Here is a 129,740-nt window from a genome sequence, read left to right as displayed (position 1 = left end):
TGGATTCAATTTGTCTATACTTCATTGATGATATTTATGTCTGAATTCGTGAGGAATGTTTGTCTGTACTTGTCTTTTTTCATATTGTCTTTGGTGTCAGAGTGATGCTCATTCACAAAATGAGTTGGAAGCGTTCCCTCTTCTATTTTCTGGAAGAGATTGTATAGATTGGCTGCTTTGGAGTTCTTTATATTTTTGGTAGAATTCTCCACTAACATCATCTAGGCCTGAAGATTTCTTTTTGCAAGGTTGATTAAATGTAGATTTATACTCTCAAACCCTTTTTAATAAGATATCAGGAGGAGCATCTTAATGTGAGAAACCTTCAGCCCAGCAGTCGTCGCATCCTGCCTTACTGCTCTGCCTGGCTGATGGCTCTGGGCTTCCACTTGGGTTTTCCACTCTCCTTCCGCCTCCTACAACCCACACGCTTCACATCCCTCCTACATATAAATGGCCTGCTTGTCTGCGTCCATCGGCGTCTGGGCCCCCACGGCGGGAGGGCTCACTCCTTCCACATCAGGTTCAGAGCAGTTGGGGTCTTGCTCCGTTTTTAACTCTGTTACTACTTGCATCTGCGAAAGGAGGAGAATTCTTGTTACTAAACACAAAATCAACTGCTACCTAGTACTCTACTCTCAAACAGGAAAGCACCGGGATGGAAAATTGCCAGACAATTACACACCTGGCAATAACGCCAAAGGACACCACCAACAGAACTCGTCTGACTCTGACAGGCATTTAAAATGGGCAAACCACTTAAAAACGGAGAGAACCAGTATTTGTGAAATGCTTCTGATTTTCAACAGCACAGCAGCCGTGCCCCACTGAAGGGAAGGGGTGTGTGCAGTTTAGCCCGGGATGTCCACCTGCTGTGCGTCCAGACCGAAGCACATCACAACAAGAGGAGGAGAAACAAGTGGTCCAAGCTCTTCTTCTCTCGTCACAAAATAAACTCAAACCCGACATGCTAACATTTGCGACAGGCCCACATTCTCCCCATCTACCTTTAAACTTCAGGAATACACACGCTATAAAAATTTTAAGAAAAGTCACTATATTCAGAAAGGAAAGACCAGCTGTGTTTAAAGAAATAATATGAAACACAAGAGGAACCCTTAAAGATATTATCATTTAAATTACTTTAAACTTGCTGTTTAAATGTGTTGTTTGTAACTTAGCTGAAAAGTATTTAAATCCTTAACATAAAGAATTCAGTTTACAGACACCCACAATCGCTGCAGTGGACTTGCAAGTGTCCATGAGCAGACGACCAACCCCTCGGCTTCTTCAGGACCAGAGGGGCAGGATGCACCTGCCCCCCCGCTGCTGCCACACCTCTGGCCCTCGAGGAAGCAGCCCCTGGAGCAGCTGGGGGGAGAGCTCTCGACGGCCTCGACCCTGACGTCCAGGGCTGTGGGCTGAGGGGCGGCCTTGCAGCTCCAGGCTCTGGGCCTCATCTCGTCCCTCCTGCCGTCTAGAGTGAGCAAGGACCCTTCCATTCTGCTGCCTTCAGACGGAACGGTGCACTGGGGAGACTGTTTTTCTCTCTCTCATGAAAATAGAAAACACTGAAGCAGCTAACTAAAGACCAATCCAACAGAAGCTTTCTGGCGGGAAATCAGGCAGCATTATAGAACACCCTAAGAAGATTTATTTAAGGGTTTTTTTAAATGATTGTATTAAAAAGAGAAACCTACATGTTCAACCTCAGAGGAATGGCTGAGTAAATCTGCCTATTTACACTGTTGAATATTCAATGCTTATTTAAAATAATAGTTGCAAAGATTTGTCCACTTCATGGGGAAGTGCCCAGCTACTAAAGGCGAGGTGCTGTCCCTCGCTGCGCCCAGCATGGCACTGGACACTCGGCAGCCTCGGGGTGCAGAGTGGCCAGAGGAAGACGGACACGGGTAGGCAGAGAAGACCATCCCATGAGACAACGTGTCAGAAGGTGACCAGTGCTACAGAAGAACAGAGCTCCGAGGAAGGGGCTGGAGGCAGGAGAACACGGGAGGGAGCGGGCTGCAATGGGACCAGGGCAGGCAGGGGTGGGGGCGGGGGACGGATGACGGAAGCAAAGACCAGCAGGTCAGGAGGGAGTTGGCCAAGCTGCTGCTGGAGGGCAGAGGAGCGAAGGAGAAAGAAGGCGCCAGGTCACAAGGCAGTGAGGCCCAGGAGCAGGGCGGCAGAGGTGAGTGACCTGAGGGGCTGCAGGGTGGCCTGAGGGTCCCAGGGCCAGGCAAGGCAGGGCCTCAGGGTCGGCCTCAGCAGGGAGAGAGGAGGGGACATCAGAGATTTGCATTTTAGACACAAAATCACTTGGAAATATCAAAGGACTCCCAGGTGAGAGAGCTGGCTAAAACGGAATTCCCCACCTCACTTCCTTTAAGAAGCAAAAAACACTTAAAAACTTTTAAAAAGTCAAGAAAAACAAACAAAATCTGTGCGACAAGAACCAAACCAGGAACAATCCCAAACTGGCCACCGATGAAAGACACACGAGTTGGGAGGGGTGGGGTGCAGCCCCTGGCCCTGACTGCCCACATGGAACCTCACAGCTGTGGGGCTGTGACCACACATGGTGAGCACACCGGGCTTGATCTGTTGATCCGGCTCACCAACGTCCTCAGGCGGGAGAGGACAGAGCTGCTGGGCATTCTGCTACCACCTCCGGACCCTGTGGTCAGCGGAGCAAAGGCAGGGGGGACTGTCTTCAGTGGAATGGAGCTCCAGGGCTCCAGAGTAAGAGGGGGAATGAGCCAAGCCCCTATGCCCCCAAGAGAGGCTGCGTGTGCCTCCGCTGAGCTGCTCCCGCCTCCCTCTGCTCCCCAAGTCCTTCAGGTCACAGAAGACAAAACACCTGTACAGGCTTTAACTGTCCCTTTGAGGGAAAACAAGTCTCCTGGACGGTGGGAAGGCAGTCAGGAAGCCACCTAGGCAGCCAAGAAAGCTGTGTGGGCACAGCCATCTGAGCATGAGCAGCTGAGAGATACAGACAGCTCTGCACTGTGCCACCTCTATTCTCGGGGCGGGCCCTGCGCTCTCACCTGGGGAAACAAAACCACGATTCCCGCTCAGACCAGCAACTGGCGGACACGGGAACCTGTGACCGTCAACAACACCCAGCTTTTTTCCTTAAAAGCAACAATACTGACTGACACTGACATTAAAAAGGTAAATTCCCAAGAAACCGTGGTTCAGGGGGAGCCAGAATGACCAGCAGTCTTGGTGTCTTCAGGGAATGATCTGAACAATTCTACAGCTCATCTTTCTGAGCACCGACATGTAATAAACGCACGACACTTAAATTGAACCTGCGAGCTCACGGAAACTGAATTATAAGTCTATGAAGCACTGTGCGTGTTTGAGAACCAGGTCGACGGACTGTACTTAGAAGGCAGAAGAAGCTCAAGCTTATTGTTTTCATCCACTCAGCATGTGGGACTCATGGCAGCCAGCACACTAAGGCGGGAGGTACAGCCACAGCGCTGGGTGAGACCGCCTGGGAAGAGAGAGGAGGGGAGCCACGCCATGTGAGAAGGCGGGAACATCAGAGGACCCGGCACAGAAGGAGGCAGCAGCCAGTGCAAGAGTGGAACCAAGTGATGCCACTGACATGGTGGGGGAGGTGGACCGAGGAGGGGGTGTCAGCCACATCTCTGCAGCTGAGTGTGGCCGCAGGGACCCGCAGCAGTGTCTGAGTGGTGGGGACAGGAAATCCTGCACAGAGTGGGGAGGGAGAGGGGCCCGGGACTCCGCCGTCCCCCTGCTGGGACGTGAACTCAGGAGGAGTCAGCACCACAGCTGCCCCCTCTGGCCCCTGGCCCCAGTCTTGAGACAGAGGCGCCATCTGCAAACCTGTCACTCAACCTCTCCTACAGGTCTTGGCCTTGACCCAAACCTGGCCCTCCTCGAGTGTCCTGAGCCCCTGCGCCCCAGGGCACTGACTCCAAGCCAGCACCGTGGTGCACACCTTGATCACAGCAGGAGCCCCACGATCCCCGAGTCTTACCCTCGGTCCCTGTGGCCTGGGACATTCTGGCTATAGCAGAAAGGCATCACTCCCTCCAGTGCGGTGTTGATGTTAACCCCAAGAATTCCCCCTTCCTTTCTAAAGCACAGAGAAGCCTGAATGCTGGAGCACTGGCCCTGGGAGAAGGGTCTCACATGAGACAGACCTGCTTCAGAGGAAAGGCCCGGGGAGGCAGTGAGGGCCTCAGAGCCTTTGTTAAGCCAGCCCCTGCTCTGTGCTCATCTTGGGTCTCCGGGAGTCTTCACACAGCTTTGTCACCCACCCAAATTAGCGTCAGCCTCAAGACAGCTGTCCTGGAGAATAAAGTCCTGCATCCAGGATCAGGGGACAGCCAAGGACAGAAGCTGGGCAGACGTGCTCCCTGAGAAGCAGGGCAGGTGAGCAGACCCCCACCCCCCGAGGGACCTCCTCAGAGACTCAGGAGAGAACTGGGTTCCCCAGTCCCGTTGGGACGCAGGCTCAACCATCTCACCTACCCCCTGAAGGAGAGTGAAACCAGAGAAGGCTGGACACTGGAGACGTTCCAGCCACACGCACATCAAACAGGCTATGCCATGAACGGACGAGATCCTCCCCTTTAGCAGAACTACAAACAGTCTGAAGTTCTAATTAGAAGTTTAAAATTCATTCAACAGATTCACATTTGGAAGAAATAGAAAATACAAATAAAACATTTTACTCACTAAATTGTCCGTTTCTGGATCTTCACAAAAACAAGGGTTTTCCTTCCTTCTTTTGCTTCCTTACAAAATTCTCAATATCCACATCGAAACTGGCAGAAGTCGTGCCCTCTGAGCCTTGTGTAGATTGTTCACATTTTTCAAACAACAAAGCTAACAAGGGAAACAGTGGATGCCTGGAGGAAAAGGAAAAAATTTTTTAAAGTATGTTCTACCTTTTCACAACAATGTTTTAGTAGGTATATATGCGTTATTTTGTGTAAAAGCTTTGAGATACAATTCACATACAATTCATCCATTTGAAGTTTACAATTCAATGGTTGTTAGTATATTCACAGAGTTGTGCAACCATCACTACAGCCAGTTCTAGAACATTTTCATCATCCCCAGAGCAGCCCTGTAGCCATCAGCTGTCACTCTCCATTCCCCCCAAACCCCAGCCCCAGGCCACCATCATCTCCTTTCCGTCTCTATCGATGGGCGATTCTGGACGTTGCAGATAAATGGAGTCACGCAATGTGTGACCTTCTGGGTCTGGCTTCTTTCACTGAGCATAACGTTTTCAAGGCTCATCCATGTAGCAACATGTGTCAGTGCTTCACTCCTAGTTATGGACACATAGTATTCCCTCATAGGGAGGCACCAGTTTCACAGTTTTAAAATTTACTTTTAGATCTACACTCCATTATGAGTAAATTTTTGTATAAGATTTGAGATCAGATCAAGGATCTTTTTCTGCATGTGGATGTCCAATTGTTCCAACACCAGTTGTTGGAAAGTCAAACTCTTCTCCACTCAATTGCTTCTTCACCTTTGACAAAGACCAAATGACTCATGTTTGGGCAGATCCATTTCCGGATTCTCTTGGACATTGGTCTTTGTGTTTATCCTTTCACTAATATCACAGTGCCTTATTTCCTGTAGCGTGACAGTAAATCCTAAAATGAGGTACACTGACTCCGCCAACTTTTGCTTTTTTAATTATTTTATTGATGTCATATAGGATTATAACATGGTGTAATTTCAGGTGTACATTATTACATATCAGTTTCCGTGTAGACTGTATTGTGTTTGTCACCAATAGTCTAGTTTTTATCTGTCACCATACATATGCGCCCCTTTACCCCTGTTGTCTCCCCAACTCCCTTCCACTCTGGTAATCACCAACCTATTCTCCTTATCTATGTGTGTGTTTATCTTCCACATGAGTGAAATCATACTGTTTTTCTATCTCTGTCTGAGATATTTTGCTTAGCATAATATCCTCAGGGTCCATCCATGTTGTCGAGAACGGCACGATTTTGTCTCTTTTGTGACTGGGTAGTAGTCCATGGTGTATAGACACCACCTCTTCATTTCCATTCATCCGTTGATGGGCACTTGGCTTGCTTCCAAGTCTCAGCTATTGTTCATTCCTCCAACTTTATTCCTTTCCAAAATTGTTTTACCAGGTCTAGTTCTTTTTGACTTCCATATAAAATTTAGAATTATTTTCTCTATATGTACAAAAGTACGTGCTAACACTTTAATCGGAATGGTGTTAAATCTACAGATCCATCTCAGGAGAACCCACATCCTTACTGTGTTGAGTCTCCCACTCCATGAACATGGTATGTCCCACCATTTATTTATGTTTTCCCTTTTTTGCATCAGCATTTTATAGTTTTCAGCATAAAGGATCTGTACGAGTTTGGTTAGATTTATATCTAAATGTTTTGGGAGCTGTTGTGAATGGTATTGTCTTTTTAATTTGTTTCCAACTGTACATGACTGGTGTGGAGAAAGGATTGGTTTCTATATGTGGCCCTCGCACGCTGTGACCTGAATAAACCCACTCACTTAGTTCTGGAAGTCCTCTGGCAGACTCTCTGGGATTCTCTACGTAGACACTCGTGATGTTTATGCCTAGAGCCACTGTCACTTCTTCCTTTCCAACCTGGCATGCCTTCTCTTTCTTTTCCTTGCCTAACTGCACTGGATAGGGTTTCCACCACAGGGCTGGACAAGAGGCAGAGTGGACATCGCTGCCTTATTCCCCATCTTAGGGGAAAACATTCAGTCTCTCACCACTAAGCATGAAGTGAGCTGTAGGGTTTTGTATTGGCCTTCATCAGGTTAAGAAAGTTCCCCTCTATTATCACTTTGCTGACAGTTTTTTTTTTTTTTTGAGGAAGAGTAGCCCTGAGTTAACTACTGCCAGTCCTCCTCTTTTTGCTGAGGAAGACTGGCCCTGAGCTAACATCTGTGCCCATCTTCCTCTACTTTATGTGTGGGACGCCTACCACAGCATGGCCTGCCAAGTGGTGCCATGTCCGCACCTGGGATCCCTACCGGCAAACCCTGGGCCGCTGAAAAGCAGAAGGTGTGCCCTTAACTGCTGAACCACCAGGCTGGCCCCTGACAGTTTTTAATGATAATTGGCTGATGACTTTTGCCACATGCCTTTCTGCCTCACGTGTTATGATCACATTGCAAATCACACTGATTGATCTTGGAATACTGAAACAGTCTTGCATTCTTGAGATAAACTCCACTTGGTCACCAGAGATTATTCTATATTATTCCAATATTACTCTGCTATTATATATTTCTGGATTCAACTTGTCTGTATTTCATTGATGATATTCATGTCTGAATTCGTGAGGAACGTTTGTCTGTACTTGTCTCTTTTCATGTTGTCTTTGGTGTCAGAGTGATGCTCATTCACAGAATGAGCTGGAAGCGTTCCCTCTTCTATTTTCTGGAAGAGATTGTATAGATTGGCTGCTTTGGAGTTCTTTATATTTTTGGTAGAATTCTCCACTAACATCATCTGGGCCTGAAGATTTCTTTTTGCAAGGTTGATTAAATGTAGATTTATACTCTCAAACCCTTTTTATTAAGATATTAGGAGTAGCATCCTAATGTGAGAAACCTTCGGCCCAGCTGTCGTCCCATCCTGCCTTACTGCTCTGCCTGGCTGACGGCTCTGGGCTTCCACTTGGGTTTCCCACTCTCCTTCCGCCTCCTACGACCCACACGCTTCACATCCCTCCTACCTATAAATGGCCTGCTTGTCTGCGTCCATCGGCATCTGGGCCCCCACGGCGGGAGGGCTCACTCCTTCCACATCAGGTTCAGAGCAGTTGGGGTCTTGCTCCATTTTTAACTCTGTTACTACTTGCATCTGCAAAATCAGGAGGAGAATTCTTGTTACTGAACACAAAATCAACTGCTACCTAGTACTGTACTCTCAAACAGGAAAGCACCGGGATGGAAAATTGCCAGACAATTACACACCTGGCAATAACGCCAAAGGACACCACCAACAGAACTCGTCTGACTCTGACAGGCATTTAAAATGGGCAAACCATTTAAAAACGGAGAGAACCAGTATTTGTGAAATGCTTCTGATTTTCAACAGCACAGCAGCCGTGCCCCACTGAAGGGAACAGGTGTGTGCAGTTTAGCTCGGGATGTCCACCTGCTGTGCGTCCAGACCGAAGCACATCACAACAAGAGGAGGAGAAACAAGTGGTCCAAGCTCTTCTTCTCTCGTCACAAAATAAACTCAAACCCGACATGCTAACATTTGCGACAGGCCCACATTCTCCCCTATCTACCTTTAAACTTCAGGAATACACACGCTATAAAAATTTTAAGAAAAGTCACTGTATTCAGAAAGGAAAGACCAGCTGTGTTTAAAGAAATAATATGAAACACAAGAGGAACCCTTAAAGATATTATCATTTAAATTACTTTAAACTTGCTGTTTAAATGTGTTGTTTGTAACTTAGCTGAAAAGTATTTAAATCCTTAACATAAAGAATTCAGTTTACAGACACCCACAATCGCTGCAGTGGACTTGCAAGTGTCCATGAGCAGACGACCAACCCCTCGGCTTCTTCAGGACCAGAGGGGCAGGATGCACCTGCCCCCCCGCTGCTGCCACACCTCTGGCCCTCGAGGAAGCAGCCCCTGGAGCAGCTGGGGGGAGAGCTCTCGACGGCCTCGACCCTGACGTCCAGGGCTGTGGGCTGAGGGGCGGCCTTGCAGCTCCAGGCTCTGGGCCTCATCTCGTCCCTCCTGCCGTCTAGAGTGAGCAAGGACCCTTCCATTCTGCTGCCTTCAGACGGAACGGTGCACTGGGGAGCCTGTTTTTCTCTCTCTCGTGAAAATACAACACACTGAAGCAGCTAACTAAAGACCAATCCAACAGAAGCTTTCTGGCGGGAAATCAGACAGTATCATGAAACAGCCTTAGAAAATTTATTTCAGGTTGTTTTTGTAAATGATTTTGAAGAAAGAGAAACCTAAATGTTCAACCTCAGAGGAATGGCTAAGTAAATCTGTATATTTATACTGCTGTATATTCAATGCTTATTTAAAATAATGTTCACAAAGAGTCGCCTCCTTCATGGGGGAGTGCCCAGCTACTAAAGGTGAGGTGCTGTCCCTCACTGTACCCAGCACAGCACTGGACACGTGGCCGCATTGGGGCACAGACCAACTGGAGGAAGACAGACACGGGTAGGCAGAGAAGACCATCCCCTGAGAGAACGTGTCAGAAGGTGACCGGTGCTACAGAAGAACAGAGATCAGAGGAAGGGGCTGGAGGCAGGAGAAAATGGGAGGGAGAAGGCCTCTCTGAGCAGGTGCCTGACACTGAGAGCTCAGCCCCTGCTGAGGTCAGGGAGCCGGGTCTCAGACAGGACAGACAGAGGTGTGCCCAGGGAGGCTGAGCCGGGCACTATTCTCACATCTGCATGTCACATGGCGACAGAAACAAGGGCTCGGGGACCCGTCACACGCACACAGGTCAATGGTGTCAGGAGGTGATGAGCAGAGGGATGTAGGATGTCTGGGGGAGGGCCGGTGCTGGCGCCTGGGGGAGACACCAGGCAGGGAAGGAGTGAGCTGCCTGTGACACCTGGAGGCAGGGAGACCAGCAGGGCCAGCCTCTCTGAGGGACAGGTAGTGGGCAGAGCAGAGTGGTCAAGGCAGAGGGGAAGGTAAGGGAGCAGGCGACACGGGGCCAGGTCAGCCAGACTCGGAGGCTATAGTGAACACTGTGGGCACTCCTGGGGAGACCAGAAACCAGGGGAGGTCTGAGCAGAAGGGTGCCATGGGTTACAGCTCAGGAGGGTCCCTCTGACTGTGTGAAGGACAGACTGTGTGACTGGGGGGCACAAAGAGGACGGGGGTGCCACCATGGTCGGGCAGGCAGCTGTAAAAAGAAATGACCAAAGACATTGCCTCTGAGGCCTGGAACTGGGGGTGGGAGAGGCGCAGGCTGCTTCTACCATTAGCTCTTCTCCAGTTTGCTTTATTATCCTGTGGGTGCAGAAACATTTCTTCCCGCCCTGTTCTGTACCTGGAAGACGCAGCCTCGGGTCCTGCATCTCCCAGACACACCTCCCTCATCTGCCTCAATCACCTGCCAGTTGCTGAGCTTCACACCCTTCCGCTGGCCCTTAGGGAACTTGGGTGGGGTAGCAACAAACGCCATCATTATGGACATTTATTCTCTCCCAGTTCTGGAGGCTGCAGGTCCAAGGTCCAGGTGTCAGCAGGGTTGGTTTCTCCTGAGGCCTCTCTCCTTGGCTTGTGGATGACCTCCTTCTCCCTCTGTCCTCACTGTGTCTTTCTCCTGTGCAGGTGCACCCCTGTGTCTTGTTGTCAGGACACCAGTCAGATTTGGGTTTGGGCCTGCTACGGACTGAATATTGTGCCCCTCCCGCCCCCCCCCCCCAAATTTGTATGCTAAATCCTAACCCCCAATGTGATAGTATTAGCAGGTGGGGCCTTTGGGAGGTGATGAGGTCATGAGGGTGGAGCCCCCACATTGAGATTACAGCCCTTATAAGAAGAGATACCAGAGAGCTTGTTCTCCTTCAACCCTACCTCGCATCCATAAGCAGGAAGGGGGCCTTCGCCAGACGTCGGATCTTCAGCACCGCGATCTTGGACTTCCAGCCTCCAGAACGGTGAGAAATAAATGTCTGTTGTTTAAACAGGACCCTACTCTTGCTAAAGAAAAGATTATTCTGATGCTTGTTAAAATGGTACGGAAGACTCTATTCGAGACAATTGCAATCAGCATACCGCAATGCAGGGGGGCATGGGGCTCAACTCTGAATGCAACAGGGATGGCTGGAGATTTGTGGCCATGGACCGGGGTCGGGGTGGGGGGTCAGCGCATGGAAAATTACAAGGAGACATCAAAGCTAGGTGGGTTCTTCCTAAACTGACTTAATAAGAATCTTGTTAAAGGCAGACCGAGAACTTCTACCTCAAAGGTGAGGCACTTGATCAGATATCACAGTGATTCAATATCAACGGGGGAGGGGATGCTCTCTAAACTGACTTAGCAGGATTCTTGCCAAAACTGGGCTGGGCAGGCCCAAGACAAGGGGAGCAGGGGGCGGGGCTAGTGGAGAAGAAGGTTCAGAGGGGCCCCACCAAAGTTGGTCAAGGAGAGAGTCCTGGTCACCCTAATGGCCTCATTTTCACTTATCGCCTCTTTAAAGACTTTACAAACACAGCTACATTCTTAGGTATGGGGTTTGGGACTTCAAAATACCAATTTGGGGAAGACACAGTTCAGCCCCTAACAAGCACCCATTGGAGAAATGTCCCATCCCCAGACTGGGCCTGGGAAAACCAAGATGAGCCCGAACCATCTTGTGCCAGAAAACAGGAGGTGCTCAAAGAATGATGGGAAATGACAAAAAGACACAGGGTCCAGCTTGATTCCTGATCAGGGGCCATTTTAACATCAAAATAATGATAGTGAAAGATTATAACCTATTTAATAAAGCCGGAATCCATGAATCTGTTAGAAATGCAAACATGGAGCTATGTTTTACCTATGGCTGGGAGGTTGGGAGGGGGAATGGGGAGTGACTGCTAATGGGTACAGGGTGTCTTTTTGGAGTGACACAAATGTTAAAATTAAATTGTGATGATGGTTGCACAACTCCATGAATACTAAATATTATTGTTTGTATACCAAAAACCACTGGGTTGTGCGCTTTCAATGGTAAAATATGTTTAAAAAAAATCTATGAATCCACACTGGTATACAAAAATGAATAGATAAATGATGGAGGGAGAAGAAAAACCCTTATAGTTGAGTGCCAAACAATAAATATAAAAGAAATGATGGAATTAGAAAAATCACCACTTGGCAACCATTTTAGTCTAAAGTGGTTCCGACACAAATCATCCGAGGATGTTAAAACTAGAAAGTGAGAGTTTGCGAAGTAACAGAGTATTTACATAGTTTCAAAGTATCTCCCTACAGATACTTAGCAGTTGCAAATAGTAAAAACGGTAAGTTTTGCTACTACTAACAAAAGCAACAGTGGAGAAAGCTGGCAGACAGCACCTTAACTAAGTGGCCCAGGTTAACACTGCCAGAGATGGGACACACAGCGGGTGCCCGACAGGTCACAGACAGTCACTCAGCATCCCTCCCGTGGTCTTCCAGCAAAAGCGCATCCCCTGGGTCTAACCACAAGGACAAATGTCTCGCCCGTACACTTCAAAAATGTGAGTGTCTTAATATAAAGAATGACTAAAGAAACACGGCCACCGAGGGTGGATTTGCTATAAAGGACACTGTTGAGACTATTCGCAAAGTCTGAGTAAGGTCTGTTGATTAGATCATAGGTTTGTAGCAATGTTGACCTTTTTGTGTGTTTATCTTTTTAAGACTTTATTTTCTTTAAAGCAGTTTTAGCTTCTTGATTTTGACAGTTGTATTGTGGTTACAGAAAACATCTCTGTTTTTAGGAAATACACACTGAAGTCTTTAGGGATAAACAGACATCCTGTCTGCAACTTACTGTCAACCATTCAGAAAAACTAGATGGATAGATGACAGATAAATAGATGATGGATACTTAGATCCATATTATATGTATAGAGAGAGACACAGACAGAGACAGAGAAGTACAAAGCAAATGTAATAAAAATCTAACGTTTGGAAAATCTGGTTGTAGCGCATCTGGGAATTCTTTGTACTCTTCTTGCCACTTTTCTGACAGTCAGAAATCATGTCAAAAATCTTTTTTAATTTTTCTTTTTTTGGTCCTTGGGCTGCCATAACAAACTACCACAAACACGGATGGCTTAAAACACGTAAATTTGCTGTCTCTCGCTTCTGGAGGCTCGATGCCCGAAATCAAGGTGTCAGCAGGACCTTGCTCCTTCCGAAGGCTCCGGGGAGGGTCTTTCTGCCCCTCCAGCTCCTGGTGGTGCTGGCAGCGCTTGCCTTGGCCACGGACTCCATCTTTGCCTCTGTCTTCACATGGCCTCCTCCTCTCCGTGGGCCCACGTCCATTTCTGTTTTTATGAAGACACCAGTCATACTGGGTTTAGCACTCCCGTCCCTTACCCAGTGTGACCTCATCTTCAGTTGATTATATCCTCCAAGACCCTATTTGCAAATAAGGTCCCACTCACAGTTTCCAGGGGTTGGTAAAAGTCTAACATTTGAGAATCTGGGAATCCTTACACTATTCTTGCCACTTTTGTGACACAGTCTGAAGTGATGCCAAGATAAAATAATTCAGAGCATAATCAAAACCTCCGCAGCAGGAAACCCTCCAAGGGCGTCCCCTCCCCGAGGCTCAAGCCCAGATGCCCCTGGCCTACAGGCCCTCAGGAGCCTCCCCTGCCCCCCCCCAACTTTAACCACATGACTTCCCACCTTCCTCTAGCCCCCTGAGCTTGTTCCTGCCCCCTCACTTGTCATGGCTGCAGCGTTCCTCCCCAAGAGCAAGACGTGGCTCCTCAGGTCTCCCCACCAGTGCCTGTCCAGAGGACTTCTCACCGCCTCATCTAAGACTGGCTCCCATTCCCGTCTCTTCCCACGTTGCCGGCTTGGTCGCTCCTCACATCAGTTCTCATTCGTGGAAATTTTATTATAAAATGACAGTGTGGTTGAGCCTGTCGGCTGGAATGGGAACAGCGCAGCGGTGGGGCCCGGTTTGTCTGGATTCCCGCTGTTTCAGGGCTGATACAAAGGTGGGCCCGTGGCAGGGGCTTGCTAAGTAATTGGGGATGAAGCGGAAGCACAAGGTGCTTGGTAAATACCTCTGCGCCTCCCTGTGCCCGGCCGGGCGGCACCTCCCTCCACTGCCAGTCACTCCAGGTGCCCGAGAAACTCAGGGGTCAGGGGTCCTCCCTTCTGCCGCAGTCACCTCGAGATGTGGGCTCCTTACAAGTCAAGAGCACGTGGGTTTGGAATACTGTGAGCTCCGGCCCTCCCAAGGCCTCGGGCACCGTCCTCCCGCAGCCCCTGGGGTCCGGTTGATGGGGAGAGCCTGCGTGACATCTCTGTTCTAGGCGGCTCTGGACTTCGGGCTCAGGGCCTTCCCTGCCCCGCGGCAGCGGTCCCGGGCCCAGCAGACAGGAAGCTCGGACGGCGGGACACTGAGTATTCCGGGCACCTGCAAGCCCAGGGCCGGAAGGGAGTTCTGCTCAGCCGCCGCTGAGGCGGGTCCCCGCCTGGGTGCTGAGCGCCCAGGGCGCGCCGCCTGCCCAGCGCTCTCGGCGCCCGGGTTGTGGCGCCCGGAGCGATCTGAGCCCGGGGGTCCGGAGGCCGCGGGTGCAGGGCGGGCGCGAGGGGCCGGCAGGCCCTACCCGTCCTTCCCACCGAGGCCGCATGCTTTAAAACTCATCAATAAATATTCATTACGCTCCGCAGAGCGAGCAGGTAACCAAGTAAAAGCATCCGGACGCCCGGTACAGAGCGTTCGCACCACGCCTGGACTCCGCGGGTCCAGTGGGTGTTCGGGGCGGGGTGGGGCGCGGGGGGAAGAGCAGACCCGGCTGGGGTCGCGGGGCAGGGGGGAGGGGAGGGATGGGCCGGAGTCCGGGGGGAGGGGCGGGCAGGGTCCTGGGGACCAGGGCGAGGAGAGCGAGAAGAGGAGGGATGGGCCAGGGTAGGAGAGGGGAGGGATGGGAGGGGGTCTCGGGGGACGGCGGAGGCCAGGAGAACGCGGAGGGGAGGGACGGGCCGAGATCTGGGGGCAGGAGCGGGCGGGGATCCCGAAGGTTGGAGGGTAAAAGAGGGTGACGGGGACCCCCGGTTTCGTCAATAGGGAGTGGGGGATGTGGGCGCGGCAGTGGGGGTGGGGTGGAGGCGGGATCCCAAGGGCGGATAGAGGGTCTGGGAGAGGGCTGGGTCCCGCAGTAACGAGGGCGGGTTCCAAGGGTGGGGATGGGATGTGGGGCGGGGCGGGCCAGCGCCTGGGCAGAGGGGCGGGCGGGGGTGGGGCAGCTCCGAGCGAGAGGAGCGCGGCGGCGGCGCCTGTCGGCCGCTGGGTCCCCGCCAGGCCGGCCGGCCCCGGGGTCTCTTCTCCGCCCACAACTGTCGAGCGTCCAGCTCGCCGCGCCCAAACTCGCCCAGCTTTCCCCTTTCCCGCGCGACCGTCCAAGTGCGCACCCGCTGGGCCGAGACCGGCTCCATTCTGGGCGGAGGAGTCGGGCTGGGGTTCTGCCAGGGGTCCCGGGTCGCCCCATTCCTCCCCCAGAGTTGCATCATCTGCCTGTGGACGCCGCGGAGCTGAGCCGGCGCCCCCCGCGCCCCGGACCCTCCCCCTCCAGCTCATCCAGATGGTGCTGAAGCCGGAGGTTCAGCGCGCACGTGGCCCCGGCCCCCACTCCAACCCCCGCGGCTGCGGAGCGGTCCGGGAGCGCTGCGAGCGGGAGCGTCCAGCTGGGACCCGGGGAGGGAATTCTTTGGGAGATGCGCCAATCTTTGAATTTTCGCTGCATTTTGGATGGGAAATGGCCGCTTCACAAATTGCTCTTTTCCGCCTGTTGAATGGGGTGAGGGTAAACATTGACGGAGTTGGGCGAGCGGCACGCGAGGTGGGTGGCCGTGGGGAAAGAGGGCGCAGGGCACGCAGGGCCCTGTCCCGGGCACGTTCGCAGGGGGTGAAGGGAAGGTGCCCTGCGATCCCCCACATCTCCGAACCCTGGGCTAGTCTCAGCTGAGCTGGGGAGCTGGAGGGGGCTGTGGGGGAGGGGCGGGAGCGCAAAAGTTTCAGCCTCCCCAGGATCAGCTGGGGGTGACCCAAAGTGCCCCTCCCGAAGCCGGGTGACCCCAGCGGTGTCCAGATCGACTGCAGGGTCTCGATCTGCCGCCGAAAACCTCCCGCCTTGTAAGAGGAGTGCTACCGTCCGCACCTCCGGCCCTAACCTAACCCTCTCGGCGGGCGGGTGCGCGCGTGCAGGGGGCAGCGTGCCCTTGGCGGCGTCTTGACCCCAGTAGGGTCTTGCGGTTGAAGGCGCGGCCGGAGCCAGCCGGGCGGCGCCAGGTGAGGCCACCTTCCCGGGACGCACGTGCGTCCGCCCGCCAGGCGCTGTGGCCCGGGAGAGCCGAGCCGGGCCGGGCGGGCCGGAGCTCGCGGGTTTGGACCCGGATCGCCGTGCGAGCGTCCCACCGATGGCCTTTGGGTTCTTGCGAGACTGAGTCGGCTGCGACCTGTGTTCCCAGCTGCCCCTTACCTTGCCGGAGGTTGAGCCCGGCGAGGCAAGTAGCCAAAAAGAAGGCGCGCGGGTGCAGCGTCTACTGGGCTTGGCTACGCGGGATTCTGGCCGCGGGAGTGGAAGACGGGGGGCGTGGGCTGCGGGCCTCGGATGGGGAGGGAGGCGTTGGACGAGGGGGCTTTGCGGGATGGGAGAAGCCCCTCCCTGCGGGCCACCCGGGCTCACCACGGAGAGAAGTCGCTGTTCCGCTTAGGGTGGGGCTCTTTAAAAGGGCGGAGGAGAAGGACGCGGGACATCCTTGCATGGTTTCAGGGGGACCCGAACCTCTGAAAAAGAAGAGGGTGATCCCGAGACCAGAAAGAATCCCCGGTCTAGGACGTGTGGGGCAGAAAGACTGGGAAGCTGGATTCCCCCGGAAAGCCTGGTGAATTTGGAAGGGGTGCAAATGGCAAAGGGTAGGGAGGTCACTGCCTCCCTCGTGGTCAGGCTCTGGCCTGGGCATCTGTGGTCATCTGCGGGGCGCAGGTCTGCATCTGGTCACCCGCGCTGGAAGAAAGGGAACCAGCTGGGGCCACCTCCCTCCTTGCTGATGGCCAGCAGACCCGGGGTGGGCGGGGGGCTGCAGAAAGTAAGCCGGCCCCCCAGCAGATTTACACCTGCATGTGAGCAGCACGTGTGCCTTCAGTTCAGTTCCGCCTGGGCCGCTCGACCTTTTCACAGCAAAAGTGCCTCTGAAGTGTCCTGGGGAGCAGAGGAGGTACAAGGCTGGGGCTGGGGTCCCTCCTGCTTCCAGGGTCGGCATGGGCGCTGCCCTTGGAGAACACCCTGAGCCACCTCCCCCAGCAGGAGCTCCTCCAAGCCCACAGGGCTCTAGAGTCTTTATTTTTTGTCTTTTAGAGAGTTTTGAGAGCAGTCTTAGATTTACAGAAAAATTGAGAAGGTAGCCCAGAGGATTCCCACATCCTTGCCCCTCACACACAGTTGCCCCGAGTTTTAACGTCTTGTATGAATGTGCCACCTCTGCTACAATTACTGCTCGCTACTGTTAACTGAAGTCCATCCTTGCTCAGATTTCCTCAGTTTCCTTTATCCTCTTTCCACTCCAGGATTCCGTCCAGGGGGCCTCATTACATTCGGTTGTCACGTCTCCTTCCCGAGTCTGAACTGGGGTGAATTGCAGTCCTTGGTCCGAGAGTGGTGGCTGTGTTTAGAGGTGGCCTGGCCTTCCTTCCAGGGTGGGGTCGGAGGAGGCAGCACAGGGTCTTTCCGAAGAGCGGCCGGTGCTGTCTGGACGCAGCGGCAGGGCTGCGGCCTCACCGTTGAGTATGGGCCCGCCTTTTCTTTCCTTCTTTGGATTTCTTTCCTGTCTCATCTATTTTAAGGTTCCACATGATTTTTTAAAATTGTGATAAAATAGGCGTAACGCACAATTTATCATGCTAACCATATGTAAGTAGGGTTAAGTACACTCACAGTGTGCAGCCATCAGCATTATCTGTAGCCAAAACTTTCCATCATCTCTAACAAAGACTGTACCCATTCGACAGAGACCCCCACCCCCCCCCCCCCCAGCTGCTGATGATCTTGATTCTCCTTCTGTCTATGAATCCAGGACCTCATGTAGGTGGAATCATACAGTATGTGTCCTTCTGGGTCTGGCTTATTTCACTAAGCAGAACGTTTTCGAGGCCCATGCATGTCGTAGCGTATATCAAAACTTCATTCCTTTTATTTTTTAAGGTGGAAATATATTTATTATTATCTCCATTTTTCTCTTATTATTTCTATCATATAAATAGTCTTTTTAAAACAAGTTTATTGAGATATCTTTGACATATAAAATGGTATGATTTAAGGTGCCCACCTTGGTTTTTGTATACATGGTGAAAAGATCACTACAGTCAAGTCAGATAACATATCCATCTCCCCTGCGTAGTCATCTTTGTGTGTGTGTGTGTGTACGCACAAACCTGTACACGCACATGCATATTAAGAAGATTTTCAACTTCATTGCTGTTTTATGGCTGAATAATGTTCCAATGTGTCGATATACCACATTTTCTTCATCCATTCATCCCCGGATGGACACTTGGCTTGCTTCCACATTTTGGCTGTTGTGAATAATGCTGCTGTGAACATGGTGTGCAAACACCTGTTTCCATTTGTTTAGATATATGCCTGGGAGGGGAATTGCTGAGTCCCGTGGTAGTTCTGTGTTTAGCCTTTTGAGAAACCCCTGAACTCTTGTCCACCGCAGCTGGTGCCTTCGTTTTATGCCTGTTCTTGCTGAGCTCTTTGAAGGAGTGGAGCCCCCGACTCAGAGGGGGTGGCTGAGCAGAATTCCCTGGATGCAACCACATCAGAGCAGGTGCCTCGGCACTGTTGGAGGTGAGCTAAACCAGCGTCTCCTCCCCTCCCTTTGACAGATCCCAGCATGCCTTCCGAGACAACCCAAGCCAAAGAAGGGTGTGCAGAGTGCCCCCACCTCTCAAAGGCACGCCTGGAGGAGGAACCCACAGAGGACAAGGAAGCCAAGGCGTGCTCATGGATCCTCCCGGATACCCCCAGCAAATGCTCCTGGCAGCTGGGCAGCCCGAGCGCCGACTCTCCACATCACCATGCTCCCTCGTAAGTCCCTGTTTATGATCCCGACACAGTCCATCCCTAACCTGGAGGGGAAGAGTTTGTTATATGGAGGCCACACGGCCCGGTGGACCTGGGGTGTGCCCCACTCCTTGTAATCACTCTGGGTGGGTGGTGCGCTGGCGCGAGGCACTTTACAGATGAGTCACCCAAGGCCCAGAAAGGCCAGGGCTTGTGTGCCTGTGGCCAGCACCTAGGTCAGCGCCTAAAAAGAGCAGATGCTGAATCAGTAGACGGATGTGCCCAGGTCACACACTTTGAGTGATGAGTAGGGGTGAGATTTCCAATCCAGAGCATCTGGCTGCACGCTCGCGTTTGAGGTGTGTGCGCGTGTTTTCAGTAATTAGCCTCATGCCTGCACTTCTCTACATAACTCTAGGTCGTAACCATTCTCCTGGGCAGGAAATACTTTTCTATGGTGGGCTCTTTTCGTGGTTGCACAGAGACTGTTGGGTGAATAAACTAACTCTTAAGGCATCTGTTGGGCATTTAGATGTTTGCAGTTCTCTCCTTGTGAACTGCAGTAGGAAACACCATGTCCGTTTTGTCGGTGCATCAACGACTTGATTGATCACCTGCCATCGTTGGGCCATGTTCCAGGTGCAGGAGATCGATCGTGGGGAGGCAAAAAAGACACAAATGCCTGATCATCGTGAAACTCAAACCACGCTCGCCAAGTCTTAGGATGATCTTGATTTCCTTAGAATAATCTCCCAGAAGTAGGACGAAGGAGTCAAAGAACATGCCTTTTGGATGTCTGACTCTTACTCCGTATACACTGCTCTGCCGCGTTTACGATCGTTGATTTTAACATCCAGTCTGGGAGCGGGGAGGGGGGTGCGCTCCTCAGTGGGCCCGTAATAGGAATGAAGGTCTGCACATCCAGACGCTCCGAACATTAAATGCCTCCGGGTGCCGGCAGCTCAGGAGGCCCAGTCGGCTGCCAGGCGGGCGGGGTGAGCCGTCACTCCGAAACAAATGGGAGCAGTGGGCGGAAAGCCTGTGGGAGGCTGAGGTGTGGCTGCTGGAGTTGGGGTGGGTCGAGAAGAGACCCAGATCCCCCAGGGCTCCCGTGAGCTTCTAACCCTCGGGCCTGGGCTGGAAAGACACTATCCTATCCAGGTCATAAATCGTGTTGCATCTACCCTTCACAGAGTGGTGGAATTAGCCCTCTAGAAAGCTCTGCAGGGGTTGCTGTTCCATCTAGGAAGCGCGTGTCCCGGTTCAGGCACGCGGTTCTCAGGGAGCTGGGCTCAGGCTCATCTGTGAGGAGGACACTAGACCAAGGTCCCCTGCAGGAGCTGGTCGTAGGGAGCCTGATGGTGGGAGCAGTGACGGGCCTGGCAGCCTGGGGACGGCCTCAGAACTGGTACCTGGAGAGGCGGAAGGCTGCAGCTGTGTGGATATTGGGGGGAGGGGATTCCAGCGAGTTCCGAGGGAGGGTGGGTTTAGAAAGAGGACCAGAGTGGAAGCAGCAGAGAGGAGGGGCTGTGGAGGGGGAGGGCCAGGCAGGGCCCCGTCCCTGGTCAGGAGTTTGGGTTTGTTCTAAGATGCTGTGGGGTCGGCCTCCCGAGGCCTCCTGGGCTGTGAAAGTAATCACAGTGGAGGTAAGCTGACTCCGGGCCCCTCCCTGGTAAGTTCCTTCCCGGGGCTGCTGCCCTGAGCACCTCGGGCCAGCTTCTCAGGTGGCCGCCCCACAAGGCCCAGTGCTGAGTGAGGACCCCAGAATTCTCCATGGCCTGCCCTGCAGGTGGGGGAAGGGGGATGACAGCCACCTGCCAGCCCTGGGTTCCTCCCTGACAGGTGTCCTGCTGTGGCTTAATCTAGCTGATGAGTCAACCCTGGTGTTGCTTCGAGGGCCCGGCCTCCCTCCAGGGCTGGGGTCAGGAGCCCTTCGCCCCAGGCCCAGGCTCTCCCTCCCCCCACCATCCCATCCCCCACCTCTCTTTGCTGAGCCTGCCTCCAGCATGCCTTGCAGTGTCCGTTTAACTCCTCGCCACCTTGGAAGGATGCAGTGGATTCCAGCTCTGGGTGTAGCCACCTGTCTGGGCTGAGGGGTGGAATGCAGTGTTCCCTAGCTGCCCCAGGTCCCAGGGGAGCTGGATCACCACCTTAGGGGTTGCACAAGGAGGCTGCCGAGTTAAGGGGTTAATGGGTTCCTGTGCCGGAGAATGGGGCTCCCTTGAGTTTGAGAACCGCGGAAAGGTAACTGAGAAATCAGGGGGCTGAGAAGCTATGGCCTGTCCTGAAACGCAGGTCAGTTGTGCATCTTCCCGGATGAATGTTTGTTGAGCACCTCCTTGGCACAGACAGGGAGAGAGTGTGGAATTGGCAGCGGTCCCTGAGGGCGACGACAGAGGAAACTTCATGGGGGCCATTCAGGAAACACCTCTATCACAGTTGCACACACATAACAAGATGCTGCCCAGTTGCAGCTGTCCCACCCCTGCCTGTCACCTGCCCCCAGCTTGTCGGGTGGAAGAAGCTGGGGGGAGGGGACTGGTCACTGGAATGTGAGGGAGACGGCCCGTGAGGAGGAAGCCCACTGTGACCCTGGAGGCCCCCCCGGGCTTCGTCCTGACCCTGACCCCAAGGGCGACAGTGTCTCCGGGCAGGGTCTTTGTTCACACCGTCTGTGTCCCACCCTTTCCGAGTGAGGCCAGGCATCTGGGTGGCTCTCTGCAGCCCCCGTCACTGCCTGGTGACCACACAGTCTGAGGCTCTGCCCTGGGGTTGCCACCAGTTTTTCCCTCAAAGCAAAGGGACATCCCAGGGCTTAGGTGCTGCGAGCTGAGAGGAATTGGAGGTCCCGGATGGACGGACCGGGGCCTGTTGTCCTGAAGTCAGTGTTCATTTAGTTTACCTTTTTTTATTTGGAAATAATTTAACACTCACCAGAAGTTGCAGAAATAATAAGTCCTGTGCCCCGTTCACCCAGCTGCCCCTGATAGCGTCCTAAGTGACCGCAGTGCATTTTCAAACCCGGGGAACAGCGTCGGTGTGGCTGCATCACCTGAGCTGCAGACGCTGCTCGTTTCCATAGGTTTCCAGGCGAGCTCCCGTGCTCACGCGCACGTGTGTGTGCGAATGTGACTGTGACCTTCCATCCATGTGTAGGTTTGTGTCCTCACCACTCAGCTCCCACATTAAAGCTGACTCTTTGGTTTATTTCTTGATTTATTTGGAACAATGTGCTGGACAGCCAAGGCTGGTCCTGTTTTGATTTGTTTTCTGAGTAATCATGGATTCCTCTGTTTTAGGCTGAAAGCCTCTGAAATCTTGCCAGATATCCTGCATAAAATTGGGGATACCCCCTTGGTGAGAATCAATAAGATCGGGAAGAAGTTTGGCCTGAAGTGTGAGCTCCGTGAGTACCCAGATCCTCTGTCCTACCCTTGGCCCAGCAGTGACTTGGTGGCCCTGGGTGGCGGGGGCCCCTCAGACCCTCCTGGGGGCAGAGAGGCCAGGAAACAAGCTGGTTAATGAAGGACCGAGACACATCAGGTACGATCCGAAAATGATCTGACAGGATAACACAGCTGGCCGCTCTGGGACCAGGTGACCCGTGAGCCGAGCCCTGGATGAAGGAGAGAGCGTTCCAGACCCGGGAGGCAGAGCAGACTGGCCCTACTCAGCTGTGGCAGGAGGGGGACCCCAGACCCGAGGAGCTGCTCTTCCACCTTAGACTTCTCTGGGGAGGATAGACCAGCTCCTGCCGGGCTGTGGGACCACGGGACGGCTTCCGAGATGAGGGGTCTCAGGCATCCGCTGGGCAGAAGTGGTTATCTCTGTTCCGCTCATTTTGTGGGCACAGAGAGGTCATCTGTCATTTATGAGACAAAGAGTGGGAATTTGGGGGCGTGTCTGGCCTTGTCCTAGGTAAACAAGGGGGTCACCTGGGAATCTTACCTCAGTCATATGGGGAAGGGGCTTCTTTGCAGGAAGCTGTTTCCAGGAACACAGAGGGTGGGGGGTTTCTTCACCGACACGGGGCCCCAGTAGACTTCAACTTTGTCACAGAGGAAGCGGCAGGTGCAGAGGCCGAGGAGGGGCACCCGGCACAGTAGGCCAGGCAGAGTGAGCTGGAGAGGACAGACAACGAGAGCGTGGGGTGGGCATGAGCAGGCCCTCAGGGTCAGCTTGTTGGGAGTGGCACCACCGGGGGAGGGCTACGGCCATGATGGCTGGTTCCCCTGGGGCATCATCCTCAGATGATCCCCCCAACCCTCTGGAGAGAGACTCTTCTGAGAAGCAATGGGCAGTCCACACCCCCCAGCACAGCTGGACATGCGGACTGCATGAACGGCCCCTGGAGACCTCCCAGCCCAGGGGCGCCTGCTCTGTGCTATTTATCAGATAGTAGAGACCACTAACTAGTGCCCAGTGGGGTCGGCCTGCTGCATCAGCTTGGCAGTAGCCCCTGAAGTAGGTGTCAGTGTTTCCATTTTACAGGTGGACAAACCAAGGCTCAGACAGGTCAGCGCAGATCCCGGCTGCATGCTGGCCTTCCCAGGGGAGAGCCAGAATTGTCTGACTAAGTCTTTCCAGTGTGGGAGCTGGAAAGGTCCTGGGCGTGGGTCCTGCTGAGCGGTCAGGCATTGGGGAGCCCACACACATGTGCACACATGCACACTGTCCCCGCCGGGCCCTCTCCTGCTTCTGGGAGAGAAAGTCTGTCCAGTGGTGGGATTTCAAAACCGGGACGAACCAGGAGGAGGGTGGTTTTGCGGTTGCTGTTGGCCAGCACCGGGTCCTCCCAGTCTCGTGGGATGCAGTGTCTCCCCCTTTACAAACACGGCATCTTTCTAAGGGATGGGAGGGCATCCTCCCACAAGGAAAGACAGAAGCAAAGGCCTGGGCCCAGCAGAGGATGTCTCGTCGGCCAGGTCGGGGAGAGCAGAGAGCCCCGTGTCACTGGGCCTTTGTCCCAGGGGAGGAGGACGATGGGAGGAGGCCTGCAGGGTGTGCAGGTCCCGGTCAGGAGCTGTGATCCAGGGGCCGTGGCTGCAGGACATCAAGTCGTTGGCAGGGCCGTTGGGTATGGCTGGGCCGTCTGCCCCGCATTCAGGGGCTCAACTCAGCGGCCCTTTCACGCCAACAAGTCGCTGTTGGGACTGGGCTGCCCCTCGGGAGGGGGGTTCTGATCCATCCACCCAGCGGGGGCTCCTTGGGATGCTTCTGTGTCATCCACTCGGAGTTGCCACGTGGTCCAAGGCAGGTGGGATGGGCGGGTGGGAGAGGCTCCGAGGGGCGAGCACCCTCGTGCAGGTGCAGGTGGGAGGTGGCAATGGAGAGGGGACGATTTACAGAACCAGAAAGACCCGGCCTGTCTCTGCCTCCCGGGGGGCGTCAGGTCCTGGGGAGGGAGAGCAGGACCAGTCTGGGCTCACAGCCTCTTCCTCCTCGTGATTCCTCTCTGGCTCCCAGTGGCCAAGTGCGAGTTCTTCAATGCGAGCGGGAGTGTGAAGGACCGCATTGCCGTGAGGATGATCGAGGACGCCGAGCGGGCTGGGATTCTGAAGCCTGGGGACACGATCATCGAGCCGACATCCGGGAACACAGGTGGGTGCTGAACAAGCCAGGAGGTCCTCTGGCCTGGGGTGACCTGCTGCCGCGTGCGCTGGCCTCCTTCCTGGCAGCTTCCTCAGCCCCTGGTGTGCAGGAGCCCGCCTCCCTGCCGTCTTGCCACCCAGGCCTGCGTCGATGATGTTGGGGTCTTCACGAGCAGCTACGCTGGGACTGAAAGTGTGTCTTCGTGTCCCAGAGCGGAGGTGGCAACTGCCACAGCCTGGGGGCTCAGCCAACCAGAGAGACTGGTTCTCTCACGGTTCTGGGGCCTGGAGTCCGCCGTCCAGGTGTCTCCTGAGGCCTCTCCTTGTAGACGCCGTCTTCTCCCTGCGTCCTCACCTGGTCGTCCCTCTGTGTGTGTGTCTCCTGGTCTCTTCTTACGAGGACACCAGACATATGGGATTAGGGCCCCCCGTATGATCTCATGTAACCTTGATCGCCTCTTCAAAGACTGTCTCCAGATGCAGTGACACTGGGGTGCTGGGGTTAGGACTCCAGCGTATGAATTTGGGGGACACAGTTCTGTCCGTAACACACTGCCGTCTAGCCCCCTGAGTTCCTGTCCTTCTCTCATGCGAAATACACTCACTCCCATCTCAACAGCCCCGAAAGGTCCTACCCCATTCCGGCATCTACTCTAAGTCCACAATCTCATCTAAATCTCATCTCCATCAGAGGGGTGAGACTGGAGGCGCCATTCATCCTGAGCGGAATTCCCCTCTAGGTGGAAACCCATGAGACAGGACATGTTATGTGCTTCCAACATACGGTGGCGGGACAGGCATGATGGACGTTCCCATTTCAGAAGTGAAGGAGCGACAGGTCCCAAGCGAGCCTGGAACCCAGCGGGCGGATTCCATTAGGTCTCCAGGCTTGACAGCCATCCTCTTGGGCCCGACGCTCTGTCTCTGGACGGTGGCCCTGTGACCCCTCTGGAACCCGGGAGGAGGCACCTCAGGCCTGTGCCCTCTGGGCCGTGGTGGGAGTGGCAGGCTTGCTGACCTTTAATCCCCTCAGGTTCATTCGGTTTCTCGAAGGATCCGGGGTTTTCACAGTGAGCTCCACCGTGTTGGCTCTTATTGCTCTCGTGTGGGTTTCATCATCTCCTGCAGTGCTCAGGACCCGGCCTGGACCCAGCCACAGCTGGAGGAATTGGAGTCCACCTGCGTTCTCCCCTCTGCTCCTCCTCTCTGAGCTCACTCACCTCTTTGTTTCTACCTCCAGCATTCTCTCTCCTCCCCTCACTGGGGGGCAGAAGGGGATGACGTGGGCATTTCTGGGATCCTGCAGTGCTGTTTCCCAGGCCTTAGGGGCTGGGGGTGAGGCTGCAGGTACACGGGGCAGGGTCCAGGGCACCGTGGTCCCTCTCACCCCGTGTGCTGTCCCCAGGGATCGGGCTGGCCCTGGCTGCCGCCGTGAAGGGTTACCGCTGCATCATCGTGATGCCGGAGAAGATGAGCATGGAGAAGGTAGGCGGGCTGGGCGGGGCCGTCTCCCAGGGACCCCTGCCCCTGAGCAGCAGCCTGGCAGGCGGGTAAAGGCAGCGGCTTCCTCTGCAGGTGGACGTCCTGCGGGCCCTGGGGGCCGAGATTGTGCGGACACCCACCAATGCCAGATTCGACTCCCCTGAGTCACACTTTGGGGTGGCGTGGAGGCTGAAGAACGAGATCCCCAATTCTCACATCCTGGACCAGGTGAGGCTTGGGGCCTGCGGGACATTGTGGGCGTTCCCGGCGGGATCTCTGTCGGGGTTTGGGGGTGGTGCCGCCTCTGCAGGAGGCTCGCTGCAGAGCTGACTGCTGCTCAGGCACATGGGCGCTGGCTTCTCCCGGCCGGGTCAGGTTCTCTGGCATGCAGCTGGCGGGATGGGCCGAGCCCGTGGCTCTCTCTGTCCGTACCAGCCTCTGCGGGCTCAGTTCAGTGCGCTGGCTGGGCCTGCCCTTTGCAGAGGCCCTGAAGCTCTCTACAGGCATAAGATGCTTAGAAACCTTTCTGCCGGAAGCTCTTCTGTCTCACCCATTTCACTTCTGGGCTAATTCTGGAATCGCATCTTCTGGAGAGCTGGGTTTAATGCTCTGCACCTGCTGAGGGTCCTGAAACTGCCTGTGCCGTTGGCCCCTCTCCCTGAGCTGCTGGGCCCCCTGCGGCCTGCACTGAGCTGTTTGCCTGCTGTCCTGGGGCTGCTGCCGGGTCAGTGTATTTCACCTCCCTCATGACCTCTTTGCTCTCTTTCTGCACAGTACCGCAACGCCAACAACCCCCTTGCTCACTACGACACCACTGCTGAGGAGATCCTGCAGCAGTGTGACGGTGTGTATTTCTGTCTTAACCCCTCTGTCCATCTTGACTGCATCAATCCCTGATTGCCTAGGAGAGCACAAGTCACTTACCCTCTCCTTGGTAAACTCCTATTCATCCTTCAAAACACAGCTCCAACGTCCCCTCTCTGGGAAATGCTCTGTAGAACGTTTCCCTAGAGCAGTTTCCTCCCTCTGTTGTGCTCTCTTGGACTTTGCCTGGCCTCTCCTGTAACACCAAACATACCATTCGGTCGTATTGATTTACCCAGCAGACTGTCCTGCAGACCCGTGGGACCTCCGAGTGCAGGGTGCAAGGTGGTCCAGGCTGGTGCTGGGCTCGCAGCCAGGGCTTCAGTTGCTGAACGGCCCTCGGCATCAAGCCCCAACCTGGGCGCTGAATTCAGCCTTTGGGTTTACTGGTCTCTGGAACCGGGGTGGTGACGTCAGCGACTGGCTGACTCTCTGTGTGGACTTGCGTCTCCTGGGAGCCTTTCCTCATCTCCGGTGCCCCGGCCCTCGGGGTCGTGATGTTCTTGGACAGGCTGTTTCCCTGGGAGATTTTAGGCAGAAGTTGCTGGGGTTGGCAACTGTTTGGAGCCTGGTGCTGGCGTTGGCCCTGAAGTGCAGGCTCGTTCCTAGCCCAGGAGCCAGGCAGCAAAGTCCAGGCATCCGCTGCCCCAGTCTTCATGTGTGAGAATTCCTCCCTTTGGCACGAACAACCTCTGCCCTGCACAGGCGCCGGGCCGACTTGTCTGCAGGAGGCCGAGCTGGCGCCCTGCAATCGGAGAGCCAGATGGTTTCAGAGCCGAGCCTGAGTGCCTGAGTCTGTTTACCTTGATAATTCAGTGCACTTAATCCCATCATCCAAAACCGAACAGCCTAAGACGGTGCACAGCGAAGAGCCTGGCTCGTCCCTCAGCCGCCTGTGCCCTGTCCCCGGTGCCACCACGCCTCTGGACAGGCTTTGTGGATCCACAGCAAACCGCGATTTCAGCAGCTGCATGTCGTTAAGCAAAGACTCAGTGCAAGTCACTGGGTCCCTGTCACTGTGAACGCTTTTTAAAGATAAAGGACTGTGATGAGAGGCTGTTGACCTCTGAGAATAGTTTTTATTTTGAACTTTTTGGTAACTGCCTTCACTTTGATCAAGTATGTTTTCAGTTATTATTAAGAGCGGTGGGCCAGCCCGAGAATGTTCTCCCTGATGGGCTCTCCTCCCAACAGGGAAGGTGGACATGCTGGTGGCCTCAGCGGGCACGGGCGGCACCATTACGGGCATTGGCAGGAAGCTAAAGGAGAAGTGCCCTGGATGCAGAGTGAGTGAGCGGGGTGGTGGGGCCCGGGGGAGGCACGCGGCCCTGCCCAGGAGAGGCAGGCTGGACGGCCTGCACTGCCCGCTTGAGGCTTGAACTGTGGCTGGGGCTCAGTCATCGAGTCCTTGGCATTGGCCCCCGCAAGAGGCCTCTGCGTTAGAGCTGAAAGTGCTCGTTCCTGACGTTTCTGCCTAGGCAGCCTCGAGTCCTGTACAGGGTGTGTATCTGCACCTGCCTGGGAGATAAAGGGCCCAGTGAACCCCCGACCCAGATTGGGAGAGTGGATTTGAGTGGCCTCCAAGGATCATTCCAGAAGCTCTAAGCTCTTAGGCTCAGGTCCCGCGGCTGCCCACCTGGGGCTTTGAGAGTCGGGGAAGGGCCTGGATTTGGGGCTGAGAGTGGACCTGGGAGGGCTTGTGTCATACCCAGCTCATGTGCTGGGCCCATCTTCTCCCTCTGACGGTTCCTGTGCCGTCCAGGAAGAGCTCAGTGCCAGCACCGCCTCTCGTCCCCACGACTCCGGCTGTCCCCCAGGGTGGTCTCTCGGGGCTGTCCTGGGGTGCCCTGCACAGGAGGAGCTCCCCTGGGAAGCCGCTTCCCCCCAGCATCCCCTGAGTGCCCCGAGCTGGACATTTACCTTGTGATCTCCCAGGGCCTGGGCCTGGGTTTCTCAGTTTGGAGTCTTGCCCCTGAAGCCCGGGAATGAAGCCCGCATCCCTCGGGCAGATCATTAACTGGCACCTGTTAGCGGCGGGCTTGGCCGCCCTGATGGTCACCAGGCGCATCCAGGTGCGACTTTTGCCAGACTTGATCCCTCCTACCACCCACCCTGCAGATCATTGGGGTGGATCCCGTAGGCTCCATCCTGGCAGAGCCTGAGGAGCTGAACCAGACGGAGCAGACGGCCTACGAGGTGGAGGGCATCGGCTATGACTTCGTCCCCACGGTGCTGGACCGGAAGGTGGGTGGCCGGAGCGCTCCCTCTGCAGGGCGGGTGCGGTGACCAGCCGGCCCTCAGGGCACGCCTGACCACAGGCAGCCGGCCCAGCTTTCCTCCCGAGTGGGAACAGAGAAGTGAGCGCTGTGGCAGCAGGGAGAGGAAGCGTAGTCTGCAAGGTCCAGACTAGGCAGCAGGCAGTGCTGTACCCAGTAGGTGCCGTGACGCCGCTCGGCAAAGACACCGAGACAGCTGGCGACCAGTGTGCAGCCCTGTGCACAAGGCAGGCTCTTGCAGAGGGAGGGAGCGCCGGGCAGTGGGGCAGGTGAGCAGGAGGGTGGGGGAGGTAAGAACCCAGGACAGGCTCTTTTTAATGACCCTAAAGGGTGCTTCAGTCTGAGGGACCTAGAGCGGACCCTGCAGGGACACCAGGCCGTGCAGTGCAGAGGGGCGGGCGCAGTGGTTGTAGTCGCTGTGTTGCAACAGGGAGAGGTAGAGTTCTGGTTTTGTGTACGTGAGTCCCGGATTCCAGAAGAGGGGCTGCGTCCACTGAAGGTCACGGCCGCCTGGACCAAGGTCGTCTGTGAGGTTGCAAACATGGGCTGTGGGGCCCCCACCCCCACCGCACAGCTGCTGGAGCCACTCCCGAGCCTGTCCCCTGGGTCCTGCCTGCAGGTGGTGGACAAATGGTTCAAGATCACTGACCAGGAGACATTCACCTTTGCCCGCATGCTGATCTCGCAGGAGGGACTGCTGTGCGGTGAGTGGCAGGCGGGTGGGTTGTGGGGTGGCAGCGGGGTGCCAAGGACAGATGGGGTGCTGTCTGTCCACCCCAGCTGTTCATAAGGCCAGCCTTCCTGTCCTCCAGCTCAAGGCGGGGTCACCTGCACAGGCGTGGGCAGGAGGCTGTGGGGCAGGGGCATCGAGCGCCCCTCCAGAGCATGGCTGGAGAAAGGTCCATATTCCTGGGGTCCCTGGGGTCCACGTGCTCTGTTTTTGATGTGTAACACCTTTTCTGGGGAGGGGGCCATGGCACCCAGACCCGAGAGGGAAGGAGCAGGAGATGCGAGGGGGCTGGGGTCTGTGACCTGCTGGCCTGAGAGACGAAGTAGGCTGCTGGGGCCTTGGCCCCCCTGCAGAGCGGGCCATGGGGCTGACAGTGAGTGGCATTGGCTCCGCCCCCTCAGGACTGTCCTGGCAACATGGGCCTCTGTGCGGTGGGTTTTGGGGTGAGGCTAACGCTCTTGGGACACTTGTTGTTTTCAGTCAAGACCAGCACTGACCTTGGGTTGGGGGCTCCCCATCTGCGGGGGTCCGGGGCTGGACTGGGGTGGGAGAGGCTGGAGGGTGTGGTCACTCGGGCGTCTGAGCCGGAAGGAGACGGGCAATGTGCCCACGCACTCTCCCTCTGGGAGCCCCGAGGCCCGTCCAGGCCCCACAGGGAAGAGGCTTGACCTCGATCCAGGGGACTTGCGTGCGAGAGGATGCACAGCGAATCCGCTTTAAATCTCCGCGGGAATATAGCAGGAGGTCATTTGAGACGTGCCTTCGCTCCGTGTTGTGTCACCTTGGGGGTGGGGACAGAGGAGATGGAAGGAAATCGGCCCTCAGCGTGGCCGGGTCCCTGGACAGCCGAGCCCCAGTTTAGAGATCGGAAACCAGCCCCTGTGATTGGAAAAACCTTTCCAAAAGGATGTTGTCGTGAAAAGGCAACTTTGTTCTTCGTAGTCGTTGCCCGTGTGGTGCTCCTGGTGTGTCCCCACTTCCCGTCGTCACTGCGCATGGAGCCTGAGCGTGGATGCTGGCAGCAGGCCCGCCTCCACCATTTAGGAGGAAGGGCCCCTTTTCCTGCGGGGTGCACTCTTGGCGGCTCCATCGTGCCTCCTTAGCGCGGCCCAGAGGGGCTGCAGGCGCACGGCAGAGCACAGTCACCTCTCGGGGTCCGTCCCTCTGCCTCTGACCCGGGCTCCTGGGCCGGGGACGGCTGGTCTGCAAAGTGGGGAAGGGCGTCGTCTGCCTGGCGGGCGGCTGTGGGCGGTCAGTGACATGAGGCCCGTGCTGGGCTCCCTGGTGCTTGGGTGGGTCTCGTGGCGTTTTCCTGGGGGCACCAGCCCCACCCTACTGAGCGGCGTCCCGTTGGCTCCAGGGGCTCTGTTTCCTTGGGGAGGGTTTAGTCATGAAATCCTGAGCAGACATGAAACTCAGGGGGACGAGAGGCCCATAGATGGATGGGGAGGAGCTGGGTCCTCCCAGCACGGAGCCCGGCGCCTCCTCCAGAGGCAGCCATGGCGGCTGGTTCCCCGCGGATCCCTCCAGCACGTGTCCGGGTGTGCAGGTGTGCGTGCAGATGCGTGTGCACACACGCACACTGCAGTCTGACTCACGACCCCCTCGGCAGGTGGCAGTTCGGGCTGTGCCATGGCCGGGGCCGTGAAGGCCGCCCAGGAGCTGCAGGAGGGCCAGCGCTGCGTGGTGATCCTGCCCGACTCGGTTCGCAACTACATGTGAGCCTCCCTCCTGCGCCGTCCTTGGAGCTGTCTCCGCTCCCTCTGTGCTCCCTGAGATCCGACAGCAAGAAGGAGGGCGGGGTGGGGGTCCGCGGGTCTGGGAACTCTGCTTCGCCCTCCGGGCCCCTCCAGGCTGGGGCGCTCATTTCCTCGTCCAACCTTGTCCCCTTGGGTCTAAGAGCCGCGTTTCGAAGGCAGCGCACGTTCGCGGTGGCAGCGGGCACGTGCCTGGTGGAGCCCCGTGTGCAGGCGGCTCTGCTTCCATCGCAGCCCCGAGCCCCGCTGCTCTGAGAGCCGCAGCCGACGGAGGGGGAGGGGGCGCCGCCCTAAGCACTCCTCCCTGCCGCCCCCACTCGTTCCGGGGTTTCCCCTGCGTCGGGGAGGGGGGAGGGCTGGGGGGGGGCTCCGGCGACCCCTCAGAACCTGCTGTGACATGTGTGTGCCCGGCCTCTGAGGCCCTTCGCGGCTGCCGGTGCTGAGCGCTGTGCGCTTCCGGTCCAGCCTCACAGGAGCGCAGGTTGCACTCCCCACATGGCAGCTCACAGTCTCCTGCCGTGAATTCCTGTCCCCTGGGCCAAGGGCCCTGCCCGGGGTCACTGGCTGAAACTGGGCTGTGCTAGCTCTGCAGCAGGCCTCTGGGCAGTAGGGGCCAGGACCTAAAGGGCTCCTCCCGCCCGCACCCCCTGGGCTGCCTCCCCGACCCCAGGGGCAGGGCTGCGTGTCTCCAGGGAGCTCGGTGGCCACTGGTGGGGTCCAAGTTGGGTTCCCAATGGTGGAGGCATTCACATCTGGGTGCCCACCGCCACACTGCCCTGAGCTAGGTGACTGCCTACTGTGCTCAGTGCGTGAGAACGCCCATTTCCCCTTTTGCTCAGCCGGCCTGCTGTGCATGCACACGTGTATGTGTGTGTGTATGAGAGAGTGAGTGAGTAACAAAGCATGGAGGTATGTGTATGAGTGTGGTTTGTATGTGAGATGGAATGAGTGTATGTGAGAGATGGAGTGTGTGAGAGATGCAGAGTGTGAGAGACGGAGTGAGGGTGTGAGAGTTGGAGTGTATGTGTCAGAGATGGAGTGTGTGTGTGAGATGGAGTGTGTGAGAGATGGAGTGTGCGTGAGAGATGGAGTGTGTGAGAGATGGAGTGTGTGAGAAGTGGAGTGTGTGTGAGAAATGGAGTGAGTGATGGAGTGTGTGTGAGAGATGGAGTGTGTGCATGAGAGATGGAGAGTGTGTGAGACATGGAGTGGGTGTGTGAGATGGCACGTGTGTTCGTGAATGACTGTGTGCCCACTCAGCATGTCTTGGTGGTGGGTTCTCTGCTCCCTACTCCCTTGGTCCTCGGTTTACCCTGTTAGGGTAGGGCCGTGGCAGTCCCCTGGCCTGCTCTGGTGTCCTTTGACCCCAGGTGGGACAGACTCCATCTTCCAGAGTGGACTCGAGTGGGGCTGGGGCAGAGGTCCAGGGAGCCCCAGGGGGCCCGATGGCAAAGGTCCCTGGACAGAACCTTCCATGCTCTGAGCCATCCAGCCGCAGGCCTGTGTGCCCTGGCTGACCAGGTGCCCCATCGACCCGCGGGTCCCAGCTGGGGTCTCTCTGGAGTCTGGCTCCCAGGCCTCTCCCTGGAGCCCCAGCCAGCCGCTTGGGGTCTCTGCTGGACCTGCGGGGTCCGGGGAGGAGTGCTGGGCTTCCCCTGAGAACCGTGTGCCCTCAGCCTGGGCAGAGGCGGTGGTCAGACCCTCTGTCCGGGCCCTGGTGGCCCCGGCGCCTGCAGGTCCAAGTTCCTGAGCGACAAGTGGATGCTGCAGAAGGGCTTCCTGAATGAGGAGGACGTCCTGACGAAGAAGCCATGGTGAGCATGTCTCTGAGCAGAGGTTCCACCCTGGAAACACCTGTGGTGTTTGTGGACACATGTCCCCGGGACCTGGGGCCCCTGTGCTGTGCCCCACACCTGGCGGGTCATCCCCGCGGTCCCCCTCTGTGACGCCGCCCGTATGTGCAAGCGTTTGTCCCTGACTCCCGCCCCCCAGTTCATGGCCCTCCCTGCCCTGCCCGCTTCCCTCAGGTGGTGGCACCTCAGAGTCCAGGAGCTGAGCCTGCCAATTCCGCTGACGGTGCTGCCCACGGTCACCTGTGAGCACACCATGGAGATCCTCCGCGAGAACGGCTTCGACCAGGCACCCGTGGTCGATGAATCAGGGTCAGTGTCGGGCACCGCCATCCGAGCTCTGCCCACTGGGCTCTGCTTGGATCTGGGCTCCACGCTCCTCTGTGTCAGTGATGCTGGGCAGGGCAGCCATGTGGACCCCACAGCTGCCTGGCTGACCCTGGTCACTTTGCATCAAGATGTCCTTGCATGAGGCCGCCCATTGGATGTCTTGTCTCTGGGCACTGGCGGGGCGGGGGGCCTGCCGTAGTGACCCGTAGGGCTTATGCCCCTGTGCCGGCCTGCTGCACTCGCCGTGTGCATGCAGGATGCAGGCGGTAGATAGTGGCTTCACTCTGAGGCTGTCAACAGAGGAAGGCCTGCCCGGGAGACCACCATGTGGGTTCCCTGGGACTGTCCCTGTTCTAGCCCAGAAAGTCCCGTGTCCCAGGACACCGGTGGGCTGGTCACTCTTGACACCTGTCAGAAGGAAAATACCCAAAGGACTCAGTTTACTGTCTCCACACACTGGGGGCAGCTCCAGGGGCAGGCATTGGTCCCCGTGGTGCTCCCGCCGCATGGAGGCGCTCGGCAGATACTTGCTGAATTCTCAGAGGAGTTAGTTCCGAGTTTGGCCAAAGACCTGGATCGGACGCAGAGTGTGGCCGTGGGCGTGTTCTGCTGTTTGGGGAGAGGCCCCTGCACTGACCCCTGCCCCCTGCCCTCTGCCCCCCGGCCCCCTGCTGCAGGGTGATCCTGGGGATGGTGACTCGTGGGAACATGCTGTCGTCCCTGCTCGCTGGGAAGATTCAGCCATCGGACGAGGTCCGCAAAATCATCTACAAGCAGTTCCAACAGGTACGGGCTCCGTTCCGCTCGAGCCGTGGGTGCCTGAGATCCGGCTCTGTCCTCGAAGGCACGGCGCAGCGCTTCCTGTGTGAGGGGGCCGGGTCCCCAGCCTGCAGCACCACGTGAGGTGTCAGCAGGCCAATGCTGGCTCCACTCCATCAAACCCATAAATCTGAGGACTCACCCCTACTTTGCAAATGGAGGCGCCCAGGTCGGGAGGGGCTCTCATGGGGGCGCAGAGCTCACCAGCATTCACCGTGTTTCTGCGATGTCTGGGGGTCATTAGCAAGCCCAGCCCGGGGCCCATCCTCTCAGCCATGTGGGGCATCAGCCAGCGTGATTGTTTCCATAACGTATGGCCCTAATTTTTCCAGGGCATGCGTTCATTTAAGAATACCTGGCGTGCCTAATTATTTAATAAGAACTAGAATGTTCTGTGGTGTCACCCCTTGCTGTGTCAGGGCTGGTCAGACCCTCTGGTCATCCTGAGACAATGGTGGCCACCCTCTGATGGGCCTGAGCAGAACCACCTGGACGCTGCTCTTGGTGTCCCTGAGGGTGGGGGAGTCAGGACATCCTCTCACCCAGTCCCAGTGGCACCTGACATTTCATAACCATATTCCCCTCCCACCTCCCAGTGAGCAGCATTGGCAGCTTGTTGGCTGTTTGGGGTGTTTTTGGTCTTATTTTGGCTTTGTGTGTGTGTGTGTGTGCGAGGAAGATTGTCACTGAGCTAACATCTGTTCCATCTTCCTCTCTTTTGTATGTGGGGTGCCACTACAGCATGGCTGATGAGCAGTGTGCAGGTCTGTGCCCGGGATCTGAACCTTTGAACCCTGGGCTGCTCAAGCAGTGTGTGAACTAAGCACTTGGCCACTGGGCCAGGCCCTTGTTGGCTGTTTCATATTAGGAAGGCTAAGGAGTTGAGCCCAAATCTGGGAAGGAACTTGGTTTTCCTCATTCCCCGTCACACCCACAGCTGACATGTCACCAGAATCCATGTATTTCTCGCCATCTCCACCCCCACTGCCATAACCTCTCGTGTGGTCCCTGCAGACCCCTCACCCCTTCTCCTCCAGCTCCTGCAGCTGGAGAGACCACAGAAGACAGGGGTAGGTCCTGCTCTCCCGGCCCTGCCAGTCCCCTGGGAGAGGCCCTCGGCCTCTCCTGATTTGGACATGAATGTACACCCACGAAGCCATCACCACAGTCAAGAGTGAACGTCTCCGTGGCCCCAAAGGCTTCCTCGTGCCCCTTGAGCCTCCGCCCCTCCCTGACCCCGTCCCTGGGCACACTCATGTGCTTCCTGTTACGGTAGACGGTGTCTGCACACAGCCCTACGTGTGGACCCCTTGCCTGGCTTCTTGCACGCAGCACGGTGTTGAGACCCATCTACAGCGAGGCGTGCACACTGTTCCTTACTTTCCGTGGCAGAGTCCGGTTCCCTTGTGTCTCTGGCCTTCGTGTTGATTCTCCACTGTGTGTGCCCAGCCCCTCCCTCGGGGAAGGGCTGAGCCCGCGCTCCTGCATCCCGCATCCCGGGACCAGGCCTCCTCTGGCTCTGCTGCCCCTCTCTACTGGGATGGGTATCTGCTCTGGTGGGCACCACGATTTTCTGTTTTGTTTTCATGCTGGCAGAGCTGAGGGCCAAAGGGCAGAGCTGGCGGCCGCTGTGTAAGGTCTGCTGACCTTTCACCCAGCCCTGTAGTGCATGGCTTTGTATGGAGACATCACCCCCGTCGCCAGGGTTGAGATGGGAAGGGCGCCCAGTCAGGTTCCAGGGCTAACTGTGCTTGGAAGTCACCTTGGGGGTTGTGCAGCCACGTCTGATGGGCAGCCCTCACCGCCCCCAGGAGGGGGTCATCCAGCCCTTGACCCTCCCCAGGGAACTGAAGCAGGGAAGGCCACGGGGCGGAGGACTCTCCAGGTCCAGGGACAGGAAACAGGTGACCTGACACGGTTGTTAACACCAGGTGTGGCCTGGGGCTTCACTGCCCATGCCCTCCGTCTGTAAATACCTGTCTAAGGACCTTGAGCTGTGGCCGGTGGTGAGAGCGGGTGGGGTCCCAGGCTGCCCAGGTCTGCCGGTGTCCATCCCCTTCACAGAGCTGGGTGGGGAGTGGAAAGCTCGTTCCATTTCCTCTGTCCCCGCCTACTGCTTTCTTTGCCCTTTGCATCACTCCAAACCAGAAAGATCTCTGGAAATGAATTATGGCCTCAGACGACTTCGACTTGCAGAGATGTCACCTTAAGCCTGATTGAAGGTTTAAGAGGAGGGGATGGTTTCTGTCCTCACCTGAACCTACTGCCGCCTGTGCTCTGACATGTGAAATGCCGGGAGTGAGACGAACACCCTCCCGAGGGCAGGGAGGCTGGAACCGGGGCGGCCTCCTCAGACTTATTTCTCGAAGATGGAGACACAGACTGGGGGCGCGTCGGCCTCTCCCCAGTAGCAGACATCCTCCCTCCGGGCATCTGGTCACTGTGACTTCCACTTCCATGCAGTTGGGCCGAGAGAGGGGCCCTGGGGTCAATCCCCTCCCTGCTGCCCACATCCCCAGGGTCTTTCCTGAGTGTGAGCTGGGCCAGGCACTGCAGGCTGGGCGCTGGGATGTTGGGGGAGGAAGGGGTCTGGCAGCCTTTCCCAAGGGGATGGCCACACGTATCCCCACCAGACCCAGTGGAAGGATCAGGGCCTCTGGGTCAGTTGGTGGTGACTTGTAGGCTTGCATTCAGTTTCTGAATCAGCATGAGAACCTTCTGGAGCAATGCCCAACCTCTCCTGTTGCCTGGCTGGGCTGCCCTGGTGAGCGCTGACCACGGCTTCTCTTCCAGATTTTCCTGACTGACCCGCTAGGCAAGCTCTTGCACATCCTGGAGATAGACCACTTCGCCCTGGTGGTCCACGAGCAGATCCAGTGTAAGTGGGGCCGGGAGGTGGGAGCCCTGCGGGGCACTGGCCGCTGCGTCCCCATCCCCAGGCTTCTGAAGGCGCCTACCTGACATGAGCATTTGTGCGGCACTGAGGCCCCCGTGCCTCATAGGGCATCTAGGGAGTCGGTGGTGCTGACCTTCAGCCACCCAGCCTTGGGCGTGGGTCTCAGAGGGACCCCAGTGAGGCCACCGGTCTTCATAACTCTGCTCCCAAAGCTGCTTCCTGAGCCTCCTCAGCGCCCCTCTGCAGTCCCGGGGTGCCGTCCTGCTTCTGGGGAGGACGAGGCTCGTGGGAATCAGGAGAACTAGGAGCGTCCGGGAGCGGCCCGCGTCCAGCCCCTCCCTGGCCCTTGGCTCCACAGCGCGGGGCCAGGCCTGGTCACAAGGGGCGGGGGGACTGCGGCTATGTACGCCCCACCACCCGCCCCTTGTGCATGGCTGCAGTCAGAATGTAGCCCCCAAGAGTACAGGAGGGCGTCCAGGGTCCCGGGCCCCCCAGCCTGGGTAGGAGGGCTCTTCCTCTTTGTCTCGCATTTACTTATACTTGAACATCTCCAAGAAAAATGACAGGTTCTCGTCTCACAGTCCAGAAATCAAGTCTCCTGGGACACAGCCGTGCTTGATTTCGCTGTCCAGGCTGCTTGCCCACTGTGTTGGCAGAGCCGAGTGGTCCTAACAGAGACTGCACGGCCCTCTGCAGAAAGTCTGCCCACCCAGGCTCTGGACGGGTCTCCCGAGGGGTCGGCAGGGCCAGGTTCCGGGGCTGCTGCACATGGCCCTCCCCGCAGGGACGAGCAGCAGGGAAGCGGCCTGCACGGGCTTCTCCACAGCCGCCCCCTGCCCGAAAGTCCCTGAAGTGCGGGTGGCTGGTCTCTTCTGTGTCCCCTTGTTTTTCCCGAAATGCTCTGAGTAGGCCGGTGGGATGCCCAGCCTACCCCCATCCCCACCTGTGCGACCTCTGCCCCCAAAGGCATGAGGGACAGATGGCCCCGGAGGTGCTGGCAAAGGGGGTCGGACGGAATGGGATGCGACCCTGCATTTCCCACTCACTCTGGCCCTCTGGGTGCTTCCTGACAACTATGCGTCAGGGCTCTCCCGAGAAACAGAACTGATATGATGTGTGTATCCAGAGAAAGAAACCCATGGTAGGGACCTGGCTTCCAGGATTAGGCTGGCAAGTGCCACGGTCTGCAGGCTGAGTGGGCAGCTTGAGCCGAGGAAGTACCAGTGCTTCGGTTCGAGTCCAAAGCAGGAAAAGTTCCCTCTGCTCGGGGAGGGTCGGCCTTTTTGTTCCATTCGGGCCTTCACCTGATTGCATGCGGCCCCCCACACACTGGGGAGGGGCTGGCCGCTTTACTCAGTCTACCCGATCAATGTGGATCTCATGCAAAGACACCCAGAATACATCTGACCAAGTATCTGGGCCCTCCGTGGCCCAGTCAGGTCGACACATAAAATTAACCATCCCCCGACCCTCTCTGCCCATGGGCTGCATGGGGTGGGGCCCGGGGGCCGGCATTCGTTTTGAGCCTGAGAACCAGGCGTGGGTGGAGTCAGAATCCTAGGCCAGAGATGGGAGCTGATGCAGGTCACGGATGTGGGCAGGGCTGGAGCTTCCTGCCTAGACTCGAGCCCTGGGCACCGAGGAAGAGCCGTACGCGGTTTGGAATCGATGAGGCCTCGGCGGGCGTCTGCTGGTGGGTGTGGCTCAGAGAGGCAGGAGGCTGCTCTGGGTGGCTCTGCCCAGACAGCTCGAGTCAGGAGAGGGCGGCATTCATCCTTGGCTGCCCTGGGTGCCACACTCGGGCAGGCTCAGGGCTGGGACTCGGGAGCCCTCCCTGCCTGGGCCGGGCCCCCAGGCAGCAGTCTGGGCTCAGCCTCTGGCAGTGGAGGTGGGTGGGGGGACTCCATCAGCTCCATACACGGGCGCCTCTAAACCTGCCCCTGTTCCCTCCTCAGACAACAACAACGGGAAGTCCAGTAAGAGGCAAGCAGTGTTCGGGGTGGTCACTGCCATTGACCTGCTGAAGTTTGTGGCTGCCCGGGAGCAGGACCAGAAGACCAAGTCAGGAAGTGTCCTGGATCCCTGAGCTGCGGGGGCAGTGGCCCAGCCCTGACACCCACCCACTGTCGGCTCGGGGTCCAGGCTCTCTTGCTTTTCGTCAACACTAAACAAACAGATGTGCGATTTCTCCCCACCTGGCGCTGGGCATCGCTCTAGCGTGACAGGTATCGAGTAGCCGGGGCCAGCTCAAATGTTAGTCTCCCTTTAGTAACATCTGGCTACCTGAATGAATGTATTTATGGTTTGTTAGATCAGATGTGCTTTTCTTTAACTTTCTCTTACAATGTTTCAACAAGGAAATCTCATTAAAAGAGAACTCAGCCAGGCAGACGAACCCCGGGCAGGGAATGGGCAGCGTGGATGAGACGGGGAGGGCCTTTGATGGAGAAGATCCAGGATGGGGAGCAGCCGAGGGGGCTGAGGAAGTGGGGATCGGTTCCCTGGCCCTTCTCACGGCAGGGCCGTCCGCTCGGGGCTGGGTGGTTAGAGTGGCTTGACGGGTTTTTTAATCGAGGTGAAATTCACATAACCTAAAATGAACAGTTTTAAAATGTCCAATTTGGTAGTGCTTATTAACGTCCCAATGTTGTGCGGCCATCACCTCTACCAAGTTCCAGGACATTTGATCACCCCATTAAGCAGTCTCTCCCCTCGTCTCCTGGCAACCACTAATCTACTTTCTGTCATTTACCTACTTTGGATATTTCATATAAATGGAATCATACAATTTGTGGCCTTTTGTGTCTGGCTTATTTCACTTAGCATAATTTTGAGATTCATTCACACCGTAGCATGAATCAGGACTTCATTCCTTTCCATGGCCGAATAATATTCCATGGTATGGATAGGCTGGGTTTTGTTTATCCATTCATCAGCTGATGGACATTTGGGCTGTTTCCACCTCTTGGCTCTTGTGAGTCAGGCTGCTGTGAACATTCATGTACAAGTTTTTGTTTGAATGCCTGTTTTCAATTCTTTTGGTTATATACCCAGGACTGGAATTGCTGGGTCATGATAACTCTGTTTAATCTTCTGAGGAACCACCAAACTGTCCCACAGCAGCCGCACCATCTTACATTCCCACCAGCAATGCGCGAAGGTTCCCATTTCTCTGTGTCCTTGCCAACACCTGCTATTTTCTGGATTTTGTTTGTTTATAGCCATGATGGCACAAAGTGGCATCTCATTGTGGTTTTGATCTGCATTTCCCTAATGACTAATGATGCTGAGCATCTTTTCACGTGCCTGTTGGTCATTTGTGTGTCTTTGGAGAAACGTCTGTTCAATCCTTTGCCCATTTTTAAACTGGTTTGTCTTTGTTGTTCAGTTGTAGGAGTTTTTCATATATTCCGGGTACCAGACTTTTCAGATAGGTGACTTACAAATATTTTTTCCCATTCTATGGGGTGTCTATTCTCTTTCTTGATAATGATCTTAGGTGTACCACAGTGTTTTAATTTTGATGAAGTCCAATTTATCTATTTTTTTCTTTTTTATGCTTTTGGTATTATATATAAGAACCCACTGCCAAATCTGAGGCCATGAAAATCTACCCCTATGTTTTCTTCTGAGAGTTTTATAGTTTTAGCTCTTATATTTAGCTCCTTGATCCATTTTGAGTTAATTTTTACACGTGGTGTGAGGTAGGGTCCAACTTCTTTCTTTTGTATGTAAATATCCAATTGTTGAGAGACATTCTTTCCCCATTGACTGGTCTTGACACTCTTGTTGAAAATCAATCAGCCATAGATGTACGGGACTCTCAATTCTATTCCATCCACCTACATGTCTATCCTTATGCCCGCACCACACTGTTTTTATTACCGTAGCTTGGTAGTAAGTTTTGAAATCAGGAAGTGTGAGTCTTCCAGCTTTGCTCATTTTCACTACTGTTTTGGAAATCATGATGTATCTTGATGTATTTTTCTTCATGTTTCTTGTGCTTGGAATTCTTTGAGCTTCTTGGATTGCAATATTTGACTAGTAATAGTTCCAGAGAGGAAAGAGAAAACTTAGGGAAGGAAATCACCAGTGGAAATAATTCAACAAACTGTCTCAGACTGAAAGACATGACTTTGCAGATTGAGAGGGCCCCCCCAGGACCCAGCACAATGGATGGGGAAGGACCCACACAGGGAACATCATCGTGAAATGTCGAACTGCTTGGGACAAGAAGATCCAAACACAAAAGCTTCCAGAGCAGGGTGGGGAAACCCAGCTTGCACAGAACGTCTCGGGAAGCAGGGCATTGACTTCACCATCTCTAGCACGTGCAGGCTTGGAGGCAAGCGAACAGAGCCTGGAAGCATCTGAAAAGAGAGAAACAGGCCAGAATCCTTGATGCAAGCACTCTCCCCCTTAACAACGGAGGGGGAACATGCCCATTTCCACCAAGGCAAGTGGCCTGTCGGAAAGCACTGGAAGGTGCACTCCACCAAAACAAGGGAGTAAAATGAGGGAACGGGCTCCACCAGGTGGGATCACCAAGGGCACCCCCAGAATGATGGGGAAGGCAGCTTCCAGGACCACAGGGCTGGGTAGCCATAGACTGCGATAGGATGGAGGCTCCAGGAGCAACGCATCGAGGTGGGCAAGGAGACAAAGTTTAGCAGAGGTCTGTGAACCTATGGAGAGTTTGGGGTTGTGATAGGACCTAGAAAACACCACAAACAAAAAAGAGACGATTTGAAGGCTATGTAAGGAATGTAATTACAGTACGTAACACAACTAAGCTGGGAATAATAGTTGCTTCATTATAATTGTGTAAACACTGAATACTGATTACTCCAAAATGATCATGAACTCTACTGGAGCATCAGGGAAGAGGAGTATGTTTGTACTAGAGGGAAGGGCATATGGGGAGACGAACCTTCATCCTCCACAGAAGGACACTGCCAGAAATATCTGTACTTGGGAAACAAGTAGCATAAGCAAGTTCTTTGAAATCTGGGTGCAAATACCATGAGATGCAGCTGGGAGAACTGAGACTGGGCGTCCCCGGAGCGGGCGGTGGGGCAGGGCCTGCTCTCGCTCATCAGAAGCCATTTGGAAGGACTGGACCTCTATCTGTGTATGACTTTGATGAAGAATGATCTTTTTACACAAAGCTGGTAAAACCTAGTTTCTGGAGAAAGGGGAAAATGTCTTGGGGAATTTTTGAAACTCAGTAGTCTCTATACTAGGCTTTTGTGAGCCAACAACCAGACGGATGAAAGAGAATCCTGTCTGGTGGCCCACATCGTCACCCCGCAATTGCAAGAACCCTGGAAGGGTCCACAATGTACTTTGCAGCGACAGTACTGATGTTCAACAATTTTTAACATGACAGTTTCATAGCCTGGCCCCTGGGTACCATCGAGTGTACAGTACGACAACGATGGCCAGTGTGGGCTCAGAGCCACCCACTCCCCATCCAGCGCAGCCTGGCCGTGACCTGGGGTCTGCACTGTGAGGCCGGTGGGAAAGAACCTCCTGGTGGCCCCCCAACCCTTGTAGTAGAACACGCTGAGAACAGCAGCCTGAGGGGCCCGTCCTTATTTCTACAGCCAATCACAGCCCCTCCGAAGGCCAAGAAGCCCTGTGGGCAGGCCTACGATGGTCTGGAGGCTCACCCTCGGGGCAGTCATGTCATACTCCTTCAGGAGCTTTCTGGCTGGGCAGAGTTGGGCCGTGGGGCTCAGAAGCTGCCTCTGACATGTCCCTGGCCATCTCCCTCCATGTCCTTTAGAGGCTGCTGTTGACACGGCTTCCTCCTCTCCGCCTCCTTCCAGCATTCACGGCATCCCTGGTACAGCTGCTTGTGCCTTCTGGGAATGGCGGGCTCCTTGGTCATCAGCTCCTTAGAAGAGTGAGGCTCCTACCAGCGTCCTATGCCCGGGCAGGTGGGGGCCTTGCCCTGCTGGGTGGTGACACGGAGCCCCTCACAGCCCCATCTCCCGGGTCCCTTGTGAAAGAGCGGGCTTCACCCCAGAGATAACACTCCAAGCAGAGGCCTTCCAAACCAGGGTCCGAGGAGGGATCAGGACCGTGCAAAGCCAACGTAAGATGTGCTGTGTCCTCCTGGGGGATGACCGATTTGGTGATTTGACTGAGGATGGCAAAATTTTTTTTTAATATTTTTTTTAAAGAACTGTGGTAGGTAGAATACTGGCCCCCAAAGATATCACATCCTAGCCCCTGGAGCTGTGAATCTTCCCTCATTTGGAAAAAGTCTTTGCAGCTGTGACTAAGTTAAGGCTGACGAGGTGGGGAGGTTACCTGGATTATCAGATGGGCCTAATGCCCTCAGGTGCGTAGGAAAAGGGCCTTTATCAGGGAGGTGCCTAGGAAAAGGGCCTTTATCAGGGAGGTGCCGAGAGGGAGACCTGAGACACACGCAGCAAGAGGAGGAGGAGTGGGACCAGGGAGGCAGGGACCGGAGCGATGCAGCCACAAGCCAAGGGTGCCTGGAGCCACCAGAAGCTGGGAGAGGCAGGATCGATCTCCCCCCGAGACTTCAGAGGGAGCACGGCCCTGCCGACACCTTGAGTTCGGACTTGTGGCCTCCAGAGCTCGGAGGGAGGACACTTCTGTGGCTTAGGCCACCCAGTTTGTGGTCCGCCGTTTCCGCAGCCCCAGGAAACGAGCACAAGTGCACATACAGGGAATTGTCAGTGTTACACGCTTGTGTTGCCTCCCTCGCTCAGCGTAACACACTGCTGATTTGAAGGGCTGGTTCAGACGCACGGAAAGGTGTAGAGAACGATGACCACCGTATTTAAGAAATAAAACCTTACAAAGGCAGCTGGCGCCCCGTGTGTGACTTGCATCCTGAAAAGCTGCTCGCCGGGATCTGGTGCCAACGCTCCCGCGCCTGTATTATTCTCGCCGCCCGTGACGTGTCCCTAAGCGATATGTGGCATTCTTGAACTAGTGCTGGTCTGTGTCATTTACAACTGTCTTTTCCTGCTTTGAGACTTTCCATGTGCGTAGACAGCTCGCCAGCCCACTCGTCTCTGCTGCTGGGTCCTGTCCCATTAAGCGACCTCACCCCAGCTCTTCGCCCAGCCTCCCATGACCGACAGTTAGGTAGTTTCCAGAGTTTTGCTGACAAACGATGCTGCCATGCATCTTTTTAAACACAGTGGCTGATGCCTACAGATGATTACTATGAGCCAGCCAGCGCCCTAAGCATTTCAGGTATATTTGCTCAGTTTGAATTTCACGAGCGCCCCATGAGGGAGGTCCTGTCATGACACAAACCTCTGGACTTCTATGAGAAAGAAACTCAGTTCCCTGTCATGCCACCGTTCTTTCGGGGCTCTGTTGCTTACGGCTGAGCCCAGCATAACGGGAACGTAACAGGAACGGCTTAGACACAGGAGGGGAGGAGTCACTGGAAGCGGGACTCCAGCTTTCCACGAGGCGGCCACGTGGCTCGCACTCATGTCACTCCGCTAGCGCAGCTGCAACAAAGTGCCCCAATGTGGGGCTTAAACAACAGGAATGTGTGCTCTGCTGTGTGGAGGAAAGAGTCCAAGATCAAAGTGTGGGCTGGGCTGGTTCCTTCCAAGGGCTGTGAGGGAGCATCTGTTGCATCCTCTCCCCCAGCTTCTGGCAGCTGCTGGCAATCTTGGGGTTCCTTGGCTTGTAGACACATCCCCCCCATCTCTGCCTCCACCTTCACATGGCCTTCTCCCTCTGCATGTGTCTCTGTATCCAAATCACCCCTCTTTATAAGGCCCCCACGCACTAGGCTGGGCCCACCCTAATGACCTCATCCTAACTAAGTACATTGCTAATAACCCTGTTTCCAAAGAAGACCACATTCTGACGCACGGGGTTAAGACTCCAACATATGAATTTTGAGGGGACACAGTTCAGCCCATAACTGCCTCCCCACCCCCTACCCAGCGTGTGAGAGTTTCTGTTCCCAGATGAGTGGAGTCCCGGAACCAGTCCCATCAGGATTTGAATCCGGCTTCCGCCACTTATCAGTCTGGGGTTCTCGGGCAAGTTGCCCCAATGTCCACGTCTCTGAAATGGAGTTAACAAGATCCACATCACAGGCATTTAGAATCAAGTCAGACTCGATCGGGACCCGCGCCACGGTACGTCCTGGCACTCGGTAAGATTACCACAATCCTCCCCGTGTTTCTCCTCCTTGCAGGCCCCCTTCATAGAATGCACTCCTGGGCCAGGCACTCACCCCCAGGACCCGAACGCTGTTGGGACTTCCATCGCCCGTCACTGTGCACCGCCCTAGATCCAGACTCTGCAGGGAGCAGCTCCACAGCTGGACTCCCATCACCCGTCACTGTGCACCGCCCTAGATCCAGACTCTGCAGGGAGCAGCTCCACAGCTGGACTTCCATCGCCCGTCACTGTGCACCGCCCTAGATCCAGACTCTGCAGGGAGCAGCTCCACAGCTGGACTTCCATCACCCGTCACTGTGCACCGCCCTAGATCCAGACTCTGCAGGGAGCAGCTCCACAGCTGGACTTCCATCACCCGTCACTGTGCACCGCCCTAGATCCAGACTCTGCAGGGAGCAGCTCCACAGCTTGCTATTGGAGGACTTTCAAACCATGATTGAGCCCCAAATCTCACAGTGTCTGTTCCTGAGATGGTTGGCCCTGTTTCCCTCCCCATCCATCACTGAGAAATGGGGTCCCAGGGACGTCTGAAACCCGTCACCTGGATGAAGTTCTGTAGAAAGCATGCTTCGATGCATGATAGTTACCAAAGTCGGAGTTTCCATTTGCGCCAAGTTGTGGCCCGAAGCACTGTTCCTCTGCTGAGGACTGCTGAGGGGTATAGAGCAGCATGGCGGGAAGAGTTCTGCAGCTGACTAGGTCTGGCAGCACTGGGTGAAACTGGGTTGTTTCTGTTTGCAGGACTTCTCAGAGCCTTCAGTATGCTAATGAGCATCCTGACTCTCCCTATCTGTTACAATTTGATTCTGCTGCAAGTGATCAGAAATCCCAGATAAGGATGGCTCCATTCAAGTTAGAGGGTTTATTTCTCTCACTGAATCACGGTTCAGAGGCCAGCAGGCCAAGGCTGATAGGGCAGTTCCATCAGCACAGAAACCCAAGACCTTTCTACCTTGCTGCTCCTCCATCCTCAACACACGGCTTCTACCTCATGATCCCAGATGGCTGCTTGAGTGCCAGCCATTATGTCTATATTCCAGTAAGCAGGGAGAAGGAAGGGATAAAGAGTATACCTCTGCCCTTTGTCGGCACTTCTGAAGTCACACACGCTTGGAACACACTGGCTGATCTGGCTGCCAACACACATGGTACCCTTGGGTGAATTTGAAAAGGCAACCCCTCTGAAGGCCAGCAGTGGCAGGCAAGGTGGTCAGGCACGGTGTTTGCAGGCTCATTTGCAATTTGCACTTGCAAAGCTCAGAATTTTTGAAGTCCTCTAAATTTTTTTAAATTTAAAATTTAGCATTTCTGTATTGTGTAACATACATCAGCTGTTTTAAACTTAATTTAGTGGATAAAACCAAAGATTGCATAATTTTTTTTGCTGAGGAAGATTGTCCCTGAGCTAAATCTGTGCCAATCTTCCTCTATATTTTGTATGTGGGTCACCGCCACAACCTGGCTTGATGAGTGGTGTGCACATCTGCACCCGGGATACAAGCCCATGAACCCTGGGCTGCTGAAGCATGGAGCACGTGAACTTAAATCACTACGCCACCAGGCCAGCCCGAAGGTTGCATTTTTGAACAGGTGTTTACTTACTTAGAGATTCACAACTTTAAGGAGAGGGAGAGATGGAGGAACCACGTGTATGAACACTGAGAAACTATCAGAGGCATGTTCTGAGACTTGAGAGAAGGGACAGACGCTGAGGCTGAAATTAAGCACTGTGGCTAGAAGGCAGAACGGCTGATGGGAAGGACAATCGGAAATGAGAAGAGGAAAACGCTGCAGGGCCATCAAACCCCAGCACTCGTCCTGCAAAGGACCAGCAGGCGTGGGCGTGCCAGTGCCTGCAGTCATCCTTGTGTGCGCGAGTGATGCCACGCTGGACTCCACGCAGAGGCCCGGGCACACGGCTTCTCCTCATGTCCCTGTTGGGATCACGCCCAGCCGCCGAGGCAGGAAGAGGAAACCCAGGGTGGTGGGTACTGCCGATCTGTGTAACACCCATCCCTTCCTCCTCCCCATCAGCCCAGCCACCCTGCTGGCGCCCAAAAGCGTGACATTTGGGGTGGGGCAGGCGGTGACTCTGTGCTGCCTGGGCAAGGGCCTCAGTTGACCGAAGCCAGTCATCGCATGTGTCCCGACAGGGCACGTGACCTCGGGACTCAGCCAGGAAGCAGCAGCACCCACAGGGGGACCGAACGAGCAGCCTGCAGCCCCAGTTGCTATGGCAGCCGCCCATGGCCACACGGGAGCCCCCCTGGGGAGGAAGCCAGCACTCTGGGCTCAGTGGAGAGTGGTGCTGTTCACATTTGTGCTCAATGTTTAAAGAAGAAAAAAAACGGGTCTGCTGGGCAAATGTCTAGTGAGAACCCCCGTGACCCACTTCAAACAACCAATTGCTTCCAAGACTTAGCTGCGCAAGTAATCCTAAGGACACAGATGCTATTTACAAATGGGCCCATTATTTAGATCAGGCCCCTAAAGACTTCAGTGTAGACACATTGGTTTGCAACTGATTTGTTTCCCAAGCATTTTAGTAACAGAACTAGACCATCACTGTGTGTCATGCTCTGGGCTGCTCATTAACTCAGTCTGGCCTCTGTGAATTAGTCACAACAATCAGGCTCTTCCTTCCCGGTGCCGGGCTGGCCTGCACGCGGGATCTTCCCTTCTGCCTCCTCTGTCAGATCAGGAGCATCTCAGCAAGGAGTGCGGGGCTCTTCCGCATCTTCAGCCCGGCACCTGGCCCGTGGTGGGCTCTCAGTAAGCAGGTTGAATCAGAAATGCATTCCGTCAGGAATTAAGTGAACTGGCACGCAGAGCAGCCTCGCTGCCTATTCAGCTGAGATGGCACCACACAGTCAAATGTAAGCTTCGCACGGGGGACGAAGCAGGTGTCTGGCTGGTGCAGTGAGGTCCCTGCAACGCAGGCCTATGTGCAGCCCACTCCTTTCCAAGTGCCTTTAAATGGCTCTTCTTGGGCCCAACAGCACTGTCAGGGGATGGTTAGTGACTAGATCAGAATGAGCATCAGGATCGACCAGGCCGGCTGGGTGTCTTCTCATGGGTCTGAGCAGGAGCTTCAGAGAGGCGAGCACACGACTGGAACGGCCCACCAAGTGCTCGACGCGGTGCAGTGGAGGAAAGCAGGCCCATGTGGAGGCAGGCCATGGCCTCGCAGAGCCCAGGCAACAGAGAGGCCTGCTCCACTTACCAGGGCTGCTTAATAATGGCATAGCATGTTATGAGCAGCTGTCCCTGCGGCAGCTCGAAGCATCTGCAAGCTCACTCAGTCTTGCAGGTCTGGCAGTTAGTGTTGGCTGTGGCTGGAACCCCATCCATGACCCCAGCGTGCAGCCTGAGCTTCCTTACAAGATGGCGGCTGGGACCCGAGGGCAAGTGTCCCAGGAGAGAAAGGGCCAGGTGGAAGCTATCCACCTTTGGTCTTAACCTCAGTCTCCCAGCGTCACAGCCACTGCATCCCGTTCTGACGTCGAGCAGCAATAAAACCTCACCCAGTTTCAGGAGAAGGGGACTCATTCGATGGACACAGTCCTAGAAGGGCCTGTGGGACTGCAAATATGGCTGTGGAAAAACACACCTTGTCACAAGACCCCGACCCCTGCAGAAAATAAACACTGTTGTCCACAGAATCAGGATCCAGATGGCTTCAGAGTGCTCAACAGTAAGGTGGGAGACAACGAAACCACCCTTTAAATTCTGAACAACAGTGACCTCAAGCCTCCTTCTCTGCTTCCTGGCTCCCCTCTGCTGAGCTCTCGGATCCCCCATGCAGAGCGCTCCTGATGCTGTCCACCGGCGTGGACGAGGCCGCACCTCCCTCACTGCACACTGGCTCGGCCTCGGGACCCACTCCTAATGCTGCCCTCCCTCCCTTTTTTCTACATATTTGTACATGTCCTTCAAAAACAGCGTGCCGTGCATGTCTCATTTACCTAAATGTGATGTTGTTACAGATCTCGTTCTGCTTTTTTCTCCATTCTAACTGATCTTAAAATCTTGTTTTTAATAATCATTTTGCAGCTCTGCTTCCATTCCCAATGTAGAAGGCCACAAGAACACTCCTTGCACCCTAACAATGAGAAAAAGTGGATAATCTACAAAATCCTAATTCTTCTGGGGCTCAGAGAGCTGTGACTGCAAGGCTACCAGGCGACAAGCCCCTGCAGGCTGGGAGGTGACACAGAGCTCAGGGGCCAGCCATGGGGGGTCAGCGCTCACTCACACGGGTGCTGGTGAGGAGGACAGGGAGCAGGGCGGGGACTGGAGAGACCCTCCTTGGGGTGCGCAGGCACAATACCCCACCCACCATCCAGACCCTTCCCTCACGTGAAGCAAAAGCCTTAATCCACCAGGGAAGGAAGCCCCCCCCCACCCAATTAAAGACCACCACTTCCAGGGGAGGCACAGAAGCCCTTTCAGAGCCACTGTCCTGCTAAGGCACACTCCCGACCAAAACCCCACCCAGACACAAGGCAGAGTCTGAGGGCAGAGGCAGCACTGGGCGCGACCGCTGGAGAGGCTGACCCCTGAGCCCCAGGACACAGTACCCACCTACGGCAGGGGCTAAACCAGAACAGCCTGCCCCCACTTCGACCCACACTGCATCTTCCCCTGGGGGAGGGGCACGGGCAGAGAGACCCCCTCGGTGGCTCAGGTGCGCAGGGCCTGCTGAAAGCTGGAGGCGAGGTGGGAGCACAGAGGGAAACCCTCTGGCTGGAGAGGCTGAAGGTAACACAAACAACGACAAACCTAAAGCCAGCACATGCGCTCAACAGACGCACTCAACCCCTCAGCGAGGGCCTGTCAGAAAGGCGGCCCATTGGGCGTGAGTGCATCTACTGTTTGGTCCCTACAAAACAATATTCAGCACTCACTCACAAACCATGAGACACACAACAAAGAAAACAGCAACCCACGGTCAAGAGATGAAGCAGCCCTCAGAATCAGCCCCAAGAAGACCCGTCTGCCACAGGTCAGCTGGTTCCTGGCATCCGGCTGCCCCACAGCCCCTACAGCCATGCGCCTACCACATCTGCCAGCCACTCCCCTCGGTCTGGACACCCAGGTGCCTCCGTAAGCCGCTGCCACCGCAGACAACGCTGCTGAGACCATCTCGGTGGAGGTCCTTACACCAACCGCTCCTGGGGAGATGGTGGCACCCAGGGCAGAGCGGACAAGGTCCCACAGGCCTGGCAGAAGGACCGCACAGGCTGTCCCAGTGACGCTCCTGGCAGCAGGTACCGTTCCCACTTCCTCACACCCTTGATGCCACCTTTCCAAGTCCGCCTGGCAGACAGAGGGGAGCCCTCTGTGGTTGAGTTACGCCTCTCTGACAAGGCTGGGGCTCAGCACTTCTTCCTACGCTCACGGGCCGTTTGGGGTTTCCGTTCAGTGAACCACCTGTTGACATCCTCTGTCATTTTTCTCTTGGTTTCCAGGAATTCCCCTTAATCCTAAATATGAACTCCGTGTCTGCTTTAGATGTTAAAAAAGAGAGGCAAAAACTCTTCTCTCAGATTGCTGACTGTTAACAGTCCTTGGTGTCCTTCACAGAACAGAAATCCCACCTTGGGATTTGGCTAAATCCACCAATGTTTTGTCTTATGACTTATGTATCTGGGGACTTAAAAGGTCTTCCTCACCCCAAGGTGACAAGATGAATTCCTGCCTTGTCTTCTCCTGGCTCTGCTGCTTCTCTGACGCTGCTCTGTCACAGCTCCAGCTGCCCCCGGGGCGGGGATGACGGACACTCCTCTCCTTCTGCAAACACCCCTCTTCCTCGCTTCCCCGGCTCGATTCCGTGGTGGGTTTCCTCCAGCTCCACGGGCTCTCCTAACAGGGGTTTGAAAACTCAGGTCTACACTAACACACAGAGTGCAGAAACCACTGAGGGCTTCACAGCTTTTTCTGATGGTGTTAAAATAATATCAGGAAAAAAATGAGTTAACATGAAGCAAAATATTTTGAAATATACCTGATGTTTTCTACTGGCCATTTTCTAAAGATGTGCAAGCAACTAAAGCCACCAACATCAAGACGCTCCTCTCCAAACGCACCGGACGCAAGGCTCCTGATTTCTGTGAAAGCCACGATTGGCTTCTGTGGGCTGAAGGCTTGGGTCTACTTAAATAATGACATAAAGAAACAGGAACATCTGTGCAAGATAAGGCCTTCTAAATACTATTTGTATGTAAAATACTTATCAAATTATTCAGTTAGGCGACACTAACCGGTCCTATGTGGACTAAGCAGGGCAGAGCTGGAAAAGACCTAGTTGAGAGGGGATAGTCCGTCCCCTCCCCTCTGCAGAGGCGGGTCCTGGGTCAGTGTGAGGAGGAGCGGGCTCACGGAGACCCACCGCAGGCCCACGGCCTGCCTCCGGGACAGGAGCTTCACTAAGTCTCGTGCGCCGAGATGCTGCAGCGCCGGAGCCCACGGCCTGCCTCCGGGACAGCAGGAGCTTCACTAAGTCTCGTGCGCCGAGATGCTGCAGCACTGTAGGGTCGCAAATTTTGTTTTAAAAATGGAGTGGAGATCTTAGGTCTCAGTGAAGACAAGAGGATCTGATTGCAAAAGGGCAAGGATAATTTGTGCTAAGAATTTCTTCTTGGAGCGTGTATAGCCCAGCATGTGGACTAAACATAGCATCCACGATTTAGGACAGCGGCCTCACATCCCAGTGCAAAACACTCAACAGTTAATCCAAATAGACTGCTTGCTTTCAGCATGTGTAGATTATTACCTGTTCACTCGTCCCTCTCTACACAGATAGAATTTTATTAGTCATAAACATTATTTTTGAGCTGGAATAAACCCTATAAACCAGCTCGTTCCTTTGACAAACGAAGCACTTAAGCCCAGAGGGCTCGAGGGCCGGGCCAAGGTCTCACCTGGTTCAATTTCACACCCACCCTCTGGCCTCCGGCCTAAGGGAGTTGGGGAGACAAGACAGCGACTTCCATTTTCTGTCCCATCAACCAGCATCTCCTGAAACCACGTACTCCATCGCTGGCACTCATCTGCACCAGGATTCACAATTTTAGATGCACTTTTTAAAAGCAGTGAAGCCTGCTGACTTGCTCCAGCCTCTGAGCATAAGCAGTCTGGGGAGTTAAAACACGCGGGACTACAAAGAAAAAAACCCTGTGGAACCGTCTCAATGCGCCTGCTCTGGCTGTTCAGGGCCGGTCCTGGCAGGTGCTTACAACATCAACTGTGAAAGGGAACACCTCCAGACAAACCATTTTCTTCTCATTACTATCAAAGTGACTAGATTTATGATAAACTACAACAAAAAACAAACAAACAAAAACTTTCCCATTTTTTCCTGGAAAACCAATGACTACCTGAAGTAATTGAAGAAAAGACTCTTGAAAAAGTAAATAATCTGAATGTCCCAGAGCGGTGCAATCCTAATCTTTAAAATGTGCTGGGGGCACTACGAACCCCACGTGTCACCAGAAAAACATGTCAACAATCTGCACGTCTTACTGAGGATAGAAAAGCAGCCTGTGGTGACACGAAGTTTAGGAAATGAAACGTCCATGAAGCGTGTTTCTATTTTTAATTTTTTTGCTTTGATAAATCAATTGCTTCACAAAAATCCCTTTGAAAGACAACAATCCAAGAAAACATATGGTTACAGTATTCACACTTTAAAGATTGTCAGTCCATGGACAAACATGACTCAACAGGAAGATCGCTGGGTGATTTCTGTCACCACCTGCCAGAGACGGACCGTCCGCACCCTCTGGGGAGGTTTGAGGGTGTCTAAAGAGAACAGCGCCCCCACGCCCTCTCACACAGGGAAGGATCGGGTCAGCTGACAGGTGACACAGAGATGACCCCTGGGACCCTCTGGGGCACGGTTTTAGCGACATTGCTCTGTGCTCTGTGAGCTGGCTGCTGCCTCTGCTCACTTCACTCTGCACACTGGGCAAATACTTACATTCATTTTACCCTCTGGAACCAAACACTGAAAGCTGAGCTAGTCCGTCAGCTGGAGCTTGTCTGGGCTCCAGCAGAGCCCGTCCGGACCTCTGTATGACAGCTGAGCAGCCGGGATAACAACATGCTTCATCTGGGTCTCAAAGCACATTCAAAAGTATCCTTCATAAGGAAGGATTTCACAGGAGCAAAGTCAGGATCGAATCTGTTCACTGAAAATGAAAGCTCAGCGGGGTTGTCCGAGGGCTGGAAAATGGGGTCTACAGAGGCAAACTGAACACAAATATGCCGGGCAGTGGTTTTGTAAATGGAAACGGCTCTCCGTGTCGATGCTGTTCAGAAGCACCTTAGCCAGTCACGGGAAGACGTGAAAGGAGCCTCAGGCTACGTCCACACATGGGCCCTCTCTCTAAGTGACCTTTACCCTGTTCCTCTGGATGTGGTGAGTAAGAACTGAGGGCTCAAGAAAACTGACCTCAGCTGGAGAGAGTGACGCTGTGTCGCTGGGCATGGAAGGTGGAACCCAGGCTGGCGTGGCTGGTCGAACCCGACACAGCCCGGTCTCCAAACCGACATGGTTTGCACAGCACTCAGCCAACCACCTCCGCCCCAGCGAAGGTGACTGCTGGTGGGGGCACGAAGCAAGGACCCGAGCACGAGTCCACTCCGAGTGCTTTCACTGAGCCAAGCGCAAGGGCCCCGTGGCTGAGATGGGCAGAGGAAGCGGGTGCGGGCAGCAGGGGAGAAGGAGGCGGCTGCTGGCTTCCACAGGGCCTCGTCTTAACAAGTCCAACAACATCAGAATTTAAGTGAAGTTAAAATGATCTTGGAAACTTGTGTAGACTTGACTTAAAATATTAAAAACTCTTTATAAATAAGGAAAGCAATACCTGCTTAAAAATGTTATTCTCTCCCCAGAAAGAGTTGACAAGTTTTTCTTTTAAAGCTCATGAAATTTTTTAAAAGAAATTTCTATGTATTTCTTGCTGCCTTCTAAGTTATCTAGGAAGTACTCTCCTATGATTTACTTAAATTAATAAATTTTAGAGAAAAAGTCAGTTCCAGAAAAAAATCTGCCCTAGCTCAAAATATCCCTCAGTGTAACCCTGGTCCATAAACAATCGCTAGTGCTGGACCTCAAGAGCTGACGATCTTCCCAACCGCAAAACCATCCCTCGGAAACGCCTGAGTTTTGGGCATCCCACTGAAGATTGTGTAAAGACTTTCTCTGTGAAACCAGGGGCCTGTGTTCTGAGAAAAAGCCCACTTGCAAGTAAAACAAACACAAAACAAACCAAGGCAAACAAAACCCAGTCTACTCTTCTGGTTCATCCTGTCCCCAGAAACGGAAGTCCTGAAATTATTCCAACTCTCCTATGACCAAGCCAGAGGGTAGGGCTCTGGAAATTCCTAAGCAACAACGTACAAGGAGAAAACATCGACACCAGGGCCAATAGCAAGCGTGCGAGAGCCGATGGCAGGGAAGTCTGCCATCGCGCCGTCATCACGGCCCAGTCCATCTTTGTCACTGCATGAACATCTGTGAATCATGTAACAAAGCTGAGTGTGTGTTATTCACCCGAGCTCTGAGCCAATGGGATGGAGGACATTTTATATTAGTTTATAATAAACATTCTATGCGTAACATATGGCTAACTAAAAATTCTAGAGCAATACACAGCTAACATGGTATAGTAACCATTTAACTGTAGTCAAATTTAAATTAGACTGAAATGTGTATGGTAACAGCTTTCAACTGATTCCTGGCGACCATGTCACTTAACGTCCCTAAGTCCTATGTAGCAAATACCTTTAGATATATGTTCAGATCAAGTGTAAACTACAATCTGAGCATTTACATATAAATTAAAATTTGAAGATAATTTCATTACATAGCTTTTTCTTTTACAGTAGTAAATGTCAATTACTACCCTAGGATAGCAGAGAACCATGGACTGCTAGCTAACTTTGGGCAGGTTCATTAAATTTGGTCAATTCAGCACACTCCAAATGGAAATGGTAAGCATGTATTGTTTCTTCTCTAGAAATCTCATCCTCAATATAGTCATAATCCAATTCATAACGAATTTATAAAAATAGCTTTTTATCCAATAATTCCAGCAAGGTAAAAATAGGAGATTCTTTTTATATATAGCAAACGAAACAGGCTCACGGAATATGAGAGAACTTAAGCATATTGGAATCGCGTACATTCACCACGAGGTCACACTCAGTTTATTGTCATGTGTTGCCATCCACCTCACACTGGCAGCGTTAAGGTGCAGATGCTTCTTTCAAAGCCATGAGCCACACAGTAAAGCAGCCCACTGAGACCTGCTGTGACCACCGAACTAAATGAAAACTGCATGATTTCTTAGAAAATGGCAGCACTAGTCCTTAATCTAATCAGGGGTTCACAGGGGTGTTTGTCGTTCATCACATTTTTAGCGTTAAACCTTTAAAGAACTTCCTTAAAAATCCACATACACACACACACACACACAACGCACACACACACACATACATACACACACACTTGAAAGAAGTCGCTGCACCAGCAAAGACGCTCTTGAAGCCGACTATGAAATACAAAAGTGCACTCTTCTATATCTACATATAAAACATATTAGAAATAAAACTGTGTAAAATGTTTGCTGTGCAAACTATAAACAGTCAGGCCGTCCGCCCAGGTCCTGGCGCCCGGCCCCTACTGCAGGGAGTCGCTGTTCTCCAGGACCAGCCCGCCGATGTGGGTGGGCGCCAGCGCAGCCCCGCCATCCCCCGTGCTGTCCACAGACTCATCCTCGCTCTGCTCCGCCATCATGACCTGCTGTACTGCCAGGGTGGCCCCATCCGAGGACAGAGACTGGAGGCTGTCCACATTCATGCTCACAGGCGTGGTGATCGTCACAACAGCTCCTGCGGGGGGCAGGACACGGGTGGTCACTCTTCAGCTTAGCGCTGGCAGGGGAACACATTTATTACTCAGCTGGGTGCTGTCTGCTTGTGTGACCTCATGCCCAGACCCCCGTGTGTTTCTGGGATGCTCGACAGGAAACTGCCTCTAGAATCGGCCTCAGACCTTGCTTGGCTCATAAACTCAGGCTACAGCAGGCCTCTGGGGGTCAGGACTATAAAGAAGCCAGGCGCCCAGGGCGGACAGTGAGTGCTACAAGGAGAACGAGAGGCCCAAGAGCACAGGAAAGAGGCTGACAAGACGGATCTAGACGGGCAAACGGGACAAGGAAAACAAGTCAAGGCAAGGACAAGCACGAAAAGGAAAAAGAAAGCAAACCTGTGAGGGCCAAGGCCTGCCTGTCCCCCAGGCCAAGGGCAGAGGAGCGGAGACAACCCAGGGGCCTACGGGTGGCAGGGAGGAGGGATGCTGAGCCATGGAATGCTCTGCTGCTATTAAACACAACCCAGCAGACCTCAGGTGCTCGCCTGCAAGATCTCCAGGTGTACCAACAAGCGATGAAAGCAAGAGGAGACAGTACGATACGCTATATTGGTCCTGGGGGAAAACTTCTAAAGAGATGCGCTCATTCTTGTCTACGCAGAGCATCTGATCCCACATGCACTGGAAGCACACACAGGAAACTGGGAATAAGGACTGTCTCTGGACAAGAGTAGACGCCAGAGGGAGGACAGGTTCACTGTTCACTGGCTGGTCCTGTTTGAACTTCTTCCTCGATAGACAAGTATTGATTTTCCAAGCAGGGAGGGAGGGAGAGAAATAATACCTTTCTAACTAATTCTTGGATTAAAAGAGAAAACAAACCCTGAAAAATAGAAATTAGTTAAATACGAATGTGAGACCACTACATATCAAAACCCAAATGATGGAGCCGCAGCTTTAAATGCACATAACACAACTTAAGAGAGGTGAGATGGAAACAAAAGAAGCGCGACTCACAGCCCACTGTGAGGACCCACCCGACCCCAGACCAGCGCGGCTGTGGCCGCCTTGAGCCCTGTGCAGAGGACGGACAGTGCGGGTGGGCAGGAGACGACGGCGGCCAGGAAGAACCACCGGAAAGATCAGAGCTCACCCTGCCAGACAGGAAACAGCTCGAATGCACGGGGCACCGGGTGGAGCCCCAGCCTGGGGCAGAGCACTGAGGGACCGTGGAACAAGGACAGTCTCAGAAGGAAGGCACACAGGAATGAGACTGTCCCGGGTAACCGAACTGCTGGACAGAGCTCCAACACAAAAGCACCCCCAACAAGGCAAAACCCACAACGTCTGGCCCCCAGGCAGAGCTGACAAGGCCTGCCAACAGCCAGGAAAACAACCCACAGTGAGGAGAAGACACTGGCGACAGAAACCGACCCAGAACTGATGGGGCTTGGAGTCAGCAGAGGAGGACATCAAAACACTCACTGCAACTGTTTTCTATGTTCAAAACCTAAGTAGACCCATGAAAGATGAACGACTACGTGGAACTGCTAGAGATGAAGACTGCACTGTCTAATAGGAAAAATCCACTGGATGGGATTAGTGGGAGGTCCAACATTGCAGAAGAAAAGCTCAGTGAAGCTGAAGGACGGAAATAGAAACTAGCCAAATGAAATAAAGGAAAAGAATCCAGAAAGAAAGATGACAAGGCATCCGTGACCATGTGAGTTTAATGACCCAAGAGGGACAGCTGGAGTCCCTGCAGGGGCGGGTGGGGGTGGGAAATACGTTTGAAGAAATAACGGCCCCAAAGTTTCCCAACCTCATTACAGTACACTGCTGAGTGAAAAAAAGGAAGAAGGAGATGATAATGCCATTTATATACACTTAAAAATACACGTGCACAGAACCCTGCAAGATTTGGAGAACTCACGGAAACAGAAAGATGCTTATTACACACATCAGAAGGATGCTGACAAGGCGAGAGGGGCAGGGCCAACGGGAACCAGCAAAGTGAGGCGAGGGCTGCAGGGTCCACACAGGCTGAGACGGGCACAAGGCCAAGGGGTGAGAACATGACTCAGTGCTGTGCACCGAAGCCCGAGGGAGAAGGAAGACAAAAAGGGAACAAGGCACAGCATTCACCGTCCAGTTGCGTCTTGAGACGGAGGTGACATTTCACCCATGTTGTGTATCTTCTCGGTCCCCAGTGCCACACCGTCAACAGCTCTGCACCCCCCCTTAACGAGCATCCAGAGGGGGCTTCTGCAGACAGGGCCTTCCTCACGTTTCAGTGCAAAAACAGACCACTGCATACGGTTCCCCAGACCCAGAGCTCACGGGGAGCCACGGTCATCCAGCCCCTTCGCTCTCACGTTCGCCACCACCTGCCCTGTGCCCCTGACCTCGTGGCCCTGGCCCCACGGCCGCTGTCCGTACCTTCCGACATGGTGAGTTCACTCGGTGGCGGCTGTGCAGCGCCGGACGCAATGGAGTCGGGCCAAAACCTCTGAACCGGTCTGTTCTGAGCAGTTTTTTTCTTCGTTTTCGGAGTTTCTGAACAACTAGAATCCAACATTGGCTGAAGAATTCGTCTTCTGGCATTGATGAACCTGAGCATTGACGTGGACAAAGGAAAAACTTACATCAAAATGGCCGTTTTAAAGACCTTCTGCAGGGGCGACAAGTCCTTCCAGTAAACAGGCTGCTTCACAAACCACCCCCAAGCAATCAGGATAACTCATATTCTCTATTACAAATATTTAAGAGTAATGACAAGCATACTGTGTGAATATCCAGAAAAACAGGGTAGGCTGCTTTTAAAATGACTCGTCTGAGTCAAGACCAGCTTGGCTGTGGCCCTTTTCTTCACTTTAACTCATTTACTCCAGGTCTGTGAACGATATCCGGGCCGACACTGATGAGACTGTTGAGGGTGCGAGTTTGACGTCATTTTCTCTAAGGAGGAGAAGGTTAAAGCAGCAGAGCTGTCGGGCCTGCAGGCTCGTCACACCCGAGGCCTCGCAGCCCTGTCTCCATCTCAAAGCCCCGCTCGGCCGGGCCGCAGTGTGGACAGACGGCCCGAGTGTGGGCAGATGCCCCCAGCATGGACAGATGGCCCGAGCATGGACAGATGCCCTGAGAGTGGACAGATGGCCTGAGCATGGACAGACACCCAGGCCTTGAAGCACATGGCTGTGGACTGCTGTCTCGGGCCACCACAAATTAGGGCTCTGAGGTCAGAGTTTCAACTCTTTAAAAGACTATTCCCAACGACGAGCTATGTCTTAGACAGCTGAAGTCACTGGTCATTAAACTGTCCTAGACACGTGGCTAGCACAAGGACAAAATCCCCAACAGACTTCAGCTGCGTTTAGAGACCAGGCACTGACTCGGTGCCCTGGCCCCACGTAGAGAGCACAAAGTACACGGCCACGAGGCGTGCAGGATGCAGCCTCCCATCAATAAAGACAGTAGTAATCTGAAAAGATGTAGAGAGAAAAGCCTGCTTTCCTCAATCTCCACCCTCCCAGAACCCGAGTTTGGCCTGCACATGTGGGACAGCAGGGGAGGGAGAGCCCAGGAGGCAGCCTGGGTCCCGTCTTTTTCCCCCGCAGTCTCTGGAGCACCCAGAAGATGCCTAATGCACATGCTCCCTGTTCCTGTCCATCTACACCCCTCGGCCACACGGCCACCACACACCTGTGATAGAAGTGAAATGACAGCCATTCTGGAAAGCACCCACCACAGCAGAGGCTGTGCAGATGCACACAATGTCCCTGACCAATCCAGAAACAGCTAGACCACCCAGCCCAAGGCGCTTTTTCTGTCTTCTTTTCCCTGGGGTATGAGCGACAAGGTAGTTAAGCTCTTGAGAGAATATACTTGAAAGCTTTAAATTTTTGTTAACACTATCTAAAAAGATTTAACAGGAAATAATTCAAATAGTGTGGTGTATTATTCCTACTTAAAAATAATGGCCCAAATGCAAGATAACAGAAGCATTTAATGCAACACCACGCATATCTCCCGCACATATAATTGCATAAGTTGGGAGATTTTATCATTTATATTGGAACTTACCTGACTTTCAAGTTTACACTTTAACAGTTAAAATAAAAAGATAACAATGTTTACAAGTGGTAGAACTTGTGCTGTCTTTTCTTTTATGCACGCCAACTTTATCAAGCTGAAATAGTTTCCAACACCTGAACAGTAAGTCAACCAAAATGAGACAAATGACTAACAAACAAGATCTAAGTGTCCCCTAGACCCTAACGCCATGTAGTAAGGTGAACAGCTCTCATTTAAGGGGACGCACAGGGGCCCACCGTAACCTGTGACACCAGAGCGAGAACAGGATGGTTCCTCTATAAAGTAACTGTCACCCCGGGCGTCTCCCTCTTAGGACCCCAAGTCCTGCTGTAGCACAAGACCATATAGAGACGGAAGGCCGAAGGACTGCCTCCCTCAGTTACAGCTGAACAAAGTGACACAGGGGTTCACAAGGTGGCAGAGCTGCAGGGGGCCACCAGAGATCAGGACACCTCAACTGGCCATCCACCAATCAAAGCTCATCCGCGAAAATGTCACATCTTTGAATGAATGTGGGGGTTTGGGGGTAGTAATGCAACAGAGAAAGGCATTTCTAATCGGGAAGCAGGAAGTAGGCAAAATGTCCATAGTGGAAGTATAGATCATTAAAAATGCTGAAAGTGTGCGCTGATTTATTTGCAAGTATCCTGCCACCAATTCCAGCGCTATGGTAACAAAGGATTCCTAGTTAAAAGAACTCATATTTTCAACCAAATTGTACTATGTATTCATGTCAGCATTGCCAGGTGCTCCCTTGTGCTGACAGCACAGTCTCAGAAAGGGGCACTCTTACCAGTTGTTGACCTGGAGTAGTGTCAAATTTGTCTGAGCAGCTATCTGCTTTTTCTCATCTTCTGTCGGGTACGGATGCTAAAAATACAAAGAAGGGTTACCATGAACTTCAGTCTTTAAAAAGGAACTCAAGACTACCTAGGGAAAGTAGAAGCACGCAAATCATCATTAGTAAAAAACTGTTAGGTGTCAATAGTGATTTTAGCTAAAACCTAACTTTAGTCTTCTAACTTTTTTTAGAAATGCCCCAAACAGAATGAAGCATTTCTCCCAGCTGCCCTGGTCAAAGCACGGGCAGAGGAGTGGCGAGACAGAGACTGAGCGTTCAAGGGTGAGGACCATGGTGACACCGCCACTGAGGCAGCTGCCCACCCAGGGGCTCACTCTGTGCTGGGCCAGGTGCTGTTCTAAGCACCTGATGCCATCGACAGTTTCTGTATCAACTTCACTGAGGTATAATTTATGAACCATAAACTGCATCCATTTAAAGTGGATAAATGCTTGAGTTTTCACCCATGAAACCTCTGCCAGCAAGACAGACCACGTGTATCATCCCTGTACATTCTATAGTCATTCACCAATTCCTCACAAACACCTTCTGAGACAGACAGGGTCATCACCTTAGTTTACAGCAGAGGAAACAGGTGGGAGACTTCAGACACTCCCCCCATCCCACAGCTGGATCAACAGAGGCGGCAGGAAGGGGCTAGGCAGGCAGCTCCAGGCCCAGCACATTCAGGGGACAGACTTCTACCTTGGTCACTGCGAGGATACACGCACACTGGGATGCACTGAGGTCATCTACAGCTCTCCAAGAACAAACCTCTGCTAGGTTAACATGTGCTGCCAGTAAAGAACTGGACCAAGGGCTGGGGATGGGAGTGTCTGTTATATGACTCTTTCTTCTACATATGATTAGAACATTTCACTTTAAAAAAAATGGAATTAAACCAGAAGTAATTATCAAAATTCACAGAAGTACCAAAGGAAAATGATTTCTATCTACAGTAATAAACAATTTCTCCAAGACTGATTACCATCCACATTTGAAACCAATAAGACATTTACTCGAAAATCTATATGCACAGAAGCCCCTTACTTTGGACCGACTGGGACCCCACAGAGTGAATGGCACCAACAGGGTAAGGAAGTGGGAGTTTACTTTGGCTTTTACTTTACGTGAACTCTCAGTATCTGCTGGAAGAGTCACTGTACATCTGGTGATGATGGAACAGCATCGGACTGATCTGAGCAGCAGACTATTAGTTTCCTGAAACTGATACCAATTCAATTTGATTCTACGGACGAGCATACGGCCCTGAGTTGGAGGTTATGGAAACATAAATGTTGTTCTTGCCCTTTAAAACCTCATGAAATAAAAAGGGGGCAGGAAACCTAAGTACATAAATGAGAGGAAAAAAGGTAGTAAGTGCTGTCATAGTGTTAGGAAAACCACAAGGAGAGGACAGTGTTTCAAAGAAATAAGGGCAGAGAGATAGAAAGTGGTTCATATGACAAAAAATGGCATTTTAGTTGAACCTATGAGCAGGGGTTATTGTTTTAGAAATTATTAAAACATTCAGAGAAACTTACAAGGAAAATACCCAATCCCACCACTTATTTGTTTGTATTCTAATCATTATATTACAGATAGAGTTATTGGTTGTAATAATCAGTATACACAGAAATACGTATGCTCCACTTTTCACTTACTACCATTTACTGGAAGCTTCCTGGTGCTTACAGCTCTCATTTATCAGGGTAACCAGTTGTATAATATTCCATCAAATTGATATGTCCTAATTCACACACCGACTCATTTCCAATTAGTATGATGACCACCACTGTACCATCTTATCCACAAAACTTTTCATTTTCTAGTGAATCTTTTTAGGATACATGTCTACACATGGTCATACCACCCAAAGATAGCACCGTTTTTCCTCCCTACATGTCCTGCTGTGTCCTGTGGTGGGAACGGCTCAGCAGAGACCAGAGCCCCAGAGCAACAGAGAAGAGAGGAGCTGAGGGTCCTAGTGCTCAGGGAGGGGCAGCTGGGGCTCCTCGGGGCTTCCCTCTGGGAAAGGGAGAGGGTCCCCCCTCCCTAGAACTGCTCAGCAACATCACGTGCCAGTTCAAAGCCAGGAGCCAGTCGCTCCCTCAGACCCCCGTCCCTCAGCAAAGGAGCCTGACTCCAGTTAGAAGAAAAGGGGGCTGCCCAACAGTGACAAGGGCTAACCTCCCAGTGGGACATGAGACGACCAAGACCAGGTGCTGGTCTCAGGGTTCCCAGTCAGGGCAAGGATGGAGACAGGTGACAAATGCAGGTCTCCGGCCCAGGTGGCAGGTGCCTCCAGAAGGGTGACAGACACCTCTGCTGAGCCACACCGGCACTGGGATGGAGATGGTGAGGAAATGGGTGCAGCCGAAGACACTAGGGTGATGACGGCACGAAGCACAGGGGCAGGTCCAGGCTGACCCCCACAGCTCTTAGGAGCAGCCTGGTGGCCTGGGCCATGCACACTCCAGAGAACCCTGAGCGCAGGATGGAAGTGCCTGGCTGAAAGGCTGGGTCATGAGCCACCAGGCAGCTTTCTGCCAGACCTCCTGGACTCCTGCACTCCCGACTACACAAGTGGCCTCTGCCTCTGCGCCCGAACACCCTGGTGGGCTCTCCTCCCCTGCACGGACACGGCTGTAAGGGCAGGGACGTCCACTTTCCCACCCTGTCCCACCACGAGCTCCTGGTCATTCTGACCCTGGCTGCCAAACCGGGGTGTCGCTCCTGAAAGCTGCTCTGGGTCACTCGTCTCTCCCAAGCCCAGCAGTGTGAGGACAGGGGCCTCAACCAGCTAACGAGTGAGTCCTGCCATGACATCCATTGGCAAGCATGTGCTTCCTACGATAGGACGTCTTCACAGAGAAGACACGGCCACGAGCCAAGGAGGACAGGTGGTGCACGGACACAATGCGGAGGAGTCGGCACTGCCTGCTGGCCAGCTCTGCTGACCTTGCTGTCGACAGGCTCAACTGTACATCTCCACCTTTGACCTCATCACATCTCCCTGTCAAATCCAATACATAAAACTGCCATTTTCCAGGGTTTTGCCCAAATGCCTCTTTTCTCTGCCCACTTCTCTAACTAACCTCACCTCACCGGTCATCGTGCATGGGTACCTTCTCTCAGGCGCACATATACAGTCAATAGGAGCTGAACTTATTCCCTTTCCACCAGGGGGACCTCTCGTTTATTTTAAGTTTCTTGAAGCGATGTCCTCCACTTTTTGGTAACTCTCTCTTCTGTCCCATGCTCAACCCATTATGGACAGTCAACGAAACACTGATACTTAAAACCAGGTCTATTAGCCCATACAAGTAAATGTTTTCTAGGAAATAAGCCAGAAGGAAAGGCTCTCTGAGGGTCTTGCTGACGGCGAGGCCACCCCATTCTTACCCCTATGTGCTGGAAGAGCCACGACCTCATCACATTGGTAGCGTGCTTCGGCAGAACTCCCCTCTTATTCTTAGATGAGCCATCATCTTGATGCAAGATGCTTAGATCTTGGTTTAACTGTAACTGGAGCTTTTAAACAATTGAAAAACAATGTTAGAAAGCATAGAAATTATGACATATCCAAGCAGCTTATGAATGCAGATGGAGAAAATAACCAAGGATGCTATGGATAAAGGACTTATTTCAGTAAAGGCATATGCTCAGTATGGGCTAATTTTTTGAGGATATGGCTCCCTCCACATTATCACTGTCTACACTATGTCTCAACTACACAGAGGCCCCTGGTCTAGTGAGGCAGACAGGATGGCTGCTGAGAAGGCCTTCGAGTCGTTTACTCTGCACACAGGCGAATCCCACTTTCCTCTGGTCCACCACCTGCTCTCATCTGGCACCCTCTACTAATGGACATGATTACACCTGATTTCCTAGCCTAAAAGAGATTTCAAACAACCAGTGAGAATGGACAGGGAAGCTGAAAGTGCCACAGACGAGGAGGTCATGCCCATTGAAGAGAGGGGAAAGAAACAAACACACAATGTGCAGACTAAGGCACCACAAAGCAACAGGGTGACGGCCTCAGCAGCCACTTAAGACAGTGCCTCCCTCACCCCTGAGAAAGCATGAAACACATCCTGTCCATCCATTTCAAGAGGCCAGGACGTGCGGAGCGTTTCTTGGACAAGTGTCTTTCACATGAAGGTGAGAAAAGCGCTGATGTGAACGAGGCCGTGCTTCAGGCCCGGCACGCGTCCCAGGTGCAGCGTCTCGCCCCAGTGGGCCTGCAGAGACGGGGTCACCAGTGTCCACCACTCAGACCAGGGGAGGACACAAGCACAGGCACATGAGGGACATCTCTGCTGTTCTCACGCTTTAACTCAGGGTTCACATATGACTCTATAAATAAATGAACGTCAACTTCTGTAGGTCAATCTCGGTATGGCCTACTCATAGACATAGTTAAAGGATTTTCTGCACTTCCTCTAGATTTACATCATTTTGGATAGATTCTTTTTTCTTTTTTTTTTTGAAGATTTTATTTTTTTTTCCTTTTTCTCTCCAAAGCCCCCCCCAGTACATAGTTGTATATTCTTCGTTGTGGGTCCTTCCAGCTGCGGCATGTGGGATGCCGCCTCAGCGTGGTTTGACGAGCAGTGCCATGTCCGCGCCCAGGATTTGAACCAACGAAACACTGCAGCGGAGCGCACGAACTTAACCACTCAGCCACGGGGCCAGTCCCTCTTTTTTCTTTTTTTAAAGACCGGCACCTGAACCAACATCTGTTGCCAATCTTCCTTTTTTTCTTCTCCTTCTTCTCCCCGAAGCCCCCCAGTATATAGTTATATATTCTAGTTGTAGGTCCTTCTGGCTCTGCTATGTGGGATGCCACATCAGCGTGGCTTGATGAGTGGTGTTAGGTCTGTGCCCAGGATCTGAGTAAAACCCTGGGCCACTGAAGTGGAGCATGTGAACTTAACCACTGAGCCATGGGGCTGGCCCCGGACAGATTCTTAAAAGGCCTGAACACCCACCTCTAAACAGACAGGATTTATGACTTAAAGGAGACAGTAAGACCACTAACTGTATCCATAATTTCTTAAAACTCAAGATTATTACTAAGGGCATAATTGTTTTTTGGAATGTATTTGTTTATTTGTTAAAGGACTGAAAGCAAAAGGTATTAAGCACCGCCTGTACACTCAGGTTTGTGTGTACAGGAAAAAGAATGGAAAATGAACTTTTAAAACTAGTTTTAAAGCACCAGGCCCAAAATTTAGCTTGCCTGCCTTATCTGTCTCAATTCAATATATGATCTTCCCCATGAAATCTGACATGTGCTTCAGTGTTGCTTTTTTTGTGCAGGGTTAAAGCAGATGTGGGCTCAGAAATAGACAAAGTGACAGCTGGCTGCGTGGCTCGCCTTCACGGATGCCGCCAAGGGGACCTGGGACATGCCAACTAAGCCGCGAGAGGAAAGCAAGCTGAGGGCCGAGAGATGACCCACTGGCACCGGCTGGACTCGAGCCCAGCCTGGCCTGGACAAGGCAGGGGGATTCAGAAGCCTAGGAAACTGCCTGGAAGTCCGTTTAAGAAGCACTGAGCTCTCCAGACAACACCCCTCCCCCATCATTCTCTGCAGATGACCCACCTGCCTCCACCTCTGCAGGAGACTCTGGGTTTCTTTCTCGAAGAAACAGACTAGAGGCTGCAGACTCAGGGCAGACTGAGCACAGCTGGAGGGTGGGAGTGAGGGGCAGGGCCAGAAAGAGGGGTGAAGAGAGCCAGCCCAGCCCACACCTGCTCCTGCCACTGTGCTTATGCCATAGGCAAGAAATCAGAGTCCTTCTCTGGAGAAACTGAAGACAAGACGAAGGGATGGCAGAATATGGAGGTCAGCCAACAGAAAAGGCAGCCTGCCAAGCCCAGCACCGGACAAGCACCAAAGAGCTTTCCAAGTGGCTCATGTTTACATTTAAAAGGACAGCCGAATGGCCCCAAACACTTGAAAGCCCCCATCACAAAAAACAGACACCAAAGTGAACAAACTTTGAGATGCAGAGGAAACAGAGAGAAGGCAAATCCAAAAAAACTGCCACCATCCATGAACCAAAAATAAGATGCTACTTCAAAACAAAGAGAAAAGCACAGAGAGGGAAGAAGGGCTCTTAGAAATTAAAACTACACCGAAAATCTAAAACTCAATAGACGAGTTGGAAGATAAAAGAAAATCTCTCAGAAAGCAGACAAAAAGTAGATAATGGGAATTTAAATACAAAAACCAAGAGACTTGGTTCAGAAGGCACCATGTTCACTTACTACGGCTCCAGAAAGAGAAGGTGCATGTGGGGGAGACTGTCACAGAGCGAGTGCAGGAAAATGTCCTAGACCCAAGGACACAAGCTCCTTCTGCTCAGTACCAAAGACTCAGAGAAAAGAGGAACATCTAAAAGCAGAGAAAACACAAAAGATTGGAAAACAGAGCCACATAGACCTTCTCAAAGCGACCCTGCTGCCAGAACACACCCACAGCAGGCCTCCGGACTCTGGGCAATCCATTTTCCACCCGGAATTGTCCTTGTGAGCAGACTGCATATCAGTATGAAACCAAAATAAAGTCATTTTTAGGTTTGCAAAGTCTCAACAAAATGTACCTCTCATGCACATTTTCTCCAGAAGTTTTCAAAAGGGGAATAAAACCAAGAAAGTAGAAGACATGGGCTCCAGGAGACGGAGTCCTCAAGGGGATGTCCAAGGAAAGTCCAAGAATGCGCCCCGTGCCCTGCGCCCGGCCCAGGAGTCTGGGAGGCTGGAGGGCTCCTGGACGCACGGCCCCAACGTGCTCCCTCACAGGCCAGGTACAGGGGAACCAGAGAGGGTGTTGGAGAACATGGGAGGATCTAGCCATCGACACCGTGAACACTTAGCAAAGGGAAAAAACAACAGCTATTAACTCAGGCAGAAACAAACATTTGAACCAGAAAAGCACTGTAATCAGAAACTGGGGTGTCCTTGGTCATGACGACGCTAACACTGGAACAGCTCTGACTGCACTGGGATCTAAAGGAGTTGGGGAGACACGTGACAAGTCATGGCAAGGCATGGGATGGAGAGAACAGGCCCCTCACCAAGCAGAACAAAAAGCCAGAATGAGACGTTTAAGGGGTGAGTCAGGAGAGGGGATTTTTATTTAGAAATATGGGGCAAAATGCAAAAGAATGGCTAAAAGATCTGAAATGGTTGCCTGAGGGGAGTGGAGGGCGGCAGGAACTGCGGGAACCTGTCCCGGACCTGTCCGCACCCAGACACGCTGAGCTACGGCACAGCAACCGCATAAGGCAACTAAAAATCATTGTACAGAGAAAAACAGGCAAAAAACCTTATCAGAGGCCAAACCACAGCGAAAACCTAAAATATATAAATAGCTTGTACAAATCAGACTCTCCTGGGAACAGGGAAGGGGCGGAGGGAGAGGAAGTCAACAAAATCTCAGCCCCCCGGCTCCTTGTCACTTTCTCCAAACTGTCTTTAAGTGGGTTTGCACTAGAAATGTAACTAAAGACTTTCAGCCGAGATGCCCGAGGAAGAGAGTCACACTCTGGCTGCTTCTGATGGGCTCTGGGCCCCCATGGCGGCCGATCCTCTTCTGGGGCAGGGAGGCTGCGCTAAAATGGCCTCCGTGTGTGCCCACGACCCCCAGCGCCCAGCCAGACACCCTGAGCGGGGATCCACCAGGGGGGATGGGGACGGCACGGGAGCAAGTGCTGCGAGGGCGTGTCCACGACGGCCACCACTGCTGAGATTCAGTCAGGAATAATGGTGACTGCCATAGCGACAACACGAGTCCTGATAGACAATCACCAATTTTCTTGACAAAACCAACCCTGACAGTTTCTGACACAAAAACAGAAACTGTCACTGGTAAGTTACTCGCCCTGATTATCTGAAGCACAGCAAGAACTCAAATTTTAGCTCAAAGAGAAGGAAGAAAAGAGCCCAAAACAGCCCAAATAGCTAAGCTAGAATTGGACGTCGAATGCATGTTTCCTTCAAAAAACACCCCACCAGGGCTCGGGATTGAAACTCTTCGCTCTCCTGTTACAGCCCTGAGCAGCTTCCGAGCCCTCCACCCTGGAAGCCACACACAGCTGGGGACATGATGGGGAGGCGACAAGCTCACGGGGCCTCCCAGGGCCACTGGGACCAGAGCAGAGGCAGCCCACAGGCGGCCAGGACGGGAGCTACGGTCGCAGGTCCCTGAGGGAGCAGGGGGTCAGGTGGCAGGAGAGGGTGACCCCCTGAACTCTCCCAACCGCTGTCTGCACTGGTGGCCCATCTGCAGGAACACTCAGTCACGTAGAAAACTTCCTTCCGAAACAGCAGGCGGAGGAAGCCCTCCTGGGTAAGCGAGGCCTGACTTTAAGACGCGCTCCTCTGAAAACAGTGCCCTTCGACACCGGGAAACGCTCTGCGACCGCCACTGCTTCGTGCTCACAGAGACTGTAATGGATGGAAGATGACGGGGAGAGGGGGTGGGTGGGGTCGAGGGACAGCATGGCGGGCATCCAGCTCTGTCGCTTCTGCCCGGAAGCTGCCTCCTATGCTCTGGGAGCTGGTGTTACTAGGAGGCAGGGGGCTGAGCAGGGTGGAGAGGGGAAGGAGGAGCCCTCCCACAGGTTCCTCAGCAGGGTGTGGGAGGGCGACAACCAAGTGCCCAGACAACCAGAGGAACAGGCCGAAGCCGGGCTCTGTCCAGCTGGTGCACAGCAGAAAGGCCCTGGAGAGCTCTTCAGAGCCCACAGGCCCTGCTGGCAGCTCCCACTGGAAGTGCGAGTGGGCCTTGGCGTGGGCTGGAAGACCTGACTGGTGGCTCTGCTGTGACCCACCAGGGGCCGGGAAGAATGCGTCCACACAGCCTCGAATCCCCTGAGGTGAAGACAACCACACACACCAACATCAAACTGGACAACAGTGGTTGCTGGGGGGGATCATGGTGACCTTTCCTGCTTCCTTAGACTTTTCTGAGCTTTGCAACTTTTTCACAACGAGGGAGATGAGGAGTAAGAAAGAAACAAAACATTGACATTCAGCTTACTAGAGACTGCTACATGAGGCTGAGACAAGGGTCTTCACACAGAGGGACCAGCTCAAGCCTGGTTCAACCAGCACCCCACCCCATACAGCATGCTCCCCCAAAGCTCTTCCATAGGCATGGCACACGCACCTGGGAGTTCTGGATCCTGATCGTCCCGGGCGACAACGCCTGTGTCACTACCTGGCCTTGGGGAGTCACGACTGTGACAGGCTGATAAACTGTGCCACCTGAAAAAGGAAGAAAAAAGTAAACCACTTTTAAGTCTCAACAATTTAAAACCATTCTTCTCAATATTCTTATGGAAGAAATAAAACCTCTAGTTTGACAAGCTTTTTAAATCATTTCAATGATCAGCAATACTTTGCTAGCTGACTTGTTGCTACGAATTATTAAAAGGAATTCACTGGACAAGCCATGCTCGAGTGCCCAGGGCAGGCAGGCACAGGGCCACCCAGGCACCCCATGCCCTTTACGACGCGCACAAGGCACGGTTGGCTTAGGGGTCTGCAATTCCTCCTTTTGCTAGCCTCTGCTTTCTACTTTTCCCCACAACTGGCACATATGACAGGTCTTGGCCAAAGGTGTTAGATAACAAATATTTTTATTATAGTTATTTTTAATCAATTGTGCTTTCATGCTCCTGTCGGGGTTTCCCTCTGTGCTATTACAGGGGATTTTTAGTATAAATCTCACCCCTCCTTACATGCCCCATTCCACTTTCAAGACGGTTTGGTATTTGCCATGTTCTAGATGTACCAAAGAACTTAGAATCTGTCCCCTTCTTTTTTTTTTTAAAGATTGGCACCTGAGCTAACAACTGTGGCCAATCTTTTTTTTTTTTTTCTGCTTTATCTCCCCAAATCCCCCCTGGTACATAGTTGTATATCTTAGTTGCAGGTCCTTCTAGTTGTGGCATATGGGACGCCGCCTCAACATGGCCTGACGAGCGGTGCCATGTCTGTGCCCAGGGTCCGAACCCTGGGCTGCCACAGCAGAACACGCGAACTTAACCACTCAGCCACGGGGCCGGCCCCTGTCCCCTTCTTGCAATAGTTTTTATTATACAAGTAATACTAAGACTGCATTTCTATTTGCCTGTCATCAATTAATGACACAACTTAGGATTTTCTAGGTGCTGCTAAGAGCACAATTAAAAACTATGCTATTTGAAAATTACAATTGGTTTTCGCTATATATTTTCAACCCCTATATGAAACCTTTTCTCCCGATATTTTTTGGTAGGGAAAGACAATTTGCAGAAAATATTGTTACTGAGAATTAACAAGAAAAAAGCACTCAAAGACCTCTAGATTTTGGCACTCCTACCTCAGGAATTGGCATTAATTAAAAATTATATTTATGCACTTCTTTGTTCTAATATAAAGGACTTTTTTCTGCAAAAGCTCATAGAAAAATCATCCTTTTTCCCGCCGTCATACCTGCCACTGTTGCCATGGTTACGTTCCCCTGTTGCAGTGCGGATGCTGGCACCACGATCCCCTGGGGCCCGAGAGTGCCTGTGATGGCACTTTGAATCTGCTGCGGATCAGAAACACAGAGAGACGGGATTATGAGAAAACAGAAAACAAAATCCATGTTTAAAACTTCAAAACAAGTGGCAAAAAGGTATCGTCAGTAAAGGAAAGCTGCTTGAGAGAAGGAGCATAATCAGATGACAAGCCCTCCATAGAGCATGACTTACATATCTGGAGACCAAGAGGTGTGAAATCGAACATTAAATATGATGATCAGGATTGAGATATCAGTTTCAATTTGGCTTCCAAAAAGATTATCTTTCAACTCATCACCATATTAAACACACCTTAAACCTGGGACCTGTGTCTAGGAAGACCAAAACCGCCTCATCTCACCACACACCTTTTCCATTCCATTTGGCTCAGACTCATGATTTTCTAAGAACCAAAGCCTCTGGACAGGATGAGCATATTGAAAAGATGATGCCACAGCAATGGGGCGTTCTGAGCAGTGCTGGGGGTCACCCCTGGTGCTGACACAGTTCTGGACCTGCCCTTCCCACAGCAGAAAGCACATCTGTGCCCCTGGGGTTCATGTCTGTGGAGTGCTGGGCTGGGCCTGGCCTGCAGCAAGCTCCATGAAAATGTCTGTCAACACCACGTTGGAGACCCTCTTCATGTGAAGTTAGATGCAAATGGGCTACTGTGGTGGCTGAATTGGCAGTTGGCGAGGGAGGCCTCTCCTGCACCTGGCATCCAGCACGGGGCCTGAGCAGCACAGGCACCAGGTCTCTGAGCAGGTAAATAGCCTAAGTGGACGTGTCCAAAGACGATCACTCTGTGGGCTACCACATGCATTTGAATGCACCAGCTTTGGAAGGTACACACAACATCTGCCACATTAGTTTGGTCAGAGTAAAAATTAAGCCATCCAAATCAATAATCCAAGCTCCCACATCAAGAACCTACAAAAACAGGAACAAAATGAAACCAAAGCAAGTGGACAGAAGAAAATAATAAAGATCAAAGCAGACATCAATGAAATTGAAAACAGAAAAAGAACAGAGGAAAATCAATGAAAAAAGAGCTGGTTCTTTGAAAAGATCAATACATTGACAAAGTTCCAGTGAGACTGACGGAAAAAGAGGGAAGACAAATTACCGATACCAGGAATGAACAGCAGAGATCACTACAGACCCCGCAGACATCAAGAGATGAAAACGGCAAACTGAACAACTTGACACACCGGACAACTTCAACAAAATCCAGTATGAAATAGATCACTGGAATAGCCCTATAACTAGTAAGGAAACTGAACTCGTAATTTAAAAACTTCCAAAAAAGGAATCTCTGGGTCCAGGTAGTGTCACTGGAGAAATCTATTAAACAGTCAAAGAAGAATTAACACCAATTCTACATAACCTCTTCCAGAAAATAGAAGAAGGGGGGAATACTCCCCAATTCATTCTATGAAGCTTGTATTATCCTGGCTACAGACCAATATCCCTCGACATAGGCACAAAAGGCTTAACAAAATATTAGCAATCAGAATTCAGGAATCTATATAAAAAGAATTATGTGCCATGAGCAAATGGAGTTTATTCCAGGAAGGCAAGGCTTGTTCAATATTCAAAAAATCAAGTAATGTAATCTACCACATTAACATGTGAAAGAAGAAAAATCACATAGACATATCACACCATGAGGGAAAGCATGTGACAAAATTCAACATAATAAAAACTCTCAGAAAAATAGGAAGAGAGGGGAACTTCCTCAATTTGATAGGGTATCTAGAAAAAACCTACCATTAAAATTATAATTAGTAGTGAAAGGCTTATGAATACTGTCCCCTAAGATTGGGAACAAGGCAAAGATGTCCACTCTCACTGATCCTATTCAAGATAGTACTGGATGTATTGGCCAATGCAATAAGGAAAGAAAAGGAAATAAAAGGCATACAGACCAAAAAGGAGGAATTGGAATTGTCCCTATTTGCAGAAGACGCAACTGAATAGGTAGAAAATCCTAAGGAATCTACAAAAAGGACCTGTTAGAACTAGTAAGTGAATTCAGCAAGGTCACAGGATACAAAATAAACATATAAAAATAAACTGTATTTCCACGTACTAGCATGGACACTGAAGTTAAAAATATAATAACATTTACAATTGCTCAAAAACAGGAAATACTTAGGTAGAATTCTAAAAACACGTGCCAGACTTCTATGGCAAAAACTACAAAGCACTGATGAAAAATGACAGAAGAGTACATAAACGGAGAGACATAGCATGTTTGCAGACTGGAAGAGTCAACATAGTAAAGATGTCAATTCTCCCCAAAATGGTATACAGGTTTAATGCAATTCCTATCAAAATCTCAGTAACATTTTTTGTAGATATAGACAAGATTATTCTAAAATTTATACAGAAAGTCAAGGGAACTAGAATAGCTAAAATAATTTTGAAAAAGAAGAATAAAGCAGAAGGAATCGGTCTACCTAATTTTGAGACATTATGTAGCTACAGTAATCAAGCTATAAGGTATAAACACACAGATCAATGGAAGAGAAACACAGAAATAGCTGCTACAAATAAGCCGAACTGATTGTCAAGAAAGGTGCAAAAGCAATTCAATGGAGGAAAGACAGCCTTTTCAACAGATGGTGCTGGAGCAAACGGACATCCATAGGCAAAAAAATGAACCTCAACCTAAACCTTCACATTTTATACAAGTTAACTCAAAATGGGTCATGGATTTAAATGTAAAATATAAAACTTTTTTTTTGGTGAGGAAGATTGTTACTAAGCTAATATTGCCAATCTTTCCTCTATTTTGTATGTGGGATGCCCCCACAGCATGTTTTGCTGAGCGACGTGTAGGTCTGTGCCCGGGATTGGAACCCAAGAACCTCGGGCTGCTGAAGCGGACCGTGTGAACTTAACCACCATGCCACCGGGCTGGCCCCAAAATATAAAACTTTTGGGAAAAAAATAGGAGAAAATCTTTGGGATCTAGGGCTAGGCAAAGAGTTCTTAGATTTGATACCAAAAGCACGACTCCTAAGAGGAAAAGTTGATAAATGGGACTTTATGAAAATTAAAAATGTTCGCTCTGCAGAAGACCCTGTTAAGAGGATGAAGAGCTAAGCTACAGACTTGGAGAAAATATTTGCAAATCATACACCCAACAAAGGACTAACATGTAGAATACTCTAAAACTTCAACAGATTTTTTAAAAAATCCCCTTAGAAAATGGGCAAAAGACATGAGCAGACATTCTACCAAAGGGGATGTACAGATGGCAAATAAGCACATGAAAATATGGTCAACATCAGGAGCCATCACAGAAGTGCCAATTACAACCACGAGGAAATGTCACTACACACGATCAGAATGACCAAGACATAACACAGTGCTTTGACACGGAGGGACCCCGAGAACACTGTGCTGAGTGAGACAAGCCAGACATGAAAGGACAAATACTGTGCGACTCCCCTTATACGAGGTCCCTAGAGGAGTCAAATTCATAGAGACAGAAAGTATTACAGTGGGTGCTGGGGGCTGGGGGAGGGGAGAATGAGGAGCTGTTTAGTGGGAACACTGTTTCAGTTTGCAGAAGATGGAAAGTTCTGGAGATGGATGGTGGTGATGGTTGCACAACAGTGTGAATGTGCTTAATGCCACTAAACTGTACACTTAAAAATGGTTCAAACGGTAAATTTTATGATACGTGTACTTTATCATAATTTTAAAAAATAATAAAAAACATATTTAAAAAAAGAAAGGAAAGAATGATACTCCATCCTCCAGAACATGGGATCCGGGTCCAGTACCCAGATGGAGGCCTCACTTCCTTCATGCACGAAGCCTGATGGACAGTCTCCCAGCTTGGAGCTCACGTCCAGCCCAGGCGGGTTCAGAGACCTAGAAGCTCCTTTGAGTAGCACAGCCATTACGACAGGCCCACTATTCTGAAAGCGATGGAGGTCTCAGGAATCAATGCATTTCACCCTCGCAGAGGGTACAGGAGCTGAGCAGCAGAGCAGGACCCAGACAAAATACCTGGGACTGGACAGGGGAGTACGGGCTTCCGGGCTCTCCACTCAGCAGAGTTTCACTGTTCATCTTCGTTTTTAGACAAGCGATATATCGACTGCAGAAGTCTTTGCAGAGTTCATTAACCTTTTCCAGCTCAAGAAGATGAATGCGCAAAACCTGGATTGCTTTTACCATCTACAAGCAGAGAAAATGAAGACTTTCAGACAAGACAAAGAGAGCATGATGGTAACTTACACTCATCAGCACACGAGTACTCTCAGTTAGTAGCGGGAACACTGCATAGCCAGGGCATCTGTACTGGCAATAACAGAGGGGGAATAACACGAGAAATAAGGCAAAGCAGCAAATCATTCCAGCCTCGTTGACCTGTGGTTTGGGATCTGGGCTCCATGTGGTGTGCGGGGAAAACAGACAATCCCACGACTGGCCTCAGTGAGCCACAGGACCAGGAGACAGCCGGGCCTCAACCAGCTCCATCTCAGACTCATTCCATGACGGGCAAGTTACTCACCCTCACTCTGCTCCTGTTCATCTATAAATGGGGGTGAATCCATACCTACCTCATTGGTGGTTCTTAATTTCGATAAAGTTCAACTTATCAACTCTGCCAGTCTTCATGGATTGTGCTTTTGGTGTCAAGTCTAAAAACTCTTTGCCGAGCCCTAGATCCCAAAGATTTTCTCTTACCGTTTTTCCAAAAGTTTCACAGTTTTATAGAAAGTCACTAAGTTTTGGGGTAATTTGTCCCACAGCAGTAAATAACTGACACAAATAATGAAACCATTAGCATAAGCACCACTTGCCCGTGAAGCCACAACCCAAAGCTCAGCTCCTTCCCCGTGACCTTGGTGGTGGTAATTCACAGGAATTTGGGGAACGAACCGATCAGTCGCTCGGTCAGTAATGAGAATTATCAGTCACTAAGCACTGCGGGGCCTATGCTGTGACACCCTCAGGAGAGACTCGGTTCCTGTAGCCTGGGAGACTCTGCTACAAGTGCCCCAGTCAAGGATGGCCGTAGGACGGAGATTCAGAGGCAGAGAGAGCTTCTGGGCCTCACCCCAAAACGGCAGGCACTGTAGCCCCATCTCAGAGAGGAGGAGACAAAGTCAGACTCTCGCCTACAAAATCTATTAGGCTCTAAGAATATGTAATGAGAAATTTAAAACAAAAAGCAAAAAACTAAGATGCAGGCAATTTATTCTGGAAAAAGATTTCCACCTGCTGCTAAGGGCCTGACTAAGGTTTGGTGAGGAGCTGGCAGGTTCCACAGGAAGTGGAAACTCTTGGTTACGCTGTGGCCGCACGCCAGAAACAGGGGACAGGGCTCCCCCAGCGCGGAAGGCACCACTCCCTCAGGTGCAACAATGTTAACCCCAAGAATTCCCCCTTCCTTCGGAACGCACAGAGAAGCCTGAATGCTGGAGCACTGGCCCTGGGAGCAGGGGGCTCATATGAGACAGACCGGCTTCAGAGGAAAGGCCCCAGGAGGCAGTGAGGGCCTCAGAGCCTTTATTACGCCTGCCCCTGCTCTGTGCTTGTCATGGGACAGACCAGCTTCAGAGGAAAGGCCCGGGGAGGCAGTGAGGGCCTCGGAGCCTTTATTAGGCCTGCCCCTGCTCTGTGCTAATCATGGGACAGACTGACTTCAGAGGAAAGGCCCGGGGAGGCAGTGAGGGCCTCGGAGCCTTTGTTAAGCCAGCCCCTGCTCTGTGCTCATCTTGGGTCTCCCGGAGTCTTCACACAGCTTTGTCACCCACTCATATTAGCGTCAGCCTCAAGACAGCTGTCCTGGAGAATAAAGTCCTGCATCCAGGATCAGGGGACAGCCAAGGACAGAAGCTGGGCAGACGTGCTCCCCGAGAAGCAGGACAGGTGAGCAGACCCCCACTCCCCCGCAGGACCTCCTCAGAGACTCAGGAGAGAACTGGGTTCCCCAGTCCCATCGGGATGCAGGCTCAACCGTCTCACCTGCCCCCTGAAGGAGAGTGAAACCAGAGAAGGCTGGACACTGGAGACGTTCCAGCCACACGCACATAAAACAGGCTATGCCATGAATGGACGAGATCCTCCCCTTTAGCAGAACTACAAACAGTCTGAAGTTCTAATTAGAAGTTTAAAATTCATTCAACAGATTTTACATTTGGAAGAAATAGAAAATACAAATAAAACATTTTACTTACTAAATTGTCAGTTTCTGGATCTTCACAAAAAAAGGGTTTTCCTTCCTTCTCTTGCTTCCTTACAAAATTCTCAATATCCACATCGAAACTGGCAGAAGTCGTGCCCTCTGAGCCTTGTGTAGATTGTTCACATTTTTCAAACAACAAAGCTAACAATGGAAACAGTGGATGCCTGGGGGAAAAAAGAAAAAATTTTTTAAAGTATGTTCTACCTTTTCACAACAATGTTTTAGTAGGTATATATGTGTTATTTTGTGTAAAAGCTTTGAGATATAATTCACATACAATTCATCCATTTGAAGTTTACAATTCAATGGTTGTTGGTATATTCACAGAGTTGTGCAACCATCACTACAGCCAGTTCTAGAACATTTTCATCATCCCCAGAGAAGCCCTGTAGCCATCAGCCGTCACTCTCCACTTCCCCCCAAACCCCAGCCCCAGGCCACCATCATCTCCTTTCCGTCTCTATCGATGGGCGATTCTGGACGTTGCAGATAAATGGAGTCACGCAATGTGTGACCTTCTGGGTCTGGCTTCTTTCACTGAGCATAACGTTTTCAAGGCTCATCCACGTAACAACATGTGTCAGTGCTTCACTCCTAGTTATGGACACATAGTATTCCCTTGTAGGGATGCGCCAGTTTCACAGTTTTAAAATTTACAATTAGATCTACACTCCATTATGAGTAAATTTTTGTATAAGATTTGAGATCAGATCAAGGATCTTTTTCTGCATATGGATGTCCAATTGTTCCAACACCAGTTGTTGGAAAGTCAAACTTTTCTCCACTCAATTGCTTCTTCACCTTTGACAAAGAGCAAATGACTCACATTTGCGTACATCTAATTCTGGATTTTCTGGGACACTGGTCTTATGTGTTTATCCCTTCACCAATATCACAAGATCTTAATTACTATAACATGACAACAGATCCTAAATCAGGTAGACTGACTCTTTCAACTTTTTTTAAAAATTATTTTATCGAGGTCGTATAGGTTTATAACATGGTGTAATTTCAGGTGTACATTATTATATATCAGTTTCCGTATAGACTGAATCGTGTTTGGTACCAATACTCTAGTTTTTATCCATCACCATACATATGTGCCCCTTTTACCCTTTCAGCTCCCCAACTCCCTTCCACTCTGGTAATCACCAACCTATTCTCCTTGTCTATGTGTGTGTTTATCTTCCACATGAGTGAAATCATACTGTTTTTCTATCTCTGTCTGAGATATTTTGCTTAGCATAATATCCTCAGGGTCCATCCATGTTGTCGAGAACGGCACGATTTTGTCTCTTTTGTGGCTGGGTAGTAGTCCATGGTGTATAGACACCACCTCTTCATTTCCATTCATCTGTTGATGGGCACTTGGCTTGCTTCCAAGTCTCAGCTATTGTTCATTCCTCCAACTTTATTCCTTTCCAAAATTGTTTTACCAGGTCTAGTTCTTTTTGACTTCCATATAAAATTTAGAATTATTTTCTCTATATGTACAAAAGTACGTGCTAACACTTTAATCGGAATGGTGTTAAATCTACAGATCCATCTCAGGAGAACCCACATCCTTACTGTGTTGAGTCTCCTACTCCATGAACATGGTATGTCCCACCATTTATTTATGTTTTCCCTTTTTTGCATCAGCATTTTATAGTTTTCAGCATAAAGGATCTGTATGAGTTTGGTTAGATTTATATCTAAATGTTTTGGGAGCTGTTGTGAATGGTATTGTCTTTTTAATTTGTTTCCAACTGTACATGACTGGTGTGGAGAAAGGATTGGTTTCTATGTGTGGCCCTCGCACGCTGTGACCTGATTAAACCCACTCACTTAGTTCTGGAAGTCCTCTGGCAGACTCTCTGGGATTGTCTATGTAGACACTCGTGTTGTTTATGCCTAGAGCCACTGTCACTTCTTCCTTTCCAACCTGGCATGCCTTCTCTTTCTTTTCCTTGCCTAACTGCACTGGATAGGGTTTCCACCACAGGGCTGGACAAGAGGCAGAGTGGACATCGCTGCCTTATTCCCCATCTTAGGGGAAAACATTCAGTCTCTCACCACTAAGCATGAAGTGAGCTGTAGGGTTTTGCATTGGCCCTTAATCAGGTTGAGAAAGTTCCCCTCTATTATCACTTTGCTGACAGTTTTTTTTTTTGAGGAAGAGTAGCCCTGAGTTAACTACTGCCAGTCCTCCTCTTTTTGCTGAGGAAGACTGGCCCTGAGCTAACATCTGTGCCCATCTTCCTCTACTTTATGTGTGGGACGCCTACCACAGCATGACCTGCCAAGTGGTGCCATGTCCGCACCTGGGATCCCTACCGGCAAACCCTGGGCCGCTGAAAAGCAGAACGTGTGCCCTTAACTGCTGAACCACCAGGCTGGCCCCTGACAGTTTTTAATGATAATTGGCTGATGACTTTTGTCACATGCTTTTCTGCCTCACTTGTTACGATCACATTGTAAATCACACTGATTGATCTTCGAATACTGAAACAGTCTTGCATTCTTGAGATAAACCCCACTTGGTCACCAGAGATTATTCTATATTATTCCAATATTACTCTGCTATTACATATTTCTGGATTCAATTTGTTAATATTTCATTGATGATATTCATGTCTGAATTCATGAGGAACGTTTGTCTGTACTTGTCTTTTTTCATGTTGTCTTTGGTGTCAGAGTGATGCTCATTCACAGAATGAGTTGGAAGCGTTCCCTCTTCTATTTTCTGGAAGAGATTGTATAGATTGGCTGCTTTGGAATTCTTTATATTTTTGGTAGAATTCTCCACTAACATCATCTGGGCCTGAAGATTTCTTTTTGCAAGGATGATTAAATGTAGATTTATTCTCTCAAACCCTTTTTATTAAGATATTAGGAGTAGCATCTTAATGTGAGAAACCTTCGGCCCAGCAGTCGTCGCATCCTGCCTTACTGCTCTGCCTGGCTGACGGCTCTGGGCTTCCACTTGGGTTTCCCACTCTCCTTCCGCCTCCTACGACCCACACGCTTCACATCCCTCCTACCTATAAATGGCCTGCTTGTCTGCGTCCATCGGCGTCTGGGCCCCCACGGCGGGAGGGCTCACTCCTTCCACATCAGGTTCAGAGCAGTTGGGGTCTTGCTCCGTTTTTAATTCTGTTACTACTTGCATCTGCAAAATCAGGAGGAGAATTCTTGTTACTAAACACAAAATCAACTGCTACCTAGTACTCTACTCTCAAACAGGAAAGCACCGGGATGGAAAATTGCCAGACAATTACACACCTGGCAATAACGCCAAAGGACACCACCAACAGAACTCGTCTGACTCTGACAGGCATTTAAAATGGGCAAACCATTTAAAAACGGAGAGAACCAGTATTTGTGAAATGCTTCTGATTTTCAACAGCACAGCAGCCGTGCCCCACTGAAGGGAACAGGTGTGTGCAGTTTAGCTCGGGATCCCCACCTGCTGTGCGTCCAGACCGAAGCACATCACAACAAGAGGAGGAGAAACAAGTGGCCCAAGCTCTTCTTCTCTAGTCACAAAAACAACTCAAACCCGACACGCTAACATTTGCGACAGGCCCACATTCTCCCCTATCTACCTTTAAACTTCAGGAATACACACGCTATAAAAATTTTAAGAAAAGTCACTGTATTCAGAAAGGAAAGACCAGCTGTGTTTAAAGAAATAATATGAAACACAAGAGGAACCCTTAAGGATATTATCATTTAAATTACTTTACACTTGCTGTTTAAATGTGTTGTTTGTAACTTAGTTAAAAAGTATTTAAATCCTTAACATAAAGAATTCAGTTTACAGACACCCACAATCGCTGCAGTGGACTTGCAAGTGTCCATGAGCAGACGACCACCCCTCGGCTTCCTCAGGACCAGAGGGGCGGGATGCACCTGCCCCCCCCCGCTGCTGCCACACCTCTGCCCCTCGAGGAAGCAGCCCCTGGAGCAGCTGGGGGGGAGCTCTCGACGGCCTCCACCCTGACGTCCAGGGCTGTGGGCTGAGGGGCGGCCTTGCAGCTCCAGGCTCTGGGCCTCATCTCGTCCCTCCTGCCGTCTAGAGTGAGCAAGGACCCTTCCATTCTGCTGCCTTCAGACGGAACGGTGCACTGGGGAGACTGTTTTTCTCTCTCTCATGAAAATACAAAACACTAAAGCAGCTAACTAAAGACCAATCCAACAGAAGCTTTCTGGCAGGAAATCAGGCAGTATTATAAAACACCCTAAGAAGATTTATTTATTTATTTATTTATTTTTTTTTTAATTTTTGTTTAAAGATTTTATTATTTTTTCCTTTTCTCCCCAAAAGCCCCCAAGCCATTCTTCGTTGTGGGTCCTTCTAGTTGTGGCATGTGGGACGCTGCCTCAGCGTGGTTTGATAAGTGGTGCCATGTCCGCGCCCAGGATTCGAACCAACGAAACACTGGGCCGCCTGCAGCGGAGTGCGTGAACTTAACCACTCAGCCACGGGGCCAGCCCCCCTAAGAAGATTTATTTAAGGGTTTTTTTTAATGATTGTATTAAAAAGAGAAACCTAAATGTTCAACCTCAGAGGAATGGCTGAGTAAATCTTCATATTTACACTGTTGAATATTCAATGCTTATTTAAAATAATAGTTGCAAAGAGTTGTCCACTTCATGGGGAAGTGCCCAGCTACTAAAGGCGAGGTGCTGTCCCTCGCTGCGCCCAGCATGGCACTGGACACTCGGCAGCCTCGGGGTGCAGACTGGCCAGAGGAAGACGGACACGGGTAGGCAGAGAAGACCATCCCATGAGACAACGTGTCAGAAGGTGACCAGTGCTACAGAAGAACAGAGCTCCGAGGAAGGGGCTGGAGGCAGGAGAACACGGGAGGGAGCGGGCTGCAATGGGACCAGGGCAGGCAGGGGTGGGGGCGGGGGACGGATGACGGAAGCAAAGACCAGCAGGTCAGGAGGGAGTTGGCCAAGCTGCTGCCTGAGGGCAGAGGAGCGAAGGAGAAAGAAGGCGCCAGGTCACAAGGCAGTGAGGCCCAGGAGCAGGGCGGCAGAGGTGAGTGACCTGAGGGGCTGCAGGGTGGCCTGAGGGTCCCAGGGCCAGGCAAAGCAGGGCCTCAGGGTCGGCCTCAGCAAGGGGAGAGGAGGGGACATCAGAGATTTGCATTTTAGACACAAAATCACTTGGAAATATCAAAGGACTCCCAGGTGAGAGAGCTGGCTAAAACGGAATTCCCCACCTCAATTCTTTTAAGAAGCGAAAAACACTTAAAAACTTTTAAAAAAAGTCAAGAAAAACAAACAAAATCTGTGCGACAAGAACCAAACCAGGAACAGTCCCAAACTGGCCACCGATGAAAGACACAAGAGTTGGGAGAGGAGGGGTGCAGCCCCAGGCCCTGACTGCCCACGTGGAACCTCACCGCTGTGGGGCTGTGACCACACATGGTGAGCACACCGGGCTTGATCTGTTGATCCGGCTCACCAACGTCCTCAGGCGGGAGAGGACAGAGCCGCTGGGCATTCTGCTACCACCTCCGGACCCTGTGGTCAGCGGAGCAAAGGCAGGGGGGACTGTCTTCAGTGGAATGGAGCTCCAGGGCTCCAGAGTAAGAGGGGGAATGAGCCAAGCCCCTATGCCCCCAAGAGAGGCTGCGTGTGCCTCCGCTGAGCTGCTCCCGCCTCCCTCTGCTCCCCAAGTCCTTCAGGTCACAGAAGACAAAACACCTGTACAGGCTTTAACTGTCCCTTTGAGGGAAAGCAAGTCTCCTGGACGGTGGGAAGGCAGTCAGGAAGCCACCCAGGCAGCCAAGAAAGCTGTGTGGGCACAGCCGTCTGAGCACGAGCAGGTCAGAGATACAGACAGCTCTGCACTGTGCCACCTCTATTCTCGGGGCGGGCCCTGCGCTCTCACCTGGGGAAACGAAACCACGATTCCCGCTCAGACCAGCAACTGCCGGACACGGGAACCTGTGACCGTCAACAACACCCAGTTTTTCTTTAAAAGCAACAATACTGACTGACACTGACATTAAAAAGGTAAATTCCCAAGAAACTGTGGTTCAGGGGGAGCCAGAATGACCAGCAGTCTTGGTGTCACTCAGGGAATGATCTGAACAATTCTACAGCTCATCTTTCTGAGCACCGACATTTAGTAAATGCACGACACACTTAAATTGAACCCGCCAGCTCACGGAAACCGAATTACAAGTCTACGAAGCACTGTGCGTGTTTGAGAACCAGGTCGATGGACTGTACTTAGAAGGCAGAAGAAGCTCAAGCTCTCACCTGTTGCCCATCTTGATAGCTGTCTATGCTCAGTGTCTGTGTAGCCATCATGGTTAGGAGTTTTACTATAACATCAAATCATCTTGAGTCAAAAGCAAATGGTTTCTGGGAAAACAAAAGCAGAAAAGCATCAGTTAATATTTGCACAGCATTTTGTGTCTCCCTTATTCCACAGCACCCATACAATTTTTTAAAATCCATATTTTTACATGAAGAGGAAACACCATCCTTAGCACTGGGTCATCAGGCAAACGCTCCTCAGCATCACCCCATTTACTCAGCGACCACGCATCTGTATGGGCCCCAGGCCCCGACCTGTTATCACATTCCTCAGCCATTAGGATTTGTTCAGTCACTCACCCAACAAATATCTGGTAAATGTCCCCACATGCGGGACACGGCTTTGGGCCCTGGGGCGCAGCTGTGAACAACAGGCGACAAGGCCAGGAGGAGCAGGACCCTGGCAGCACGTGCGCCTGGAGACTTGGCAGGGGCCGCCCAGGGTAAGACAGAGGGTGAGTGAGTGGCTCCCAGGCTGTGTGACGGGCAGGCCTCTCTGAGCAGGTGCCTAACACTGAGAGCTCAGCCCCTGCTGAGGTCAGGGAGCCAGGTCTCAGACAGGACGGATGAAGTGCGCCCAGGGAAGCTGTGCCAGACACTCTTTTCACATCTGCATGTCACACGGCGACAGAAACAAGGGCTCGGGGACCCGTCACACGCACGCAGGTCAATGGTGTCAGGAGGTGATGAGCAGAGGGATGTAGGATGTCTGGGGGAGGGCCAGTGCTGGCGCCTGGGGGAGACACCAGGCAGGGAAGGAGTGAGCTGCCTGTGACACCTGGAGGCAGGGAGACCAGCAGGGCCAGCCTGTCTGAGGGACAGGTAGTGGGCAGAGCAGAGTGGTCAAGGCAGAGGGGAAGGTAAGGGAGCAGGCGACACGGGGCCAGGTCAGCCAGACTCGGAGGCTGTAGTGAACACTGTCGGTGCTCCTGGAGAGACCAGAAACCAGGGGAGGTCTGAGCAGAAGGGTGGCATGGGTTACAGCTCAGGAGGGTCCCTCTGACTGTGTGAAGGACAGACTGCGTGACTTGGGGACACAAAGAGGACGGGGGTGCCACCATGGTTGGGCAGGCAGCTGTATGGACAAGGGGAGCAGATGGCCTGGGGTGAGGTGGAGTGGGGTCTGGGAGGGGTCCAGGGTTCCCACCTGAGCAGCTGGCAGAGCAGAGCCACATGTCCCGAAATGGAGCAGACGGTGAGGAGCAGCTTCTCTGCTGGAGGAGAAAGCAAGAGTGGGGACACATTAGGAGTGAGGTGCTGCTCAGAGGACATTCTGAGCAAATGAGTCTGGGCCAGAAATACAAGCCTGGTCATCCTCAGGGTGGGGTCAGTATGTGCAGAGGGTCGAATGGTGTCCTCCAAGCCCCGCCCAGTCCTAGCCCCCATCCCAGCACGTGGGACCTTAGTGAGCAACAGGCTCCTTACAGACGTTGACTATGTCCAGGATGTTGAGAGGAGATCCTGCTGGATGGAAGTGAGGCCCCGTGTCCCATGACTGGTGTACTGACAGGAGGGGAGAGGAAGCTCTGAGACACACTGAGGGGACGGCTGTGTGACTCCAAGGCAGGAGCTGGAGTGATGCTACTCCAAGCCAAGCACACAAGGAGTCCCCAGGAGCTAGAGGAGCAGGGAGGACCCTCCCCTCGGCCTTCAGAGGGAGTGAGGCCCAGCCGACACTTTGACTGGGGGCTTCTGGCCGCCACAACCGCTGGAGAACACATTTCTGTTGTTTACCTCCACCCAGCATGTGGGACTCATGGCAGCCAGCACACTAAGGCAGGAGGTACAGCCACAGGGCTGGGTGAGACCGCCTGGGAAGAGAGAGGAGGGGAGCCACGCCATGTGAGAAGGCGGGAACATCAGAGGACCTGGCACAGAAGGAGGCAGCAGCCAGTGCAAGAGTGGAACCAAGTGATGCCACCAACATGGTGGGGGAGGTGGACCGAGGAGGGGGTGTCAGCCACTTCTCTGCAGCTGAGTGTGGCCGCAGGGACCCGCAGCGGTGTCTGAGCGGTGGGGACAGGAAATCCTGCACAGAGTGGGGAGGGAGAGGGGCCCGGGACTCAGCCATCCCCCTGCTGGGACGTGAACTCAGGAGGAGTCAGCACCCAAGCTGCCCCCTCTGACCCCTGGCCCCAGTCTTGAGACAGAGGCGCCATTTGCAAACCTGTCACTCAACCTCTCCTACAGGTCTTTGCCTTGACCCAAACCTGGCCCTCCTCGAGTGTCCTGAGCCCCTGTGCCCCAGGGCACTGACTCCAAGCCAGCACCGGGGAGCACACCTTGATCACAGCAGGAGCCCCACGATCCCCAAGTCTTACCCTCCTCCCCTCCATTCTCCACCCTTCGAAATCACACATCTAGTCAAAACCGCCCCTGCAGATCAAGCCTGGGGTGGCCCTGCCCGACCCTGCCCTCCAGCAGAGCACCCTTGTCCAGCCCACCCCACTCCACTCTACTCCACGTTGTGTCAGTAAAGGGATGGCTATCTTCAGTTCTCCAGGCAGGCCGCATTCTCCCCCAGCCTGGTAGCTCTGCCCAGCACTCTGGCCTTCTCCGTGATGGCCAGTCCATGAACACATGTCGTCACCCTCACCCTCTCTCCAGAGTCTTCCCAGCGGCTCAGCCCCACCTGGAGTGTACGCCTTCCCCACACCCCCACCTACACCCTGCACTCAGCCCCACGGGATCTCAAAGGCACATTTCCACTGCACACTCCTTAAAGGCCCAGGGCCCTGTTCTGCTGTGTCCCCAGCAACCAGCAGTCTCTGATGCACAGCAGGCACCACATAGAGACGTCTGTTTACAGACAAACGTCCAGCAGAAAATGTGGGATCCTGAGTTGGGTCCTAGACCCCAAAATGTTATTTCCTTTTTGCTATAAAGCTTTTTAGTGAGACACGGTGGCAAAATTTAAACAAAGTCAGAGTAGACAAGAGTATTGTAAAATGTGACTTTCCGGAGTTCAATCATTGTGCTATGGTTAATTAATTCAGTATCTTTGTTTTGAAATGCATACTGAAGAATTTAGCCACAGAGGGGCATCATGTCTACAAGCTACTCTCTCAAATGTGTTGGGGGGGGGGTGTGTGTGTATGTATTTACGTGTACACAGACACAGATACACACACACACACGGCAGGGTGAGGAGTTGAAAGAGAGAGATGGAGAGAGTGTGCATGATAAAGAAAGTCTGGCAGAATGTTAACATTTGGGACAAGTTTATGGGAAGTCTCTGTACAATTTTTACAACTTCTCTCTAAGTCTGAAATTCAACGCAAAAAGTTTTTTAAAGTTTAAAACTTTCAGAATTATAAAAAAGGTGAGAGAACTATTTTGGGTTAGAAGAGACTAAATAAACAAAAAACAAATGCAGTACATGGTCCTGGTTTAAAACACAAAATCTGTAAGAGACAACAGGGCACTCTGGGGAGCTGTGACTATGAAGCAAATATGGGCCGACATTGCAGACTGTGTTACAGGCAGTAACGATGCTGCGCGTTTACGGGAAGCATCTTGTTTTAAGGAGCACAGGCTGCAATGTTTAGGGGTGTGGTCACAATATCCACAACTTACTTTAAATGGTCAAGAGCACACACAACTAACCAAACCGTGGCCAGGGTACAACAACTGTTGTAGGGGGTCACCTTTTACTCTTCCAACATTTTTGTGTTTCAAAATGCCCATAATAAACATTGGAGAAAAGTCAGAATTTAATTTAAAAATGTATAGCTTTGGAAAGTAAAAGGATGCCAGCATCATGGTGGAATGAACTTGCCCAGGATTCTCCCCTCCAACATACAATGAAAAGGGACATTCTTACTCCAACAGAGGACACAAAAAACACAACACAAAAACGTCGGAGAGACACGCAGTCATATGACAGAGGGTGGAGAGGCTGGAGACCCTCAGGGGAGCTGGATGGGGTTAGAGAGAACTTCACTCCCTCCCCTACAGACTGTGATCTGCCACCGAGGGGACGTTTGTCCAGGGCAACATCAAGGACCCAGAGGGCCCGTGCAGCCTAGAGGGAAGGCCTCTACCAGGGCGAGAGCTTTCACGGGGACTGACTTCATCAAGCCAACACCCCAGGAGACCAGACAGCGAGATCAGAGCAAGAAAGCCTGGAGTGCACGCAGGAGAAAGTGCCCCTCTGCCCACCTGCCCTGCACCCACACCACTGTCTGGGATCTCGGCTGAAAGCACAGGGCTCAGAAATGCAGCTCTGGACCCCAACACAGTGGCGACAGGCAGTACTGCAACCAAATAATATCAGGATGCGTAAAAACAGAGCCACCCCCTCTGGCAATATCAAACTTTATATCAAATCTCCACACCAGAGAGAAAACGACAAGTACCCAGAATTCAGTACTGAGGACACAGAAATATGTAATCTAAATGACAATGAATTAAAAATAGCTATCATCAAAAAACTCAACAAGGTGAAAGAGAATGTAGAGAAACAATTCAACAAGCTCAGGTGCTACTTCACAAAAGAGATTGAAACTATAAAGAAGAATCAATCACAAATATTACAGATGAAAGATACAATGGAAGAGATAAAACAAAATACAGATTCCGTGAACGCTTGAGTAGACATCACAAAGGAGCATGTCAGCATAATCGAAGATAGACACATTGAAATGCTCCAGACAGAGGAAGAGAAAGAACTAAGACTAAATAGAAATGAAGAAAGTCTCCAAGAAATATCCGACTCAATGAGAAAATGGAACATAAGAATTACAGGTATTCCATAAGAAGAGAATGAGAATGGAGCAGAAAGTGCGTTCAAAGAAATAAAAGCAGAGACCTTCCCAAACCTAGGGAAAGAGACAGAAATCTGTGTGGAAGGGGCTTCCAGATCTCCTGAATTTGTCAATGTAAAAAGACCTACTGCGAGGCATATAGTAGTAAAACTGGTAAAAATTCATGACAAAGAACAAATACTAAGGGCTGCAAGGCAGAAGAAAATAACCTACAGAGGAAGCACTATCAGGCTTTCAGCAGATTTCTCTGCAGAAACCTTACAAGATAGGAGAGAATGGAATGACATATTCAAGTCTTTGAAAGACAAAAATTTTCAGCCAAGAATACTCTATCCAGCAAAAAATCCTTTAGATATGATAGAGACATAAAAACTTTCTCAGAAAACAAACGCTAAGGGATTTCATAGCCACAAGACCACTCCCTACAAGAAATCCTCAAGAAGGCTCTCATACCTAAAAAAAAAAAAAGGGAGAAAAGGGTTACAAACCATGGAGTAAGGAGATAAATATGTAGACAGAATCAGAACAGGATAGCAAATACTCAAGTACAGCATTAAAGATAAAGGGACAGGGGCCGGCCCAGTGGCACAGTGGTTAAGTGCGCATGTTCCACTTTGGTGGCCCAGGATTCACTGGTTCGGATCCTGGGTGCAGACATGGCACCACTTGGCAAGCCATGCTGTGGCAGGCATCCCACATATAAAGTGGAGGAAGATGGGCACAGATGTTAGCTCCGGGCCAGTCTTCCTCAGCAAAAAGAGGAGGACTGGCAGCAGATGTTAGCTCAGGGCTAATCTTCCTCAAAAAGAAAAAAAGATAAACAGATGGAAAATACAAAAAACAATGATAATCTTGTCATTTTAACCACAGACTCACAACACAAGATGGAATAAGATGTGAGAAAAACAACTTAGGAGGGGAGGAGCAAAGAGACTGAATCAGTTTAGACTAAGGAAGTTAAGAGGCCCTCAGAAAATGAACTACCTTATACGCGAGATTCTGAATACAAATCTCATGGTAACCACTAAACAAAAAAGCAGAACAGAGACACAAATATAAAATAAGGAGAAAACAAAGCAACACATCATAAAAAACTACATAATTCAATGGGTAGATCAAAACACACAGGACGAGAAACAAAGGAAATGCAGGAGAATCGGACAACGAGTGATAAAATCACAGTATTAAGCCTGCAAATATCGATAATCACCCTAAATGTAAATGGATTGAATTCTCCAATAAAAAGACACAGAGTGGTGAGATGGATTAAAGAACAAGACCCAATAATATGCTGCCTCCAGGAAACACATCTCAGCTCCAATGACAAACACAGGCTCAGAGTGAAAGGATGGAAGACAATACTCCAAGCCAATGGCAAACAAAACAAAGCAGGTGTTGCAATACTTATATCAGACACAGTAGACTTCAAGATAAGACAGGTAAAGAGACAAGAAGGGCCGTATATAATGATCAAAGGGACACTCCACCAAGAAGAAATAACACTTATAAATCTATGCACCCAACACAGCAAGAGCACCAAAGTTCATAAAGCAACTATTAACAAACCTAAAAGAAGATATCAAACATAACACAATAATTGTAGGGGACCTGAACACCCCACTCACATCAATAGATAGATCATCCAGACAGAAAATCAACATGGAAATGGTGGAATTAAATAAAAAGCTAAACCAGTTGGACTTAATAGACATATATTGAACACTCCATCCAAAAACAGCAGAATACACATTCCTCTCAAGTGCGCACAGAACATTCTCAAGGATATACCATATGTTAGGAAACAAGGCAAGCCTCAACAAATTTAAGAAAATTAAAACAATAACAAGCATCTTTTCCAATCACAATGCCATAAAGCTAGAAAGTAATTACAAGAAAAAAGCTGAGAAACAGACAAAGATGTGGAGACTAAACAACATGCCACTGAACAAGGATCAGTGAAACAAAGAGCTGGTTCTTTGAGAAGATAAATAAAATTGACAAACTCCTAGCCAGACTTACAAAGAAAAAAAAGAGAGAAAGCTCAGGTAAACAAAATTAGAAATGAAAGAGGAGAAATAACAACAGACATCAAAGAAATACAAGGGATTATAAGAGAATACTATGAAAAACTATATGCCAATAAAATGGATAATCTAGAGGAAATGGATAAATTCTTAGACTCTTACAACCTCCCAAAGCTGAATCAAGAAGAAACAGATAATGTGAATAAACCAATCACAAGGAGAGAGATTGAAACAGTAATCAAAAGCATCCCAAAGAATAAAAGCCCAGGCCCAGATGGCTTCCCTGGGGAATTCTACCAAACTTTCAGAGAGGATTTAATACCTATCCTTCTCAAGATATTCCAAAAAATTGGGGAAGATGGAACACTTCCTAACACATTCTACGAGGCCAACATCACTCTGATACCAAAGACTGACAAGGACAACACAAAAAAGGAAAACTACAGGCCAATATCACTGATGAACATAAATGCAAAAATCCTCAACAAAATTTTGGCAACCCGAATTCAGCAATACATCAAAAGGATCATATATCATGATCAAATGGGATTCATACCAGGGACACAGGGATGGTTCAACATCTGCAAATCAATCAACATGATACACCACATCAACAAATTGAGGAATAAAAACCACATGATCATCTCAATAGATGCAGAGAAAGCATCTGACAGATCCAACAGCCATTTATGAGAAAAATTCTTAACAAGACGGGGATAGAAGGAAATTACCTCAACATAATAAAGGCCATATAGGACAAACCCACAGCCAACATCATACTCAATGGTAAAAAACTGAAAGCCATCCCTCTGAGAACAGGAACAAGACAAGGGTGCCCACTCTCACCACTGTTATTCAACATAGTACTGGAGGTTTTGGCCAGAGCAATTAGGCAAGAGAAAGGAATAAAAGGAATACAAATAGGGAGTGAAGAAGTGAAACTCTTGCTGTTTGCAGATGGTATGATCTTATACATAGAAAACCCCAAAGAATCCATGGGAAAACTATTAGAAATAATTAACAACTACAGTAAAGTTGCAGGGTACAAAATCAACTTACAAAAATCAGTTGCTTCTCTATACTCTACTAACAAACTTACAGAAAGAGAACTCAAGAATACAATTCCATTTACGATCACAACTAAAAGAATACAGTACCTAGGAATAAATTTAACCAAGGAGGTGAAGGACTTATACAATGAAAACTATAAGACATTAGTGAAAGAAATTGATAATGACATAAAGAGATGGAAAGAGATTCCATGCACATGAACTGGAAGAATAAACACAGTTAAAATGGCCGTACTACCCAAAGCAATCTACAGATTGAATGCAATCCCAATCAGAATCCCAATGACACTCTTCACAGAAATAGAGCAAAGAATCCTAAAATTCATATGGGGCAACCAAAGACCCTGAATTGCTAAAGCAATCCTGAGAAAGAGGAACAAAGCTGGAGGCATCACAACCCCTGACTTCAAAATGTACTACAAAGCCAGAGTGACCAAAACGGCATGGTACTGGTACAAAAACAGGCACACAGATCAATGGAACAGAACTGAAAGCCCAGAAATAAAACCGCACATCTATGGACAGCTAATCTTCGACAAAGGAGCTGAGAACATACAATGGAGAAAAGACAGTCTCTTCAATAAACGGTGTTGGGAAAACTGGACAGCCACATGCAAAAGAATGAAACTAGGCCATTATCTCAGGCCATACACAAAAATAAACTCAAAATGGATCAAAGACTTGAAGATAAGTCCTGAAACCATAAAACTCCTAGAAGACAATAAAGGTGTAATACTCTTTGACATCGAACTTAAAAGGATCTTTTCGAATACCATGTCTTCTCAGTCAAGGGAAACAAAAGAAAAAATAAACAAGTGGGACCTCATCAGACTAAAGAGTTTCTGCAAGGCAAAAGAAACTAGAATCAAAACAAAGAGACAACCCATCAATTGGGAGAAAATATTTGCAAATCATATATCTGACAAGCAGTTAATCTCCATAATATATAAGGAACTCACACAACTGAACTACAAAAAAACAAACAGTCTGATCAAAAAATGAGCAGAGGATATGAACAGACATTTTCCAAAGAAGATACACAGATGGCCAATAAACACATGAAAAGATGTTCAACATCACTAATTCTCAGGGAAATGCAAATCAAAACTATATTAAGATACTACCTTACGCCTGTCAAAATGGCTGTAATCACTAAGACTAAAAATAACAAACGTTGGAGAGGGTGTGGGGAAAAGGGAACCCTCATACACTGCTGGTGGGAATGCAACTAGGGAAAACAGTATGGAGATTCCTCAAAAAACTAAAAATAGGACTACCATATGACCCAGCTATCCCACTACTGGGTATCTACCCAAATAACTTGAAATCAACAAACCAAAGTAACATATGCACCCCTATGTTCACTGCAGCACTATTCACAATAGCCAAGATGTGGAAGGAACCCAAGTGCCCATCGACCAATGACTGGATAAAGAAGATGTGGTATATGTATATACAATGGAATACTACTCAGCCACAAAAAAGACAAAATCATCCCATTTGCAACAACATGGATGGACTTGCAGGGAATTATGCTAAGCGAAAAAGCCAGACTGAGAAAGACAAACACTAGGTGATTTCACTCATATGTGGAATATGAACAAACACGTGGACAAAGAAAACAGTTCAGTGGTTACCAGGGGAAGGGGGGTGGGGGTGGGCACAGGGGGTGAAGGGGAGCACTTATGTGTGACAGTCAAGAAATAACGTACAACTGAAATATCATTGATGTAAACTATTATGAATTCAATTAAAAAAAAAGAAACAAAAATTTCAGACCACACAGAAAAATCATACCAAAAAGGAAAAAAAGCATAAGTTGTTTATGAAATCCTCCCAAAGGCTAGTGTTCAAATAACACACAAAATTTAAAAACCTTATTACTTGGCCACGAATTTTTTGGATACCTTTTACAACAAAACAAAACCACAGGAAAGAACTTAAAATCCACTTTCCTATATATTTCTTGTATTTATATTAAAAATCTAACCACCCACCCGACAAGAAACATTCTCTTTTGTAAAGCAAGTCCTTTCTTAAAAACATCAGTCTGTCTGATCTGGAGTCATTTTTGGCAATTTATCTGGAAGACAAGCTAAAGTCAAACTAAAAAGTTTATATGATCAGATGACCAAAACGATATTGAGATTTCCAGCAAAATTATCCATTTTGTGCTTAATAGGAAACAAAATATATTCACAATATGAAAGGATACTAGTTTAAAAGAAATGTTTTATCTAAACATATGGCTAAGGAGAACAGATCAGTGGGTACCAGAGGCTGAGGGGGTGGGGGGAAGGATGGAAGGGGTAAAGAGGCACGTACGTAGGTGACAGATAAAACCCAGACTACTGGTGGTGAGCGCGATATAGTCTATACAGAAACTGACATATAATAATGTGCACCTGAAACTACACGATGTTATAAGCCAATATGACCTCAATAAAAGAAAGAAAACCATATGGCTTTGCAGTCCTTCTCTCTCCCAAAACTGGTTAATACTTCAATATCTGATACAACTTGGTCCAACTGTTCTAAAGGAAAAATTTGAAATTTGTGTCAAAAACGTTGAAAATATGTGATCTCTCTGCAGCGGCACACCATGCAAGAAACTGAAAAAAAGAGGGCAACTTGACATGACTAAGACGTACTGCGGTGTAAAAACAGGGGGCAGAGTGCAAGGGGACCAGCATCCCCACGGGAACCCCAGGAGCCGGAGAGAAGCTGCCAGCAGATGGCGCCGTCTGCCCGGAGGCTCACAGGGAGGCAGAGACAGGCAGGGGCACCAGCACCCTGGAGGGGCTATCTGCAAACTGGTTACTCATAATCCGAGAGTCCAGATTCCACCCTCCAGCGAAACGATCCAGTATGTTTGGGTCATAACACCGACCGGTACCCGCGAGCAAGCAGGCAAATAGCTCCCAGCAGCATTCACAGGGCTCATCCCAGCATGACTCCTGGGGCTCAGGAGGTGTTCCCTGCCCGTCAAGGCCTCTGTCCATCTGCTCAGGTGCAGGCCCAAGATAATCTGAGTGCCTAAGGGAAAGTGAGCAGTAACTGAAAGCATCCGACCCAAGAATGAACAGTCAGCAGGCCCCCCTTGGTTTATCAAAAACTGCTTTATTAGGCACTGTGTAAAAACCAAAGGCTAACGAGATTTAGAAACAATCAGTCCCTATTTTTCCCCTATTACACAGAAAAATGTTTCTATTATGTTCAAACTCAAACAACAGTGTCTTAACTTCTTAGCATCACGTGGGGCTCTAAACTCCAAGTCGAAGAAGTGCTAACCCAATGGACTTAGAATCCTAGGGTATTTAAGGGTTAGGCACAGCTTTTGTCCATTTTATTTCTACAAGTTTCATGCAGTAAAAAAAGGACACATCATTTACTGAAGTTATCACCTTGGTACCCATTCAAGAGTTCCAGCCAGGCTAATACAAATGAAGAAAACACAACTTTCCAACCTTCCTGTACAGAAATGTTAAAACTCACTAGTGGCCAGCCCCAGTGGCCTAGTGGTTAAGTTCAGCACGCTCCACTTTGGCAGCCCTGGTTCGGTTCCCAGGCACAGACCAACACCGCTCTGTCAGAGGCCATGCTGTGCTGGCAGCCCACATGCTAAAAAGTAGAGGAAGATGGGCATGGATGTTAGCTCAGGGAGAATCTTCCTCAGCAAAAACAAAACAAAAACTCACTAGTAATTAAAGAAATACAAATTTTTAAATAATATATTCTTTTTCATCTAGCAATTATCAAACTTAAGACAACAGTACTACACTTTGCTAGCAAAGATGAAGTAAAACCTGGAACTCTGAAGGAATCCTAGAATTCATAAACCATGTAACTGGTTTGGAAAGCAATTTGACCTTATGTACAGTGAGCATAAAAAAAAATTATGTTAAAAATCAACCTAAGAATATAGCATTAGTGTTGTGACCTTAAAGTCAGACAAAATAAAAAATATGGGCCAAATCTAATAGGCTGGCATTTTAATATTTTAAAGCATCCTAGTCCAGACTGACTGAAGAATAAGGAAGTTTTCCAGAAAAGAGCCAGCTATAAACTGCCCAGTTGGATCCAGGTGGTGAATCCTTCCTGCTCAGACCAGGTGGATGAAGCTGGGGAGGTCCCCACTGGCTGGGAAGTCCATAGAAACTGGGAAGGAAGGCACAGTGTGTGGTGGGAGGGCAGAGGAAGGCCCCACGGCAGTGGCCCTCCGCTCCTCTCAGCCCAGCCACAACTCTCCAGCCAATGTGGCCCGAGGGGAACCCCTACGTGTCGAGACGACTTAATTATTGCTTTAGTGGCATCTCTAAGCCCCGGGAAAGATGCAAATTTTAATATTTTTGTATTTAGCTTCAGAATAACCTATGTGTTTGACATTTAAGGTGTTTGTGGTATTTAAGAAAACTTGGCCTTCATCGCAATTTAAAATGTATAATTGAGTTACTGATTTCAGACTTGATTGTTTTAGTGAAAACGTGTAAGAGATTTTGATGAAGACTGTAAACATTTCTTCATTTAGTCGTTGATTGATTGCCAGGCACTATTGTAGGTACCTGGATTACAGCAGTAAACAAGAGATCCTGATCCCATGGAGCTCACTTCCTGAGACAGGTTTGGAAAATCTGAGAACTTGAGACTCACTGTACAGTGGTCCCCCCTTACCCGTGGCTTTGCGTTCTGTGGTTTCAGTTACACATGGTCAACTGCAGTCTGAAAACAGTAAATGGAACATTCCAGAAATAAACAATTCCTAAGTTTTAAACTGCATGCCTTCTGAGCAGCGTGATGAAATCTCACGCCTTCTCGCCCTGTCCCATGAATCATCCCTTTGTCTAGCGGACCCACACCATACATGCTACCTGCTACTTGCCCATTAGTCACTGAGTAGCTGTCTAGGTTATCAGGTCAACTGTCATGGTATCACAGCGCTTGTGTTCAAGTCACCCTTATTCTACTTAACAACGGCCCCAAAGCGCAAGAGCAGTCATGCTGGAAATTCGGATATGCCAAAGAGAAGTTGTAAACTGCTTCCTTTAAGAGAAAAGGTGAAATTCTGAACTTAATAAGGAAAGAAAAAAATCATATGCTGAGGTTGCTAAGGTCTGTGGTAACTTTTATTACAATATATTGTTATAATTGTTCTATTTTATTATTAGCTATTGTTGTTAATCTCTTACTGTGCCTGATTTATAAAGTAAACTTTATCATAGGTATGTACATGTAGGAAAAAACACAGTACACATAGAGTTCTGTACTATCCACGGTTTCAGGCATACACTGGGGGTCTTGGAACATATTCCCCATGGAGAAGGGGAGACTGCTGTATGTATAATTTTAAATTATTAGATCTCCTTGAGAAGGTTTTTCTTGTTTGGTCAAATATTTAAGGTGCTTAAAAAGAAAATTAAATCTACCAAACGTAAAACTGTGGCTCAAAATGTGTAAGAGAATTTAGATGGTAGACAGGACTGATCATCAAACATGGTATATTCAGTCTGATCGTCTTGAGTTGATCAAAGGCTGTCTTAAAGATGAAGGTTAAAATTTACTAAATTTAAAGAGAGTAATAAAATTTGTAAATTCCACAGAAAACTGTAGAGGAAAAAAACAGGCCTGTAACGTTGTAGCTTTAATGAATGTTGATTTAAAAACAATCTCAAGTAGGGGCCAGCCCAGTGGCACAGTGTGAAGTAGTGGTCGGGTTTGTGTGCTGCACTTCAGTGGCCCAGGGTTCACGGGTTCAGATCCTGGGCGCAGACCTACACACTGCTCATCAGCCATGCTGTGGTGGCGTCCCACATACAAAACAGAGGAAGATTGACACAGATGTCAGCTCAGGGCCAATCTTCTTCATCAAAAAAATAATAATCTCAATCTCTTCTGTGCTCAAAAGCCTCACTTCAAAGGGCATTAAAAATTCATGGCAAGAAAAGCTAGACGCAAACAATGTTTTTTATCCACATTAATAAAAAATGGAAACAGACCTACATGTCATCCATAGGGGGACGTGTAATCAATGACAGTCACCCAGCATCAACCATTAATGTGATGGGAAAACCCAGGAGCAGCTCACGTGGCCTGCCGAGTGGACAGGCAGGGCGCACAATCCGCCGGGCATCTGGCTGCACCATTTGTCCAGTCCACAAACATTTACTGCAGGTCTTCTCTGTGCCAGGCTGCTCTAAATGCTAGAGCTGATGCAGAAAAGGAGACAAGGTCCCTGCGTGGAGGAACAACTTTATAACAACGCTGAAAAAGTATTTACGGATGAATTTTTGGAGAAGGGACCACTCTACAGGCCCCAGGCACCCTATCCAAGAGCCTGGGCTCCTCTCCTACATCCTTTATTAAGAGCAATTGTCTTCTCTACAAAGGTCTCCGTATTCACGGTTAGATTAACTCATAAACATTTTCTGGTTTTTCTTGCTGCTGTCAAAAGCATCTCATTGTCATTACACTTGCTGATGGACTGCTGGATGTGTCCCCAGTGTGTGCAGACTACCCTTGTACCCACCAACTTTGCTGGGCCCCCCTTAGGTCTAACGGTTTATGGAGAGTCTACAGGTTTTTCTTGGTATATGTCATTGTCTATAATCATGCAGATACAACCCCAATCAAGATTCATGTTGTTTTTGATAAACTCAAAAAAGCTGTTCTAAACTGTACATGGAAGAGGGGCCAGCCTGGTGGCACAGTGGTTAGGTTCACACGCTCCAGTTTGGTGGCCCAGGGTTCACAGGTTCGGATCCCGGGTGTGGACCTACATACTGCTCAACAAGCCATGCTGTGGTGGCATCTCACAGACGAAAAAAAGAAACAGAGGAGGATTGGCACAGAGGTTAGCTGAGCAACAATCTTCCTCGAGCAAAAAAAGGAAGATTGGGAACAGATGTTAGCTCAGGGCCAATCTTCCTCACCAAAAAAGAAAGAAAGAAAGAAAGAAAAAAACTACATGGAAGAATAAAGGTCCATGAACAGCTAAAGTACCCTTAGAAGATTTAAGAAATACCAAATTTTAAAATATCCTACAAGGCCACAGTAACAACAAAAAGTGGGTAACAGCACAAGAACAGATCAACAGGCCAGTGGAACAGAAGAAATAAGACATTAGACTTGGCAGGGCTTGAAGAAAAAGTGCCAAAAGTGCACAAAGCTGTGGAATTTTGCTGTGTGTACAAAAGCTCTCTGAACTCAACGGACTCCTGTACAGACTGAGAGTGCTGGGGAACCCGGGGCTCCGGCGCCGCTCTCCAAGCATGCTGCACAAGTGTCTGGTCGTGTGCCGCTGTCTAACCCGGGCACACTGACACGGGCGAGCTGGGCTGGGAAAGCAGCAGCACTCGCAGGGTTAAAGCCCTGGGGATTTGGAAGGATGCTGTCGCACGGCTCTGTGTCACAGTCCTCTTTACACAGCCCACGCTAATGCAGAGATGCACCGAGGATTTGTTCTAAGGGTTCAGTCTTCACTTCGTACAGTCACCATCCCAGCGGGGCTTAGTGAGGGAAGGTAGGCAAGGAAAAATGAGGCAAGACATACCTTCTGAGTGTCTACTAAGTACGCTGAGGCCTACATGAGGCACTTTACAACACATCCCTGTTCTCTGACACTCCTTCCATTGAGACGTGGGATCTTTGTCCCCTTCCCTTAAATCTGGACTGACCTAGGGACTTACCAGGAACCAAGAAAATGCATCAGAAGTGACGGGGTGAGACTCCAGGGCTGGGTCATAAAGGTGAGACAGCTTCTGCCTTGCTCTCTGGGACACTCACTGCTGGGGCCCTGAGTCCCCATGTAAGAAGCCTGACTACACCAGGAAGCCCCCTCCATGCTGTGAGGAGGCCCAGGTCACATGGGGAGTCACACGGAGGTGCTCTGGTCAACAGCCCCAGCTCATGTCCCAGCTTCAGCCAGCATCAACCGCTGGATTTGAGAAAATGCCTCCAGAAGCCTCCGGCCCTCAGTCATCAAGCTGCCCTCGCCTCCAGGTCTGCCTGGCTGAGGACCCAATGTCATGGAGCAGAGATGGAGAGACGGGCCATTTCCACCACACCCCTTCCAAATTCCTGGCCCACAGGTCAGTGAGCATAATGAAATGGATGTTTCATACCAGCAACGGTGTATCTGGGTTCACAATAGTGGTAACCAGAACACTCCAGCAGATGCTGTGTAACACTGTCCTCAGACTACGATGAGGAAAGAGATACGAGGAGGTTAAACACCTTCATGAGGTCAGTCTCTCTGGATCCGAAGCCCTGCCATTTCTTCCACACATTATCTCTAAGAATACAATAACTATGTTTCTAAGATAACTGTAGAACACACAGGGAAATCAGCACAGTATTTGACAATGTGTACAACTTTGGTGCCTACAAATGTTAATTTCACCAATTCAATCTACGAATTATGGTGTCATTCAAAATGGGAAACATTATTTAAGAGAATAGATGAAGAAGGCAATCCACCTGGTAAACGAGAATGACTTGCAATCACGGCAAGGATGCAACATTCAAAGCCACAGCCACATGTAACTCTGCTCTGCAAACATCAGAGTCTAAAGAAAATGACGGCCTGATACTTACTGGTAGAAGTGGCATCTGCTGATAACAGCCAAGGTTTGGAAGTTGGGCATCTCCAAAATACTGTAACACAGATTACTGAAGAGGAAAGGGACTCCTCCTTCATGCCCGCTCAACGCGTGTGAGGAACGCACGACGTAGCAAACGCATACTGACAGTGTAGGAAGGAGACTTGATGCTACCCCTGAGCAGACGAGGGTTAAAATGGTGGGCAACAAACACCCCAGTTGCAACTGCAAAGATTCCTTTCTGGAATTCCACCTTGGAGAAGAGTCAGCCAGCTTTGATTCAACGGCTACGTTTAGAGAAACAATCATCTCGCTGAAGAGGGGGTGAAGTGCTCCCATCTCGTCTCCATCCCAGACCTTTCTCCCTGGCCACTCTTCCCAACGCCCATCCCACCCTAAATCCATTCTCCACCCTGCAGCCCCAATGATGGGTTTTCTCAAGGCTTGCTTCTTCCCTCTGGTTATCAATTTCCAGAAGAAAGTGCTGGTTTCCTAGCATTCTCCAATAGTGACCAGGAGGCTGTTTTTAGTACATTATGATCTCAGGGGTGTGGACATTTTTTAAATAAATAGTTATATATATACATATATATATACATATATATATATATATATTTTTTGATGTTCCAAACTACCCCATCTTTGGCCGATGCAAGCCCCTTCAGTTACCTCCTAGAGCCTTTAACAAACCCTAGTAATTCTTGATAGCTTTCTTGCTTTTGGGTAAAATAAGATACTCCAGGCTCATCTTGCTCATTTTCTGCCCTTCATCCAAGGGGCTCTCCGTAGAGCGGGAAATGATACGTAGATCCCACATGTGTACCCACTGCTACTAGTCGGTCTCTGTTTCTAGGCCTTTTCAATGGACAGAGATAGGAAATAGTTTCTCATTAAAAATTTTTAACAAGTTAACACTGATATCTCCAATTCAAATTTGGGATTAGAGGGTACTTACTTAACTGCTTTGATTTCGTATTTGTATAGCTTTTCTCTTACCCTGAAAATCTAGTTTCAAAATAACAATACAAATACTATTACTAACAATATCAATATAGTCACGTGTTGCTTAACGATAGGGCTATGTTCTGAGAAATGCATCTGTTAGGCAATTTTGTCATTGTGTGAACATCACAGAGTGTACTTATACAAACCTAGATGGTATAGCCTACTATACACCTAGGCTATACGGTAGTAACCTTATGGGACCACGATTGTACACGCAGTCTGTGGTTGACTAAAACATTGTTAATGCAGCACATGACTGTACTAGAAACCATTTAAGATATTTTTGCTTTTTGTTTTTTGTGTTTTTTATGGTGAGGAAGACTGGCCCTGAGCTAACATCTGTTGCCAATCTTCTTCTTTTTTCTTGAGGAAGATTGCCACTAAGCTAACATCTGAGTCAATCTTCCTCTACTTTGTTTGTGGGATACTGCCACAGCGTGGCTTGATGAGCAGCGTGTAGGTCCATGCCCAGGATCTGAACCCATGAACCCAGGGCAGCTGAAGCAGAGCCTGTGAAGTCAACCACTCCTCCACCGGGCCAGCCCTTAAGATTTCTTTGCAGCTCCTTTGTCTTTAGGATTTATCCCATGAGGACGTACAATCCAATTTGTTTTGAAGTCACTTGAGTATAATTCTTCTCTGTGTAGTCAAGCCATCAACTCAATTCCTAATTAGGTTCTTTTGATTCATTTTCCTTTTTAATTTTTAGATCCTATTTTCCCCCATTTTGATTTAATTTTATTTTAAAACTACATAAAACATTCACATGGCTCCAGGAATCAAAGCTATAGATGATATGTTCAGAAACCCAACTTAGATCCCACTCCCTCCCTCCCCAATAAGGAACCTCATTTTAACCAGTCTAGGGTTTAACCTTCCTTTTTTTATCACAAGCAAATATTCTTTCACCTTTCTTGGATAAAACTCCATACTCTACTCACAGTTCCAGCCTCACGTTTTTCACTTCCTGTATCCTAAAGATGCTTCCCAGCAGGTTAGCATCACCTTCACTCCTGTTTAAAGCTGCAGAGTCCTCCACGGCATAGACTCACCAGAGTTTATTTAACCAGTCCCCTACTGTGGACGTGGGCATGTCTCCAAGTCTTTAAAGGGGTCTTCTGGAAACCTACATCTGATCATGACAAACTGTTTAAAACCCCTCAGGGGATTCCAGCCGCCTACAAGATACAGATCATAAATCTCAACACAGTCAATGACTGTCCAGCATCACTGGGCTCTCACCTGTCCTCCTCCCACCCTCCCCCCACATCACCCCTGCTCTCTGCACTGCAGTCACACCGGGCCCTTCCAAGTTCTCCACAGCTCCATGCTCTCCCTCCCACTAAGCCTCAGAACACACAGTCCCCACCCCTATCTGGAATGGTCTTCTCTCCTCGTCCCCTTGCTCACTCCCATTCACATCCATCACCCCATCTTAGGAGAGCTGTCCTGACCTCTGCCCCACATCTCAGAGCAAAACACGCCTTCTTTACATTCCTTACTATGGCTGGGATTTTACACTATTAGGATGGGTCTTTGATTAGCCTGTCATCTCTACTACTTCCTGGCAGGCAGGAACCCTATCTGTTCCTGGTCACCATTATGTCCTCAGCCACTATCACAAGGTTTGGTATACAGCAGGCACTCATTAATTTTTTGTTTAGTGAATGGTTCCTACAATTTATACAATACAGTAACAACCTGTCCCGTGAAAGTCTGGTCTAACTCACTTATCCATACCTGTGCCTTTTTAAAGAGAGAACTCTGACCACCTTCTCAATTCCACCTAAAGTTGCTGCTCTGTACAGCTTTTCTACCTCCAAGTCGGTTTGGGTCATTTATGTCTTCACACCATCTGCAGCTCTTCAAATGTATTACCACCAAATTGTACATGGCGTGTTCTCACTTTAAAATCTTCATATCTGTAGTTAGGTCCCTTTTGTAAATAATTGTGTTCTCATTTCTTCTTAATCAGCTTTACAAAATTTGCCTCTATTTTCTTTGTTAATTTTATTTTCCTAGTTTCTTGCTTTGAAAGCCAAATTCATTTATTTTTCTCGTTCTCTAATGCATGAATTTAAAGCTATACACTTTCTCCTGTGAACTGTTTTTGCTCCATTCTGTGGTATAGAGCCCTCTGTCATTCATTTACACAGACTCTGAAAACAGTTTTTGATCTCTTCTTTAACCCAAGAGATTATAAAGAAGGGGTCTTACCATTTTCAGGCAGAAATTTTTAGCTATCCTTTCACTCTTGGTTTCTAACTAGGTTGCACTGTGGTCTGAGAACCTGGTCTATAGGATTTACTTTTTGAAACTTGGGATTTTTCTTTGCAGCCTAGTACATGGCTAGTTTTTGTTAAATGTTCCACGTAACTGAAGAGAATCTATACTTTATGTTTGTTGGGCACAAATTTCTACACATATCCGTTTAGCCATATTATTTAAATCTTTTATATCAGTGGTTCTCAAGTGGAGACATTCAGCAATGTCTGCAAACATTTCTGGTTATCACAATGAGGGAGAAGGGTAGCTACTGGCATCTGGTGGGGAGAGGCCAGGGATGCTGCCAAATATCCCAGAGAGTGTGGACGGTCCCCAGCATAGAATGATCTGGCGCCAGCTGTCCACAGGGCCAGGCTGAGAGCTCCTGCTCCACCTCCTTTCTTCTTTTCAGCCCACGTGGTTTGCGGCTGGCTGAGTCACACTAGGATCTCCCCCTCCAAGTGTAGAACTGGCAACTTCTCCTATTTCAAGCAACCTATGTTATATATTTCTACATTTCCTTGTTAGTTTATGATTATTAACTATACCTTTGAGTGGTATGAAGAATTCCTCCAGTGCTTTTCACTATGAGTTTCGTTTTGTCTGATACCAGTATTGCTCAACCTGCTTTCTTCTTTTAGGACTGATAGAGTTTTTGGTCTCCAGCACCTTCTTGTGTCAGTTTTAGATGTGTCACTTATATACTCCATTTAGTTCAATTTCATTTTTCTACTAAATCTTGAGTTTTTATCACCTGGGAGATTTAACCCCTTCACATTCATTGTGGTTTCGGACATATTTGGGGTTGTTCATGCCATCTCACATTAGTTGCTTGTTTTTTAATACACAAGCAGGCATCTCTGCCTTCTTCTTTCTCCTTAACTCCCTTATGTTGAAATGATACAGTTTCCTTTGCTCCATTTTCCCCTCTGGCCCTCTGGGAGGTACAGATCCCATCTTCAGTCTTCTCCTGGTTACTCTCACATGACCTGAAGTCAACACTGACACCTATGTCCCAATCCATTTCTGTGACAGTCGCCGTTCCGTCCACGAGATGTACACTTACGCTCATACACTTCCATACTTGAATCTGTGCTGTTTAGTGGCAGGAACTGCGACTTATTCATCTTTACACGCTCAGTGCTGGTAGTGAGCATACAACAAACTGGGATGGCAAACACATCTAGGACTGTTTTAGAGCATTTTTTCAAACCCTTAAAATGAATTTCCGGGCATTTAAAGGTTCAACTTTGTTATCTGTGGGGTTTACTTAGCTGTAATGCTCATTCACAATTAATGCCATATAACCCATATACTACCATACACACACAAGCACACACACACACATTTAATACCCCACATACTCGTCAACACAGCACTACACTGCCACCTTTCATAGGGGATCACATCAAACTTGGCACAGCATCTTACAGTCAATACTTTTGAACATCTTTATTTTGATTAGTCTAGACAAGAATTCAGATAATTTTAATGATACCCTATCAGGAATACTAAAAACAGAAAATATTTAAATGTTTTGTTCCCATTATAATCGTGACTTTCAGTATTATTTATTGTACAAGAAAACTACATTAGAAAAACGTTCTTTTAAGCTTTGAAGGCAGATATACTGGGAAGATTCCATAGCATGTATTCCACTCCATGCAAAGTCAATAACTGAGTTCTCCACTTGGAACATGATTCACAGAAGAATTTTTTTAAAACAAGGAAAAATAACATACATAAAAATGGAGAGACCTTTAAAGTTTAAAATAGTTACAGGATATATGCGTAGGATAGACTTGACTGCCATTAAAGTTGAAACAGAAAAACAAACATCTAGATAAACAATAGGTAAAGTACATTCTCAGGCAAGTTAACTAAACATTGTCTTGACAAGTCAAAAGGTCCACAAGAAAATAAATGTCACCGAAGTACGACGATTCAGTCTCCTTTTTAAATTCCCTTTACAGAAGAAATGCTGAGAAAGACTTGAAGACAGAAAAAAAGGGTGGGAGGGATTCTAGAAAGAAAAAAGAAGCCCTGAGAAGCCAAAGACCAGTGAAGGCGGCCCTTACCAGCCCTATAGGGGCCCTCCCGCGGGCACTGGCCAGCTCGGCCGGCTGAGGCAGGAGGCGCAGGCCACAGGAGAGGCCCCCCAGGAAGGAGCCCTCATGCTTTCCTGGTGGCATCTGGGGTCTCAGAACAACTGCTTCTGGGTGAGGCGGTGACACCCGGAGGAAAGAATTCGACCCTATATCCCGACTTCATCAACAAAGCAGGGTTTCCCAGCCTCAGACGCCAACAAAAGAGAAAAACAACAGCCCCACAAGGGGACGGCAACTAGCCACCAAAGCGGACATTCCAGATTCAGCTTCCAGCCCCTATTCACATGTCTGTCTTTATGATTCTAATTACGAGGTAAGAGCTATTTGCACAGGCTGTTTTTACGGCGACGACATCACATACAGGTCGTAGAAGTCCATACAGTCCACCGAGGGACAATGTCCTACCTTTCCCCTTTATCATTCACATTTCTTCAACAGAGTTCTGCTATTTGATTCTATTTACATCCAGAAGGACTGAGAACTGAGAACTGAGTGGGGGTCAGCACACTTTTTCTCTAAAGGGCCAGATATAAATATTTTAGGCTTTGCAGGCCACAAACTGTCTCTACTGCATATTCTTTTTTTATGATCCTTTAAAATGCAGAATGTATGGCCCTAGGTCACAGCGGGAGTTGGCCCACCGATGGGTACTCTGCCAACCCCTGGCCTAAAGTACAGCTGTCCAAAGAGACATCTTATCCTTTAAAAATACAAACTATATACTCCTTTTAACCCGTCCAAAATTTGCTCTCTCAGTTTGGTGACATCAAGTCTTTTGGATTTTTTTTTTTTACTTAATTATTTTATTGAGGTCATATTGGTTTATAATGCTGTATAAATTTCAGGTGTACGTTATTATGTATCAGTTTCTTTATAGGCTGCATTGTGTTCCCCAATAGTCTAGTTTTTGGGGGCTTTTTTTGCTGACATCGCCCTGAGCTAACATCCACTTCCAATCTTCCTCTTTTTGTATGTGAGCCGCCACCACAGCGTGGCCACTGACAGATGAGTGGTATAGGTCTGGAACTGAACCCAGGCCACTAAAGTAGCGTGTGCTGAACTTAACCACCAGGCCACTGCAGCTGCCTTCCCAATAGTCTAGTCTTGATCTCTCACCTACATATGTGCCCCTTCACCCCTTTCACCTCCTCTCCACCCACTTCCCCTCTGGTGACCACTAACCTGCTCTCCTCATCCATATGTTTATCTTCCACATGTGAATGAAATCATCCAGCATTTGTCTTTCTCTGACTTATTTTGCTTAGCATAATACCCTCAAAGTCTATCCATATTGTTGCAGATGAACAGATGGCATTTTTTTTTTATGGCTGAGTAGTATTCCATTGTATATACACACCACATCTTTATCCATTCATCCATTGATGGGCACTTGGGTTCCTTCTACATCTTGGCTATTGCGAATAATGCTGCAACGAACATAGGAGTACATAAATCTCTTTGAATTCTCAATTTCAAGTTCTTTGGATAAATACCCAGCAGTGGAATAGCTGGATCACGTGGTATTTCTATTTTTAGCTTTCTGAGGAATCTCCATGCTGTTTTCCATAGTTGCTGCACCAGTCTGTACTCCCACCAGAAGTGTGTGAGAGTGCCCTTTTCCCCACATCCTCTCCAACACTTGTTATTGCATTTTTCATTTAATCTGCAAACTGGCCTGCTGCCATCCCAGCAAAGGGTTTACTTTCCCAGCAGGTCAGCCTCCCAGCTGCTCTCAAAGCTGCTTTAACTAATGAACATGACCAATTCCACTAACAGAAAAACACAGGAAATTCTAGGGTAATTTCAGTGTTAGTGTCTGTAAGAGAGGTGGTTATAAAGCCAGAAACAAGATGGAAATAACAGCAAGAGTCAAGAGACACTTCCAAACTCTATCTGCAGATTTTTTTTGGTTACTAATCTTTCCCAAAAACATTTAACTGATGATCCTTTGCCACACTAAACCTGTTCATTAATAAAGCTAGAAAAGCTGTCGAGGAATCCAAGGCAACTGTCAAAATTTTATATTCAGAAAAAGGAGATCTTTTCCGAGACGCCTTTCAGGACACTACCTGTGCGTCACCACAGCTCAGTGAGGTCTCACTCGGTGTGCAGGACGTTTTAGGTGACTACCGCTCAGACACGTGAGCTGCCTGCCCACCGGCTTCCGTCCTGGCTTCACAGCCCCCGGCCCAGGCAGAAGTTCCAGCAATAACTTGTTCTGAGGAAAACATCTCTCAAGAAGTCACTTTAGTTTTCAAACAGGGTTTGGAGAGGTACAACTTGAAGTTAATATTCAAAAAAAATCATAGGCATTAAATCCTGTTAAAACAAAATCTGTCCAAATAAAGTTTTTCTAAGCCAAAAGTCCGCATACATCCACTAAAGACACAGCAAAGTTCTAATAACAAAGGTGTTTTAATGGTTTTAGAATCTGTTTTAGTAAATGCTGAGCTGGATGGTCTATTACAGCTGGTAGATTTTAAATTCACAGCGCAGCTTTGTTAAGACCGTGACTATCATTGGCATCATTAAAAACTGGCACTCAAAACTTGATGTATTTGTTATTAAGTGTCAATGAATGCTTTTTGGAGAATAGAAATGCCACCTCTTTGGGATGAGGGCCCTTTCACGCAGACAATCTTTCTCCCAGGGCACTGTCGGTGTGCTCAGGGACAGAGCGCCACAGACACGGGCCCAGCGGCGCCACCCCTCCTACCCACGTCCCCCGTCATCTGACTAGCACCAAGCTTGGTAGCCAGAGGATAATAAACGTAGAAAATATCAAAATCTAAATGCCCAAAAGGCTCTGAAACATCAGGCATGACCATAAAATAATATAGAAAAAAAATAGAATCCCAGAATTGTGTGACAGGATCTTAGATAAATTTTTAAAATGAGAAATGTGTGGATTATGTAAATACATGAAAACACACATGATAATGCTGACTAAAAATGCAACACAAAATAGCTTAACTGATTGATATGTAAAAATGTATGCGTGTCCCATTAAACTCGGGTTCCACACGATACATTCTGGGAAATGTTATACTAGGATCAGTCGTTCTCAACCAGGGCTGATTTCTGTCCCCTAGGGGACGTGTGGCACTATCTGAAGACATTTTTGGTTGTCACAACTGGGGGAGGGGGTCCCACTGGCATCTAGTGGGTAGGGACCAGAAATGTTGCTACAGTCCTACAATGCACAGGACAGCCTCCACAACACGGAAGTGTCTGGCCCCAAATGTCAACAGTGCCACAGTTGAGAACCCATGCCCTACAGGATCACAGGGGTATTTGCTGCTGAAATAAATGTCAAAAAAAGTATGCACAAACACACAACTGAATTCAGAAGAATGCAGAGTTAAATTCCTAATTTTTTTAATGCAAAAAAATACAAACCTTGATGAAATGTATCAGACAACATATGACAACATATATTGAGAGCTTACTAAGCTCTTGTTAAGGCATCATTTCTGCAAAAGTCTGATCAGACTGTTCTGGAAACTGCACTCACAGTCCCTACCAATCCACAGTCCCCTCTGAGTGAGCCAACCCCACTGTAGACCTTGCGGAAAGGGGACGGGGGTGCAGATGGGAGGAGCCCACCCCTCCCTGGGGACAGCTTGGGGACCAGGCAGCCCCTGACCAGCACCTGGGAAGTGGGGTGTGGGCAAGAGCTCCGTCACTCTCTCTGGGGTCTGCGCTGGGAAAGAGGAAGAGGACGAGGTGGGCAGAGCAGGGCCCAAGCCGTGGGGAGGAGACGCCACCAACAGTGTGCGAACGAGCAGACCCTGGAGAGCAGCAGTGGAGCTGAGCGCCAGGGCCCAGCACTCCGGCAGATCCCGGGATCCCAGCAGATTCCTATTTTCCTTATTCCAGTGCGACCGTACACACCCGGACTTGAAGTCAGCCTGCTCCCTGCCACCCTGAGACCCGACTAAAACAGACAATTGTCCCGTAAGCATCAGTCACAGAGGGCAAATGACAAAAGCAGCATTTCCAACAATCGTGCCCTGCAGCGGTACCCGCACATGGCTTTACTCAGCCAGAGGCTGCGCCAAATGACACATGCCTTTCGGGTGATGGGATCACCCTGAGCAGAAATCATCTCCCCCAGACAGGAGCACCATCAATCCACGCTGAGCGGCTTACCCCAGGGGAAGAAGGCAGGGCCTGGTGGCTGGACCTGTTGGGATGATCACATTCTATCATTTAAAGAAAGACCCGAGACAATAAAATGAACCCCAAGTTTTTACTAACTCACAGACTTTCAGTCTCTCAACCTGGTAGATCAGTAGTTTTCAAGATTCTGAAATTGTAAAACCTTTTCCCCAAAGAATCCCAGATAGCCTTAAGAAGCTACTCTGTCCCCTCCCCAGGACCCCCGAGGCACGTCCTCAGAACCACAGCACTTCCGAGCAACTGCAGTTCAAACCTCGTCAGACAGGACACTGCTGCGACAGCATGCGGCGCTGTGAGCCAGCTCCCCAGAAACACTGACCAGACTGGGGAGGCGCCGACACACTGAAACCGGCGGCTGTTGGCCAAGAGTGGGCTGCAGGCGAGCTACTCCATGCACACCGTGGTGGGCAGTCCAGTGTGGCAGGTGAGGCCTCAACTGACAGCCTTTGCAGCCAGGCCTTTCCACCAAATGACCACGCCCCGTGGCCCCTGAACGTTTATTCCTCCGGGACTCCAACTGCTCAGCTTCGAGTTCCCTCAGCTGCACTGCTCCTATTTCCCCATCACCTTTGCCATCACGACCATCATTTGAGGAACGAGACAAAGGGCACCTACATATTCCTACTAATGGACCTGCTGAGAGTAAACCGACTTCCAGTGCAGAGGTTCTTAACTTGCTCTCTGCGAAGCTGAGTCAGAAAGACCCACATCTTCATTTGCAATAACCTCTGGCTGAAATTTAGCACTCATCCAATTAGGAAGGGAGACATTAAATCCTGGAGCCTTAGTAGTACCTGGGACTTTTTCACCAACAGAAACCACAGATATTTTCACAAAGCGTTAAAGCTGCTACAGAAGTCTCACAGGCAGGCAGGCTCGTCGCTGCCCCAGAGGGAATTAGCAGAGCAGGTGCTCCATGTGTTACTGAGTGAGCTAAGAAAGGGCACGGAGGGCACTTTATCACCAGTTTGTCAGTATTCTGCTAACTATTTCAATAGAATGGCTTCCCTTCCTGATCCTAGTCATTTCATCTAAACCCTTTCCATAGGAGGCCGGGCGGAGCACAGCAAAGGCCCCCTGGGTCACAGGCTCTGCATCACTGTGTCAGGGTTCTCCTCGACAGTTTCAAACAGTTTAACAACTCGCAACAAAAGTGAAAGTTGTAGCTGGAATGTGACCAGGCACCCGCAGTACCTTTCCATTTCTGCTACTCACATGCAGCGCTCTTCTAAAGCTTTGCTACGTTGACACGGAAATGTAAGTACAGTAAACAGGGACAGGAGTCCCACGAAACGTTTGCGTCCAGGATCATTAGCCATGCAACTTGTTGACACTTCCATCACAAGCCTAGAGTGTCACTCTTTCAAGTCCTATGTCCCCCACCACGTTTACTAACTCCCATTTTTAAACCTCTCAGGTAGGAAGGGTCCTTCCACTGCTGGTGGGAAAGCACGGTGTCAGTCAATATGACACGCTGGGGCATGGCAGAGGCAATCATACTGTAACCAGACTATGCACACATCATTCTCCGCGCTCAGTAAATCAAGGAAAAAGTGATGAAAGGCTGATGCGAGTCAGTCTGCCGGCTTCCACGTCATCGTTCCTCCACGCGGACTTGAGTGCCTCCCCAATAACTGCACAGCAGACACTTTTACATTTCGCCTCTATTCTCCCTTACAATATTTAGATTATAGAAAACATAACGCAACTTATTAAAATATCATGTATTACACAAACATATAAAATATTTTCTTGTTCAATACGTCAGGAAAAATCGTAAAGTTACACCCAACTAAAGCTGAGGGCTTCCTTCACCCTGAAGTGGCAAGTCCTCATTTCCTCAGGACAAAACAGTGGCTTTCGTAGAAATCGAATTCCTGCAATCTCAATTAAGTTACAACCCCCTTACACAAGTCAAGCACATCCCGGGCGGCTGCAAGGCTCGATCCATTTACCCAGTGCCCATGTGCTCAGGCCGGGTGCCGCCCCCCAAAGTATCTGACTTGCGCCCTCACCTCCACGGACGCGACTCCAGCAACACATCCCAAGACGTATTTGGGAGCCAAACACTGCGCGAGAGAGCCTAGCGGCGCCACGAACCAAACAGGGCATTTCAGCAGCCTCCAGGATGAGATACAGCGGACCCGACGTTTCCGAATTGTTCGGAAGTGACTCACGACTTCTGTCTACAGGAACGTGAAACGCGGCGAGCGGCCGCCCGAGCCCACACCCACGCGCCCACCCCACGGCCGCCGTTTATTACAGCGATCCGGTCCTAACGCCCTCCGGGAAGACGACCCCGGCCCGCGGAGGAGGGCAGCACAGCCCGTCTGCACGCACCTCGGGCCCCCAGGACGCCCCGCCCCACCCGCAGCGGGGCCGGCCGGGGCCCTCGCAGCCCGAGGGGCGCGGGGCATCGGCCAGGCGCGCCCCCTCCTGCAGGCCGCCCGCCCGCCATCTCCCCGCCCGCCGCCCCAGGACCAGCCGAGCGCCCCGGGCAGCCGCCGCTCCAACCACCGGGCCCGCTCGCCCCCGGCCCCGCGACCGCGTGCCCCTGACGCCGACCCCGCCTCCGTGCGCCCCCGCCCGCCCCGCGTCCGCCCGCCCCCGCCCCCTGCCCCTGACGCCAGCTCCGGCCCCGCCCCCTGCCCTGGACGCCGGCCCCGCCCCCGCCCGCGCGCCCCCGCGGCCCTCAGCCCGGCCCCGCCCCCGCGCCTCTCAGCCCGGTCCCGCCCCCGCCGCGCGCCCCCGCGCCCCAACCCCCGCCCCGCCCCCGCCCGCGCAAGGGGCGCGCGCCGCGCTCCGAAAGGGACGGTTAGGAGCGCGCGCCTCAGCAGCGGGCCCCGCGCGGCGGCGGCGGCGGCGGCCGCGCCTTCCAGAAATTTCCGCGTCCCTCAACCCACACGGAAAAACAAGCGGGGCGCGCCCCCGCGCCGGCCCGGCGGACAGTGCCCCTCCCCGCGGCCTCGGCTCCCCTCCCCCACCCGCGCCCCCTCCCCGCCCCCTGCCTCGGGCGGCGGGTCCGGCGCGGCCCTCCCGGGCGGCGGCGGCCCGCGGAGACCCAGGCGGCGGTGGCGGGGCGGCGGCCGCGGCGCCTGCGGGCCGGCGTGATTGATAGGGACGGGGCGGCGGAGCGGCGGCGGCGGCGGAGCGGTTGAGTGACAGCTTACCTGGGTGCCAATCTTCATCACACTGACAAGCGGCTGCAGCAATCGGGACCCGCAGTGCCGCGCCCGCGTCCAACCGTCACGCCGACGCTGGGCCACGCGACACAGCCTCGCTCAATGGGAGGAGGGCGACGCCGACGCGCGCCGCATCAATATTCACATAGGGGGCGGGGCCTGCCGGGCCCGGGCCCCGCCCCGTCCCTGCGCCGCGGCGGCGTGGGGCGGGGCCCGCGCGCCGGGGGCGGAGAGCGAGGCGGTGGCGGGCGGCGGCCGGCCCCGCCCCCGCCTCGCGCCCGAGCCAGACCCCGCCCCCCGCAGGCAGGGCTCCCTCCTCATGACTATGCAGATGAGGGCGTGACCTGGGCGCGCGCCACGCCCCCTCGCTCAGCTCCGCTGCCCAGCGAGCCTGAAGCGGCTCGGGTGGGCCGAGCCACGCGCTGCGCTGCGGCGGAGCGGGTGGGCGGTACTATCGCGGAGGAGGCGCCGGCCGCTCTCCGCGCCCCCGGCGGCAGGTGGGCCCCGGCGGACCCCGGCGCCTTCGGAGGCCCTCGGAGGCCGGGCCGCACGGGCGTCCGGCGCCGAATCTCCCTCTCCTGCGCGGCGCCCCCTGTGTGTGCAGGCCCGCGGCAGCCCTGGCTTGTCCCGGTGGGCGCGGCCCGGGCGGCTCGGCGGGTGGGCATTTGGGCCCCAAACCGCGGCGGTGGGGTGCTCGGCGCCCGCGGTCTGCCGACGACCGGCCAGACCCCTGGCGTCATGTGTCCCCGGGGTGCGGGCTCCGGCCACTGCTGCAGGCTCGCCACTGGTCCGCGCTCTGCCTTCAATACACCTGTCCCCCGGGTGACCCACGCAGGCCCTCTCTGCAGGTGAAGCGGCCTCCCTAGGGGTACGCGGCAAGTGTCGTCTGCATTCCAAGGTGAACGATCAACGACTGTTGCAGTGCGCCCCCAGGTCCCGCCGGTGGCCTTGCCCTCCGAACGTCAAGGGTCGTCCTACTGGCCATTCATTGTTGCAGGAACATTCGCTCCGCCGTCTGGAGTCCATACATAGCTTGGAGAAGGGCCCCCCTGGCGGCTCCCACGCTGCCCCGGGAAGAGGCAGACCCAGGACAGGAACGTGTGCCTGGAGGAGCCTGGGTAGGTCCAGTCGTGAACAGCCCGGAATGACATTCCTCATAAGTCTTCAGGGCTGCACGAACGCGGTGATGCCACAACAGTATCTGCGGGGCCCTGCAGAACGGCGCTCTCCAGAGAGAAGGTTGCAGCAGGGCCTGGCCGAGGGGAGGCCAGTGAGCACGGACTGGGACCCGAAGTTAGAGGGGGCGCCACAAACTCCGTGATCGGCCGCTACCCAATGTGCGGGGTCCAGTGTTACCAAGAATTTTAAGACAGGGAGAGCAGAACAGTAAACCAAGTGGGGGCCCTCCTGAGCCGCGGCCCTGTGGGACTGCTGGTCCAGGGGGCCATGAAGCGGCCCTGGTCTCCCTCGCCTCACCCTAGTCCCCACCCTGGTCTGAAGCTTTCATCTGGTTCCCATCAAGGAGGGGAGGCAGCAGGGGTTTTGGAACCGGGAGGACCTGGGTGTGTGCTGTCCGTGTGGTACAAGCCACAAGGCACGTGAGGCCCATCTGGTCTTCTCTGCCTGCACCCCATGATCTGCACCCTTCCTTTTTCTCTTTTCCTGGCTATCTCCAGAAAACAGAGGAAGGGCTGGAAGCACCATCAGCAGTCACCTCCAGGTCTTCTGGCCCTGGGGCTCACACATTTGGGGGTCCTCTTCAGGGAAAATCACTCCAGATTAAGTAGGTGTGGGGCCTTGGAAGGGCAATGCTTCCTTAGCTTCCCTTTGCTTCCCCCAGGCCGCCTCCCTCATGCTAAGCCCCAGGTGGTTCCAAACCAAAAGACCATTTGTAGCAACCAGACATTCTGGCTCTTCTCTTTCCAATTTCTTTTCTAAAGATTTGTTACTGTTTTCCCAAGGACCACGTTTAGCTGTGTGAAGCAAAGTCCACACATAATTGTTCAGAGAAACGGGATGATGCGGTGGGGGGCAGTCCAGGAGGCAGAGGAGTGCTTGAGAGAAGCCACTGGGAAAGGCAGAAGGAACTCTGCCGGGGTTCCAGCCGTGTCTCAGGCTGCAGAGGGGTGGGGGGGGGTGTAAAAGAAAGGTAAGACTTGGACCCTGCCTGGCAGAACTTACGATCCAGCACACAAAGCAAGTGGCTGCCTGGCTGGGCACGAGGAGAGGTGCTGTGCTGTGCAGGGCTGAGCTGGGGGAGGTGGGCAGGCCGGGCTTGGGCTGTCTTTATAGGATGGCTGGGATCTGGAGGCTTCCATAAGAAAAACGAGCGAGGGGCCGGCCCGGTGGCGCAGCGGTTAAATTCGCACATTCTGCTTCTCGGAGGCCCGGGGTTCACCGGTTTGGATCCTGGGTGCAGACATGGCACTGCTTAGCACGCCATGCTGTGGTAGGCGTCCCACATATAAAGTAGAGGAAGATGGGCACGATGTTAGCTCAGGGCCAGTCTTCCTCAGCAAAAAGAGGAGGACTGGCAGTAGTTAGCTCAGGGCTAATCTTCCTCAAAAAAAAAGAAAAAAGAAAAATGAGCGAGAAAACCACTTACAAATGAGGGCAAGTCTCTCGGCTTAAGGCGGCCAGTGTGGCTGATGCATAAGTTGCTTTGGTTTGCATGGGTGGCTAGGGCGAGAAGTCACCAGCAATGAGTAGGGGATGATCCTTTTCAAAATACAGGTCAGACCACATCCCTGCTTGACTCAACCCCTCCAAGAGCTCCCCATCTCATTCAGAGAAAAAAGTCCTTATAGTGGCCCTCAAGGGTCTACATGATCTTCTTTCTCCCCCTGCACCTTTGACCTCAGCTCCCACCACCCTCCCCCTCACCCACTCTGTTCCAGTCTGCCTCCTTGCTGCTCTTCACTCACTCCTGGTGTGATTCAGCCCCAGGGCCTTTGCACTAGCTATTCCCTCTGCCTGAAGGACTCTTCCCAAAGATAACTGCATGGCTGTCTCTCTCACCTCCCCAAAGTCTTTCTCAACATCACTTTCTCCAAAGAGGCTTGAAGTTGAAAACTCCTAACCCACTCCCTGTCCCCCTCCTTCCTTCTCCGTGGTACTTGTGTAGATACATGTAACATATGAGGCAACGGCGTAACCAGAGAACTTCTATCTATTGTCCAACACCTCTCCCACACACACATAAACACTAGGATTTATGTTCCATAGGAGTAAGAATTTTACTCAGTTTTGTTCACTGATGTATGCTGAGCACGTGTACTAGTGCCTGGCAAATAAATATTTGTTGAATGCATGAATGAATGTTTCTAAGACATGGGGTATTGGTTATGTATTGCTTCATGACAGATTATCAGAAACTTAGTGGCTGAAAACAACACACATTTATATCCCACCATTTTTGTGGGTCAGGAATCCTGGCATGGCTTGCCCAGGTCCTCCGCTTCAGGCCCTCACAAAGGTGTCAGCCGGGGCTGGGGTCTCACTTGAAGCCTTGACTGGGGAGGGATGCATTTCCAGGCTCACATGGTTGTTGGCAGGGCTCAGTTTCATGCCACTTGGGCCTCTCCAGAGAGGAACTCAGGACATGGCAGCTTGCTTCATGGAAGCTAGCAGGGAAGGGAGTCTGCCAGGAAGACAGAAGCTGCCTCTTATATAAAGTAATCCCAGAACGACATGCTATCACCTTTGCCTGTTCTTTCGGTTAGAAGCAAGTCGCAGGTTCTGCCCACACTCTAGAGCAGGGGATCACACGAGGACATGACCACCAGGATTTGAGGAGCATAGGGTGAGGGTTGTCCCTCCACCACACAATTCATTTTCACATCCATAGACTAAAGTCATTCGCATCATCACCCGTTCTCTATGTAGACTGTGAAATAGCTCAAAGGCAATGAAAAGCCAGAATCAGATAACCCAGAGGGTGATCTCTAAGCAATGGACATTTCCCACTGGAGGTACCCAGTAATCCTTTTTGCTTATTCCAAGCCTCCTTACTTTGCTAGGCCTGCTGTAACAAAGTACCACGAACTCGGTGGCTTGAACAATAGAAGTCCAAGATCAATGTTTCAGCAGGGCCATGTGTCTCTCAGTCAGTAACCTAACACCTGCTCGGCAGTAAAATGTTTATTGAGGATGCACTCAGGAGAGGCGGCCCTTTGTCCCTTTGTCTTCAGTGCTTACCTGCCGGCAAGGCAAGACGTGTTCACCTGAAATGACAGCCATCAAGATGAAACGCCACAGTGGAGGAACCTCGACTCCTGGCTTTACTCTGACTGCACAGGCTTTGGCCAGCCTTCCCCGGGAAAAAGCCTTTGTCCCAGCCACCTGCCCCAGGACAGCTGTGTTGACGGCAAGAAGCTTCTCTCTGCGTCTCCTATTTCACAGCATCTTCCAGAACTTCTCAGTCAGAAGTCGCATCATGACGGCTGCCCGAACCTTGGGTAGACGACAGGCCCCCTGAATCTAGCCTGCAACATTTGTGCCCCTCCTGAGGAAAGCAGGGGGTTTTATTTTTTGAGGCAGACTAGAGCAGGCCTGCCCAGGCCACAGTGGCTGCAGGTGGCAGAATGACCTGGCTGTTTCCTTGCAAACAGCAACTTTCTGAGATGAGCTGCTGCTTCAGTTTCCTTTAAGATTGAGCTAGTTTCTAAATTAGGTTCACAGTCAAGAATGGTTGAGATGTCATTTTTGTAACAATTTGTTCTCGTTGCAGTTACAAAAGTAACAACAAAAGCCTTTGTGGGGCCGAGCTGACTCTGTTCTACTTGTTGCGGCCAGGCATAGGGGGCCAGGGAGGTAGACAGACAAAGCCCGCCTCTGCCTGAAGCTTCCAGCCAGGGTGCGCACCCACTTACTGGTCCAAGAAACGGAGCCAATAAGCAGAATCAGACTCCTCTTTATTGTTTGCTGTTGGGCGATCCAATGTAAACATTACTCGGAGGCCCCTGGCTTATTTCACTCAGCATAACGTCCTCCACGTTTATCCATGTTGTAACATGTGTCAGCATTTCCTTCCTTTAAGGCTGAATAAAATCCATTATCTGGATAGACCACATTTGGTTTATCCATTCATCAGTCGATGGACAAGGGGTTCCACCCCTTGGTTATTGGGGATAATGCTGCTATGAACATGGGTGTGCAAAGTCTGTTTGAGTCCCAGCTTTCAGTTCTTTTGGATAAATACCCAGAAGTGAGATTGCTGGATCATAGGGTAACTCTGTGTTTAGCTTTCTGAGGAAGCTCCATGCTGTTTTCCACCATGGCTACACCACTTCACGTTCCCACCAGCAGTGCACAAGGATTTCAATTTCTCCACGTCCTCACCAACACTTGTTATTTTCTGGTTTTGATAGTGGCATCCTAGTGGGTGTGAGGTGGTACCAATGATTTTTAAGACCTCTTTGGTCCCAAATTTCTTTAGCGCTCTCTCCCCTCATACCTTATAAAACGCTCAAGAGGTTAAATTTATAACATAAGGAATCTCCTAAATATGAGGAATGGGGAATTTAGACTTAAATTCCCCAGAGCATTTAGAATGAGTCTTTACACCCCCCTGAAGTCTCTTGGCCAGGGACTCATGTCACCCTTCATAGCTGGCTTTGGGTTCATGAAAGCATCTGGTCTTAGAAATTAAAACCGAGAAATTGTTTTAAAAGATTTTTATTTATTTAAAATTACAATAAGAAATATCTATGTTATTCTATGATAACAATTAACATTTTATATAAGAAAAAATTATTTTCCTAAACAAAAGATGATTAGTGAGAAGAGTGGAATTGTTTCACATTTTTGCAAATCTCTTTCATGTCTAGCTTAATAGAAGTCAACTGGATTCTCAGATCTGCTTCTGTGGTCAGTCTGTTGTGATATATTGTTTCCGTTGACGTGTGTGAAGAAAATTCGGCCTTGCAGAGATGTGTGTTGGAAAATGGAGCAATATTTAGATAGCTACTCCACCAGGACTGACATGTGGCTGTTTCTTAAAGGTTTGTTGCAGTGTGGACCACACCACATCAACGAACTTGTCAGGCTGTTAGACTAAAAACCATTGGTCTCTCTGGCACTTCAAATGGATCTATTACCCACAAGTGACTTTGTAACATGGCTATAGGGTCATTTGGAAAATATTAATCCATCGCATTATGCAGACATTCCAACTTGACACATTTCACTAAACAATATTTAGAAATCACAGTTGTTAATATAACCCCCTACCTCATCAGAAGAGTCTTCAAGTATTGGAAAGTGATCAAGATCGCAGTGACAGGGACAGCTTTTCCAGAATTCTAATTTTCACTTGAAAGTTCAAATTTTATGGTAGCAAATACTGTCCATTGGTTTCTTTGAAGTGACAAACTCGCTTTGTTCATGTTTAAGAAAATATCTGCCAATACCCAAGTCTGAATAACCAAACGTTTGCTTGGCAGTTGTCCTTTCAAGTAAAAACGGTGTTCCATGAAAAGGACAGCAGCCACGTCGGCTTGCCCAACCTCACAGGTGCGATGCCTCCAGGCAGCCGCCATGCTTGCAGCCACCACAGCAGAACGTTATGTGTACTTCCCACTTCCTCGCACAGAAGGGTAGGAAGTCTCGAATCCAACAGTCAGGATTTAATAAAATTAATACATTAATGAATTCTGCTTCGTCAAGGACGTTCTTAGTGAAACTGCCCCTTTTTTTACAGTGAGTGCATGGCAATAAGAGCATGGCGACGAGCAGGAGAATTTGGGGCCACTGCCTTGATCTGTGCAGAGCATTCCCATTTGACCCGCCATTGATTTTGTGCCATCCTTGCAAATGTCACCGTGAAAAAGGCAAGAAAGGTCTTAGGATTATTACAAAAATAGTTTTGACCATGCAGACTCCTGACCGGGTCTTGGGGGTCCTGGGGGCCCATGGCCCACACTTTGAGAGTAGCTGGTTAGCCTTTAATGTTACACAGAGGGATGAGTTCTTTGAATTGATTTCTAATTAGTTATTCAACAGGATCTCTTTTTAGAGTTTTCTCTTCCTCCTTTACATGGCTCACTTGCTTATTAATTCGTAATCGAGAGCTAACAGGGTGCGAGGTCGCGCATCGGGTGTTACGTGTTACACGCAGGCTCCCCTGCTTTTTATTCTGCTTGGAGTTCAGTTTTTACACACTCCTCCAGGAACCCACACACCACACGCCAGGAACTGTTCAAATACTGTAACACAGCGTATGCTCCAAAGATTCTCCGTTACTCCATCCTATAATCCGGCAACAGCCAGCGCTTCTGAGACGGTTTGTTGACGAGGTCAGTGAACATGGAAATGCGGGCACCAACAGCGGGACGGAGCCAGCAAGCACACTCAGGCGGCAAGTGATTCAGGTCATACAAATCATGTTCTCCCAGCACAAGGGAACTGAACCACAAATGAATAACAGAAAGATAACCGGAAAACCACCCAATGTCTGGAAACTATATAGCACACCTGCAGTAAAATACACATAACATTTGCCGCTTTGGCCATTGTAACATTTGCCGCTTTGGCCATTGGTGAGCGCACAGTTGTGCACTCAGGTTGTGCCACCATCACCGCCACCCGGCCGCAGAGCTCTTTCATCCTGCGAGCTGCCACTCTGGCCGCTGGTCAGGAGCTCCCCACCCGCTCCCCCAGCCCCTGGCCCTCACAGTTCTACTTTCTGTCTCTCTGGCTCCCCCAGAGCCTCATGTGAGTGGAATCATGCGGCGTTTGTCCTTTTGTGACTGGCTTATTTCACTTGGCCTGGTGTCCTTGGGGTTCATCCATGTGTGCATGGATCAGAATTTCTGTCCTTTTAAGGCTGAATGATATTCTGTTGTATGTAAAAAAAAAGAGAGAGAGAGAGAGAGAGAGAAGGAGAGAATTTCTAGACGAGCTCAATGAAGAGCTGAAACACGATAACCAACAGCAGGGCAGGGCAAGCCAGCAATGCAGGAGGCCCAGCTACGAACAAAAGGCTCGGGATTCAGGACAGAGAGTGGACTGGGCCTGAGCCAGATGTGTGGGCATCCCATTTGAAGGGAGGGCACCGGCATGCTCAGACAGGGTAAAGGACGCACAATAAGAACTGTGAAATGACATAGTGTGTGCGGCTGGCACTGGCCATGGACTTAGCTGCACTGGGGCAAATGGTACTTCCTGAGCTTTGGAACTGATGGTGATGAGTGTTATGTGTCAACTTGGCTGGGCTAGGGTGCCAAGTTGTGTGATCAAACATGGGTCTAGATGTTTCTGTGGAGGTATTTTTTAGATGTGATTAACATTTAAATCAGCAGACTTTGAGTAAAGCAGATTGCCCTCCATAATGTGGGTGGGCCTCACCCAATCAGTTGAAGCCCTTAAGAGGAAAGACTGAGGTCCCCGAAGAGGAAGGAATTGCACCAGCAGACCACCTCTGGACTCAGATTTGAGTGTCAACAGCAGCTTTTACCAGAATTTCCAACCCAGCCAGCTCTCCAAATTTCGCTCTTTCAGCCCCCACAATGGCATGAGCCAAATCCTTAAAATAAATCTGTCTGTCTATCTATTTCTGTTTCTCTGGAGAACCCTAAGACAGTCCTCCCCCTTCTGTCTCTATCTAGGCCCTTATGATGGCATCTTGAGGCCATCGGGAGAGCCAGCATATGTCATTCATTTACCACACTATTTCCTCATTCTCAACTGCAGACGGCCAAGGCTACTGTGGGATGACCTTGGAAGGCCAGCCTCCAGGTCAGCCACTCTCCCATGGTTCTTGCTAGAGGGATTATGCAGTTGAGGATCAGTCTCAGAAAATATGCTTTCAAATCCTGTTGTCCTGCTTCCCTTCTGCCTGGCAGTCAGCGTTCTTGGGAAGGTTGTCCTCCTGCCCTCAAGGCCCCCAGGGCTCAGACACTCCCACCTGGAGGGGCTCTGGCTGCCTGCCTGGCTGAGGAGGAGGCGGGGGATGGAGAGGAGAGAGAGGGACTGAGAGGCAGTGGTCTGGCTGTGGACCCCTATCCCGCCTCCCTGCCCGCCAGCTGGCCATGTCAGCCTTTGCAGGGACTCGCTTCACTGTGGCACGTCTGTGGAGGCTGAAGAAGGATGCCCAAGGGAAGAGGGAGGCAGAGCTGCCACACTGCCCTCCTGCACTCGGGACAGCATGAAGTCAGCAAAACGAAGAACGTCAAGCTGAAAAAAATTTTCTTCTTCTTGTCCCCTCATTCTTGGCTGTCTTCCTAATCTTGCTGAAATGGATGTTGACCATTTCTCAAGACATCAGAGAACAGAGCTGCTGTTTCCGCAACATATTTTGTTTTTTTAAGATTGGCCCTGAGCTAACATCTGTTGCCAATCTTTCCTCTTTTTTTTTCTTCTCCTCAAAGCCCCCTAGTACATAGTTGTATATTCTAGTTGTATGTCTTTCTGGTTGTGCTGTGTGGTACACTGCCTCAGCATGGTGCGATGAGTGGTACTAGGTCCGCACCCAGGATCCACACTGGTGAAACCCTGGGCTGCTGAAGTGGAGTGCCCAAACTCAACCACTCAGCCACAGGGCTGTCCCCTGCAACATATTTTCAATGAGAAAAAGAGAGAGAGAGAACAAAGCCTGGGCTGGACTGGTGGGCTTGGTCCCACAGCTCCCCTTCCTTGGCCCCCGAGGTAGGGGGGCTGTGTCACTGTCTCTTTCGCTGCCCATCGGACTGGACAGGTCTCTTATTTTGCTGCATCCACATATATTACATGCCTACAAATAAATGCACTTTTGTTATGTACAAATATTAGTCAGGATTGGTGGAAAGATGAAAGAATAGACTCTTGCCAGAAAACAGAAAGTGCTCACAAAATTCTAGAGCTGGAAGGAACCTCTCCAGGTCCTTTTATGAGGAGGAAACCGCCTGGACAAGTCAAGACTCGCAGCAGCCCCACGGCGCCGTGAGGACGAGGGCCGGGTCCTCATCCCGGCTGGTGCTCTTCACTTCACTTCACTTAACTGGGTGTCCTCTTTTCCTACTTTCAGTGTGAACAAGGACCCCAAACTCTTGCCTAATAAGGATCTTTAGAAGGCTTGTTAAACAACAGGGTGGAATCATGTATCGTTAGCTTAGGTTTTGGTAATTATATATAAAAGTGTTCAAAGTCTTTTAAAAGTATTTCTTGCTTATTCACAGATTCCCCTGTGTCCTTATTTACACCATCTTATCCTCTGACCCAAGGGGTGCTAACAAAGATAAGCTTCAACTCCTGTCTTGTTTCGATCATCAGCAATCCCAAATTAGCAAAGACTTGCGTACACTCATGTCTGTTCTATGTCTTAGGAACACTGGGGAGGCCCAGAGCTACAGAATAATTTGGGGCACATTTTTTTCACTTTGGCAGGATCCGTATTGCCTTTCATCATGATTAACATTTCTCGAAACAGTTGTGGATCCCTTCCACTGAGCCACGGAGGAATGCAACTGTGCTGCTCCGTGCCCCCGCCAATTCCATGGTTTACGCAGACTAACATGCACTCAGATCTTTGAGGCGAGCTGCTGACATAATGATGAGGCCTTCTTTTCCTTTCTGAGTTTTCACACCAGATGATTTCTAGTCTTTAGCTAATTCCTCTTATGCTCTTATAGAAAGCTCAGGGGTTTGTAAGAAGCCAGCGGTGTCTTCTTGAATATACATCTTCCCAAGTTGGGATGCCTTGGTTGGTCTTCAAGAACATGCGCGCATCTTTACAGCACAACTTTCAATGCTCTGTCATTCCACACACCTCAGCCTGCACTTTTCACAATACAGACTTTGTGCTGTGATCGGCACAGTTTCCTAAATATCCTGGCTTCTCTCATTGGCTCACTCATTCTCCAAACTCAGAAAACCACCACATGTTAACGTGAGCCAGGTTGGAGGAAATTAACCAGCAGCTTATTTTTATTCACTGTGCTCATCTGCCTCTGGGAACCTGTGATTTATAAATAAAAATTTATTATTTATCATTTACGAGGCTGGAAATGTTACACATATGGGACTCTAGAAATAAATTGTCAGCTACTGGGCAACATATTTTTGATATATTGCATATCTATTTCCTCCATCACCAATTTGCCCAGATGGGTTTCCAGTTTGTCAGACGAAGATTGAATCCTCCGTGGAGCCTCCGTGCTTTGAAAGTTTTATCTTCCTCTTTCACAGCCGTTCTTCCCATGGGCTCTCACCTGTCTTCTGTCTCCTTGTCAACAGTACCTCAAGGTGAGATGCAATAATTTGAGGGCCACAGAGTATTAACCCAGTCTTGTATTCATGTGGCATTCTTCCCCAAGGAGCGACAGGTGCTCTAAGGACAGTGACTCAGGGTACGGCACTGCTGTGCAGAAGACAGCGGCTGGTATTCTTATTATTTTTTAACTTTATTTTGGAAATTTTCACATACACAAAAGTAGAGAGAAGAGTATAATGAACCTGTGTGTTCCCATCATTTAGCTGTAAAATCACTTACATTTTGCCAATCTTATTTAATCTATTTCCCATCCTCTTCCCCCATTAAGTAGTTTAAAACAAATCCCAGACATCATGTTATTTCTCTGCAGTAGGATGCAAGTGTTGATAATTCCATTTTATAGGAAAATAGAGGCACTAAAAAGTTAAGAATCTCATCCTAAATGATACAGTGAGTCCGTGGGGAAGGTAGGTGCCAGAAGTTGACTTCCCCCATCCTGACACTGCACCCACAAATGACTGGCTTAGTTACACATGGGGCATGTCACCAATGACAATCTCAGCTGGGGCAAAGATATTCAAACAGATTAACCACATAGACAGATTGATCTCAGTCCAAAGAGTAACTCAATAAATTTAAAGAGTTTACTTTCTGAAACTAAATATCACAGTCCTTTTAAAGAATAACTAGGAAACTAAATCCCCAAGGTGACATTTACTCGGAAGAATGTTATTTAAAATCCAAACCTATGGAGTCAGAAAGAATAGATGTGTGACCTTTTGGTCGACTGCAACTCTAAAAATACTTGTTTTTGTTGTTGCATTGGCAATGCCAACATTCCTGCGAGGAGAGAGAATTTATAGCAAACACCATCTCCCCTAAGACGGCTTAATGTCCGGGGTTTTCTCCTGACCAGTGTTGGAGCTCTGGGTACCTGGGGCCATCAGGGGGACCTTGCCAGACGCATCTCCATCCTTGGGTCTCCCCGGGGGGGTGTGGCTTTCAGGGCGGCTCCCAGAGGCGAGAGGGCTGATTTGGGAGCTTCATTTGGTCCCTTGTGGTGGCCCTGGGAAGCTGTATCTTAACAAAGAATTTGATGGGTCTGTCCCCGGTTCCTGGGAGAGGGCCTCTAACCCCTCAGACCACACCTGAGTTTATCTAACAAGGTGACTAGTTAGGATGGGAGCCCATCCTGCCAGAAAGACCACCCGTGGGCTTAGGGCTTGGGACTTTGAGCCAAGTGATATCAGACTGGCCTCTTGACCTCCAGGCAGAGGAGGGGGCTGGAGAGTGAGATCAGTCACATGACCAGTGATTCAACGGTGCCTGTGTAATAACCCCTAAGAAGAACTCCAGGTGCTGGAAACTCAGGTGAGCTTCACACACACTGATGTGCAGGAGGGTGTCACCCCTGAGGACACAGAAGCTCCGCACCCGAGGCCCTCCCAGACCTCACCCCGTGGGTCTCTTTAGGCTGGTCCTGATTCGTCTCCTCTGTGGTAAAGCTATCCTCATCAGTATACTGCTTTCCTGAGTTCTGTAGAGTCACTGTAACAAATGATTGAACTGGGGGGGGACCCCTAAATTTGTAGCTAGCGGGTCAGAAGCATGAGTGATCTGGAACCCCAAAAGTGCGGCTGGCATCTGGAGTGAGGGCAGTCTTGTGGGGGACTGTGCCCTCAACCTGTGGGGCCTGTACTGCCCCCGGGAGATGGTGCCAGAATCGCACTGCTCATCCCGACACACTAGCCTTGGGCCTCTAGGGAGCTGGTCATGCTCTGTCTTGCAGCCACCCCCAGATCTCAGCACGGCACCTCAGGGAACTGGCGTCTTCTCTCCTTGGCAATGCAGACAATGCAGGGTCCCAGGCCACCCTTGGAGGATAGGGCAGAGTCAGCATTTTCGCTAGCACCCTTGGGTGATTCCTACAATGTCAAGCTTGAGCAGCTCGGGCCTGGAGGCCAGTGTGATCAGGAAACACCATGAGGGCTGCTCGGTGGAACCTCAGACAGACGTTCTCGCATTAGCAGGTGAGGGCACTGCGGGCGCCCAGGCTTGGGAAGCAGCTTCCGAATTGCAGTTCTGTCCGCTAGCTTGCGTTCACAGGTCACTCTAACTTTCCCGGGGGGGAGAAAAGCAGACTTTGTAGATAGAAAAAGATTTAAGTAAACCAACGGTAAGAATTTTGAGGTCAATACATTTCTTTTTGAGAGCAGCTCAAAAACAGCCTTCTTAACATGCCCAGCTCAAAAACAGTCTTCTTTCTTCACCAGCCCCCTCCCTGTTCAGCCTTTCATGGGTTTATCATCGTCACCCCCGCTGACAGTGAACGATTTCCTCTCTGGGAATATCACAAGAGCTGTAGCCGCTGCCAGAATTCTCTGGCACGAAATTCCTCTCTGAGTCAGAGCCTAAGGCCATTAGCGAGGGAGGAACAGCTGCCGGGACTGCACATCTGCGAGTCATTTGAAAATTTTATGATGAATACAACTATCCACTACAGAGACTCATACATTATATATTAACCTAATACCTCTACCATCCCACTACCAACAGACTCCTTTTGTTGTATGTATTTTTTTCTAATGACATTCTAACTCCAATAATAAATTCAAATATCTAAAATGTTGACTAACCAGTAACACGACATAAAATTTCCTAATCTCCGTGTTGCCAAATCCTTAATAACAATCATAATAAACATAGTCTTCACTGAAAGGAAAAGAGAGAAGTGGGAAGCCTCAGAATGCTAAAAGCGTGGAAGGAAAATTATCATTTTAGATTAAATAGCCAAAAGATTGAATCAGAAAAATACAGAGAACATCAAAAGATGCTGAAAAATAAACCTTAAAAGTGGTTCAAGCACCATAAGCTGTCCCCTGCGTGGAGGTGGCCTTAGTTTGCAACTGTATATGTGGTGGTGCCATCAGGATGCTTTCAAGGACTCAGTGGCACAATGAAAAGGGAGGAAGGGTGGAAACCAAGAGCCACGAGGAAGTAACCGCTTTCAGTACCCTTTGGGCCAAGGCAAGGGCTCACCGAGAGCAGTGCAAAGATGCTCAAGGACATCCTAAATATGCTGCAGTTGCCCTCCTGCCCTTCCCGCGTTGGCATCTCAGACAGGACCTAGGTCCCTGGTGCCTACGTCAGTTTTCAGAAATGCCTTTGCCCCCCCCGTCTTTTCCCCATAAACTCTATAGTTCAAAAATGCTCTCTCTGAAAACAGCTTTTGGTGGCATGAAGCTTTGCCTGTTTCCACACGATAAACCTACAATTTTATTTTGTGCCAGAACATCCTTTCCTTTCTGATTTCTCCCTTATTCCGGCAGCTGTGACTTGCCATATGTTCTGAAGAAGATAGTGTTTGACTTCGGCTTCCCCTGGCTGGCTTGGGGCTGAGGATGATGTATTTTAAGTCCCCCACTTAAAAATAAAAATCTTGGCAAGGCTTCTGATCATCTAAAAACATCAAGACAGGCTTGTAACCTGGGCTCCAATTAGTTTGGTTTCATAAGATTTCAAAGCCAGTGCTTAAAATAAAGAAAGAAAAAATGGCTAGAAGGCACCAAAGAGAAGTTGGACCCCACGCCTCGAGTGTTGGTCCACTCCAGGGGCAGGGCTGGCATCCTAGGGCAGAGCGAGGCTGGCCCAGGAAGCCACTCTGTGGCCCTCTGGAGCTTCCGGGCGGCTCTTGCCAAGGGCATCCAGGTGGTCATCAACTACCTAGGAAAGTGCCAAGAAGCTTCCCCCTGTCCTCCCAGGTTTGCCCTTTATCACATTTGCAAGATGCTGGTTGCTGTTTTAGTCCTTAGAGTGGCATGGCTCTCCCCGCCTGTGCTCTGTCCCTGATTTATCCCACTGGCTGCATCCCTCCTAGGCTGAGGATTCCCTAGGCAGGGACAACAGCAGAGACATTTTCAACCTCTTTTGGCAAGAAGAGTTGCCTTTTTTTTTGCTGAGGAAGATTAGCACTGAGCTAATGTCTGTTCCAATCTTCCTCCACTTTATACGTGGAGCATGGCTGAGGAGTGGTATGGGTCTGCACCCCGGATGTGAACCTGTGGACCTGGGCCCCTGAAGTGGAGTGTGCTGAACTTAATCACTACGCCATGTGGCCATTCCCGAGTTGCTTCTTAATTGGAGCCAAACAGCCAACTTTCTGGGACACCCATTTCACTGTCTTCCCCCTCCACCCGGCCACTGTCCACCTCTCCACCCGCAGTGGCCAGGGGGGCAATTCAGTTTTACCATCTCATCCCAGCATTACTCAGGTAATATTTGATTTGTAAGTGTCAAGCCCTGTATAAAGGAAAGGTAGTTTTAATATGCTGTAGGGCAGCAGAGAGCACCGGTAGTGTGGAGGGAATGAGTTTGTACCTCTCGTCTCCCACTGTGTTCTTCCTGCACAACCGATGTTCTGGAGCAGCCCGAGGTCAGTGGCTGCCCTGGCCGGTTCCTCTCTCACCAGCAGCCTACCCCCCTTGGCAGAAGAAAGGCTGACTTCTCACCCATCGGGAAGCCTGTTAGGGGGCATCATCCCAGAGATGTAACAAATCTCCGGGGCATCCCACGAAGAAACAACTCACGATGTTGGAGGAAGCCCCTGCCCAGCAGGGCACCGTGACCCACGGTGGGGCTCCCATCTTCTCTGGTCTTGGATCGCCATTTCTGTTAAGAACGAAATGCGGTGTTAGATGCAGGTGATTTGGCCTGTGTCGGGACGTTGTGTATTTGAGAGCGGGGCCCCCAGACAACAGAGCAGAGACAAAGTAAGACCCCACCACCACCGAGGGTGTGGCACCCTCTTTCATCCAGGCGACAGCTTTTGGCAAGTCTCCTACCT

At 50.6% G+C, this 129,740-nt stretch overlaps 2 protein-coding genes across 10 annotated transcripts; one reads left to right on the top strand and one right to left on the bottom strand.

Annotated features, from left to right (window-relative positions):
- Positions 1 to 14,175: 14,175 nt before the first annotated feature.
- LOC100057612 (cystathionine beta-synthase-like protein) lies at positions 14,176 to 40,187 on the top strand. Of its 2 annotated transcripts, none has more exons than XM_070252234.1 (16): positions 14,176 to 14,419; positions 18,627 to 18,828; positions 22,104 to 22,210; positions 24,271 to 24,405; positions 25,801 to 25,880; positions 25,971 to 26,105; positions 26,652 to 26,721; positions 27,936 to 28,027; positions 28,860 to 28,985; positions 29,637 to 29,721; positions 31,360 to 31,465; positions 33,241 to 33,318; positions 33,532 to 33,666; positions 34,362 to 34,470; positions 37,297 to 37,381; positions 39,355 to 40,187. In XM_070252234.1, exons 2-16 carry the CDS (start codon positions 18,635 to 18,637, stop codon positions 39,483 to 39,485), a joined length of 1,668 nt encoding a protein of 555 aa, XP_070108335.1. In that variant the 5' UTR covers positions 14,176 to 14,419; positions 18,627 to 18,634; the 3' UTR covers positions 39,486 to 40,187. The 2 variants fall into 2 exon arrangements, with proteins under 2 accessions (XP_070108335.1, XP_070108336.1); XM_070252235.1 differs by lacking the exon at positions 14,176 to 14,419 and adding an exon at positions 15,439 to 15,579.
- A 13,001-nt stretch (positions 40,188 to 53,188) lies between these two features.
- Positions 53,189 to 113,912, bottom strand: PKNOX1 (PBX/knotted 1 homeobox 1). Of its 8 annotated transcripts, none has more exons than XM_023630238.2 (12): positions 113,698 to 113,912; positions 85,661 to 85,727; positions 84,454 to 84,558; positions 81,213 to 81,340; positions 78,182 to 78,353; positions 76,002 to 76,172; positions 71,905 to 72,004; positions 70,595 to 70,692; positions 64,816 to 64,944; positions 61,363 to 61,439; positions 58,914 to 59,086; positions 53,189 to 56,494 (listed from the first exon to the last, which is right to left on the bottom strand). In XM_023630238.2, the coding sequence occupies exons 3-12, from the start codon at positions 84,502 to 84,504 to the stop codon at positions 56,283 to 56,285; spliced, it is 1,311 nt and encodes a 436-aa protein (XP_023486006.1). In that variant the 5' UTR covers positions 84,505 to 84,558; positions 85,661 to 85,727; positions 113,698 to 113,912; the 3' UTR covers positions 53,189 to 56,282. The 8 variants fall into 8 exon arrangements, with proteins under 8 accessions (XP_023486006.1, XP_023486008.1, XP_070108230.1 ...); XM_023630240.2 differs by having other exon boundaries at positions 71,905 to 72,001; positions 113,698 to 113,827; XM_070252129.1 differs by having other exon boundaries at positions 85,661 to 85,724; positions 113,698 to 113,827.
- Positions 113,913 to 129,740: the final 15,828 nt, after the last annotated feature.

This window comes from Equus caballus, chromosome 26 (genome assembly GCF_041296265.1).
Source record: "Equus caballus isolate H_3958 breed thoroughbred chromosome 26, TB-T2T, whole genome shotgun sequence".
NCBI classification, from domain to species: domain Eukaryota; kingdom Metazoa; phylum Chordata; class Mammalia; order Perissodactyla; family Equidae; genus Equus; species Equus caballus.
The sequence above is the reverse complement of the archived record's forward strand: the minus strand, read 5'-3'. Positions and strand labels throughout refer to the sequence as shown.

What these genes read in the sequence shown, in the direction of transcription:
- LOC100057612 (XM_070252234.1), top strand. Translation starts at nt 18,635, where the DNA reads ATGCCTTCCGAGACAACCCAAGCCAAAGAAGGGTGTGCAGAGTGCCCC. An exon ending in GATCCTGCAGCAGTGTGACG is followed by an intron (nt 26,722 to 27,935) that starts GTGTGTATTTCT and finishes TCCTCCCAACAG; the next exon opens with GGAAGGTGGACATGCTGGTG. An exon ending in GACTCGGTTCGCAACTACAT is followed by an intron (nt 31,466 to 33,240) that starts GTGAGCCTCCCT and finishes CGGCGCCTGCAG; the next exon opens with GTCCAAGTTCCTGAGCGACA.
- PKNOX1 (XM_023630238.2), bottom strand. Translation starts at nt 84,504, where the DNA reads ATGATGGCTACACAGACACTGAGCATAGACAGCTATCAAGATGGGCAA. An exon ending in AACCATGGCAACAGTGGCAG is followed by an intron (nt 70,693 to 71,904) that starts GTATGACGGCGG and finishes TTCCTTTTTCAG; the next exon opens with GTGGCACAGTTTATCAGCCT. An exon ending in GGCTCTTCCAGCACATAGGG is followed by an intron (nt 61,440 to 64,815) that starts GTAAGAATGGGG and finishes TTGTATTTTTAG; the next exon opens with CATCCGTACCCGACAGAAGA.